Below are 126197 nucleotides of genomic sequence, written 5' to 3' on the forward strand. Positions count from 1 at the left end.
TTTCCGCCGAATGACTGGCCTGGGTGGGCGGCCGGAGGTGGTGCTGGAGGGCAGCTATGATGGGCTCCAGTGGACGGTGAGGGCTCCCTCAGGCCCCTGCCCGGGGTGCCTGGCGACCCCACAGGCCTGGGTGGGGAGAGAAGGGGGAGCCAGCCGTGCTGAAGGGGACTCTGCCCGGCAGGAGATCGAGTTCATGTACAAACCCGGGAACCTGAGCCGGCCTCCCCCGATCGTGGTGCCCCACCAGCCGCGCCTTGACTGGCAGATGTGGTTCGCGGCCCTGGGCCCCCACACGCACAGTCCCTGGTTCAGCAGCCTGGTGCTCCGCCTGCTGCAGGGCAAGGAGCCTGGTGAGCTGGGGGAGGGGCGGGGCCTGTGGGGCGTCTGGGCGACCCTCGGGGGCCTCGGGGCAGGCCGATGCTGAGGTCTGCCCCCTGCGCCCTCAGTGATCCGCCTCATCCAGAACCACACGCCCGGTTACCCCTTCCACAAGCAGCCGCCCACGTATGTGCGGGCCCAGCGCTACAAGTACTGGTTCTCGCATCCTTGGGAGCAAGGGTGAGTCTGGGCACCAGGAGCGGTGCGGGGTCTGCGAGCTGGCCCCACCTGAGCCCCCCATGCTGTTGCAGCCAGTGGTGGCGACGCCAGTGGGTGGAAGAATTCTTCCCATCCGTGTCTCTGGGGGACCCAACGCTGGATATGCTGCTCAGGCAGTTTGGCCTTCAGGTAGGAAGGAGTTAGGCAGGCAGGGGTAGGTGGCAGGGGTGACCCCGGCTCACAGGGACAACCCCCCAGACCCTCCTCCATCCTGTCCCGCAGGACAGAAGCCCGCCCCGGGCCCGCGGCTCCAGCACCACCCTGACCCAGGTCCTCCACTGGGTACGGAAACAGCTGTCTCCCCTGGAGGCCCCCGCCCTGCTCTGGGGGCTCCTCGGGGCCGTGGGGGCCATCAAGGTCATGCAGGCCCTGCTGGGCCCTCAGGCCCTGCCTCGGACCAAGGAGGAGAAGCACAAGCCAGCCCCCCAGGAGGACTCAGTAGCCGCCAGCAAGCAAGCGTCCCCAGCCCCCAACATTAGCAGCAGCTCCCAGACCCCCCGGCGGAAAAAGTAGCCGTGATCTGACAGCCACGTGTCCTGAGAGGGTCAGGGTCGCGCTAGCCTCTGACTCTCTGCCGCAGGACGGCCCAGCCACCGTGCCTTAGCCAGCTGCCATGCAGATGCAGGTCAGGGTGCTGGCCTGTGGGGGGCGCTAGCCCTTCTGCTTCAAGGGCATCCCACCTACCCCCACAACGTCCCGTCCCAGGACACCCTCTGGCCTGCTCCACGGCCCAGGAGGCCCGTCTGTGACCTGGCCCAGGGTTCATCCCCAGACATGGTAATCGGGAGCTGTTGCCCTCTGCCCCCACTGCAGGGGTCCAAGTCTGAGGCTCCGACCCCAGCTCCTGCCCCGGGGTGGGGGTGGGGTGGGGGATGAGGCTGACCTGCTGTGGAGGAGAAAAGACACCGCAAGGTCTGCTCTGCAGCAGCCTGTCTGGGCATCCAGATCTGTGAACCAATAAAGGCAATTGTGTCTGACCACGTTCCTGCCGCTTCCTTCCCACAGGGAAGCCTGAGGGCAGTCAGCCTTCTCTGCCTCTGATGGTGGACACAGCCCACATACAGTCCGGCTGATTGCTGACCAGGCTTCCTAGGTGCCTTCTCGGTCTAGTCCTCAATGTTCCCATCTGTAAAATGGACACAAGGGCCTGGCCTGGCGCTGCCTGAGTCTCAGTCCAGCACGGCCTGGCTGACCTGTTAGCTCCGCGTCAAGGCTATGAGGTCAGTACTGCAATGTGGGGCCTGAGACCATCTGAAGGTCGGAGAGTTGCCCAGAACACTGGCCCTCCCTGCTCTCCTACTCCCACTTCCTTATCTCAGGGGAGAAGTGAAGGGTCTGCACGTTGCATCTTGCTTAGACTGCGATGGAGGAGAGACGGGAGGTGGGCAAGGCCAGTGTGGACGCCCCGTCAGGGAACTTGTCCGGCCTCTGGCTGAGAGAAATGGAGTGTGGGTGGGGAAAGGAAGGGGGAGCAGAGGCCCTGGACCAGGGGCAGGAGAGGAGCACGCCTCTGACCACTTCCAGGAGCAGGCGTTGAGGTACTGCTGCCTGGGTGTCTAGACGCGGCTCATCAGCAGGAGGCCACCGCCTCCCTGCGCGTGGCTCCGTCCTCAGCCTCTGCCCCTCACGCTGTCACCTCCCAGACCTCTAGGCAGCCCCCCAGTGTGCCCAGCCTCTCCCCCCAAGTCCCTGGGTTCCCCTCCCACTGACCCAAGTAGACAGCGCTCCACGCTCAGCCTGTGCCCACAGTCACACGGGCTTAAGGGGTCCTGTAACCTGAGCCTTTGGGTGCTCTCAGACATGACGAATATCTATACGTGATCTATACGTGAGCTTGGCTTCAGAGTGTTCAGCCCTCTATATCAGCTTCCCTGTCTGCGGACTCAACCAACCTTGCTCAGATTGAAAAAAAAAAAAGCATTCCAGAAAGTTCCAAAAGGGAAAGCTTGAATTTGCTGCACAATCGGCAACTGTCTACGTAGCGTCTTCCTGGTACTAAGTATAAGTAATCTAGAGATGAGTTAGAATACACGGGAGGGTGAGTGTAGAGGTGACTTAGAGTACGTGGGGAGTGTGTGTAGGTTATGGAAATCCCTACCATCAGGGAACTTGATGCCTATAGTGGTTCCTGGAAGCAATCCCCCTTGGAGAGAGGGGTGACTGTAATATATTACAACTTAAAGACCTATTGCTTTTCTTAGGCTTTTAAGCTCAGTGTATGAATCTCTTTCGCAGGGGTTTCTTTGTGTTCCGTAACAGCTTTGAGATGCAATTCACATGCCATACGGTTCACCTGCTTAAAGGGCACAGTTCAGTGGCTCTCAGTAGATTGACAGACTTGCGCATGCATCACCATAGTCAGAACTGTTTATCATCTCAAGAAGAAACCCCATTCTGCTAAGATAGCATCTTCCGAACCCCCTTGCCATGACGTAAAACACCACTAATCTACTTTTTGTCTTCATGAGTGAAACTGTTAGTCGCTTAGTTGTGTCTGATTCTTTGAGACTCCATGTACTGTAGCCCACCAGGCTCCTCTGTCCCTGGAATTCTCCAAGCAAGAATACTGGAGTGGGTTGCCATGCCCTTCTCCAGGGGATCTTGCCAACCAAGGGATTGAACTTGGATCTCCTGCATTTCAGCCAGATTCTTTACTGTCTGAGTCACCTGGGAAACCCTCTTTTCTTCATCAGTTCACTTGCTCAGTTGTATCCAACTGGTTGCGACCCCATGGACTGCAGCATGCCAGGCTTCCCTGTCCACCACCAACTCCTGGAACCTGCTCAAACTTGTCCATCAAGTCAGTGATTCCATCCAACCATCTCATCCTCTATCGACCCTTTCTCCTCCTGCCTTCTATCTTTCCCAGCGTCAGGGTCTTTTCTAATGAGTCAGTTCTTCACATCAGGTGGCCAAAGTACTGGAGCTTCAGCTTCAGCATCCATCCTTCCAATGAATATTCAGGACTGATTTCCCTTAGGATTGATTGGTTTGATCTCCTTGCAGACTCCCTTGGACTCTCAAGAGTCTTCTCCAACACCACAGTTTAAAAGCATCAATTCTTTGGTGCTCAGTTGTCTTTATGATCTAACTCTCACGTTCATACACGACCACTGGGAAAATCATGGCTCCCACTATAATGACCTTTGTCGGCAAAGTAACATCTCTGCTTTATAATGCTGTCTAGGTTTATCAGCATTACTTCCAAGGAGCAAGTGTCTTTTATTTTCATGGCTGCAGTCACCATCTGCAGTGATTTCAGAGCCCAAGAAAATAAAGTCTGTCACTGTTTCCATTATTTCCCCATCTATTTGCCATGAAGTGATGGGAACGGATGCCATGATCTTAGTTTTCTGAAAGTTGAGCTTTAAGCCAACTTTTTCACTCTCCTCTTTCCCTTTCATCAAGAGGCTCTTTAGTTCCTCTTTGCTTTCTGCCGTAACAGTGATGTCATCTGCTTATCTGACATTATTGATATTTCTCCTTGCAATCTTGATTCCAACTTGTGGTTCATCCAGCCCAACTTTTCTCATGGTGTACTCTGCATTTGTTAAATAAGCAGGGTGACAATATGCAGCCTTGCTGTACTCCTTTCCCAATTTGGAACCAGTCTGTTGTTTCATGTCCTGTTCTAACTGTTGCTTCTTGATCTGCATATAGATTTATCAGGAGGCAGGTAAGATGGTCTGGTATTCCCATCTCTTCAAGAATTTTCTATAGTTTGTTGTAATCCACAGTCAGAGGTTTTAGCGTAGCCAATAAAGCAGAAGTAGATGTTTTTCTGGAACTCTCTTGCTTTTTCTGTGATCCAACGGATGTTGGTAATTTGATCTCCCTTTTTTAAATCCAGCTTGAACATCTGGAAGATCTTGGTTCATGTACTGTTGAAGCCTAGCTTGGAGAATTTTGAACATTACTTTGCTAACATGTGAAATGAGTGCAACTGGGCAGTAGTTTGAGCATTCTCTGGCATTGCCTTTCTTTGGGATTGAAATGAAAACTGACCTTTTCCAGTCCTGTGACCACTGCTGAGTTTTCCAAATTTGCTGGCCTGTTGAGTGCAGCACTTTCACAGCATCATCTTTCAGGATTTGAAAGAGCTCAACTTGAATTCCATCACCTCCACTAGCTTTGTTCGCAGTGATGCTTCCTAAGGCCCACTTGACTTCTCATTCCAGGATGTCTGGCTCTAGGTGAATGATCACACCACCGTGGTTATCTGGGTCATGATCTTTTTTGTATAGTTTTTCTGTGTGTTCTTGCCACCTCCTCTTAATATTTTCTGCTTCTGTTAGGTACATTACCATTTCTGTCCTTTATTGAGCCCATCTTTGCATGAAATGTTCCCTTGGTATTTCTAATTTTCTTGAAGAGGCCTCTAGTTTTTCCCATTCTGTTGTTTTCCTCTGTTTCTTTGCTTTGATCATTTAGGAAAACTTTCTTATTTCTCCTTGGTACTCTTTGGAACTCTGCATTCAGAATGGTATATCTTTCCTTTTCTCCTTTGCCTTTCACGTCTCTTCTTTTCTCAGCTATCTGTAAGGCCTCCTCAGAGAATCATTTTGCCCTTTTTGCATTTCTTTCTCTTGGGGATGGTTTTGATCACCACCTCCTGTACAATGTCACTAACCCCTGTCCACAGTTCTTCAGGCTCTGTATCAGATCTAATCCCTTGAGCCTATTTGTCACTTCCACTGTATAATTGTAAGGGATTTGATTTAGGTCGTACCTGAATGGCCTAGTGGTTCTCCCTACTTTCTTCAATTTAAGTCTGAATTAATAAGGAGTTCATGATCTGAGCCACAGTCAGCTCCTGGTCTTGTTTTTGCTGACTGTATAGAGCTTCTCCATCTTTGGCTGCAAAGAATATAATCAGTTTGATTTCGGCATTGACCATCTGGTGATGTCCATGTGTAGAGTCTTCTCTTGTGTTTTTGGAAGAGGGTGTTTGCTATGACCAGTGTGTTTTCTTGGCAAAAGAGAACCTTTTGTATCTTTGCCCTGCTTCATTTTGTACTCCAAGGCCAACTTGCCTGTTACTCCAGGTGTCTCTTGACTTCCTACTTTTGCATTCCAGTCCCCTATGATGAAATGGACATCTTTTTTTGATGTTAGTCCTAGAAGGTCTTGTAGGTCTTCATAGAACCATTCAACTTCAGCTTCAGCATTAGTGGTTGGGGCATAGACTTGAATTACTGTGATACTGAATGGTTTGCCTTGGAAACAAACAGATCATTCTGTCGTTTTTGAGATTGCACCCAAGTACTGCATTTTGGACTCTTTTGTTGTTGAGTATGAGGGCTATTCCAATTCTTCTAAGGGATTCTTGCCCACAGTAGTAAATATAATGGTCATCTGAATTAAATTTGCCCGTTCCGGTCCATTTTAGTTCACTGAGTCCTAAAATGTCAGTGTTCACTCTTTACATCTCCTGTTTGACCACTTCTAATTTACCTTGATTTATGGACCTAACATTCCAGGTTCCTATGCAGCATTGTTCTCTACAGCATTGGTCTTCACTTCCATCACCAGTCACACCCACAGCCGGGCATTGTTTTTGCTCTGGCTCAGCCTTTCATTCTTTCTGGAGTTATTTCTCCATTCTTCTCCAGTAGCATATTGGGCACCTACTGACCTGGGGAGTTAATCTTTCAGTGTCATATCTTTTTGCCTTTTCATACTGTTCATTGGGTTCTCAAGGCAAGAATTCTGAAGTGGTTTGCCATTCGCTTCTCCAGTGGACCACGTTTTGTCTTCATGGAGTTATCTATTCTGGAACATCACGTAAATAGAATCATACAGTTTATACCCTTACGTGTCTGGCTTCTTTCACTTAGCATAGTATTTTCAAGACATATCCATATAGTAGCCTGTGGCAGAATGACATTCCTTTTTGTGGCTGAATAATATGCCATTGTGTGTTTATGCCACATTCTGTTTATCCGTTGACCCATCAGTAAACATTTTGTGTTGATCTCACATTTTGGCTGTTGTGAGTAATGTTGCTGTGAGCATGAGTGCACAAACATCTGTGTGAGTCCCTGCTTTCAGTCCTTAGGGTGTATACCTGGAAATGGAGTTGCAGAAACACGTGAGGGTTCACATTTTGAGGAACCACCAGACTTTTATCACAGAAGCTGCACCTTGTAAATTTTACATTTCCTCCAGCAATGTACCAGAGTTCCAGTTCCTTCACATCGTCACTAATGCTTAGTTTTTTTCCCTTCTTTAATAAAAGCCATCCTCGTGGGTAAGAAATGCAAATACTATCTCACTGTGATTTTAATTTGCATAAGAAAAGTGAAGTCACTCAGTCATGTCCAACTCTCTGCGACCCTGTGGACTGTAGCCTGCCAGGCTTCTCCATCCATGGGATTTTCCAGGCAAGAATACTGGAATGGGTTGCCATTTTTTTCCCCAGAGGATCTTTGCTTTTGCCTAATAGGGCTTCCCTATTAGGCTCAGATGGTAAAGAATCTATCTGCAATGCAGAAGACCAGGGTTCAATCCCTTGGTTTGGAAGATCCCTTGGAGAAGGGAATGGCTACCCCCTCCAGTATTCTTTTTTTTTTTTTTAATTAAACTGAAACTACTTTTATTAAATATTTCATATCATATTCCATACAACAAATCAAAGAGCTCATACCAGTATAGGATAGTCTTATGTATAAGTATAGCATTTACTTCTTTTCTTTTTTTTTTTTTTGGTCTACTAAGAGAGTTTTTATTTATTTTTTATATATTTTTTCCATTTATTTTTGTTCGTTGGAGGCTAATTAGTTTACAACATTGTAGTGGTTTTTGCCATACATTGACATGAATCAGCCATGGATTTACATGTGCTCCCCATCCCGATCCCCTCTCCCGCCTCCCTCTCCATCCCATCCCTCTGGGTCTTCCCAGTGCACCAGCCCTGAGCAGCTGTCTCAAGCATCCAACCTGGGCTGGTGGTCTGTTTCACCCTTGATAGTATACTTGTTTCAATGCTGTTCTCTCTGAACATCCCACCCTCGCCTTCTCCCGCAGAGTCCCAAAGTCTGTTGTGTACATCTGTGTCTCTTTTTCTGTTTTGCATATAGGGTTATCGTTACCATCTTTTTAAATTCCATATATATGCGTTAGTATACCGTATTGATCTTTATCTTTCCGGCTTACGTCACTCTGTATAATGGGCTGCTGTTTCATCCATCTCATTAGAACTGATTCAAATGAATTCTTTTTAATGGCTGAGTAATATTCCATAGTGTATATGTACCACAGCTTCCTTATCCATTCATCTGCTGATGGGCATCTAGGTTGCTTCCATAAAAATATGGAACGCTTCACGAATTTGCGTGTCACCCTTGCGCAGGAGCCGTGCTGATCTCTGCATCGTTCCAATTTTAGTATATGTGCTGCCGAAGCGAGCACCTGCTCCAGTATTCCTGCCTAGAGAATCCCATGGACAGAGGAGCCTGGTGGGCTACATCAGACACAACTGAGCAACTGACACTTCTACTACTACTACTGGCTAATGGAAGGGAAAGTGAAGTCACTCAGTCGTGTGTGTGGCTAATGACGTTGCGCATATTTTCATGTGCTTATTGACATTTGTATGTCCTGTTTGCAGAACTGTCTATCCAAGTCCTTTGCCCTTTTTTTTTTTTTTTTTTTTTTTGGTCACAGTGAGTAACCTGCAGGATTTTAGTTCCTCAACCAGGGATTGAACCCATGCCCCTGGCAGTGGAAACAGGGAATCTTAACCATTGGACTGCCAGGGAAGTACTTAACACTGATTGGATTGTTACAGCTTTATAGTGAGTTTTGAAATTGGGAAGGATGAGTCCTTCAGCTTTATTCTTCTTTTTCAAGATTTTTTCGCTATTTGGGATCCCTTGAGATTTTTTTTTTTCCTTGAGATTTTAGAATAGATTTTTTTTTTTTTCTGAAAATGAATGCCATTGGAATTTTCATAAAGATTGCCTGGAATCTGTAGATCAGTTTGGTTGTACAGTTGACCCTTCAGCAATGCCGAGGTTAGAGACATTGATCCTAACCAGTCAAAAATGCAGTCTAGCCTTAGAGTTTGCACTCCATATCTGAGGTTCTGCATCCACAGATTCAACCTATGAAGGGTCGTGTAGTACTGTAATACGTATTTAGTGAACTAAAATCCACATATAAGTGGGCCTGTTCCGATCTAAGCCGTTCGAGGGTAAACTGTGTTTTCTGAGTGACGCTGTCCCAGCCATGTATTTTCATTTTCCCTCTTCTATTTACATCAGCAGGTTTTAGCAGTCATTCTGAAGGTTCCATTTATAAATTTTAAATGCCTAATATACTTAACTGCTTTACAAATTTAATTTGTTCTTTAACTGTTCAGTCATCTGACCTAACACAATCTTCCCAAGATCCAAAAACACTTGTAAGTGACTAAACATACAAGTGCAGTGAGCCAGTCATTCTCTTGAATGCCCCTGTACCAACAGTAAACTTGCTAAGATTGACCAAGGGCAAAACCCCGCCGCAGCCTGGCCTGGTTAGGACGCCCAGTGCCTGGACCCCAGACTGACCTCCAGCTTCAAATGCAGAATCTAGTGTGGCCAAAACGTGGGTCCCAGGGCTGCTGGGCAAGCACCGATTTTTCTCCCCCTCTTGGCTTCCAAAAGGAGAGGTGGGCGGGGAGGAGCTGCCCCAGCCCCACCCAGACTCCTGGAGAGGCAGGCCCTTCTCACAGTGGAGGTGCTCCCACACCGCCTCCTTGGTGCCCGGGCCCCTGATGAATCCATCTGCCTGATTCATGCTGCCTCTGCACCCACACAACATCCCACTGATACGAGGCAGCCATGGTACATCTCACTCGGAACCACTTGCTCACAGCAGGTGGAGGCACCCACAGCTGGTCCTCTCCTGCAGGCGCATCACCTCCAGGCTGCAGCTGGACACCCACCCCTGAGCTCAGCACAGTCCCTGCTCAAAACTCTGCGTCTCACACACTGAACAGTGAATTTAGTGACGCAAAGATGTCTGCAGAACAGCAAGGAAAAGTACAGGTTGTGTTTGTTCCTGCTACAGTCATGAGCGAGGCTGGTAGGGCCTCCCCACGCTCGCCATGGCATGCTCCCCAGGCTCGCCGAGGCCTGTGAGCCCTCGGCCCATCTGCGAGGGCATTGCCATCTTCCACGGAGCCAGCTCCTCTCCAGGCCCTCCTGGCCCCTCAGCCGAGCGCCAGCCACCCCGTCCCTGTGGCACAGCAAGCCTTGCCCGGCTCGGAGGAAGCGTTGCCGTGCCTCTGGGGAGAAGCCCTGCTTCCTCGGCAACCACATCCCCCATCCAAGCCAGCACTGCAGCTGGGTCTCCGACTGGTAGTACTGTCATCCCGTCAGATGATCGATTTGGGGTCGTGGGGGCGTCTGGGGGCCTGCAGGCTCCAGCCTCCTCATTCTGGCCTCGGTTAGAGGCTGTGACAGGCGAGTTAGTGGATGACGGTGCCGGAGGAGGCGCGGGACAGGGTAGCAAGTCCAGGCGCACAAGGGCCTGGTGGTGACAGATGGCTGCTGTCATCACGGGCGGTGCCCATGGGGGCGGCCAACGACTCCTCGGGGAGGGGCACGCCGTGGGCTCTGGGGCAGCCGTACTGACGGCAGGGCCTTCACTTTGTACCTGAGGGAGCCCACAGAGGCAGCTTTGTGGTTTCTGCCAGAGGAAGTCACCAGGTCATCTGGTCTCATGTTCTTAAAAGCTATTGAGAACCCCAAAAAGCTTTTGTTTATGAGTGTTGTATCTGTCAGTATTTACCATTGGAAATTACGAAATTCTTTAAATATTTACTTATTAATATTATTTGAATGGGAGCTTAGAGGTTAAGACTTTGTGCTTCCACTGCAGGGGGTGCAGGTTCGATCCCTGGATGGAGAACTAAGATCCCACAAAACATGCAGCGTGGCAAAAAAAAAAAAAGACCTTCTTGAGTAAAACTGACCTTTTAAGGAAGTGACCTCTCTGGGTGAAAGCAGCAGTAACCTCATGGTCCCCAACAGCCCAGAGTCTCCAGGGCAGCTGGGCAGCTGCCAACCATGCCCTTAGGGCCACGGTCTGGGCAAGTCACAGAGTCTGGGCACGTCGCAGAGTCCAGCAAGTCACGGAATGCTCTCTTCCAGTCCAGGCTCGGTCCTGGGTTTAGGGAGCTGGACTCATCGCTGTCCTGTTTTAGGCCATCAGTGCCTGTAGAGGCAGCGGCCTTCCTCTAGCACCTGCTCACCATCCCCGAGGGCTGGCCAGAGTAACTAAGGCCGTGATTATCTGCCCTGCTCCTGTAGGCCACGAACCACCAGGTTTCCATTACCAGCAGGCGTTCCCAACTTTCAACCCCAAACAGGCCCGATAACAAATTCTAGATTCCTCTAAGACTCTTACTTGCAACCACTCTCTTAGAAGAAACCGGCTCGTTTAAAGAGAAGTTCAATGGCTCAGCAGTAAATAATCTGCCTGCAATGCAGGAGGAGAATGCAGAAGACTTGGGTTCAATCCCTAGGTCGGGAAGATCCCCTGGAGGAGGAAATGGTAGCCCATTCCTGTGTTCTTGCCTGGAGAGGCCCACGGGCAGAGGCGCCTGGCCAGTGCAATCTGGAGGTAGAGCCAAGCCTTGCCTCTGCGGGCTCCTCAGCTGCCCAGTGCCCTGAGGCCCCCAGCAAGACCAGCAATGCCGAGTAGACTGGAACATGAGATCCCTGGCCCTCTTCCCAACCCTGGGGCCTGTTTGGAGATGGCCAGGTTACAGTCTGCAGGGCCACAGAGAGGCGTGGGGACCTGGGGTCAGAGGAGAAGGTGGCCACTCCTGCCGTTCACTGTGGAGGCACCCCTTGGGTGATGACTTTGAGCACAGAGAGACAGTCAGTCTAGCATCCCCCCAACCCCAGGCTCCTTGGAGACCTGCCTCCTCCCCACTCTCAAGAAGGCAGAGAGGCCCCGTCACCCACATGCAGTCCAGGTTCAGAGCCCTTGGCCTGCCCCCTCCAGAGGCCCCTGCACCTCACAAGCCACTGTAGGGAAAGGACCCCCTCGGCGCCCTGCACCTGCCCTGCCTGAGTTCAAAGTCTGGGGGTGGGGGGCGCAGCTGGCAAGGGGGCCTGAGGATGGTGCAAGGGGGCCCAGAGCAAGCAGGAGTGCTCCAGGAGGAGAGGAGGCACCAGAAGAGTGCTCCAGAAGGAGTGAGTGGGGAAGAGCTTGGGCAGAGCCTCTTTTTAAATGTATGTGTAAAATGGGCCAAAGATCTAAACAGACATTTCTCCAAAGAAGACATACAGATGACTAACAAACACATGAAAAGATGCTCAACATCACTCATTATCAGAGAAATGCAAATCAAAACCTCAATGAGGTACCATCTCACGCCAGTCAGAATGGCTGCTATCCAAAAGTCTAGAGATCTAGAGAGTGTGGAGAAAAGGGAACCCTCTTACACTGTTGGTGGGAATGCAAACTAGTACAGCCACTATGGAGAACAGTGTGGAGATTCCTTAAAAAACTGGAACTAGAACTGCCATATGACCCAGCAATCCCACTCCTGGGCATACACACCGAGGAAACCAGATTTGAAAGAGACACGTGTACCCCGATGTTCATCGCAGCACTGTTTATAATAGCCAGGACATGGAAGCAACCTAGATGCCCATCAGCAGACGAATGGATAAGGAAGCTGTGGTACATATACACTATGGAATATTACTCAGCCATTAAAAAGAATTCATTTGAATCAGTTCTAATGAGATGGATGAAACTGCAGCCCATTATACAGAGTGAAGTAAGCCAGAAAGATAAAGACCATTACAGTATACTAACGCATATATATGGAATTTAAAAAGATGGTAACGATAACCCTATATGCAAAACAGAAAAAGAGACACAGATGTACACAACAGACTTTGGGACTCTGCGGGAGAAGGCGAGGGTGGGATGTTCAGAGAGAACAGCATTGAAACAAGTATACTATCAAGGGTGAAACAGATCACCAGCCCAGGTTGGATGCTTGAGACAGCTGCTCAGGGCTGGTGCACTGGGAAGACCCAGAGGGATGGGATGGAGAGGGAGGCGGGAGAGGGGATCGGGATGGGGAGCACATGTAAATCCATGGCTGATTCATGTCAATGTATGGCAAAAACCACTACAATATTGTAATTAGCCTCCAACTAATAAAAATAAATGAAAAAAAAAGTATGTGTATGTACATACATGCATTTTACTATTTATTTGGCTGCACGCAGGATCTCCTTTGAATCATGCCTTGATCTTTAATTAAGGCACATGGACTCTATAGTAGCAGCTCAGCTCACAGGCTCCAGAGTGTACCGGTTTAGTTGCTCTGCGGCATGTGGTCCCCAACCAGGGATCCAAACCCCATCTCCTGCAACCACCGGGCACCCAGGGAAGTCCCAGGCAAAGCCTCTGGTCACACTTGACCCCTCCTGCTGCCAGGGCACCGCAGGGCTGGGTGCGAGCAGGACAAGAGGGTCTCACTGGGCAGAAGGGCAGGGAGGCAGTGGGCAGTGCCACCTCCACGGTCACAACCCGTGGACGTTCAAGAAATGATTGGGTCTTCAGCCCCCAGCACGTGCATTTGAAATACCACTTCCCACTCCCAAAGTTCCTTGGAGAAAGGGCCAGTTCCATATCCACATCAGCCCCTGCGGGGAGCTGGAAATGGCCAGCAAAGTTGTCTACATCCGACCTCTGAAACGTGTGAGCATAGCCTCACTTGGAAAAAGCACCTTGTGGATATAATCACAGACCTTGAGATGAGGAGGTCACCCTGGATCATCTGGGTGGGCACTGAGTGCCGTCACAAGTGCCTTTATAGAGAGGGACGGAGCGGGACACGGAGAGGCAGCAGCGTGAAGGCAAAGCCGGGGGTGCTGGCCGCCACCTGGGAGTGGATGCCCTGGAGGAGGCACGGCTGACACAGTGATCCCAGACTTCTGCCTTCCCCGGCGTGAGAGAATAAGTTTCTGTTGTTTTCAACAAGTCACCAAGTTTATGGTAGCTTGTTACAGCATACACTGGAAATGAACAGAGTCTGGGCATCCTGTTACACCAGATGGCAAGACATCCCATCCCAGAGACCAATTTTGATGGTCCGGAGGACCCAGGAGCCCACCGCAAAGCCCCTCCCCAGCCTTGTCTGAGCACCAGGAAGGATGACAACTCATGGAAGCACAAATCCGCTGAATCTGTGTGTCCTTGATACACAACAGACAACTTGATTGTGTTCGAAGGGTGCTACGGAACCAGCTCTTACAAACTGATTAAACTAAGAGAGCGGTGGGAGCATGTGCCTCCCCTTCCTGCACAGACAGTGACCAAACAGGGTGGCGAGCTGGCTGGTCCCCGGGTAAGTCTCTCTCCCTCCGGTGGAGGGCATTCTCAGACCCGAGACCACCTAGCGGCCAGCGGACCACGCTGAGGACAGCGGTGTTCTCCGAAAGCCCCCACCTCTAGAGCACTCTGGCCCCTAAGTCAAATTTGAATCTGATTCAGCCTCTGCGCTCAGTTATCAGTTAGCAAGAACTACTGAGGAAAACATGAAAAGATCCCAAGAGGGTGTAATCAGCAAAATCCTGACAGGAAGTCCCCAGACAAATGAGCAGCTTTCCGCAGCGCCGCCGTGTGAGGGGGGCACACTTGACCAAGGAGAGGGCTGCATCTGGGGGTGTCCTCATGGGTCGTGTTCGTCACAGTCAGTCTGTGTGTTTACCACGGTGTTTCCTGTCGTGTGTTCCAGCTAGCAGATGTTTTTGTTTGTTTTCTTTAGGGAGACTGACCCAGAGCAGGGGTACCCCACCCCCAGACCGGCACCCCAGTGAGTGCCCCGCCACAAGACGCAGGTCAGAATCACAAGGCGCTTCGGGGTCTTTATTGCCAACCGGCAGGGAGGGCAGGTGGGCCCGTGCGGCCCCCCTGGAAGGGCTGCGCCCCGGGCACCCGGCGGGTGAGGGGGTGGGCCGGCGGTCACCAGCGCAGGACGCCAGGACAGTACTTGTCAACGAGCCCCTGGTAGTAGGGCCGCAGCGCGGCTACGTCTGGCAGGCTGGAGCTCTTGGTGTAGAGGTCGAACTTGCTGCAGCACAGGGACGGTGGCCCGTGAAGCCCCCCGAGTCACCCCACCCCCCAGGCGCGCCCATGACCGTGGCCGTGACCATGCGAGTCACCCCACCCCCCAGGCGTGCCCGTCACCCCACCCCCCAGGCGTGACCGTGCCCGTGGCCGTACTTGAACTCCTGCACCCAGGGCAGCATGGCCAGGTCCTGCTCGTTGCACAGCTGCTGGTAGTCACCGAACTTGTGCCAAGGGTAGAAGGAGTGGAACCGGATGATGTAGAAGGCCTGCAGGTAGCCAGGCCTCAGGCTCCGGGCCGGGGGCGGCGGGCGGGGCGGGTGGAGCAGGGCTTGACCTTGGCTCAGTCCCCACCCCCTCCTACCTCCGGTGGGAGGGCGAATTTGTTGAACTTCATCATCCGGTACATGTACTCTGTGGGAGAGGGCGGGTCACCACCTCTGGGCGGGCATCCAGAGGGGCAGCCCCAGAGTGGTCCCCGCCGTCCCCCCAACCGACCGGCCTCACCATCATGGCCCCAGGACATGAGGACGTTCTCGAGCCCACAGTGAGGCTGGTACATGCCAAGCTCCGTGCTGCAGAGGGGGACGGAAGGTGAGGGGCTCAGGAGCAGGACCCCGGAAGGGGGAGGAGCGGAGAGGACCTCGACGAGGGAGGGCAAGGGAGCCGCACCTGTACAGGGGGTCCTGGAGGTCAGGGTTGTCCTGGAAGGTGCAGTCACGGAAGACCACAGAGGCCTGGGGACGGCAGCCAACTGGGAAGGTGTCTCCTACCACTGCCCACTGGGGACAGACCGACGGGCAGCCGTGGGTGGGCGTGACTGGCCTGCCCCCCAAGTGGGTGTCCAGAGCCTGGAGTGGAGGCTGCCCCGGCCCTGCCCTGCTGACTGCCCTCCACCCCTCTCCTCACCTGGGGCTCCCCTGCCAGAGCCAGGACCTTCCCCAGGTCGTGCAGGAGCCCAACGAGGTGGAACCAGTCTGGAGGAGAGGGAGGGACAGTGCAGGCTAGAAGGGTGCAGGGGCCGGGGCAGAGGCACAGTCCTGGGGCTGTGGGGGGGATGCAGGGCCTACTGGGAGAGGGCCAGACAACCCCCCGCTTCCCCAGCACCCGTCAGAGCAAGTGGGGAGCACACCCTTGTCCGGATGGGCCTTCCGGATGCCCTCGGCTGTCTGGAAGGCATGGAAGGAGTTGGGGAAGTCCACGTCGGGGTCCGACTCGTCCACCAGTCCGTCCAGCATGTCCACAGCCTCCATGACAGTCATCCTCTTATAGGAGAAGCCCCCAAACTGGGCATGCTGGGCCAGAAGGGAAAGGTCAGTGTGGTCCCAGGGCCAGCCCTTGGGAGCTTGGGTTAGGAGTTGGCCACCTACCTTCCTCCTGACGAAGTCCACGGTCTGCCATGTGTGCATAAGCTTGTAGGTGGCAAAGACACGGTCCAGGAGCGGGCCGGACTGCAAGCCGGAGGGTCAGCCAGGCAGCTCGCCACCCCCTGCCCTTCACACCCAGGGGGCCACTGCCTGCCTCTCCCAGGCCCCAAGGTGTGGTCAGGGTGGCCCCAGGGTGGCCCCTGGAGCTGTGCAAGGGGACAGGGCAGGAGAGGCGGGGGCCGATGGGGGAGCAGTCCTCACCGTGTAGTTTCGGAAATTGTCCTTGTCTTTGGCTGCTTCTGGGTCCATATCAGGCTGGGAAACCAGCGAAGGGTCTGGGTCCTGGTAGGGTGGGGGTGGTGGTGAATCCATTTCACCAGGATGCCAGCTCCATGAGGAAGGGAGGACACCCCATGGGGGCCAGGACTGTTGGATGTGGAGCGGCAGAGAGGCAGTGGGCACCCCAGGGCACCGGCGCGTGGCCTCGGTGAGCCCGAGTCAAGACTTCCGGCCCTGAGTCCTTATCTGCTGAGCGGATGCTGGGGATGTCTGCTCCAAGGGTGATGCTTGGCCGCGGCCACACAGCACCCGCACCCGGAGTCTCCTTCTCAGGACGCGGGTCCGCAGGGAGCCCAGCGTTTGGGCCCGTGACCTTTGCCCCAGATAGACCACGGCCGGGAGGGAGCCCTTTGACCCCGAAGAGTGGGCCAGCAGAAACCCTCCGGGCGTGGGCATGGGGCTGCCCCGCTTTCCCTGAGCATGCAGTCTGCGTGGGCCGGGGGTACTCACCGCAGCCACTTTCATCCTGAGAGGGGCAGAGCTCCACGGGCCCACGTGCCCGTATATATGCCCACAGGTTACATAAGTGACCGGACACCACCCAGCCCCTTGGCCTTGGCCCTCGGTAATGAGTGACCATCCACCCTCCTGCTGGCCTCTGAGAGTTAATGTGTCAGCATAGCACTCCCCCCCCCCCACCCCGCCCCCAGCCAACCTCCACGTCCCTGCAGCAACTGACCTGCCCGGAAGGTTGAGGCGGCTGTGTCGCCAGACTCCCACCGCTGCCAGGAGCTTTAAACTCCTCCAGGACGCTGCCCCTCCCAGCTCCCTATCTTCCCCAGGCACCTGGGATTGGGGCAGGGTGGGGCTTATTTCAGAAAAATATTTTGACGTTTTTGACATTTTTTTAAAGAATATCTCTTTATTTGGCCGAGCGGGGTCTCGGCTGCAGGGCTGGGTGCTAGGTGTTAGTTGCTAGGTGCTCGATGGCCATGGGATCTTGGTTCTCCGTCAGGGTCCTTAACCGTGGGAGCTCCAGGGAAGTGCCCTTTGACACTCGTTCAGAAGGGATGGAAGACTTTATTCTTGATTGCGAGATGGGAGAGATGTTCAGATGCTCCGTTGGAACACAGCAAGGTCAGCTGGAGTTTCACAGCCCTGGGGTGGGGGTGGGGGACTGGGCAGGGGCCGAGGGGAAATTCCCAGAGGAGAATCAGGGGTGGGGGTAGCCTTGCTAAACTTGACAGGATTCTGTCCAGGGTGGGATTCTTGCTAATACTGGGCGAGGCTCATGGCTCAGAGAGGCTCAGAGATCTCAGAGGGATCTTCTCAGGCCCTGGGGCTGAGGCTCCATCTCCAGTCAGGGCAGAGATGAACTCACGGCCCGGGTCACGCGAGAGCCAGGCTCGGCGGTGGAGACACAGCAGGACCACACAGCCTGGAGCTGACGATGGTGTCATCGGAAAGAGGCTGAGGTCAGGGTGCAGTCTGGGCCAGGAGAGGGCAGTGGGCCAGGTGTTCTCCACGCGGCTCCTCCTGCCGTCCTGAGAGTCAGCTGGGGGTGCTTGGCCCCCGTTGACAACGGCAGAGTGCTCTCAGCCCCGCAAGCCGCAGCGCCTCCGGCACTCCGCAAGCCGGGCATCGCTCACTCTCTGTGCTCCTGAGGTCGGTTTCCTCCGCTGCCTCCCACGGACGTGTCCGTCTCTGGGTGGGGGGCTGATGTTTCATTCGCTGTTTCTACAAGTGCTCCGCAGATATTTGCTTCAGGGATGGAGAGGGGATGCCAGTGGGGAGGCTGGACCCATCACCCCAAAGCAGGTTGGTGGCCGGAACCGAGGGAAGGAACAAAGTGCCGGCCAGCGGGTCTAGATGAGGGCGGGAGACGGGAGGAGGACCGAGAGGCTCTGGCCAGGAGCAGCGGGAGGGGGGTGGGTGGGGTCCCGGTGGGGTCCCGGCAGGCATCCCCCAGGTCTCCAAGCAGGCTGTCGGACAGGCGGCCGGGACATGGCCTGGAGCTTGGAGGCCATGTGGACACCAGTGTGATGCTGTGACCGTGACAGGTGACCCAAGGAAAACGGCCCAAGGCTCAATGAGCCTGGGGGCCGGAGGGCAGGCAGGGTTGCCTCGTGGAGGCGCTGTGTGAGGCTGTGTTCCTGGAGGCGAACATCCAGCACCGAACCGCGGGGACTTTGCCCCAGGGCCGGGGCCGCAGGAGGTTTTGCCCAGCTGAGCTCCTGACTCCCCAACCCAGCCTTCCTGGGGCCTCCTCTTCTTCATCCCGGAGCCCCTCTAGCCCTCACGGCCTGCCCTCCCCACCCACTCTTCCGACACCCCTCAGTGACCACAGGCCTCTCCAGCCCCGGCAAGCACCTATTCCAGCCTCCGCACGGCATCCAAGCTGCTGCGGCCACCCTCCGTCCATCCCCCTACCGGGCAGGGACCAGCCTGGGCTGACCTCCTGTGGCCCGGTGGAGGCGGGGGAGCCAGGAGCCAGAGGAGTGAGCACGAGGGTGGGAGAGCCCCACCCATGGGGTCCGCAGCTCAGGATCTGTGGGTGGGCACTGTGGTGCCTGCAGGCCCGGCCCTGCTCTCTGGCTGGGAGTTGGGGTAAAGGTGGTGCTCCCCTCATTCGGTGGCCGAAAGGGTGACACAGCAAACGTCAACAAATTAAGTGCTGCACAAAACGTCTGCTGAATAAGGGAAATCGCCCTTCTGAACCCCGTGAGACCTGGGTGCCAGGACAGGAGGCGCTGGCTCCCAGCGTGTAACTCCTCCCCCAGCTGCCACCCCGCCCACTGCAGACTCCACCTCTGGCTGACTTGTCCATTGATAACCAGGCCAGTCTCCTCCCCCAGCCTCCGCTTGTCCCCACACCTGGACCCGCTGGGTCCCCGCGCCGGGCAGGGGAGGCCCAGGGAGCCCCTGCGGAGCCCTGACCCTTGGTCAGCCACCCCTACGCACCTTGAGCTAAGGTTCTGCCTTAACTGCGAGATTTGGGCTGGGAGAAATGCCACCCCCACCCCTCTCCCACCCTGCCCTGGGGGGTGGGAAGGGTGCTCTGCCTAGCTCCAGGACCCCTCCACCCTCTCCGCAGCTGCCCTCAGGGGGTGCAGGCAGAGGTCTCTGTTGCTACCCTGGACCCAACTGGAGCAGCCCAGCCCTAACCCTACTATGTCAGGACTAGTGGCCAACCCAGAATCCCTCTCTCCCACAGCCCAGAGGAGGCCCGGGGTGCTCAGGTCCCTGACGTCTGCCCCACGTCCTTGGGCAGACCCTCTCCTCTGCGCCCCGTTCTGGCATCTAATGTTGCCAACCGCCTCCTCTCAGCCCCGTCCCGCAAGTGTTACCCTCTCTCGGTGCAGAGCCCCTGGGTGATCAGGCTCCGCTGGGCCCCCACGTGGGCCTCTATGTCCACAGCGATTGGAGGCTGGTTGCTGCAGAACATGGCGGGAGAGAGTGGGGCAGGGGTGTTCGCTGGTGCCTGCACTGCCCTTCTAGGGGCTTCTCTCTGCAGGCACTCTGGGCTGGGGGCTCAGCTGCCGCCCTGGGGCTGGGGTGCAGCATCCCAGCTGGGACAGGCCTGCCCCCCGGCTCAGCCGTAGCTGTGGGGACTGCTGGGGTCCACGGGGGCTGAGGCCCGGGGGCCGGCCGAACCGACGAGCTGCCACAGGCGGTGGCTGAGGTTCTGCACCTGGCAGGTACCCAGAGCACAGCCCACACGCAGGAGCTGGGCTCTCGGCCTGCGGGTACCCAAGTGTCGGCGGAGGCCATTGCGGAGAGCCTGACCCCTGGCAGGGACCAGGCTGACACTCTTCTTGGGCTGGAGGGCCTGGTGCAGCTTCCAGACCGCAGGAAGGGCTGCAGGGTGCTGAGGCTGTGAGCCACTGGCAGGCGTCCGGGCTGGGGGCTCCCTGCACAGGGAGATGGAGGAAGTAAACCCAGTGGTCCAGCCTTCCAGGGAAGCCCACAGCTTTCCAACAGCCTGGAGCATGGCCAGGGGAAGCCCACAGCCCCCAAGCCACTGGCCAGCCGGCCAGGGGAAGCCCACCCCACCCCGCAGGCTGGAGCTCGGCCAGGGGAAGCCCACAGACCCCACGCCATGGCCCAGCAGGCCAGGGGAAGCCCACAGACCCCATGCCATGGCCCAGCAGGCCAGGGGAAGCCCACTGAGCTCAGGGCTGGGGTTCTGGCCCTCAGCCATCTCAGTAGCCCATTCAAGGGCCGGGCAAGCAGCTGCCTGACCTCCCTGGGCTACTCCGTTCAGGACTCAGGTTTATGCCCTCTCAGCCCTTCCCTTGGGGTGGAGGAAGGTGGGCAGGTATGGGAATCCCCTTAACCTCCCCTCCCACAGCTGACCTCTCCTTCTGAGGGGTCTGCTCTGCCAGTGGGGTAGTGGGCATGCCTTAGAAGGGCAAGCAAAGAAAAAGGACTCTTCTGCTCTGCGGGGGGTGCCCACGGCCTGGGGCTGGATTTAGCAGGTGAGCCTTAGCAGCAGAAGCGGGTTTCCCCCAATCCGGGGTCCTGGGGCGTCGGCGGGGTGGGGCGGGGTGGGGCCTTCCGGAGCATCTGGTTTCCTGCCCAGGCAGCCAGGGTGGTCTGAGACCTGCTCACCTGGGTCGCGTGGGCGGCCGGCTCCCGGCCAGGCCGAGGAACAGCGCGCCTGGGAGCTGTAGGTAGAGGAGGCTGATGCAACCGAGGGTGACCGCCAGGAGCCCGGCCATGCGGGCGGGGCCGGAGGGGGCGGCGAGCCGGGCAGGTGTTGGGGGCAGCCCCAGGCCCGCAAGGCTTCCGCGGGCGCCTCGGGTTAGTTGGCGAGGGTCTCCGCTAGGCAGCGGCCGGGCGAGTCTCTGGCAGGTGGTGCGGGTGCCTCCTCCGTCACCTTGTGCCCAGAGTCCTGCTGGGGCCGGAGCCCCAGCACCTCCCGGACTAAATAGTCCCCCAGGGAGGCGGAGCCGGGCGCGCCGGCGGGGCGGGGCGGGGCGGGGCCCCAGCCCTCCCCACCCCTGCCCGCCCCTCCCCACCCCTGCCCACCTGGGCCCCCACTAGGGCCGCTTCTGGGGACGGGGCGGCGGGCCGGGGACGCCGGGAGCCAGTCTCGCCTCCACCACTTTCCGGTGGGAGACCCTGTCCCAGGGCCTGCCCAGCTGTCCAGGGTGAAGGAGAGGGTGCCGCGGGGTGTGGTCACGGGGCTTGATCCCGCCCACCGCCCTGGGGCTCGCCCCTAAATTTCTGAGCCAGTGAGAGGTGGAGGCCAGGCCAGAGAAGATTTTTGAGACCCCTCCGCAATAGAGCGCCCAACAACTCTATTCCTGAAAACTCTACCACTTTCCCACTGGGTTTCCCCCGGTGGCTCCGATGGTAAAGAATCCGCCTACAATGTGGGAGACGTGGGAGACTTGGGTTCGATCCCTGGGTTGGGAAGATCCCCTGGAGAAGGGAAAGGCTACCCACTGCAGTATTCTGGCCTGGAGAATTCCGTGGACCATATAGTCCAGGGAGTCGGACACGACTGAGCGACTTTCACACATTTCCTCCCATTACTGAAATATTAAATGGTTTTTGTAAGAAATTTAAATAGGTAAGGACTCTTAATTGCCACCCACTGTGGATTCCTTTCCCAGGCCAGGATGGGTGCTGTTTTTTTACTTTCTTTTATGTGCATTTCTTTTGGGGGGGTGTCCTGTGTGTATGCATTATATATGCACACATATCCATATGCGGGCAAAAACACCTGAAGCTCCAATAGTGTGGCTACCTGATGGGAAGAGGCAACTCGCTGCAAAAGACCCTGATGCTGAGAAAGATTGAAGACAGGAGGAGAAGGGGACAACAGAGGATGAGATGTTTACACAGCACCACAGACTTGATGGACATGAACCTTTACAAACTCCTGGAGATAGTGGGTGACAGAGGAGCCTGGCATGTTACAGTCCATGAGGTCACAAAAAGACACAACTTAGCAACTGAACAATAATGACAACAAACATAGAGACTGCGATTCTTTCTTATGACTGAGCCTACACCAACAAGTAGGTGTTCTGTGACTTCACTGATCTTTTACTGGGGGACAATTAGGTGATTTCCAGGCTTTCCAAGCACAAGTACCCTGCTTCATGAGCTCATGGATGTGTCCCCACAGGATATATTTGCAGGCATGGGAATTCTGGCTAAAGGTGAGCCTGTGTTTGTGTTGATGGGTGGAGCCAAACTGCTCTCCACAAGGCTGATGTACTGTCAGCTGATAATGGACTTGGTGCCAAGGTTCCTCACCCCTTTGTCCATCTGAGAAGCGACAGTTATCCCATCACGCCCACAGACATTTTTGATCGCCTGTGCATCTCTGTGTTAGTGCTTCCTCTTCTGTCTTCCCACCCCAATCTTGCTCACTCTGTGAGGTCATCATAAGTGTCCTGGTCACTCTCCCTGCCTCCTTCTGCACAGCCCATGGGAGCTCAACAAACACTAGCTGGATGAATAAATTAACAAGTGGTGGCCACCTGCCATGTTAAACAGCTTGGTTTATGTCCTGAGGCAGGTAGGGAAGCATCAGCAGGTATTCTCATTTCTATTTATTTTTACAGGAAGGAGGGTGGGTGATGTGATCACATTTATGTTAGAAAAGTGGGATTCAGCAGGGAGGTCGGTCTGGTGCTGGCAGGAAGGATGCGGTGGGTGGGTGGATGGGACAGAGACACAGAGTGGGGGTGGGAGGGCAGACGAGGGGAGAGTGGGGAGGGGTTAGCTACCCTACCTGTGGGCAGGAATGTCTGGCTGGCCTCCAGTGTCCCAGGCCAGGGGCTGAAGAGAAGACAGAACTGGATCACCATCTGGGGAGTTTCAGAGCTGGCATGTCTGTGGGAGGCGGAAGCGTGGTAGGCATCACCCTCAGACAGTGCAGAGAGAGGACAGAACCTGGAGTGGGAGGGGGGCAGGCAGAGGCCCCCTGCCCCCCTCAGTGTGCTGTGTGCAGTGCTGCCAGGATCGTCCTTCCAAAACACAAGTGATCACATCCCTCACCCACCAACAAAGGAAAACTAGCGTGTTTCCTGGTGGGCCAGTGCTTAAGACTCCACGCTTTCAGTGCCAGGTGTGGGTTTGATCCCTGGTTGGGGAACTAGGATCCCACAATCTGTGTGATGTGGCCCAAATTTTTTTCTTAATTTCTTAAATTTACTTTACTTATTTTTTAAAAGCTTCTCTCAATTTACTTATTACTTTCGGTTGCTCCGGGTCTTTGTGGCCGCACACGGGCTTTCTCTGGTAAGACAGCCGAGGCTCCTCTTCCCTGCGGTGCACGGGCTCTTCCTTGCAGTGGTCTCTCTGGCTGCGGAGTGCGGGCTCTTCCTCGCGGTGGTCTCTCTGGTTGCGGAGCATGGGCTCTGGGCTCAGCGGCTTCATCACTGCAGCACTCGGGCTCAGTAGCTGTGGCACATGGGCTTAGTTGCTCCTCTGCATGTGGAATCTTCACAGATCGGGGATCGAACCTCTGTCCCCTGCTGTAGCAGGTGGATTCTTATCTACTGCACCACCACAGAAGTCCAAAATTTTTCTTTTTTTTAAATAAAGGAAAAAGAAATCAAAATTCCCAGTCTCTACGTCAGGTGGAGAAAAGCCTCAGCAGTGTCCGTCTGCATTCTTCCTCTCAGAACACTTGCTGCCACCGAAGGCCTGGGGTACTGTTTCCCCCACAGCCCCCGGGCAGGGTGTTCTCTGGCCTCAGAGCGCATCCTGGGGGCTCATTTCACCCCATGGCTCCGGACTGGGGCAGAGACCCCTGTGATCCTACAGCCCCTGCGTGGCGCAGCTCCTGGCACTTGTGGTCTTTAACTGTCCATGTGCTGCTCCCCCAGGGGAAATCCACAGGCTTCTCCCACTGGTGCTCAGTGCAGGGCCACTTCTGGGGATGACAGGCTGGCCACGTGAGCACTGCTTGGCCATGGAAACAAACAAGAAGCAGACCAGGGAACCGCAGGAGGCGGGAGCGCTGGTGATGGTGGAGGAATGCTTTGGAGAGTTCTGCATGGGGCAGGAAAAGCCAGGGCGGCCTCTGGCTGCGTAGACGCGTCTAGTGAGGTTTTGCTTGAGTGTCTTAAGGTGGGAAAGACTGAGTTTGATCCTGATGGTGAGGATCCTACAGAGGGAAAGATGAGGCTGGGGCACCAAAAGCAAACAGCCCGAGGTGGGAAGAGGGCAGGAGGAGCAGAACTTCTGTGTAACTGTGGCGGGGCGGGGGGAGGCCGGGGAGGGGAGGGCCAGACTTGGGGTGACGCAGGTCTGTTTTCTCTGTGAAGGAGGCCAGCGGGGTCATCTCTGAGACACTGGAGGGGGCACCAGAGGTTTGAGGAAACTGCAGAGCGAAGAGCGCTGGCCAGACATCGGCTGGCTGGGCGGTGGGGAGAGCAGCCACGCACAGCTGGGGCCGCGGCGTCGCTCTGGTGTCACTCCGCACCAGCTGGTGGTACGGGCCTGGAGGAGGCAGGTGGGCAGGACTGTGCATGGCTGGGGTTTGCCAGCTGGGTACAGTGAAAACAGTCGGGGAGGCGGGGGCGACGGTGTCGGCAGGGTGACAGGCATTGGAGCCATGCTAGGTGGGGGTGAAAGGACAGAAAGGGAGCCAAGGGGCCCAAGGACTGGAGGCGAGCCTGCTGCGGGTGGGGAGGTGCAGACCCTCAGGAGGGGAGGAAGAACCCTGAGGGGGACAGGGGCAGGGTGCTAGCAAGAAACCTGAGCAGGGGTATCATGGTCCAGAAGTGACCCTAACCCTACCCTTGACCCTAAAGTGCCTCTGAGAGGGCTCAGGGAGTGAGCTCCTTCCAAACAGGGCATGAGGGTGGGGGAATACGGGGGGCAGGGTCCCCACCATCTCTGCAGGAGAGCCCGTCCTGGGCTCAGGCGCCAGGCCAGAGGGCTTGTCGGGGACACCGCCTGCCCATGCATGAGCTCAGTGGCGTGGCAGTGTGGTGGCCAGGACCTTTTGGGGTAGAAGTGAGAAAAACCAACTCCAGACAGCTGGGGCAGAAAGGAGGGGTCTCATCCCAGTACTCAACAGAAGCAGAAGAGGCTCTGACGGGGCCTGTGCCCGGGGCAGGGGTGGGGGGGCCCGGTGGTCCTCTCCTTCAGCCCTCTCTGGGTTGGGTTCTCGGGGCTCCCGCTTGCGAGCGGGGAGCAGGACCATCAGTAGTCTGCTCCTTCACAGCTTCTCAAAGCGCCACACTCATCCAGAAAAGAGCTCCCCGTCCCAGCGTGTCAGCGGCAGCCCCGAGGCTCCCCGCACCGCGTGTCGCCTCTCCTAGCCCCAGACTCTGAGTCCCTCCTGCCCATCCATGTGCCATGCGGGGCCCGAAGGTGGGCGGCACTGCCGGGACCCTCAGCGGGTCAGCCTGCTCCCTGCTCTTCACGGCAGGGTGTGCGGCGCGCTGTTTTGAAGATACGTATGTTAAGCGTTTCGCCTCACTGAGACCGGGCTCCCGAGTGGGGCCAGAGAGGGCAGGCCTGAGTGGGCCCCCTCCCTTGCCAGGCTGGCGGCCCCCGGGACGTCCCAGGGCGCCTCCCAGTCCCGGAGGCCCGTGCGCAGGGCCGCGCCTTCCAGTCTTCCTCCTTGCTGACAGCGCGGGCGGGGAGACCCTGGGAGCCGCGCGAACCCGAGACTGAGAGCTCCCGGGGCAGGGCCAGAGTCCCCCCGCCCTGCGAGGGCGCCGCGGCCGCGGGGCACGCTCCCACCCCAGCCGCGCCGGCCTGCGACTCGGAGCCGCCGCGGCTGTCACCACCTGGGGGCGGGGAGACGCGTAGCCCCGCCCCTGGAGCGCGGCCCAATGAGGGCACGCCGCTCCGGACCCCGCCCACCGGGGGGGCGGGGCGAGGGCGCGCAGGCGCGCGGCGCGGCCGGGCGGGCCGGCGGGCTGGGAAGATGGCGGCGCGAAACCTGGCGGCCGCCGCGGACCTACCCCGGAGCGTCCGGGGTGCGCGGGTCGGGGCCGGGACCGGGCCATGAGCGCGCCGCCCTCGCGTGCCCGAGCCGCGGAGCCCGCCCGCGCCCCTCGCCATGGCGCGGCTCGCGGACTACTTCGTGCTGGTGGCATTCGGGCCGCACCCGCGCGGTGAGTGCCGGCGCGCGGCCGCGGGCTGAGAGCCGGAGGCCAGGAAGGGGCGGCGGGGCGGCCCCGGGCCCGCCGGGCACTCTCTGCGCCGGGCCCGCCGCCCGGGGTCGGGGGTCACGGGGGCCGGCCTCCCCGACGTGGGCCGCGCGGCGTGACGGGGCGGGCCGAGCTCGCCGGCCGCCGTCAGGGCAGAAGCGGCCCGGCCGCGCCTCGGCGTCGCCGGGAGGCGGGAGGGCCCCGGGCGGCTCGGCCTGCGCCTCCCAGCCGGGTGGGACGGGCTCCCTCCGCGGGGGCCGACCGCCGGGCGGCCCTGCCTCCAGGGACACGGGCCGCCTAGTCAACTGCAAGCCCCTTCTCTGACCCCCGGGGCCTCTGGCCTGGAGCCTGTGGCCCCTGTGGCCCCTGTGCCGCGTCTCAGGCCCGGGAGGCTGGGGGGCGTGCAGACAGGGTTGGGGCTGAGGGGCTGCTTCTTGAAGAGGCGGCGTTTGAGCCTGAATTCGGAGGACTTCGGGAGGAACCGTGGGGAGGACAGAGGAGTGTTCTGGCAGAGGGCCTGCCCACCTCATACCTGCCCGCCAAGCCCCGGGTGGGAGCTCGGCCTGGTGACTGGTGCCCATGGCTGGGGGGGGGGGGTCTGTGTCTGGGGTCACCACCTGTGTCTGAGAGCCCTTCAGTCCAGGGGGTAGGAGAAAGCCTGACGCTGACATCAGCACCGGCCCGTGGAGACGTCGCGTTGGGGAGTGCACTGTGTGCCAGGCCCTGCATTGGCCTTTGTGTGCATGAGCGAGTCTCCTCTTCCCAGCAGCCCACGAGGCTTCCCTGTGGTGGCCCCCATCTGTGCACTGGGGCAGAGAGGTTGAGTGCATGGTCTGAGCCGCTACAGAGGGAGTGGGACTCGCATTCAAGCTAACTCAGAGCCTCACTGTGGGCTCGGGCCCCAACTACAGGAGGGCAGGCATGGCTTTGGGGGTGCTGGGGACGGCTGTGTGGTCAGATTGGGGCTGAGCTTTGAGCCCGAGGGTGGGGTCAGGACCCCCAGTGTGCCCTGCTTATTGACATGCCGGCTGCCGCTGTCACCCTCCCTGCCTTGCGTCTCACCGAGCCTGTGCCTGCTGGGCCCCTCACCCTCCTCGGTGCCCTTTGGCACAGCACTCACTCCTCCACCTGTCCTGTCCGCCGGCACCCTCGGTCCTGAGCACGTCTCTCCCTTCAGGGAGGGCGCTCTTCTGGGCAGGATCAGGTGTCCTCGCCCAGCAGCCTGCACGTGGCAGGCTGTCAGTGTTGTACAGGCCCAGCAGGAGAGCCGTCTTCTTTAGGACACGTTGGGTTGGGGCAGCGAGAAGGCCGTGCGCCTGCAGCACGGGGTGCACAGAGTCTGGGGCGGCCGGGCTGGCTGAGGTGCGGCCGCAGCATGGGGGCCCCAGGACTGCATAAGCAGTGTGGGCTTGGGGGCTGAGGGCGCTGCGGGCCGTGTGGGGAGGTCTGAGGAGGCAGAAGCTGGGGGCGGCGTGCTGATGGTGGCGGCAGCTGGAGTGAACGTCGGGGGGAGGAGAGGCGGCCTCAGTGGGCTCCACGACAACCTGGCTGGAGCCACGCGGGCGGTGGGCACCCGCGGGGTATGTGGCCTCTGAGCACGACAGGGGAGAAGGCTGGTGCCACAGTGCCTGTTACCCTGAATGACAGGAAGGAGTGAGTCTCAGGATGTCCCCTGCAGTAGGGCTGGGGGCCGTGGAAGCCCCTAACCACTATCTTCCGGGATTGGAGCTGGTCAGCTGCTGGCCGGCCACCTCGCCTCAGGGCCTGCTTTGGCAGGACTGGTCCATCCTGTGAGGAACAAGCCCACGGCTGAAGCAGAGGAGCACGGCCTGAGGCTCCTGCCTTGCCTCTTGATGCCTCTGTGACCTCGGGCCAGTCTTTCGGCCTCTGCGCCTCAGTCTCCTCTTCTGGTGACGGGATGAGTCACAGAGGCCTCCCTGCCGGCCGCCGTGAGCACGAGATGGGCATGCACCCGTGACGCGTTCACACAGGAAGCTCCGGGAAGTGACGGGTGTGTTGTTAACGCTGGGCCGCACATGTGTGGACACTCGAGGTGGTGGGCGCCTTTGCTGGAGGTAGAGGACTCCTGCCTGCTGGCAGGCCTCGGACTCGAGGCCAGGGTCCCGGGGCCTTTGGGTTCAGTGGAGAGGGTAGGCGTGGTGGGTGTCTTGTCTCTGGCTGGCATCTGGACATCTTCCTTGCCTGAGGGAGCATCCTGGTTTTGTGGGACTACCTGGCAGAGGGCTGTAGGTAGCAGGGCAGGGAGGGGCTGGGTTGGGACCCTTCCATTCATCTCAGAGGTTGCAGGCTCCTCTGCTGAGTTGGGGGTGCTCCTCACTGAAGCCCTGGGTTTAGCACATTTTACACCCTGGCCCAGCTCTGGGTACGTCATGGCCAGAGAGCGCCCCCCACCCATGCCCATTTCCTGGCCAGGGTGGTCTCATCTGAGGAGAGGGCTCGCCCGCCCTGGCCTCACTCCTGACCGTGCTGAGCCGGTCACCTCTCCCCACCCATGGCCCTGCCCCATTCTGGAGCAGGTCGGAGCTGTTTGGGCTGGCCGGGGCTGGGAGCCCGAAGGGTCCAAGGCCTTGGATCAGAGCCAGGCTTGTCTGATCGGGAGGTTGGAGAGGCTGCAGCCCCTCTGCCTAGTCCTGTGCTCTGGCCTCGGGGGTGGGGGCATGGGGTGGGGGGGCCCTTGTTGAGGTCTGGGGGTGGAGCAGTGGGAGGGTGCTGTCCTTCCGATGGCTGGGCTGGTCTCCGGGCGTGGGTGCTGAGTCGGGGGCCAAGCGGGCTGCCCGCCTCCCGCTGCCTCTGCCCCCAGCACTTGCCGGCCTGGGCTGGCCCGGGCACCGGAGCCTGGCACTGGTGACGGCGTTGCTGGGGATGACAGACGCGCGCTCTGTGCTCCCCCCGCGGGGCTGACTGTGCGGAGAGTGGCTTGCTGCAGGAGGAAGCTGTCGAGCCAACTGCGTCTCAGGGGGCCTCTGCGCCCTTCCTCCAGGCCCCTAGAGGCTGGCCCTGTGACGCCCCGCCGTGCTGGCTGGGTTAGTCCTATCACTGGCAGGGTGGGGGTGGGGTCCTCCCTCCTGTCCACCTGACGTGGGGCAGTTATGATGGGGCAGGGACTCAGCTGCTGGAGGTCCCCTCCATGGCCTCAGGAGCTGGGGTTGGTGGGGGTGCTGGGCGATGTGGCAGACATCCCCCTCCCCCCCCCCCACCCAATGCAGGCCTGCAGCCTTGGTTGCAGCTGGGCCCCTGTTGGTATGCAGAGTGGAGGTGTGGCCTGGGGTCTCGGAGAAGGGGGAGGGAGTCAGGAGAGGTCCACAGTGTGCCCTGGTGTGAGTGGGGCTCTGGAAGCTGCCCGCACGTCCCCCCAGGAGCCTGTGGGGTGGGAGGGGCTGGGCGTGGAGGAGCGGTCGGTCGGTAGGTCGGAGGCTGGTTAGCCCGAGGGCTGCGGGCGCAGGTGCACAGGATGTCGCTTCCTGCTGGGGGAGCGCGTGTCTGGCCGGCAGGTGCCCCAGGGACCCCAGCAGGCGGTGGTGGGGGTGGGAGGTTCCTGGGGTCCCGCTGCAGCCCCCGTGCGTGGGCAGGGTTCGGAGAGCTGGCTTGAAGAGGTGATGCTCTTTGGGCTGAGGCCTGAGGACTGGGTTTGGGGCTGGTGGGGGTCCGCTCACTGCCTCGCCAGCGCCCCAGCCCCTGCTGCCCCTCACCTCTGTCGGTGGAGGGGAGGGCTCCGGGTCCAGGAATCCTGCTCTTTGGAGGCAGCGCCTGCTCTGGGAGTTGACGCTCGGCATGATGGGTGGGCCATGGAGGGGGCGGTGGCCCGTTCCTCTGCCTGCCTCCTGTGGGGAGGCCGTGCGGAGCAGCCCTCTGCAGTCCACCTGCCCCGGCTCTGGGTGGGTGCTGGGGGCAGAGGCTGCCGTCCTCAGCCGCGCACCCCTTCCTCCTCCCTCTGCCTGCTGCCTCGTGGCAAGAACTGGGTAAGCCCTGGGTGCGGTTTGGGGCTGCACGCAAGCTGGCCTGGGGGCGTGGACGGGGAGGAGCTTCGCGCAGGGTGCGCGAGCCTGGGCTTGTTGAGGGCGGCCCTCGGGGGGCCTGCAGGGCCCAGGGTGTGTGGGGGTGGGGGGGTGTGGCAGCAGCAGACACCTGTCCTCCCTACCCTGGCTTGTCTGCCACCTCGTTTGGTGTCAGTGGGGGGAGGGGAGGGCAGCAGGAAGCTGAGGTTTTGAGTCAGAGTCACAGCCCTTCCCCGTCCCCAGCCGGCAGCCGCCTACCTGCTGCTGGCCTTCTTCCTGGAGGGTGGTAGGCTGGAGACTGCAGCCCCGCTCGCCTGCTCGCTGGGGTCTGCCTGCCAGCGTCCTTGGGTCCAGGCTCCAGCTCTGTCTGAGGCTCCTGCGTCCGTTCAGGTTCGGGCCGGCTGGACGTGGGACGCATCTCGCAGGCCGCAGGGGCCCCGCGCTTCGGCTGTCCCGCCCCCCTCTGCCCCTGCTCCTCTGCGGGAGGCTGGTCTGAGCAGAGGGCGGGACCTGCTGGAGTGTGGGATGTGAAGGTGGAGGGGTTTTGTCTTTCCTGCTTGAGCTGCCACCTTGCTGGGTCAGAGACTCCTGTTCATCCTCCTCGAGTTCTGTGAGGGAAGTGGTTCCCCGACTGGGCCCTCATCAGGCCTCCAGATTTGGCTCCGTGGAGGGTGGGCAGGAGGGAGGGGTCTCCAGCTGGCCCTGCCCGTGTGGGCTGGACTGGAAACAGTGACTTGGGCTTGGAGGGGGTCTCTGGGGAACACATGGGAGCGAGGAGGCTGGGAGTGCGGGGACATGCCCTTCCCCTGGTCCACAGGGCCCAGGGCTGCACACAGCCACGTGGTGTGTGCGTGGTGGCCTATGTGGGCAGGGGCAGAGCTGTGCCCAGCAGCTTCAGGGCTCAGGAGAGCCTTCCTGTCCTTCCTGCCAGCCCCACCCCTCTCTGGCCTTTTTCTGGGACCTTTGCTGGTCCTGTCTGCCTCTGAGGCAGCAGGAACACGCAGCAGTCGGGGGCCATAGGCACGGGTGGTCCTTCCCCGGCACCCACACCAGTGTGAGACCTCTGTCGGGCTGGCGGGTGAGGGGAGGCAGGGCCGTGGGAGGCAGGGGCCTGAGTCGGGGGCTGGCCGGGGGGTCGGGAACAGCTCTCCCCTTCTGGAGCTGGCTCTCTGGGGGTGGGGGGCTGGGGGGCTCTGACTGGTGGAGCGGGTGTGGGGGGCGGGACCTGGAGCCAGGGGCTGGGGGGCTCTGACTGGGGGGGCGGGACCTGGGGCTGAGGGGGGCTCTGACTGGTGGAGCGGGTGTGGGGGCGGGACCTGGGGCTGAGGGGGGCTCTGACTGGTGGAGCGGGTGTGGGGGCGGGACCTGGGGCTGAGGGGCGTGTTGAGCTCCCCTCGCTGCTGTCCCTTGGGCCACGGCGCTTGAGCTCTTTTTTTTTTTCTTTTTCTTTTTTTGAGGCTCTCATAGTTTTACTTTTTAAAATTTCCAGGTCATTAAAAATTTTTTATTGGATTATAGTTAGTATATAATGTTGCATTAAGTTTGTGCTGTGGAGGAAAGTGAATTAACTATTCATGTATCCATTGTGACTCAGACGGTAAGGAATCCGCCTGCAGTGCAGGAGACCCCGGTTCAATCCCTGGGTCGGGAAGATCCCCTGGAGAAGGGAAAGGCAGTCACTCCAGTGTTCCTGCCTGGAGAATCCCAGGGACAGAAGAGCCTGACGGGCTACAGTCCATGGGGTCGCAAAGATTGGACAGGACTAAGCGAGTAACACTGGGACAGTTCTACAGGTTCTGTCCCCGGGAAGGTCACTGCAGAGCACCGAGTGGTTCCCTGCAGCAGGTCCCACCAGCTCTCTGTTTCTGCGTAGTGGTGAGAATGTGTCAGTCCCAGGCTCCCAGTGTGTCCATCCGTCCTTCCCCCGGGGGCCATCAGCTTGTTTTCTGCTTTCTGGGCAGGGGACCCACCCCAACCCACAGCCGGGCTCCTCTCCATGCCCCTGGTGGCCCTGGGCTCCAGGGCCCGGCAGTGTCTCCTCATGCGATCGTCTTTAGGGAAACCGTAGGTCTGGGAGCAGGGGCTGGTCTGGTGCTAGGTGAGGGCAGGTGGCTGAGAAGTCTCCGCTTGCACCCTCGAGGCTCCTGTCGCGTGGGGTTGTGGGGCTTGGGCGGTGTCCTGACCCCGACTCCTGTCTTCAGGGAGTGGGGAAGGCCAGGGCCAGATCCTGCAGCGCTTCCCGGAGAAGGACTGGGAGGACAACCCATTCCCCCAGGGCATCGAGCTGGTGAGTGGGGCGCCCCGGGGTCTGGAGCTGAGGGCTGGGGGTGCCAAGGCGGCGGGGCAGACGCGGAGGGCCCCCACAGTGCCCGGCCCTGCTGGGAACAGGGCGATGTCGCTGCCCTGGAGGGCGGGGAGCCCCCATCACGTCCCTCCTTCATGATGGGGGCCTGTCTCACGTCCCAGGGTCCTTGCCCACACGGAGCAGCCGGGGACTCTTCCTTCCTCCTGTGGGCAGGGTGCTGAGCTCCGGGAGGCAAGGCACTCGGGTTGCAGAGCCCGCTGCTCCCTGGTGCTGGGCCTGGCCTGAGGCCCCTCAAGGGCTGGGGGCCCAGGGTGCTGCCCGCTGACCCGCCCTCCCTCCCAGTTCTGCCAGCCCAGTGGGTGGCAGCTGTGTCCTGAGCGGAACCCCCCCACCTTCTTCGTCGCTGTCCTCACTGACATCAACTCCGAGCGGCACTACTGCGCCTGCCTGACCTTCTGGGAGCCTGTGGAGCCCACGCAGGTCAGCCCGCGGGCCAGCCCCTGGCTGCGGACGCCCCCCGCCGCGCGTGTCTCTCCTTGTCTGTGTCTGCTCCTGGTGCCCCCACCCCGCGGAGGCTGTACTTCCCAGCAGGCCAGGCCCATCTGCGTCGCCTGGACCCCTGCCCCCTCCCCACTGGGCCTGGGGACGCGCCTGGACCCCGGCAGACAGCTTCTGTCCGCAGGAAGGGCCGTGTGCCCGGGACGCCGCTGCGCGGGAAGAGGAGGCCGATGAGGGGGGCTCGGGGGCACTGTCGCCCTCCGCACCCGGCCCACCTGACCAGCTGTTTGCTCCAAAGACGCTGGTGTTGGTGTCACGACTGGACCACGTGGAGGTGTTCAGGGTGAGGCGGGCAGCTGGCTCCCCAGGTCGGCCGTGGGGTGCTCTCGCTGGCTGGACCGTCATCCCCAGCCTGTGATCCTTGCAGAACAGCCTTGGCCTCATCTACACCATCCATGTAGAGGGTCTGAACGTGGGCCTGGAGAACGTGGTCGGGAACCTGCTGACGTGCCTCATCCCCCTGGCCGGGGGCTCACAGGTGGGTTGGGGGGCAGGCAGCCTCAGGCCCTCGTCGTGTCCGAGGCCACGGGGTGGGGCCTGAGGCCCTCAGGATCCTGCTTGGTGGAACGCCCCGCCTCGGACGCCCTCTGTCTCAGCGCCCCTGGCAGCCACCACCTCCCGTGGCCCTGCCTGCCTCGTATCCTGGCTCACGCCCAGCTCTCCACCCGCACCTGTGTGTCCTCTGCCTGCACGCTCCTCGGGCCTGCCTGTGTCTGGCTGTCGGCGTCAGCCGGTCTGTGCCCCCAGTCTGTGCCCCCCGCGTGTGGGCGTGTCTAACCGTGTCTCTCTGCCTGTGTCTGGCTGTCGGCGTCGGCCGGTCTGTGCCCCCCGCGTGTGGGCGTGTCTAACCGTGTCTCTCTGCCTGTCCTGTGCAGCTGGACTCTGGTGAGGATGGAGTGGTACGGATTCTTTGTTTCTTCTGCCCACTTAGGCCCCATCCTCACCCCCAGGTCAGAGGCCCAAAGTTTTCTCTGGAGCTCTGCTTGGGCCGGCAGAAGCCGGGCTTGGCCTTTGCCCCCGCCCATCCCTGCTGGTCCCACCTGGGGGTCTGTCTGCCTCCCAGGCCCTCCTGAGGCTATGGAGCCCGGGTCTGACCCAGGTCTGGTTGGAGCAGCTGAGCCCTGGCCCCTCTCTCTGCAGAGAACCATCTCTTTGGGCGCCGGGGACCGGCAGGTCATTCAGACCCCGCTCACCGACTCACTGCCCATCAGCCGCTGCAGCGTGGCCCTGCTGTTCCGCCAGCTGGGTGAGTCTGGCCCCCCGTGAGCCCCCCAACCCCCCCGCAGGGCGCTGCCTCCGCCCGCCTGGCCGGTGCTGAGGCTGCACTGCACGCCAGGCCGCTGAGCCTGTCTCCCCCTCAGGCATCACCAACGTGCTGTCCCTGTTCTGCGCGGCGCTCACCGAGCACAAGGTGCTCTTCCTATCCCGGAGCTACCAGCGCCTCTCCGACGCCTGCCGGGGACTCCTGGCGCTGCTGTTCCCTCTCAGATACAGGTGCCTCCCTTGGCGCTGCCCGCGGCCCTTCTGCCCGCCCGAGCCCTTGCGGGGCGGCCGCACTGAACCCTGGCCTGTTGCAGCTTCACCTACGTGCCCATCCTGCCGGCGCAGCTGCTGGAGGTGCTCAGCACGCCCACGCCCTTCATCATCGGGGTCAACGCCGCCTTCCAGGCAGAGGCCCAGGAGCTGGTGAGGCCTCCTCGGGGACTGCCTTGCTCCGGGCTGGGCCGACCCCGGGCCCTGCCGAGCGGTCCCTGGTCCCTGACCGCTCGCTCCCTTTGCTGCACAGCTGGACGTGATTGTTGCTGATCTGGATGGCGGGACGGTGACTGTCCCCGAGTGTGTGCACATTCCACCCCTGCCTGAGCCACTGCAGAGTCAGACACACAGCATCCTGAGCATGGTGAGACGGGATTGGGGCCGCGTGGTGGGCAGAGGGGCCCGGGGCCTGGGGCTGGTGTGCAGCCGACCCTGGTCCTTGCTGCCTCCACAGGTCCTGGATCCAGAGCTGGAGCTGGCCGATCTTGCCTTCCCTCCACCTACGATGTCCATTTCCTCCCTGAAGATGCAGGTGGGCGTCACTGCAGCTCTGGGGGGCCCCCAGCCACTGAGTCCTGGAGGACGCACGTGGCGTGTGTGTGGGGGTGGTGGGCAGGGTGGCGGGCGGGCACTCACCGCGCGTGTGTCCCAGGACAAGGAGCTGCGTGCCGTCTTCCTGAGGCTCTTCGCTCAACTCCTGCAAGGCTACCGCTGGTGTCTGCACATGGTCCGCATCCACCCGGAGCCCGTCATCCGCTTTCATAAGGTGGGCGCCAGGCGGGGCGCGGGTGGGCAGAGAGGGGTGCCCGAGGGCTGACTTCTTTGTGCACCCCAGGCAGCTTTCCTGGGCCAGCGCGGGCTCGTGGAGGATGATTTCCTGATGAAGGTGCTGGAGGGCATGGCCTTCGCAGGCTTCGTGTCAGAGCGCGGGGTCCCCTACCGCCCTACAGACCTGTTTGATGAGGTGCACCCCCACCCCAGCTGGGAGGAGCGCCCCCCCACCCCTATCCTGCTCCAGCCAGCCCTCCTGACTCTGCCCCGCCCCCAGCTGGTGGCCCATGAAGTCGCTCGGATGCGGGCAGACGAGAACCACCCCCAGCGAGTTCTGCGTCATGTCAAGGAACTGGCCGAGCAGCTCTACAAGAATGTAAGACAGGCGGCGCGAACCGCGGGCTGGTCTGGTGAGGCCATCATGCCGCCCCAGCGGGGCCGCTCACCCAGCCTGCCCGACCCCCCAGGAGAACCCGTACCCTGCTGTGGCTATGCACAAAGTGCAGCGGCCCGGCGAGGCCAGCCACCTGAGGCGGGCACCCCGGCCCTTCCCCCGGCTGGACGAGGGCATGGTGCAGTGGATCGTGGATCAGGCCGCGGCCAAGATGCAGGGCGCGCCCCCCGCTGTGAAGGCCGAGAAGAGGACCACTGTGCCCTCGGGGCCGCCCATGAGTGCGTAGCTGGGGGTGGGGGGCGGGGTATTGTGGCTGAGAGTGGGCGTGAGGTCAGAGGCGAGCGTGTTGTCTGCTCCCCAGCGGCCATTGTGGAGCGGAGTGGCGGGCTGCATGGTAACAGTGCGCGCCGGCTGGAGGTGGTCCGGAACTGCATCTCCTATGTGTTCGAGGGGAAGATGCTGGAGGCCAAGAAGGTGAGGGGGTGCCGGGCGCTCTGTGTGGCTGCTCTGGGCCGGGACAGCGTCTCTCAGAGGGCCTCTGGCAGGAGCCAGGCCCGCGAGAGGGCGGGCGGACGCCAGGCCTGGGTCCCCCTCCCTCCAGCTCAGAGCAGCTGGACGCGGCCTGCAGTAGGATTTCCTCCAGCGTTTAGGTATCAGAACGTCCTGAGGGTTTTAGTGGTTTTTCTTTCTCTCTCACAGAAAATAGTGCAGACCTATACACTTCTGTGTTTTTTGTTTTTTTTTAAAACACTGGGTTCCTGGTCATTTCAAAGAGAATGGCAGTAACAGAAGCCTCAGTGCAGCCCTTCTGAGCCCGCGGTGCTGAGCCGGCTGCTGGCACCTGTGTTCTGGGCGCAGGGCCTGGCCGGCCACGGGGCCGCCTCCCTCCGAGCACCTCGGCACACTGGCCATGTCGTGAGCAGCGTGTGGGCAGGGCTGGCTACACTGGAGTGCCCGTCTCTCTTGGGCAGTGAAGCGCCGTGTCTGGTGCAGACCGGACCTGAGTGGCTTCCAGCCACCTCTGAGCGGAGAGCCCGCGCTCTGGCCCCCACCTCCGGGCCGGGCCTTCCCCGTGCCTCCCTCCAGGCTCTCAGGGTATGGCTGGGGTCTCCACAGGCTGGAGCCCTCATTCCTGTGGTTCTGTCCGCAGCTGCTCCCAGCTGTGCTGAGGGCCCTGAAGGGGCGCGCAGCCCGCCGCTGCCTTGCCCAGGAGCTGCACCTGCATGTGCAGCAGAACCGGGCCGTCCTGGACCACCAGCAGTTCGACTTTGTGGTCCGCATGATGAACTGCTGCCTGCAGGTGAGGCCGGGCCTCACACTGTTGGCGAGAGGATGCCGCAGGGTGGGGGTGGGCAGGGCTTCCCCAGCCAGCCCGTGAGGGTGCCTCTTCTGGCAGTGTGACAACTGGGAGACCCTGGTCTGCTGGTGCGGGTGGCCTAGGAGAGTCCACGCGCAGAGGTCTGCTGCCCTCACCCTCCGAGCAGCCCCGGGAACGGGTGCAGACAGTTCAGGGACTGCGGGAGGTGCCGCTCTTGGCGGCGGTGCCAGTGGGGGCGCGCTGGGCAGGGCTCCGACACCCCGGCCTGCTGCAGGACTGCACCTCCTTGGATGAGCACGGCATCGCGGCTGCCCTGCTGCCCCTGGTCACTGCCTTCTGCCGGGTGAGTGCGGGGGCGGCCAGGGCCTTCCCCCGCCCACTCCGGCTGCCCCGCTGACTCCCACTTGCCTCTGCAGAAGCTGAGTCCAGGGGTGACGCAGTTTGCATACAGCTGCGTGCAGGAGCATGTGGTGTGGAGCACACCGCAGTTCTGGGAGGCCATGTTCTACGGGGACGTGCAAACCCACATCCGGGCCCTCTACCTGGAGCCTGCCGAGGACCAGGACCCCTTCTCGGTGTGTGGGGGCTCCCTGGGCCGGGGGGTGGGCAGGCCTGGCTCTCGCTCACCTGTGCCCCTGCAGCAGGTAGGGGAGGCGCCCCTGCAGGGGGACGAGCGCTCTGCCCTGGACGTGGCCTCTGAGCAGAGGCGACTGTGGCCCACGCTGAGCCGAGAGAAGCAGCAGGAGCTGGTGCAGAAGGAGGAGAGCACCGTCTTCAGCCAGGCCATCCACTACGCCAACCGCATGAGCTACCTGCTCCTGCCCCTGGACAGCAGCAAGAGTCGCCTGCTCCGGGAGCGCGCGGGGCTGGGCGAGCTGGAGAGCGCCAGCAACAGCCTCGTCACCAACAGGTGGGGCGTGGCCCGGGGCGGGGATGGGCGGCGGGGGCCTCAGGCCGGGCCGGCGCCCACTGTGCCCTCCCCGGCCAGCATGGCGGGCAGCGTGGCGGAGAGCTACGACACGGAGAGCGGCTTCGAGGACGCGGAGGCCTGTGACGTGGCCGGGGCCGTGGTCCGCTTCATCAACCGCTTCGTGGACAAGGTCTGCACAGAGAGTGGGGTCACCAGCGACCACCTCAAGGGGCTGCATGTCATGGTGCCAGGTATGGGCTCTGGGCCTGGAGACACTCCCCTTGGGTGGGCGGGTCCAGGCCAGGGCGTGAGAACTGCTCTCCCCCAGACATCGTCCAGATGCACATCGAGACCCTGGAGGCTGTGCACAGAGAGAGCAGGAGGCTGCCCCCCATCCAGAAGGTGAGGGGGCGCCACGGGGGCGGGCCCGGGGCCCAGCCGAGGCCTGAGGCACCGCTCCCCTCCCCAAACAGCCCAAGCTGCTTCGGCCGCGCCTGCTGCCCGGAGAGGAGTGTGTGCTGGACGGCCTTCGCGTCTACCTGCTGCCCGACGGGCGGGAGGAAGGCGCGGGGGGCCCCGGGGGCGGCCCTGCACTGCTGCCAGCCGAGGGCGCGGTCTTCCTCACCACGTACCGGGTCATCTTCACGGGGATGCCCACCGACCCCCTGGGTGAGCCTCGGGGCCTCTGCACCCACCCCAGCCTCAGCCCCCTCTCCTCCCAGGCCCCTGGGTGAGCGGGACTGTGCTCCTCCCTCTCCCGTCTCGGGTGGGGGCGTCTGTGGAGATCGCCCGTTGTCTGCCCCTCCCCGCCTGCCCCGGCTGCCCCACAGCTCGGGTCCCCTGGTCCCTTGAGGCTCAGCGACCCCTCCCCTCCCGTCCCTCTGACTCTGCTCCCGGCCTGTTCCAAGTGGGGGAGCAGGTGGTGGTCCGCTCCTTCCCGGTGGCCGCGCTGACCAAGGAGAAGCGCATCAGCGTCCAGACCCCGGTGGACCAGCTCCTGCAGGACGGGCTGCAGCTGCGCTCCTGCACCTTCCAGGTGGGCGGGGCCTGAGGGCCCCTCGTCCTGTTCCCACAGGCAGGAAGTTAAGCCGGCACGGAGCCCTTTGTGACCCCGACTTTGTGTGGGAGCCGCTGCGCCTTAGCTCAGGGTCCTCTGCCCGTGCCACGTGCTGGTCGTCGGGGCTGTCCGTCTCGTGTGTGAGGCTGGACCCCAGGACCCGTGTCGAGGGTGCTGCGTGGGCATGCCTGACTGAAACCCGCGCCGGGGGGATGCACACCAAGATCGGGTCGTCAGTCTCTAGCTGCGTGCGGTTTGGGGAGCAGACCCTCTGTTAGCCCTGCGCCTTGGGGTGCTCCCTCAGGGGTGTCCGTCTCTGGACGCAGAGGCGAGACTGACCTTCACGGTCCCGTGGCAGACCCAGCTGCCTTCTCCAGGGCCCGTCGGCCATAGGGCTCTCACCCGTCCACCCTGTTAGAAACACTCATCTTCCAGTGATGCAGCGTGGGTGTCCCGGAGGCTTGTCTGCCTTGGTGGCTGGGCTCGGGCCCATCCAGCCTCTGAGGCCCTCCCGTCTGCCACAGCTGCTGAAGATGGCGTTTGACGAGGAGGTGGGGTCTGACAGCGCCGAGCTCTTCCGCAAGCAGCTGCACAAGCTGCGGTACCCACCAGACATCAGAGGCACGTTCGCGCTCACCCTGGGTTCTGCCCACACCCCCGGCCGGCCGCCCCGTGCCACCAAGGACAAGGGGCCTTCGTTCAGGTGGGGAACCGGGCCCAGAAGCCAGGATGCTGTGTGTGTGTCCCCTTGTTCATCTCATCTCTGTGACCGTGCTCTCCCACCTCCCCAGGACCCTGTCTAGGAACTTGGTGAAGAATGCCAAGAAGACTATCGGGCGGCAGTATGTCACTCGGAAGAAGTACAACCCCCCCAGCTGGGAGCATCGGGGCCAGCCGTCCCCCGAGGACCAAGAGGACGAGATCTCTGGTGGGGGTGGGGGAGCCCTGGGTGGTCTGGGTGAAGACATTCCCGTGGAGGATGGGGGACCTGGGCGGTCTGTGTGTGTGACGACCCCCATCTACCTGGTCTGCCCCAGTGTCGGAGGAGCTGGAGCCCAGCACGCTGACCCCATCCTCGGCCCTGAAGCCCTCGGACCGCATGACCATGAGCAGCCTGGTGGAGCGGGCGTGCTGCCGGGACTACCAGCGCCTGGGGCTGGGCACGCTGAGCAGCAGCCTGAGCCGAGCCAAGTCTGAGCCCTTCCGGATCTCCCCGGTGAACCGCATGTACGCCATCTGCCGCAGGTGAGCCCTGGCGCAGCCCCAGGGTGCTGGCTGCAGGTCCACGGCGGCTTTGCTGCTGCCCTCACCCGCCGCTGCTGCCTCCTTGCAGCTACCCGGGGCTGCTGATTGTGCCCCAGAGCATCCAGGACAACGCTCTGCAGCGCGTCTCCCGCTGCTACCGTCAGAACCGCTTCCCGGTGGTCTGCTGGCGCAGCGGGCGCTCCAAGGCCGTGCTGCTGCGCTCTGGAGGCCTGCACGGCAAGGGTGTTGTCGGTCTCTTCAAGGCCCAGAATGCGCCTTCTCCAGGTAGGCGCCCTGCTCCTGCTGTGGCCCTGCCCCAGCGCCTGGCCCCTCCCCATCACCCTTGCCCCGCCCCAGGGCCCTGGGCCCCGCCCCCACCTCTGCCTCCCCCGCCAGGCCAGTCCCAGGCCGACTCCAGCAGCCTGGAACAAGAGAAGTACCTGCAGGCTGTAGTCAGCTCCATGCCGCGTTACGCGGATGCATCCGGTCGCAACACGCTCAGCGGCTTCTCCTCTGCCCACATGGGCAGCCATGGTGAGTGTGCTTGGATGGGAGGACTTGGGGGCAGTGGAGGCATTTATGGAGGGCAGGCCAGTGAGGGGCCGTGTCTGGGCAGTGGGACCAGGTGAGTGTCCTGAGGCCCTGCTCTGACCACTCCTCTGGGGGTTTGCAGAGGAGGCAGCAGGCCCAGGGCATGCACCCAGGGTCCATCCTGGGCCCTGCCCCTCGCCCTCAGGGTACAGGTGCCCAGTGGTGCAGAAGAGCCTGTGATGCTGGGGAGAGGGGATGGTGTGGTGTCCTGGGGTGGGAACGCCGTTGGGGGTGGTGAGCTGCGTGAGTGCCTGGCACTGGGAGAGGATTCTAGACAGACCCCAGGAGGGCCCCAGGGCCTGCAGGCAGGGGAAGGGTGTGTGCCGGCAGGAGCAGCCTCACCCGGGGGCCTTGCTCTGAGGCAGTCACCTCTGTGTCGCGCTTACCCTCCCCCAGCCCCATCCTGCGCCCTGTCCCCCTCATCGGGGCCCTGTGGCGGCCTCCCCTGCCCTGCCCCCGCCTCCCCCCCCAGCTCCCCTCCTGGACCCTTGTGATACTCTGGCCCCTTCTGGTTTGTTCTCTCGGCCCCCTGGGCCTCCTCCAGCTGCCGTGTAACCCCTGTTGCTCCTCTGTGCTTGGGGCTTGGTCATCAGAGGCCTATCAGTCTGTGCTCGGAGGGCTTATCTGCCCTCTGGAGGCACGAGGTCTGGGAAGCTGCCCACCCTGGGCCTGCGTGTGGCCCAGATGCTGGCCTGAGCTGGCCTCTGCCTGTTCCTTAGCAGACGTGGTGACGGTGTCCACCCAGGGCCTGTGCACACCTGGAGCTGTCCTGGCGGTTGTGTGTGCAGTCGGCAGATGTCACTCGGGGGTTGTTTCTCTGTGATACGCCCCCCTTACCCTGGCTGGTGCAGGCATCACACCAGGGGTCACTTGTCACTCAGGCCTTGCTGATTCCCTCCCTCCCTTCAGACTTGTCTGTGTTTTCTTCTGCTGTGTCTCTAGCCACCAGACGCGCTAGGGTCCTCAAGTGGGCTTGGGCTGGTGGCACCACCTGTGGGCCCAGCCTTCCAGAAGCCTGAGCATCTCCCTTGATTCTTCCCGCCGCTCACTGGAGGCTTGTGAGCTCGCCGCCCACGTCTGCAGCCCTCCCTGTGGCACAGGACCTGTGTCGGCTGTGGGAACGGGCGGTCCCACTGTCCTCGTGGTGGCTAGTGGGGATGCCGACCTAGGGAGGACCAGCTTTGGCGTCCACCCTTCTGAAGGGGCACGTACCTTACCCATGTCGTTTCTGTGCTGGGAACGTCGCTTTCTCGTTTTTAGTTTTCCGTCCTTCAGCACGTGTTATGGTTGCGCTGTCTTGCCTTCTGTCTGCTCCAGAGGTTCTGAGCGGCCCCTGCGGGCAGCGAGCACCCTCTCCACGGGACCGCTCGTCTCCTCGTGCCTGTGTTTTCCCTGATGGTGCTTGTGCTGCTGCTTGGTGTCCCCCGAATTCTGGGCATGGGCCACCCCCTCATTGCCTGGGGTGTACAGGGGCTCAGCTTACCTCAGCCATACACGGTTCTGGTTCAGACTCTGTCTTGGAGACACAGTGTCCTTGCTGTGGGTGATGGTGCTTCTACCTGCAGCGTGGTAGGCTGCCTTTATGCTCACCTCCAGTGGCCCGCACCCCACTCAGAGGAGGGGCGGGACTTGGTGCTGGCTTTGGAACCCAGAGACCAGTGCAGAGCCTCATCCTGCCAGCTCCCTACACGTCCAGCCCATGAGCCTCGAGCATGCGTGTGTCCTGGATTGAACCAACCTCAAAGGTTCCAGGCTGGGGCCTCCTCCTCTCTGGGCTGCACTTCGTGGCCACCTTCTGCTGCTCTGTGCCTGGCAGGGCGTGCTGGGTGGCCACGGCCTGAGCAGCCCTGGCAGCGTCCATGGGCTGAGGGTGCAGAGGAGGCCCAGGGTCCTGCTTGTTCCCTCCCCTCTCTACGTACTGTCGGGTCCTCTGTTCCCTGGTTTGCCCTGGGGGCCCAGAGGGCCTTGGTGCTGACCCGCACTGTCTCTGTCTCCCCGGGACCCCTTGGGGGTTTGGGGCAACTCAGCCCTGTACCCAGTCTCCTTGGGCCTTAGTTTCCCCCTTGCTGGGCACACCCCCAGGCCTGGGGCCAGGCCTGAGCTTTCTCTCTGCTGTACCCCCAGTGCCCAGCCCCAGAGCCAGGGTCACCACGCTGTCCAACCCCATGGCGGCCTCGGCCTCCAGACGGACTGCGCCCCGAGGTACCGTACTGGCCACTCAGGCCGGCTCCCCCACACCTGGCCCCGATGGTCCCCATGGGACTGAGTGGTCATGGGCACTAACGTCCCCACATCTGGCACTAACGGCCCCACGTGACAGACTGGTGTAACCCAGCCCTCCCCACAGCCCTGGGCACTAACAGCCTGATGCCCCGAGTCCCGCCCTTGCCCTTCCTGGGAGCTCAGCCCTAGGTAAGTGGTGCCCCGGCCCTAGTCTGGTGCTTACCTGGTTTCTCTGTGCAGGTAAATGGGGCAGCGTCCGGGCCAGCGGGCGCAGCAGTGGGCTCAGCACTGATGTGGGTTCCCGGCTAGCAGGTGTGGGCCCCCCCCAGGCCAACGGGGCCCCTCCTGACCCAGGCTTTCTGCGGCCCCAGCGCGCAGCCCTCTATATCATTGGAGACAAAGCCCAGCTGAAGGTGACTGGGACGGGGTCCCAGGGTCAGGTGGGGTGTGAGGTCTGGGCCCGCCTTACCGTGGTTGGCCTCCTCCAGGGTGTGCGGCCAGACCCCCTGCAGCAGTGGGAGCTGGTGCCCATTGAGGTGTTTGAGGCGCGGCAGGTGAAGGCGAGCTTCAAGAAGCTGCTAAAGGCCTGTGTCCCTGGCTGTCCTGCCACCGAGCCCAGCCCAGCCTCCTTTCTGCGCTCACTGGAAGATTCAGAGTGGCTCATCCAGGTCTTTCCCCTCCCCTGACCCCACTGTGGGGGATGGCACCGGGAGGGGGGTGCAGAAGCCACGGGGAGGGACTGTCCAGTGGCCACCTGGCTGCTTGCGGGGGCCCCCCCCCCCGCCCCCATTACCTAGAGCCACAAGTGGGTGGGGACTGGGCTTGCTCATTGGCTTTGGGAGGAGGTGATGGGTGTTTCCCAGTGGTGGGAGGTGGACAGGGGTGGAGGCCAGGGCCTGGCCATGTGGGCACCCTCTGTTCTGTCCTTGTGGGCCTGGGCGTGTCAGGGAGGGCCACTTCTTCAGGCCCAGAAGGTGCTGACGGGTGGGCGGGACGAGGGACGCACCCCTGCACACTTTGGGCCTGTGGCACAGTCTGTCCCCTGGTGCTGGCCTGCATGACCACCTCTTTTGTGGATGTGTGGGTCCTGGGGCCCTGGGAGGTGCTGAGGGTTGCGGGTCCCTGCAGATCCACAAGCTGCTGCAGGTGTCGGTGCTCGTGGTGGAGCTCCTGGACTCGGGCTCCTCTGTCCTGGTGAGCCTGGAGGACGGCTGGGACATCACCACTCAGGTGTGCGGGGGGGCGGGGACATCCCCACTCAGGTGCGCGGGGGGCAGGGACATCACTCAGGAGCGCCGGGGGGCGGGGTCCCCACACCCTACTGACTCTCCTTGCTGCTTTCAGGTGGTGTCCCTGGTGCAACTGCTCTCAGACCCCTTCTACCGCACCCTGGAGGGCTTCCGCCTGCTGGTGGAGAAGGAGTGGCTGTCTTTCGGCCATCGCTTCAGCCACCGCGGGGCCCACACCCTAGCTGGGCAGAGCAGTGGTTTCACTCCAGTCTTCCTGCAGTTCCTGGACTGTGTACACCAGGTGAGTGGGTGTCAGTGGCTGGGGGCTGTGCGTGCTGACCGCTCTCCGCTGACCCCTGATTGCACACAGATCCACCTGCAGTTCCCCATGGAGTTCGAGTTCAGTCCTTTCTACCTCAAGTTCCTTGGCTACCATCACGTGTCCCGCCGCTTCCGGACCTTCCTGCTGGACTCCGACTATGAACGCATTGAGCTGGGTACAGGGGCAGGGCGGGTGGGTACGGGAGGTGATGGGGGCGGTCCGCTGGTGGGGGGGTGTGGCCTGCAGGAGGGGCGTGGTCAGCAGGCCGGCGCTGTGCCCCCACCCGCCCGCAGGGCTGCTTTACGAGGAGAAGGGGGAGCGCCGGGCCCCGCAGGCCTGCCGCTCGGTGTGGGAGTACGTGGAGCGGCTGAGCAAGCGGACGCCCGTGTTTTACAACTACATGTACGCACCGGAGGACGCGGAGGTGAGCCGGGCCCCGGGCGAGGTGGCCGGGCTCCTCCACGCCCCGTGCTCACGCCAGGCCGTCCCCCAGGTCCTGCGGCCCTATAGCAACGTGTCCAACCTGAAGGTGTGGGACTTCTACACCGAGGAGACGCTGGCCGAGGGCCCCCCCTACGACTGGGAGCTGGCGCAGGGGCCCCCCGAGCCCCCGGAGGAAGAGCGGCCAGATGGGGGTGCCCCCCAGAGCAGGCGCCGGGTGGTGTGGCCCTGCTATGACAGCCGCCCCCGAGCCCAGCCCGATGCCATCTCCCGGCTGCTGGAGGTGCGTGCGGCCCCGGGGACTGGGAGTGGGGGTCCCGCGTGCGTCAGTCTGGTGGCCCCCCACCCCCCACGTTGGTCTGCAGTGCCCGCCCTGACTGCTGTCTGCAGGCAGCGGTGACCGAGGCTGTGGTGAACCCCGCAGTTTCAGGAAGGTTTGGAATCACCCCAGGGGCGAGCGGGGTTTGCAGAGCCTGTCCTTGTCCTCTCTAGACCCCTGCCCTCGCCTTCCTGGGTGTGCACACCCCCGTGTGGACGGTGCCCTGCAGGGTTCCAGCTGCCTGGCGTCCCTTCAGAGAAGCTTGGGTTGGACTCTCAGGCCGCTCTTGTCCTCTGCCTGCCAGACCTGGCGGGTGCGCCCTGGAATAGAGGGGCCTGTGCGGTGGGTGGAGCCTCCCGGCCCGGGCCTTGGCTGGGTGACTTCCGGGATGTCTCAGCGGGCGGCGTCCTGAGCTGCTGCTTCCTGTGGGGAGGGTGGGCAGCGGGGAGGAGCGAGCAGGCTGTAACGTGTGTTAAGAACCAGCACCGCCTGCCATCCAGGGTTTGGGAGAGCCTGGGTCCTGGCTCTGTGGGTGAAGGGGGCCCACAGGCGCAGAGCAGACTGTCCTCTCCCCCGTGCTACTTGCGGTCGTGGCGGTGGCATCCTGGACCAGCGTCTGTGGTGCGTGTACTGTCTGTGGTGGCTTCACTTCTGACTGGTCTGTGTCTTTACAGTTAAGAGGAGCTTCTGGTACTCATGTAGCTAGGTCTTCTTTTTACCCGTTTCTGTTTTTCATTGGACTTTTGGGTCTATTTATACTTGTTTATTTACATCTAAATTTTTCTCAAAAAAAATTTTTTTTATATCTAGTTAGAGGATAATTGCTTTACAGTGCTGTGTTAGCCTCTGCCATACAACAGTGTGAATCCGGCATAAGCATTTACACTTAGTCATTGATGTGATGGGTTTTTCTGGTGGCTCAGAGGGTAAAGAATCTGCCTGCAGTGCAGGAGACCCAGGTTTGATCCCTGAGTCAGGAAGATCCCTTGGGGAAGGAGACGGCTATCCACTCCAGTGTTCTTGTCTGCAGAATCCCATGGACAGAGAACCGCCAAGAGTGGACACAGCTGGGCAACTGACACTTTCACACTGGTGTGAAGTCTGACTTCCTGCTTGCTGTCCTTTTTTTGCTTTTTTCTTGCTTTTGTTATTTTTCCTGATAGTTGAGCATTGTTACTCCACGTTATCAGCATTATCTGGCTTTTGAGCTGTATCTTTGCGTTACTTGTAGTGGTCGTCAGTGACTGCAGTCACAGATCTTCGGGATTGAGTTGTACCCATGCCCCTGACCCCCCCACGGAACTGCCGACTATCATTTTGCTGTCGTTGCCCATGTTACTTTCACCTGTGATGTCAGCGCTCAGCGTGGATTATGTTAATTTTAAGTGGCCAACTTTGTTTTGAAAAAATTAGATAAGGGAACAGCCTGTTTGCCATGCCCGGTATTTTTCATTCTTTCCCTGTAGGTCTGCCGTTGTGTCACTTCTCTCCAGCCTGAGCTTTTCTCCACTCAGTACTTACGCACTTGATCTATTCGGCTGTGTGGGCTTAGCTGCCCTGTGGCACGTAGTTCCCCGAGCAGCTACGTCCCCTGTGTCCCCTGCACTGCAAGGCAGCTTCTTAACCACTGGACCACCAGGGAAGACCCTGAAGGACCGTTAATGTTTTCTTGTAAATCAAATCTGCTAGTGATAAATTCCCCAAGCTTTTTTTTTTTCACCTGAAAATCTCTTTATTGTGCCTTTTTAGTTTTTTTATTGTCACTATTTCTTTTTTTTGAAGTACAATTAATTTACAGTGTTGTTTTGGGTGTATAGTAAAGTGATTTTGATGCATGTGAAGAAAGCTGAGTGCTGAAAAATTGATGCTTTTGAACTGTGGTGTTGGAAAAGACTCTTGAGAGTCCCTTGGACTGCAAGGAGATCCAGCCAGTTCATCCTAAAGGAGATCAGTCCTGGGTGTTCATTGGAAGGACTGATGCTGAAGCTGAAACTCCAGTACTTTGGCTACCTCATGGGAAGAGTTGACTCACTGGAAAAGACCCTGAGCTGGGAGGGATTGGGGGCAGGAGGAGAAGGGGACGACAGAGGATGAGATGGCTGGATGGCATCACCGACTCGATAGACATGAGTTTGAGGAAACTGCGGGAGTTGGTGATGGACAGGGAGGCCTGGCGTGCTGCAATTCATGGGGTCGCAAAGAGTCGGACACGACTGAGCGACTGAACTGAACTGATACGTGAAAGTGTCATTCTCTCAGTCGTGTCTGACTCTGTGCAACCCCATGGACTGTAGCCCGTCATGCTCTTCTGTCTGTGGGATTCTCCAGGCAAGAATCCTGCAGTGGGTTGTCATTCCCTTCTCCAGGGGATTTCCCCGACCCAGGGATTGAACCTGGGTCTCCTGCACTACAGACAGATTCTTGACTGTCTGAGCCACCAGGGAAGCATATATATATGTGTGTGTGTGTGCATATATTGTGGAGTCTTTTCCATTATAGGTTTTCACAAGATACTGAATATGGTTCCCTGTGCTGGGCAGGTCCTTAATTATCTACTTTATACACATAGAGTGTGTATGTTAATCCCAGAGTCCTAATTTGTCCCTTCCCCTCATCCCCTTTGGTAACCATGTTTGTTTTCTATGTCTGTGAGTCTGTTTCTGTTCTGTAAATAAGTTCACTTATTTAATTTTTTAGGTTCCACATTTAAGTGATATCAAACGGTATTTTTCCTTCTCTGACTTAACTTCACTGACTGTGGTGATCTCTAGGCCCATCCATGTTGCTGCAGGTGACATCACTTCATGCTTTTTATGGCTGAAGAATATTCCACTGTGTATATGTACCATACCTTTATCCGTTCATCTGTTGATTGATATATACGTGGTTTCCATGTCTTGGCTATTGCAAACAGTACTGAAGTGAATATTGGGGTGCATGTATCTTTTCGAATTAGAGGTTTTGTCTTTTCTGGATGTGTGCCTGGGGGTGGGATTTCAGGGTCACATGGCAGCTCTGTTTGCAGTTTTTTAAGGACCCTCCATACTGTTCTCCAAAGTGGCTGCACCAGTTTTCATTCCCGCCAGCAGTGGAGCCAGGCTCCCTTTTCCCCACACCCTCGCCAGCATTTATTAGTTGTAGACATTTTCACTGATGGCCTTTCTGACTGGTGTGAGGTGGTACCTTACTATAGTTTTGATTTGCATTTTTCTAATAATTGGTAATAGTGATATTGAGCATCTTTTCATGAGCCTATTGGTCATACATGTGTCTTTGGAGAAATATCTATTTAGGTCCTCTGTTCATTTTTTAAGTTTCGCTTTATTTTCTGGCTGCGCCGCTCGCTTGCAGCGAGTAGGGGCCACTCTTCCTTGCAGTGAGCAGGCTTCCCATTGTGGTGGCTTCTGTATGGAGCGGGGGCTCCAGGCACACGGGCTTCAGCAGTTGCAGCTTGGGGCTCAGTGGTTGTGGCTCTGAGGTTGTGGCAAGTGGGATCTTCCCAGACTAGGGACCGAACCCATGTCCTGTGCGTTGGCAGGTGAGTTCTCAGCCACTGGACGCCAGGGAAGTTCTGCCATTCACGTTTTGCTCTGTTAGGCTTTTGTCCCAACCTTGTGTATATTATAAATGTGACATTTTCAAAACTGATGCTTTGTGAAATTTTGAGTGAAGAATTTTTCAGTGAATTTTACGCAGATACTGTCTTTGATCGTCCAAGTGGTATATGTACTTATGTCTCAGAAGAGGATAGTTCTTCAGAATATAGTTCTGTTCAGATGATGTGAATATTAGATAATGAAAGCCAAAAAAAAACTTTCGAAAAAACCTTAGTGATTGATTCTGAAATGGGAAGTGAAAATGAAACTCACGGTACTGGAGAATGCGCCTTTGCTTCTACAGAAGAGTGAATTGAAAACATTTCACGAAAATTAGAAGACTTTACTGGTGTGTCATGTGTAACTACTGAATGTAATAACCTGCAAAATGTGAATAACCAGATTGGTTTTTGGCCACAACATAAAAATCACTGGCCACAGGCATTAGTTTCTGCAACCCCCGCCCCCTCCCCCCTTCCCCGGTCAGTAATGAGTTAACAGGATTGATTCTTCAGTCCAAGAACATGGTACATCTTTCCTCGTGTCATCTTCAGTTTCTTTCATCACTGTCATAGTTTATTGCGTACAGGTCTTTTGCCTCCTCAGGCAGGTTTATTCCAAGGTGTTTTACTCTTTCTGATGCAGTGGTAAATGGTATTGTTTCCTTAATTGCTCTTTCTGTGCCTTTCTTCTTTTTGTGTGTGTAATAAAGTTTTATTGAAGTATAAAGGAGATAGAGAAAACTTCTGACATAGGCATCAGAAGGGGGCAAAAGAGTACCCCTCTTTTTTTAAAGGGTGTTTTCTTTGGATGCAGAATTCTAGGTTCAGAACTTTGAGCCCTGGCAATTAAAGGCGCTGTTCCAGTGTCTTCTGCTGGCGATGTTTCTGAGTGGTGACGCTCCTTCTTACCGTTGTAAATTGTGTGTGACGTCGCCCTCTTTCCCCGACTACCTTAAGGTTTTCTCTTCATTTTGTGTATTTTCTGTGGCCGTCCTGGGTCTTTGCTGCTGCACGTGCTTTCCTCCAGTACTGGTGTGCAGGCGTCTCGCTGCAGCGGCCCCCCTCGCTGCAGACCACGGCTCTGGAGCACAGACAGGCTCTGCAGTTGCGGCGCCCGGCCTTAGTTGCTCTGGGGTGTGTGGGGCCTTCCCGGACCAGGGGATCAGGCCTGTGTCTGCCGTGTCGGCGGTCGGATTTTTCAGCACTGGGCCACCAGGGAGCCCCTTCTCTCCATCTCCAGTATCCGCAGCTTGGCCATCACGTTGGCTTTTGTGTGTGTGTATGTGTTCTGCTTAGAGCTCTTTAAGCGCCTTAGACGTTGTGTGATGATGGTTTTAGATTTTAGACCGTTATTTCTTTAAAAAGTTTTTCCCGTATAATTATTCCCTCATTTCTTCTGGGACTTTCTTGCCCCGTAGGTCATTCAGGCTCTGTGGGTTTTTCCTCTGCAGATCATGTTGTACGATTTTTATTACCCTGCTTTCAAGTCCACTGCTCTTTTCCTTATGTTTAAAATGCTCTGAAGCTTATTTAATGAATTTTCTATTTTAGATACTAGAGTTTTCAGCTCTAGAGTTTCCATTTTCTTTATGGTTTTTTTCTCTCTAGAGATTCCCCATCTTCTCAACCATTATGTTCATCTTGAAATCTTAAATGTACTTATAACTGTTTTGAACCTCTTACATGCTACTGGAGTATCTCGTTCATTTCTGGGTCTGTTTCACTTTCCTCTGAAGATGCTTCTCCTCTCCCTGCCTTCTTGCTTGTCTAAGAATTGTTGTGAGCTGGACGCTGTTGAGGATCCAGATCTGTTTTCCTCCACGGTCATGGGTTTTCTTCCCGCTGGCAGTTAGTGACCTTGTGGGTCAGCTTGGTCTTTTCAGGGGTTGCTCTTAGGCTTTGTTAGGCAGCTGTAGAAAAGCCTTTCCTCCAGGCTCCACGGACATGATCTCTCCAGGTTTCAGCGGAACGTCTGTGTCATCAGCAGGGTGTCCCCATGATTCTGTGTCTCCCTGAGCTGTGTGACCTCCAGCGTCCGGATGCAGCTCACAGCTTTGAGTGGCTGCCCTGCCAGGCCTCGTGGGGTCTTGCCGCACACGTGGTGGTTGCTCTTGGCCAGAGATGCGGTTGGCGGGGGGAGACTATAGGGGGAGGGTCGAGCTCCTGCTCACTCTCCCCGCCCCCCACAGACCTGGGTGGCCTACACCCCACCCCCTGCCTCTGCCCCGCCCCCTCGCCCCTCTCGGGCCTCAGGCCGCGGGCGGCTCCTGCACTGTCCAGCCCAGTAGCCACTGGTGGCGGCGGCTGGAGGGCGGCTCCACGTCTGTGCGCCAGTCAGCGCCTTGTTGCTCTTTTGAAGATAGTGTGTCTTTTTTTTCTGGCTGGTTTTGGAATTCTTCTCTCTCATGTTTTTCTGATAATACCCTGAAAATGTCAATTTTCTTAATATCCTGGGGTGTGTATGCTCAGCTTATCCTGTTTGGGGTTTGTAGTGTTTTGATTACATTTTTGATGTCTTTTTTTAGCCGTTTTCTCCAAATACTGATACTGTCCAGTCCCTCACCCTTGCATATTTTCCTCGTGGATGACAGTTACACACTTGTTGCATCTTTTCACTGTCTCCTTTCTATGGTTTCTATGCTTTTGTCTTTACGAGTTCCAGTCTGGGTATTTCCTTCTGCAGAATCTTTTAGTTCACTGGTTCCCCCCGGCAGGAGATGCAGCGTTTGGAGACCGAGCTGGGCCGACCCCCCGAGCGCTGGAAGGACGCCTGGGATCGGGTGAAGGCAGCGCAGCGCCTCGAGGGCCGGCCAGACGGACGTGTGAGCGGGGCGGGGGTGGGGGGCGGGCAGGCCTGCGGCCTGAAGGTGGGGAAGCCCCCCTGACACGGGCCCCTCCTGCCCGCAGGGCACCCCCAGCTCCCTGCTGGTGTCCAGCGTGCCCCACCACCGCCGCTCGCTGGGTGTGTACCTGCAGGAGGGCCCCGTGGGCTCCACGCTGAGCCTCAGCCTGGACAGCGACCAGAGCAGTGGGTCCACAGCGTCCAGCTCGCGGCAGGCAGCCCGCCGCAGCACCAGCACCCTCTACAGCCAGTTCCAGACGGCAGAGAGTGAGAACAGGTCTGCGGCAGCTCCCAGATGGGCGCGGCGGGTGCCTTTGGGGGGCTTCCTGGGATTTTTCAGGCAGAGGGATTGGTGGGTGAGGCCCTGCCGGTGGCCTCAGCGTGAGCTGACCAGTGCGGGGAAGAAGCAAGTGGGCTTAGCCTTCGGGATGTGGAGCTGGTGACCTCGGCCAGAGAGGGAAGGGACTGCGGGGTTTGACGCGGGCTCTCGGGGGCGGGGGCCCCGCAGGCTGCACCCCACTTCTGGGCCCAAGGGCCGCTTGGCCACAGTCGTCTTGAGACTTGCCGGCTCGTCAGGCCCTGCCCTGAGGGGGCCCCTACGTTGTTGCCGAGGCCCTGGTGGGGGTCATCACAAATGTCTGTCTTGGGGACCCAGGGCTCTGGGCTCGGGTTGGCTTGGGGCGGACTCCTGGGTCTTGCTGCCGGGCCTGGCGGGGGTGGAGAGCAGGCATCGGTGCCGGGCCCTGAGGTGGTCTGGCCGGTCCTGCTGCAAACACAGGTCCTATGAGGGCACCCTGTACAAGAAGGGCGCCTTCATGAAGCCCTGGAAGGCCCGCTGGTTTGTGCTGGACAAGACGAAGCACCAGGTGAGTGTTAGGTGCCCTGGCGGGGCGGGGAGTTGAGGGCGCCCTGCCCTGACTCCTGCCCCCCTCAGCTGCGCTACTATGACCACCGCGTGGACACGGAGTGCAAGGGCGTCATCGACCTGGCCGAGGTGGAGGCTGTGGCACCCGGCGCGCCCACCATGGGTGCCCCCAAGACTGTGGATGAGAAAGCTTTTTTTGACGTGAGCTGCGGTGGGGGCGGGAGGGGCGGCGTGGCTGTCCCTGGGGGAGCCGTGGAGTCAGCGTCCTGTGTCCCCAGGTGAAGACGACGCGTCGTGTTTACAACTTCTGTGCCCAGGACGTGCCGTCGGCCCAGCAGTGGGTGGACCAGATCCAGAGCTGCCTGTCGGACGCCTGAGTGCGGCCCTGCCCCGCAGCCCTGTGTCGTTACCGACCACTAGGGGTGGGCAGGGCCCCCCGGCCATGTTTACAGCCCCCGCCCTCGACAGTATTGAGGCCCCTCCCACCCCCCCGCGTGTACAGCCCCCCGCCCCGCCCCGCCCCGCCAGCTCCTGCTCACTGGAGGCCTGGCTGAGTGCCCGCCGGGAGCAGCACGGTACAGCCCTCGCGGTGGGCCTGTAAATAGTTCCCCCGCCCGTCTGTGCGCTGGCCCCGGCCGGCCGGCCCCAGGCGCCCTCTTCCTAGAATGAGAGTCTATAAAGAGCTAACGACACCGAGTGCCTGCGTCTGCTCCGCCCGCCCGCTCCCCCGGTACCCCGGCCACTGCGTGGGGGGCGGGGGTGGGGTGGCATCGTCAGGGCCTTGTTTGGGGCCTGCTCCCCCGGGCCTCAGGCAACCCTGGGGCTGGTAGAGAGGGTGGGCGCCACCTGGGGTGTGTTGTGGAGGGGTACAGAGGGGGACCCCACCCCCCGAAGCCGTCCTGCATCCAGAGGGGTGGGGCTGGCTAGGACAGGGTGCAGACTCACTGGCCCCTGGTCAGGTGAGAGTCCACGGGCCTGGGGGCGATGCCAGGAGGGTGGGCTCTCTGGGGCTCGGCGGGGAACGTGGGGTGGCAGGGCATGGCACCCTGACTGCATCTGCACTGGGAGCTCTGCTCCAAATGCCCGTCTGTCTCTTCCTCTCCGAGTCCTGCCCTTTGCCCTGACCGTCCCCACTGCCCTATTCTTGGGTGTAATGGGGGTCACTTGGACTGGGCCTCACTCGCAGTGGGTGCCAACCAGGTGTGGGGCGGCAGCAGGTCGGAGGTGGGGTGTGGCACTGCGGAGGCCAGAGGTCCGGGGTGGACACCAGAGCACGGGATCGGCAGGGCCGCTGGCAGCACCCACTGTGGGAGGGCTGCTCCCAGCCCGGGGACCGCCGCTGGGCTGAGGTCCTTGCCCCGTGCTCAACTCCAGGCAGAGCTGCTCTCAGCCGACTCAGGCGGGCCCCTGCCTGCAGCTCCAGGGCCTGCAGCTGAACAACAAACGAGACACACTGGTCTGTAGGTGAGAATAACCACCTTTATTGGAGTCGAGGGTCTGAGTGCCATCAGAACATCACGTGAGCTGACCCCGCAGGCCCCCCGGACAGCTCGGCGCCCCCAGCACTGCTGGGCCCTCTGCACCCCGCCCACGGCCAGCGCCTGCCTGGCACCCCTGGTGCACTGTGGGAGGCCCAGGACACCCTGCCAGGCCGCAGGGGGCTTGTTTTTTAAGGCAGTCGTTTGCAGCCTGGCACGGCCCGCTCCCAGGAGCTCTGGGCAGCTAGGACCCCATCTGGTCAGCCCCACTCCAGACCCACATCTGACCCCAGAGCCTCGGAAACCCTCTCCTGCGCCAGATAAAAAGTGCAAACACATGGCTCTTCCTGCATCTGTTAAAAAAAAAAAACTGGTAAAAAACAGGCAAGGAGTCCGGCCCGGCCCTCAGGCCTCTGGGGCTGTGGCCCTGGGCTCCTCACAGGCAGAGCCACGGCTGAGGCCTTATTGCTGTGTGCGGGGCTGGACCCCTGTGGCCCGCTCGGTCGGGGTCAGGCAGGAGAAATGCAGGCGGGGCTGTCCGGCTGGTTCCAACTGCCAGCTTTACCAATGCAGCATTTATTTTAAAATTAAATTAAATTAAATTAAAAAAGACAAACTGTGTCACCAGGTAGTTTTCTGGGTTGGGCGCCAAGACTGCGCAGCAGCAGCGTCACATGGGGCCATTGAGGGTGGCTCCTGAGGGCGACGGCCTGTCAGCCTGTCTGCAGGAAGGGGGGGGGTTCACTCAGGGCTGGGGTCCCCCCTATTCTGGTTCCCCCAGCCCTCCCCTGGCCTGACTGGCTCACCTGTGTCTCGTCACTGTCCCCAGGGCAGCCGCCATGGAAACGGCTGGGCTGGCAGGGGCTGCGGTGGTGACGGCCACCATGGGCCCTGGGGGGGCGGCCACGGCCAGCACGGGGGAGACGGCCCAGGGTTCGGGGCCCATGACGCCCAGTGCTACGGGGGCCGTCACAGTGGCCTCGGGTAGGGTAGCCACGGCGGAGGCAGCGGGCGCCTCGGCAGGGTCTAGGGGCACGAGGCCTGGCGGTGAGCTGGGGGCACAGTCAGTCCTGCGCGGCAGATGGGCTCTGGTTACCCGGGCCCCCGCTCTGCCGCCCCAAGTTCCAAACACTCCAGAGACACCCCCCTCCATCCCGTGCGGCCCTCCAGGCGGCCGCCTCCTGCCGGGAGCGCTCACTGGGGGCTGCCCATCCCACTGTGCTCACCACGGGCCCCATCTGCTCCTGGATGCCCCTCAGGGGCCCCCAGCAGCCCACACTCCTCCGTGGACCACGTGACCTAGGGCCATTTCCTGGACAGCTGCAGGCCACGTCTGCCCAGAAGGCACCCACCCACCCCTGGGGAGAGCGAGCGCAGGAGGGCAGCCTGGGTCCCAGGAGCGCCCACAGCATCCACTGGCTGCACCCGCTTCCACTACGCCGCATCACCTGCTGCCTCACGAGGACTCCAGGGAGGCAGTGAGGGGTGGGGGGAGCCTGCAGACAAGCCTGGCTCGTTACCCACAACGGCCCAAAGTGCACCCCCCAAACCAAAGGACGTGCTTTCAGAACATCGCCGAGCAGGTTTTGGGGGAGACGGGGGTCAGGAAGGGAAGAAGCTGAGCCGCGGGTCTCCCCAGGTGGCTCGGCGAGAACCAGCCCCTCCTGACAGGGGCGACTGCTCCCTCCCGGCTGTGCCCGTGACCACGGGCCCAACACCACGCCGGCCGGGATCTGCGTGCCCTGGGTCCCAGGAGCCAGTGTGTGCTGAGCCAGAGCTGGGCCCCCATGGACAGGCTGAGCCCCAGAAGCAAGAGAGAGGCTCCAAGGTGGCTGGGGGGAGCCGGGAGCAGCCCTGTCCTCCCTGCCCACCTGGCACCCCTCACACCGACTCAGCTCCGCCGCTCCCCCAGCCCAGAGCCCTGCCGCCCACGTCCCGTCTCTCATGCCGTGCCCAGCCCGGAGCCTCTGTCCACAGTGGGTCCCACAGGCCGTGGGCCCGCCCTGCACATGGAGTGGGTGCAGGGCTGAGCTTGAGGGGGGAACGCCCCAGTCAGGGCCTGGGCCTAAGCAGAGCCCCAAACACCCTCGTCCTACCGGTCCAGCGAGACAGACGTGTGTGTGTGTGTGTGTGTGTGTGTGAGAGAGGCACCTGGCAATGGGTGTGACTCTGGACTGGGCACCCACCCCAGGACGGCAGCAGCTCCAGAGCCACACACCCCCCGCCCCGGGACCCCCAAAGCCTGGCCATCCCCTCCAGAGAGGCCCGGGGTGGGCTGGCCTCTTGCTACCTCAGTGACCACCTGTGGCTTCCCCTTGGAGGAAGGGGCATCCCCCCTGTCCAGAGTTGGCCTCCGAGGAGTCACAGGGCCGCCAGGACGAGAGGGAGCCCCCTGCTGCCCACCCTCCGTGCTCACCTGGGGCCCGACACCGACAGCGGGGAGGCCTGGCTGGGACCCACACCAACAGCCCCCGAGGCAGCAGCTGCCTCCTGCTCATCCTCACGGCTGCTGGCGGCCACCAGGGGCGCCTTGCTGGGGACACACGCGCTCCAGGCACCAACTGCAAGATGGGGCCAGCGATGCCAGGTGAGGACAGAGGGCCGGTGTGGAGTGTGCGGGAACTTTGGCCCACACCCCGGGGACACACCTGTCCCCCACATCCAGTACTGTGTCTGTAAATTCACAGGAACTGCAGAGAACTGTCCTCCCCACAGGCAGGGCCACCACTCAGCCTGGTGGCTTCCAAGTCTGTCTGAGGGGGCTCAGGGCCAGACTCCCCAGGACGAGCACAGGGCGGCATGGTGCCCACGCCATCCGCTCCGGGAGGCGGCGGGCCAGCCCAGGGGCCTCGCCTGGAAGTGGGCCCTCCCCCGGCGACAGGCCCGCTCCAGGCCCCACCATCACCCTGGGGATGCGGCCGCCCCGCCTTCTCCTCTGCCCGAGGCGGCCCCCACTCACGGGCTCTCTCTGGGCCCTGGTTCAGGCCAGCCTGGGAGTCGCCATGACCAGTGTCCACTGGGGAGCTGCACCTTGGCCCCGCCTCAGAGCTGTGGACAAAGCCGACGCTGAGCCCAAGCCAGGAGGCCTGGCCTCAGGCAGCTGGGCCCGCCCCACTCCCCCCAGCGCCCACCTCACCAACAGAAAGGCTGGAAGTCGGTGAACTTGGCCCAGCCCTTCTCCTCTGGAGCAGAAGTGCTGGGGGAGCCGGCTGCCCACACACTGGAACCCACGTCCAGCGCCACTGCTGGGGCCGGGCCTGTGGCCATGGGAGTCGCTGGCCCATCAAACACGACCCACGGGGAACCTGCTAGGGGAGACAGGATGTCCATGTCCCTCGTCCAGCAGGCAGACCGGCCCTGCCCTGGGGTCCAGGCGTGACTGACAGAGGCAGCCCTGTCTGTAAGCAGGGGAGTCAGCGTGCCTCCCCCATTGAGTCCTGGGAACACCCACCCCAGCCAGGAAGGCGTGGCCGGAGGATGGCTCCGGGCTCCACCCAGAGACTGTCAGGGGCTGAAGGCGTCTGCTGCAGGGGTGGGGGCACCAGACCCTCTGTCTCTGGGTCTCCACCAAACCCCCTGCTGCCCTATCACCTACCTTCTGAGCCGCCCTCGACGCGGGTGCCTTCTTGCCGGCCGGCAGCTTGCGGGGAGCCTGCCGGAGCTGCGTCCGCACCCTCGCCCGCACCCTGGCCTCGGCGCTCCGGGCCATCCTTCCGGCAGCGCTCTGAGGCGTGGGGGCCCCCGAACCTGGAGGGAGAGGAGTCAGCAGCCCTCCCCGTGCACTGGGGCGGGGCGGGGCCGGCGCGTCCGGGGTCCCACCTGGCCCTGGTCACGCGGGCCGCACGGTGTGTCTCCTCGTCCTCCCAGAGGTCGTCGTCCTCGTCGAAGGGCTGGATGTGGTCGCTGCAGCAGGCCTCAAACAGCGCGGCGCCAGGCTACGGGAGAGTGCACGTGGGCCCCATGGCCTCGCGCCCGCAAAGCGTGGCCGCCCCCGAGAGCCCCCGCGGACTCACGCTGTCATCATCGGCGTCGACGCTGAAGCTGATCTCTGCGATCCTGTCAAACGGGGCGCTGCGGGGACAGCAGGGACACCGTCACCTCCACCAGGAGGAGCGGGAGGCGGCCCCGTCCGGACCGGAGGGACGGGGGCAGGGGCGCCACACTGTAGGCTCACAGCCGGGGCGACCTGCCCAGCTGCCCTCCCCTGAGGGCACCTCCAGACCCTGGGGTCACCCGTGGCATCCAGCTGAGGAGGTGGTGTGACAGCCTGAACAGGGTGGACCGCAGGCTGGGGACCTGGTCGGGCCAAGCGGCACCTGGCCCACAGGCATGAGGGAGGCGGGCACAGGCCACTGGCTCACTTGACACTGTCATCCTGCTCAGCAAACTCCTCGTCACTGAAGCCAAACTGGTCCACGAAGGTGGCCGTCATCTGCTGGACCTGGTACTCAGAGAACGCCTGGACGACAGGGCCGGCTGCTCTCAGGAGACGCCCTCAGCGGCCTCTCCCAGCTCCTGCCCCCTCGGGTGGGCGCCCAAGGCGGCCACATCCACACAGCCAACCATGTCCCCAAGGGTCTCATGGAGGCAGAGTGCCCGGGGCCCCTGCGAGAGGTGGTGAGGCTGCAGAGCCTTCGGGTGGTGGGGGGACCTCCCCTGGCCCCACCCGCGGCTCTGGTGACACTCAGGGCGCGGCGCCGTGGAGACAAGGAGGCCTGGTCACACATACCTGCTGCAGAGACAGCTCGTTGGGGAAAACGCCCTCCATGTCTTCGTCCTCACTCGAGGGGTGAAGGTGGTGTGTGCTCACCTGCAACGGCCAGGACGGGCAGGCGTAAGCAGGTGCCTCGCCGCCCCCAGCCCTCTGCACAGGCAGCCCCGTGAGCCCAGGCCAGGCGGGACCACGGGGCCCGCAGCGCTCTGCCCGGAGGCCAGGCCTGCTCACCAGGTCCACCGCGTTCCTGCGGTTGGCCTCCGACAGCGTCTCCTCCACGAAGCTCTCCCAGCGCCCACGGCAGTCCCCCGGGAGCCCTGCAGAGAAGGCCGCACACTGAGCCCCTAGGCCTCTAGAACCCTACGGCAGCACACGCCCCTCCTGGCCTCACAGGCCCGAGCCCGTGGGCATGTATTCCCCGGGAGCACGGGGCCCTGACGCCTGCCCCCCACATAGGGCCATTGCGGGCGTGCACCTCCGTCAGAGGCGCTGACCCAGCCCACCAGGGACTGAGCGCCTCGCTTGTATCGGTGGGCCCCCCCAGCTGCTTAGCTCACAGCTGTCCCTGGGCTGTGGGGGCCACGGCGGAGACCACTGAGGAGGCGACCTGGCGAGGGCATGGTAGGGGGCACGCCAAGGCCATACTCACGTGCCCGGCCAACTGGACGTCAGCAAGGCAGCTTCCCACGCCCCGGCGGGCTCAGGGCCCCCAGGTGGCACGCGGACCACCCCACCCAACAGCACGCACACCCAGCCAGGCTCCCAGACGGTGCGCACTCCTGTTCAGCATTCACCAGCGCCCCCCTCACCCCAGGCCAGCCCTGTCCTCAGCCTCCACGCCACAGCCCCTCAGCGCCCTGCCCTCTGGGCTGTCCCTCTCCCGCCCTCGGGCCTCGAGCCTGGCTCGTGTGCACTTGCCCCCAGTCCCCGAGTGCATGCCCCCGCTGGCACCCACTGCTCAGGAGGTGCTGTCCTCCTCCCCAAGAGGCCAAGCTGCCGGCCTTCTCCCATCTGAACCCCCTCAGGCCCTCCCAGCTCAGCCCAGGACGTGTGGTGCTGGGAGGGGCAGAGCAGCGTCTGGGACACGCAAGGGGCACGCGGCAGCCCCAGGTGGAGAGGCCATAGACCGCGATGAAGGGGGGCCCCACAGGGCTCCAGGCTGCTCTTAGGAACAGCACAAGCCGGGGTGCAGGGCTCGGCAGGGAACTGACTCAGGCCCAGGCCACTGGGCAGGTCAGCCCGTAGGAGGCAAGCTGACCGTCCAGCAGCAGGGCCAGTCCCACCCGCTGAAGGCCACACTGCAGGGGGCACCGTGGGCAGCGACACCCGGGCCTGGAGGCGCTCACCTCGGAAGATCTCGCTGACCTGGCTCTGCAGGGGGCCCCCCTCCAGGTTCTGCACCACTGCGTTGGCGATCCGGGTGAGGTGGCCCATGTTCCCGCGCCTCATGCCACCTGCTGCCCTAGGAGAGGGAGCATCAGGTCAGCGGGGTCCACCCGGCTCAGCCTTGCCCCGCCCCCTCCCACAGGCCGCCTCCCCGTGGAGCTCGTTGAGCAGCACAGGCTCGGCACCGGCGCCCCTCCACTCTCAACTCTGAGAGGCACGCGCTGTTCCCCGCACAGGTGGAGGCCCTGCAGACCAGCGTCGGGTCGGTGCTACGAGAGCCGCCCGAGGGCGTCCCGGGACCTGGGGGAACCGAGGACCATCCAGGGACCCAGCGGTGGGCAGCAGCAGGGGTGGCTGTCCCCGCCAGCACGTCTACACAGCCCCGAACACACGGCTCTTCTCAACCTCTTACCCACCCCTAGGCGGCCCACAGTAGAGGACGGGAAGACGCAGGCTTTCCGCGTTCAGAAACGCAGCCTTCACGTCCCAGGGGCACGGCTCCTCTTTCCACCGTGCTCTCTCTGCTCAGTTCGGTGACAGCCAGAGAGGACACCAAGGGTCCCGATTCGGTGGGCCCCCCCCGGCAGGCACAGGGGGCCAGGAGACTGGGAGGAACTGGCCCAGAGGTGGAGCCGGACAAAGGTGGAGGCCTGTGAGCAAGCTGCTCAGGACGCGGGAGAGCTGGGTTGAGGCGTCACACACCTGTCCACTGCTTCCTGGGGCTCAGAGGCCCCTCGGCTAACAGCACTGAGCCATTTCTCGACACAGGTACACACCTGTGCAGCGACATGCAAAACCCAGGAGGAGAGCCAGCAAGGCCTCCTGAGCTACCACACCCGGGCCCAGCAAAGGCGGGGCGGCCCCACCGTGCCTGGGGCTCCATGAGGATGGACTCAGGTCGGTGGGTCCAGCACAGCAGGACAGGAAGGATGAACCAGGTGAGGTCACAGAGACCCCCACCCAGAGCAGCCCCTAGGAGGGCAGAGTGGGAGCAGAGGGGGACTGGGGCGGCTCACTGGACCCTGCAGCCACACCAGGTACCCTGGCAGTCAAGACCTTCAAGCGGTGGGTGACACCACCTGCTAGTTTCAGAAAGGCCCCAGCCGATCAAAGGGACCAGAGGCCAGGAGGGGCAGGAAGGAGGCAGGAAGTGGCCTGGACGCGCTGTCAAGGGTTTGAGGCTTCCGTGAGCGCCATGGCTAGAGGCCAGGATGGGGAGGGTGTGGGACACAGGACTGGAGTCTCTGCTGCTGAGCAGGCGAGGGAAGCAGCGGGTGAAGGGCCCTGAAGCTGGGCGAGCAGGCCTCAAGGAGCAGGACCCCGAGCGCGGCCCAGCTGTGCCACCACCAGCCCGGCGCCTCAGCCCCGCCAGCACAACAGCTGCTCCCACGGTAGGGGGACCTGTCCTGGGAAACAAACCCTCCGCGGGAGCCTGAGCCCCACACGGGCCCCAGGTTCTTACTGAGTGTGGTCGTTGGCTTCCCAGGCCTCCAGGATCCTCTGGACCAGGCAACACTTCTGGAACAACTGGGGACAGGTGGCAGCAGTCAGGTCAGCGGGCGGCACGCCCCATCCGCCCACCCCCGGGCTGAGTGGGCTCAGCAGGCAGCACGCGGACATGTCAGCCCCGAGCTCCCTGTGGGCACACCCAGCATCAGAGCCCAGCCCTGTGGTCCCCACCACGGCCCCAGGCAGGTGCCGCCCAGCGCCATCCACGAGGGCACACACGTTCTGCCCAGCCCCCCTCCTCCCCGCTGCCTCCCGCTGGCCACCCCCTGCTTTCCCTGTTCAGGACGGAGGCCGCTGGCCCGGGGCTGCCCTGCCGCCAGCACTTCACAGCTTCCCCCGCCTGGAGAGTCTGTGCTGGGTCTCAGTCGCACCCATACCCACATGCAGCCTCACCATCTGGAAGGGCCCGAGCATCCACCCCGCCCCGTGACGCTCTCCCCACTGAAGCTGTCTTTCCTGTCGTCCAGGTCAGGCCTGCAGACGTGGCCCCTCAGGACTCTCTCCCAGGCCTCTGACCACAGACCCAGGGGCCCCTTGCCCAGCCCCTCCTGTCCTAGCCTTGCATCACCCCGGGGAGGGGCGGCTCGGCAGACTCCCAGGGCCCAGCCCAGCGTGCTCCGCTGGGCTCCTTGGCTTGGGGACCACGTGTGCCACGTTCTGCTTTTCCCTCCCTTCCTTAGTGAGCAACAAGGAGTGCTTAGACCAACTCCCTGCAGGCCTGGCACTGGCCACGCAGGGCTTGCAGCCCCCAGAAGGCCGGCTGGGCTATTGGGAAAGACGGGAGAGCTGTGCAGAGCAGCCACTCTTTCCAGAGGCTCTAGTCCCAGGAAGTCTTCTCATGACAATCGAGACACGTTTGCTCTCCCCGGACACTCCTGCCATGGCAGACATACCATCTGGGGGCCGCTCGTCCCCCACAGCCTGGATGAGCCAGCTCAGGCAGCATCAGGGCTCCTCGACGCCCCTCCCAGACCCTCCACCCACGAGCTCTGGGGTCTGGCAAGTGTGGATGCTCTCTTTGTGGCCTCCCGTCTCGTGGTTTAAAAGCAGAGCAGCCCACCCATGTCACGTGAGCTTAAGCAGAGAACGCAAGGCGCACAGCACGGCGTGTGCACACGGCCTGGCTGAACCTCAGGGCACACAGGACGCGTGGAGACCGGCGGGACACGGCAACTCGCGTGACCCTGCTGGACTTACGTGGGCCACCATGGTGCTCTCGGGGCGGCTGCTGGCAGGCTGGGGGGTTGCTGGGTCCCCGCTGGAGGGTGGAGGCTCCAGCCCACCCTCAGGTCCACTGGCTGCGGCCCTGTCCTCCCGGGCAGTGTGGGACAGGATGGCGGCTATGCAGAGCTCCACTTGGAGGTGCAGGAAGTTATTCCAGGTGTACTTAAAAAACAGGTCCTGCAGAGACAGGAGACGAGGGATGCACCCAATCTGTCTCCTGCGGGCGGAACCTGAGGGGACCCTGCTGTCCAGCCGCCTCTCACAGTTCCCCTCCCACTCCGCCCTGACATCTGGATGCAGGGCTTCTAGCAACTTCTGCGAAGAAGCACCTGCATCCCTCCCCATCCAGCCCAAGGCTGTGCTTCTGTCCCTAACCTCTGCTCCTGTCTGACTGCTTCCTGTGGGTTTGTTTCCGCCTGCCCCCCACCCCCGCCCTAAGTCAGAGGCATGGCCCACGGCCCACGGCGGCTCAGCCTTGCTCCCTCTCGGGTGCGTCTCCATGAGGCTGCGAGTTTCCTGTAAAATCACCTTTGCTACATGATACACGCTTTGCTATGTCATATTTTTATCATCCTTCTTTTATAACTTTATCTTTGACCCACAAATCACTGGGAGTGTGAGCAACTCTCCACTCCCTGGGGGCCATGAATAGGCGCACGTGTGGACATTCCCCAAGGGGCCTGGGTTGCAGCCCCAAGGGGCTGAATGGGCAGCAGCTTCCCTCGAGGGGCCTCCTCCAGACCTGCCTGAGGTCAGCAGGCTGCACCCTTACCCACGCCCCATGCCACCTCACATCCAGCAGGACCTATAGCAGCCCGCACCCAGACCCCCTGCTGCCCCCAAGAAAGGAAGCCAGGTGCGCAGGGTGGGGAGAAGGGGGGGGGGACGGGGTGCACACCACCCCAGGGTGTGGGTTTGGGGCCTCCTTCCAGGCTGGGGGGTGGGGGGGAGCTGGATAAAAGGAGGCGGCCTGTGGGCCTGCACGCGCTGCCCCAGAGATGCAGTCTCCAGGCTTCATGTCCTCTGCCTGTGCGACCTTGGGTGACAGGGAGGTTGCTTCATCTTCAACAGAGTCAGAACCACCTCCCCACACAGACCACACGACTTCACTGGTGAGTTCCACCAAACATTTAAAGAGGAAAGAACACCACCAATCTGCTTAAAGCTTCCCAAAGAACTGAAGAGGAGGGGGCACATCCTACCTGTTCCATCCTGAGGCCAGCATGCCTACACCAGCCACCACAGGCAAGAAGACTACAGCCCACATCCCTGATGAGCACCGAGGCGGAAACCTCCATGGGATAAGCAACACAGCGGCAGAACAAAGGCAGGCCGTGACCGGGGCAGGTAAATCCCCCAATCCCCCAACAACGGGTGCAGCGACATATGAAAGGCAGTGTGACATGCCACAGGAAAAGAACAAAGGGACTAAACCTACACAACCAGCTCAACTGACACTGAAGAAGCATCTGACAAAATTCAACGCATTTTCTTGGGAAAAATACTTAATAAGCTGCACGGTGACAGACAAAAACAGTCTCTGGTGGTGGAGGTGCACAGGAGCACAGAATTAAAAGCACACACACGACGCTGACACTGAAGGGCGAGACGGTCGCTGCTGGGACGGCCACGCGTAGGAGAGGGAAGCTGGACTCCTACCTCACACTGCACACACAGACAAACTCAAAATGGATCAAAGACCCACAAAAACTTAAATTTTAAAGCTCTTAGAAGAAAACATAGGGGGAAAGATGCAGAACAGTGGATTTGGCCAGGCTTTCTTAGGTACAGGTGTGACACCAAATGCTCAAGCAACAAAAGAAAAAAAAGATAAACCAAACTTCATCAAAATGAAAAACTTATGTGTGTCAAAGAACACTATCAAGAGACTAAAAAGACAACTCACATGATAGGAGAAAATAACTGCAACTGATACATCTAAGAGATTAGTATCAGAAAACATAAAGAACTTCAATTCAACAACAATAAAAAAATAAACATCTCAATTCAAAATGGGCAGAGGACTTGAACAGACATTTCTCCAAAGAAGATACTCAAATGGCCAGCAAAAGCACATGAAAAGATGCTCAACATCACCAACTACTGTGTGTGAGTGCATGCTTAGTTGCTCAGTTATGACCAACTCTTTGTGACCCCATGGACTGTATAGTCCACTAGGCTCCTCTGTCCATGGGATTTTCCAGGTAAGAATACTGGAGTAGGTTGCCATTTCCTACTCCAGGGATCTTCCCAATCAGGGATTGAACTTGTGTCTCTGGCGTCTCCTGGACTGGCAGGTGGATTCTTTACCACTGCATCACCGAGAAACACAAACCAAAACACAGTGAAGACTTCCCTGGTGGCGCAGTGGTTAGGAACCTGTCTTCCAATGTAGGAGCCATGGGTTCGATCCCTGCTCGGGGAACTAGGAATGACGTCCCATATGCCCCTGGGCAGCTGAGTCCGCCCCGCAACTGCTGAGCCCTCGCACCACAGTGGGCGTCTCTGCCTTCTGTAACTGAGACCTGACGTAACCAAACAAACAGGAAGGAAAGGGGAGGCGGGGCTTCCCTGGGGACAGTGGTAAAGAGTCCACCTGCCAACGCACAAGACGCAAGTTCAGCCCCCGATCCAGGAACATCCCACATGCTGCGGGGCAAGTCAGCCTGAGCTCTGCAACGAGACGACACCGCGATGAAAAGCCCATGCGCCACAACTAGAGGGCAGCCCTCCACGGCAATGAAGACCCAGTGTAGCCAAAAATAGAAATAAGCTTACTAAAAAAAAAACAAAATAGTGAGATACCACCTGAAACCCATCAGGATGGCTATTATCAAAAAAACAGAAAGCACGTGTAAGTGAGGCTGCGAAGAAATTGCCGATGCGAATGTAAAACAGTGTCCCACTGTCTCCAACAGCTGAATACAGAATGACTACATGCTCCATCAACTCCACCTCTGGGGATGCAGTGAGAACAAGCGACAGCAGGGACTGAGCTTTCTTACATACCCACGTTCACGGGAGCGTTTCCATGGGTTCTCAAGGCAAGGATGCTGAAGTGGTTTGCCATTCCCTTCTCTAGTGAACCACATCTTGTCAGACCTCTCCACCATGACCCGTCCATCTTGGGTGGCCCTACATGGCATGTCTCATAGTTTCATTGACTTAGACAAGGCTGTGGTCCATGTGATCAGACTGGTTAGTTTTCTGCGACTGTGGTTTTCAGTCTCTCTGCCCTCTGATGGAGAAGGGTAAGAGGCTTATGGAAGCTTCCTGATGGGAGAGACTGACTGAGGGGGAAACTGGGTCTTGTTCTGATGGGCAGGGCCATGCTCACTAAAACTTTAACCCAATTTTCTGTTGATGGGCAGGGCTGTGTTCCTTCCCTGGTATTTGACCTGGGGCCAAACTATGGTGGAGGTGATGAAGATCATGACAACTTCCTTCAAAAGGTCCCAGGCACACACTGCTGCACTCAGTGCCCCCACCCCTGCAGCAGGCCAGCGTCGACCCACACCTCCACCGGAGACGCCTGGACATTCACAGGCTAATCCGGGTCAGTCTCTTGTGGGGTCACTGCTCCCTTCTCCTGGGTCCTGATGTGCACCTCGTTCTATTTGTGCCTCCCAGAGCTGTTTCCCCAGTTCTGTGTAACTTCTGGAGGCTCTATGGTGGGGTTAAGGGCAACCTCTTCTAAGAGAGCTTATGCCATACCCAGGTCTGCTGCACCCAGAGACCCTGTCCCTGCAGCAGTCCACTGCTGACCGTACCTTGTTGTGGATCACAACAAACTGTGGAAAATTCTTAAAGAGATGAAAATACCAGACCACCTGACTTGCCTCTTGAGAAACCTGTATGCAGGTCAGGAAACAACAGTTAGAACTGGACATGGAACAACAGACTGGTTCCAAATCAAGAAAAGAGTACAATATACAAAAGGCTGTAAATTGTCACCCTGCTTGTTTAACTTATATGCAGAGTACATCATGAGAAACACTGGGCTGGATAAAGCACAAGCTGTAATCAAGATTGCCGGGAGAAATGTAAACAACCTCAGATATGCAGATGACACCACCTTATGGGAGAAAGTGAAGAGGAACTGAAGAGCCTCCTGATGAAAGTGAAAGAGGAGAGTAAAGAAGGTGGCTTAAAACTCAACATTTAGAAAACTAAGATCATGGCATCTGGTCCCATCACTTCATAGCAAATAGATGGGGAAACAGTGGAAACAGTGACTGACTTTATTTTTTGGGGGCTCCAAAATCACTGCAGATGGTGGACTGCAGCCATGAAATTAAAAGACACTTGCTCCTTGGAAGCAACGTTAGGAACAACCTAGACAGCACATTAAAAAGCAAAGACATTACTTTACCAACAAAGGTCCGTCTAGTCAAAGCTAAGGTTTTTCCAGTGGTCATGTATGGATGTGAGAGTTGGACCATAAAGAAAGCTGAGGGCTGAAGAATCGATGCTTTTGAACTGTGGTGTTGGAGAAGACTCTTGAGAGTCCCTTGGACTGCAAGGAGATCCAACCAGTCTATCCTAAAGGAGATCAGTCCTGAATATTCATTGGAAGGACTGATGCTGAAGCTGCAACTCCAATACTTTGGCCACCTGATGTGAAGAACTGACTCGCTGGAAAAGACCCTGATGCTGGGAAAGATTGAAGGTGGGAGGAGAAGGGGATGACAGAGGATGAGATGGTTGGATGGCATCACTGATTCAATGGACATGAGTTTGAGTAAACTCTGGGAGTTGCTGATGGACAGGGAGGCCTGGTAAGCTGCAGTCCATGCAGTCGCAAAGAGTCGGACACGACTGAGCGACTGAACTGAACTGAATGGCAGCATTATTAAAAATGGTCATAACGAGGACTTCTGCGGCAGTCTGGGTGTTAGGGCTCTGCACTTGCAGGGGGCACAGGTTTGATCCCTGGTCAGGGAACTAAGGCCCTACATGCCATGCCTCATGGCCAAATGAAAAGTAAGTATACAAATTTTTTTTTTTTAAATGGCCAAAATGTGGAAGCAACCCCACTGTCCATCAATGTATGAACGGATAAACAAAACGCAGTATATCCACACAATGAAATATCTATCATTCAGTCTTAAAAAGGAAAGAAACTGTGACACATGCTACAGCACGGGTGAGCATCATTCTAAGTGAAACAAGCCAAACGCAAAAGGAGCACAAAGGCCACAGACCCCACTTACGCAGGCCAGTGGGCTAGTCAGACCCTCAGACAGGAAGCACAAGGGCGGGGCCAGGGAGTGTGGGAAGATGAGGACTGAGTAAGAGTCAGTCTGAGAAGACGAGAAAGGCCTGGAAATGGTGGTGATGGCTGTAGAACAATGTGAACAATGAACCACATGAGTGACAATTATTACAATGGTGTAGCTCACGTTATATATGTATGTTTTGCCAGAATCAAAGAAAAGTGAAAAGTGGGAGTGGGAGAGAGAATCTGCTTTGGAGGAGGGGAGCAGAAATGAGGCCTTTCCCTGCTGCCCTCTGACCCACATCTGGGCTCCACTGTCACAGCAAAGCCCAGGAATTTCCCCTAGGGCAGGCGGTCCTTGAGGCCCAGTTCCAAGGCGGTCCTTGTGGGAGGACGAGGAGTGGCTCTTCAGGCTGTTTTAGGCTGAAGAGCTATAACATTCTGAGGCAGAAACGAGAAAGGGGAGGCCCGTTTCCCCAACGCCTCTGCTTTCAGGGCCGCCCTGTGTGAGCCGACACTGAGGCGGGCCTGGCCTGGGGCTGCGGGCCGGCCCCGTTCCTGACCGACGCCCGCAGGCCCACTCACCAGCAGCAGCCCCATCGTGTTGAGCCGGCAGAGCTCCTGGTTGACGCTGGGAGTGCCCGTGTGCAGCAGGGCGGCCACGAGGCGGGCGCTGTGCAGGCGTGCGTTGCCCAGGGGCTCCTCCAGCACGCCGACGGTGGTCAGGATGGCTGCTTTCTGCAAACACAGAAGCACCGCCAGTTAAAGCCTGTGCCCACCTGTCTCAGGAGCCAACTGTCAAAGGGCCAGGGCCACAGCTATATGACATGGCCTAGTCGGGGAGGAGCCCTCAAGGTGGTCTGTAGGAGGAGACCGGGAGTCAGTCAGGTGAAGGGCCTCAGCGCTTCCCTCAGGGCTCAGAGCGTAAGCCCTGGCGGGCTGCTGCTGCTCGGAGCCTGGAGCACCCTGGTCTCAGCCAGCCAGCCACATGGGTGTGACCTGAGCGCGTAAGACAGAGGAGACTGATGACGAAGCTGGCCTCGTGACAGGGGCATCCTGCATGCAGTCCACCTTTTCATTAGTAGAATGTTCCAGAATCCCTGCCTGCACAGGCCCCCCTTTCCAGTGGGAAGCAGCCCACAAGTGGCTGGTAAACAATGAGCAGCACAGGAGAGCACAGACGGTGCGGAGGAGGAGGCCTACGAGAGGCTGGGCGGGCGGGCCGCCCTGGCTACGCTGCAGGACCGAGGGGGTGAGGAAGTGGGCCTTCCTCAGTGTGACCAACTCTGCCCAGAACTGCTCAGCAGAGCTAAGGGTCTCCCTTGGGACCCCCTGACCCTTGGCTGGGTATCCCCAACACAGAGGCTGGGCCTACAGTGCACCTGGGCCTTGGGCAACCCCTTATCAGAAGACAGGAGTCATCTGGGGGACAGTGAACCGCTCTACTCTCAGGCCTCCCGTAAGGGAAGACGGACACTCAGCAGATGGGGCTTGAGTGTGCCCGCCATTGCGGGCAACGCATGAAGTCCTCGCCTCACCAGCAACCCCACCCACAAGGTCACCTCTGCTCAGGACGCCTACCTTGGGCGGGCTGAGCAGAAGCTGGTGGAAGTCCTTCAGTCGTGGCTCAACGCCGCGCAGGACGCCGGGGCTGACGGTGCACGACCTGTCCAGTCCCTGACAGCAGGAGTCCAGCAAGCCCTCTGACCTGTGGACCAGAAGTGGCTGGACACAGGGATGCCCCACCACCCCCTCCCCGCCCCGCCGTCATCCTGCAGCCCTCCAGGCCGTGTCCGCTTGTCTCCGGGGGCGCTGCTGACTGTCCGGGAGGCAGGCCGGGCAGGCCGCGGGCGTCACAGCCCGGATGAGCTTGGTTCCCTCCCGCCACCTTGAAAACCTTCCTGCTGACCCCTCCTCGCCTGAGACACAGACAGGACTGGCCACACCACCCCTTTGGCTTTTTCATATAAACTGTTTCCAGTTATAAAAGTAATACACCGTCATTATAGAACACAATGTTTAAATACATGAAAGGATAAAAATACCAAAGAAAGCTAGCTGCCTGTCTCTTCCCAATGGTCCTGCTGTCCCTGCTCTGCAGGCGACCAGAGGCCCCACTTCCTGCGCGAAGGGCCCAGCCTCCCTGGGCTCATGCAGATACAACGTGAATATTCTGGTTGCTGAACCAGATAAAACGATGATAACATCATAATTCTAGTTTTAGGTAATAAGTATGTACTGGGTACCAGAGTGACAAAGAGAAACTGCTAACAATCTCACCACTGAAATTAAGTCAATTTCTTGTCATTTTCTGGTTTTCTCTTTCTTCAAAAAAAAAAAAAAAAACGAAAGAAAACGAGCACAGGCTGCAGTGAAGCCCCTCCAGAACAGGGACACGAGACGACTGCAGTCTCCTTGGGGGTCAGACCACCAGCAGCGCATGTGACAGGACAGCAGAGAAGCGCGCCCACGCCACACGCACACCCGCACACGCTGCAGGGATGCATCCGGACGGGCCCTGGGGAAGCCCACAGCCACGCCCATTCCACGCACATGCGCACAAACACTCTGCAGACTAGAGACAGGGTTCCTTCGGGCTGAGGCGGGAATGAGACTGATGGCGAAAGGTGAAAGGAGGCTTGGCCACTGCCATAAGGTTATCTTTCAACAAGGAAGTATCCCCAGAATTACTTTCATAACTAAAAATGTTAAAAACGCAGACAGCACACCCCAGCCGCTGCCCTGGGCATCAGGCCACTGAAGGGGCAGCTCTTCCCTCTTGGGGGACACTCACCCTGCCCGCCTGGGTTCCAGCAAGGTAAGTAACACCTGTGTCCCGCTGACGAGGCAGAGTTCGGTCTGCACTCCATCAAACATGTTCCTCAGCAGCTGCTCCACGCACTCCTGCCTGTAGGACATGCACGAGGTCATGGCCTGGCAGGCAGACACACAGACCCCACCCCCATCAAAGGAGCAGCACCCCGAACCCCAGAGGGGCCCTACTTGGGGCTCAGGCTGGGCACCCAGGGTCCTCAGGACACAGCTGCCCCAGGGCCCGTATTCTCTGGACCTACCAGGAGACCCCCAGAGACCCCTCCCCTGAGGAAGAGGTCCATCGAGGTAACCCTGGGTCAGGGCGAGCTCCTGACAAGTGATCAGAAGTGGCGGCGTCCCCGGACCCCCGCCCCCAGGCCCACAGCGCCACGGCCCACACTCACGACTCCAGCACCGTGAGGAGGGGGTCTGGCTGCGGAGCCTCCAGCAGCTGGCCGCCCTGCTCCCTGCCCAGCCGGATGATGTCACAGAGCGTCTGCGAAGCATTGGATTGCCTCTGCAAGATGGGCACAAAGAGCCCGCCCTCAGGGCCAGCCTCTGCCCACAGGGTGCAGACCTGGCCGCCCCCCAAGAGCACCCACTGGGCCTTGGTAGGCAAGTGCGCCCCGCAGATCCTGCTCCAGGTCTCTGCTTTAGATCAGTAAGTAGCTATTAACACATAGGGTGAGTCCTGTGAGCTAATGAAAACAGGCAAGTTGCTACAGGGAACACAAAGGACTCAGCTTTTCTATGGAAACGTGAAGCCCCTGAAAATGCAGATTCTCTGACTCGGGGCACTTGACAACTGCGTGGGATTAGGCTACGGAGCAGGTGAATAGGATCAGAGGAAGACTCAACTGCCGGCTCCGAGCAGGCAGCATCACATGCCCAGCCCTGACGTGCGTGGCACAGGGGATGGGGCTGGAGGAAGTGTTCTACGGCTCTTTCAGGGCAAATGAGAGCAGCCGGGTGCCCCCAGGCCTGGGGAGTGGCCAGTCAGCACCCAGCACTCACCCCAATCTGGAGCCCAGCAACCCTTGCCCGCTGCCTGGTCACCCCCTGGGCAACACAGCCCCACACAGCACAGCCAGGCAGCAGCCAAAGGCAAGACACAAGTCAGCATCGCGTTCCCGAAGCCCCGAGAATTGGGCGCAGCTGTCCCGAGTGGAAGATGCCTCTCGGGCCACACCTGATGCCCACAGTGACGCCCCAGGAGAGGGGGCCGCCCCACAGGCTTCCTCCAGGGCTCACGCCCTGGGACTCCCTCCTTGGGAGCAAGGCGTGGCCAGTGAGGACCGTCCCCGAGAGGGGTGCCTGGGCCAGAGGAGCAGCAGCAGCTCTGAGCTGCCTGCAGAGCGGGGGTGGGGGGGGTGGGGGTGGGGAGGCGGGGCGCAGAGCTGAGGGCAGCCTCGGCCAGCAGCCCTCAAGAAACTGAGTCTTGCCAAGCCCCCAGGGGTGGATCCTGAGATGATCACAGTCTTGTGACAGACCCTGGGCAGATGACCTGTGACCCTGGCCCATAAAAACTGAGATAAAAAAGACTGTTACAAACAACTAACGTTTGGGGTAATCTGTTACTCAGCCACAGATAACTAATACATTTCTATTCAAATTGATTTTTTATAATATGTATGTTTTATGTTTTAGAAAAAAACTGTCCAGAAGTCAGTGCCTGATTAGAGGAAGAGGAAAACTCGTCAGTCCACGTCTGAGGAGGAGTGGCCTGCCCTCAGACAGCGCCCACGGCCGCCCTGAGCTGGATTCCTGCCCCAAGGTGGCTCCGTGAGTCCCTACTCACGTCTTCATCCTGACTTGGATGGATCAGCTCCACGAGTCTCTGGATGGTCTTCTCTTCATTAAGCCACTGAAAAGGAAATGGAGGCCTGTCAGTGACCACTCACATCTGACTGAATGGAAGGGAAGTCCTTCAGGGCAGCAGAAATCTACAGCCAAGCTCTAGCAGAGACACCTCACCGCACCAGCGTGCACCCAGGCCCAGCAAGCACAGGCAGTGGCCGAATTCTGGAATGACCTGAAGACACCAAGAGGAAGGAGGCCCCGTCCACATGAGCCCATGGTTCACTTGAGCACACGCGACTCTGCTCACAGGACACCCCCGCGGCAGAGCCAGGAGCACCCCTGCCGGGGCCTGGGGGTGCACTCCCGCACACAGCCCAGCTGCTCCTGGCCGCACTCGGGCCTTCCTGGCCCTTCCACATACTTCCTTATCCAAAACAGGCTCAGCGTGTCCAGAGCAGGGTTCCCACCAGCTTCTAACAACGCTGATGTTCACGCTGTGCTAACCAAGCCACAACAGCTACTACAGTTCATTCTTGGTGGGCGGCTCCTCCGTAATGAAATGAGGTTACGAACCTAAGAGTGACAACTGTCAATGCCAGGAGCTGGAAACTGGTCACAAGGACCAATCTTCTCACTCATCTTACTTTAAATTACAAACAAAACCTGCCAATCAACAGCTGACAGTGACCCAGCAGAGATCTCCCGGGCTCCCTAGCTGAGCACCGTCTCTTTTCTGGGAAGCCCGGGGAGCTGTGGGGGGCACCTCGCTGCGAGAGTGTCAGGACCGACAGCAGGCCAACTCCAGGGTGCGAAACCGCTCTCCGTGGGGCCCTGAAGGCAAGTGCTTCCTCGCAGGCAGGCGCCCGGGGGCACAGGACGAGTGCCCCACAGAGCCCCGGCAGCCCCCCGGGGGAAGGCGCAAGCAAAGCGTCCCCTTCTCTCTGCTCGGGAACGGACCGCGGCAAGACAAGGGAAAAGGTGCAGAGGACAGATCCCACCTCAAACACAAGCCGCCATGAGAACCCCTGAGGGCCCAGCCAGGAGGGAAGATCCTGCTGGGTGGAAAGCCGGGTGCTGGGCACCCCAGCGCTGCTCTGCCAGCTCCCGCCTCCCTACGCCAGGCGCTTAGTCCACACTCAGAGAAGCTGCAGAGCCGTGCAGACAGGGAGGAGGGGCCCACACACTCACGTGCAGGACTTCCTCCCGGAGTCCAGCAGGTTCCACGCAGCTGACCAGGCGCAGCAGCAGGTCCATGAGGGCTGACGTTCCAATGTGCTTCAACACCAGGCTGATGAACTTGTCCTTCTTCCTCAGGAACGCAATCACCTGCAACCAGATGGGGTCTGAGAGGCGAGTAGGGCTAGGAAACACTGTCTTCCCCCGAGAACTGCCATAGAAAGATTCATTTTCAGCAACACTGAGCAGAAATAATGGAAAGACATGGAAAGAGTTGTAAGAAAGACGCCCTCAGTGACAGGCAGAGACCTGAACACAGACAAGTCCAGGAGGCAGTGGGGAGCCTGAGAGGGCCCTGGGCTGGCAGAATTTCCCCCACACTGAGCCTGGGCACCGATGGGGCCCAGAAACCTGAGTGAGACGGCGCAGTGACCACTCCATACGCACTGCCTCAAGTCTTCCCAGCAAGAATGACCAGTGCAGACAAGAGCTGACAGTCCCTGGACACGAGTCACAAATCTGGAAAGCTGACAGGCCCTGTAGATGGCGGAAGGGACAGGACTGAGGTTTTGGAAAAGGAGGGTGGAGAGGCGGCTGAGCATGAGTCATGGGCGCAGTGGCTGAGCACAGATGGCTGGGAGAGGCCCACGCAGAGGCATCCTTGGCCACCGGAAGAAGGGGCCTGCGAGTTCAGGCCACTGCACTGAGGCAGACCCAGGGCTCTACCGGGGCCATGGGACACGCAGGAGGCAGGGGGTCCCAACTGTCCTCATTCTGGAAGTGAAGCGGGGAGGAGAGGCAGGAGGAGGAGGAGAGGGAAGAGAGGCAATGGGGAGCAGGGGGACTGGTATTTGAACAGAGCGGTTAAACTCGTAGAGAGAAACGGGAGACAGCAGAGAAGGCTCCGGGAACATCCCCCATACACCCAACAGATACAGACCCTGTTACAAGAGCGCATCAGGAACAAGTTATGCCAAATTCTGTATGTCTGAAAAATTAAGTTTCTTTGAGAAACATACTTATGTAAACTGAGAAAAAGGAAAAAAAAATGGAGTTTGAGCGTCAAAAGAAATAAAATCTATAATTAAAAGCCTCCCCATACAGAAAACTCCAGCCTGCAATAGCTTTACTAGAGAATTCTGTCAAACATTTGAAGAAAAATATCCCAATCTTATGCAGGACTCCCCTGGGAAACATAAAATGAAAGCATATGCCCCATATCATTGTATGAGGACATAAAATCTTGATTCCAAAACTTCCTGTGGGCACTTTAAGAAAAGGCAACGATGGAAGGACCTGCTGCAGGGCGCAGAGAACTCCGCTCAGCAAGCTGTCAGGCCTGTGAGGCCAGAGTCTGCGAGCGGGCACACGCAAACGCAAACTGCCGCGCTGTGCGCCTAGAACCAATGCAACACGACACCCAACAGAGGGAAGAGAGGCAATGGGGAGCAGTGGGACTGGTATTTGAACAGAGCGGTTCAAATACCAGAGCTGGTACACCAGCTACACCCAAAAGAAGTCCTTTTTAAAGGAAACCATAAGCCAATCTCACTGATGACAACAGACAAAAAAGTAGAAAAAAAAAAGCAATATGAAAAAAAGCATAATGTATCACCATGAAGTTGAAAGTATTCCAGGAAATCGACAATTATCTCAGTAAAGTTTCTCAATAAAAAAGATACTGTTTGGAACAACATGAAAATATAAAGCACCTAAGAATAAACATAACGAAAAATATGTAAGACTGCTACCCTGAGAACAAGGTTACTGAGAGAAATTAAAGAAGCCCCAACTTCTCAGCTTTTCACTAGAGTACAAAAAGCAGCCAAATGGGGGCAGCTGTGCTTCAGAAAATTGGTTTTTTTTTACAAAAACAGTTGGCAGGTTGGTTTTGGCCTATGGGCTGTAATTAGCCAACCCCAATCTACAGGTAGTGCAAGCCTAATCAAAATTTCAGGAGGTTTCTCTGGGGAACAGGGTAGAATGTGTAAAGTGACAAACTCATTCTAAAAATCTGCTCATCCTAAAATAATGCAAAGGCAAAGAATCGTAAAAACAACCTTGAAGAAAACAAAGTGAGAAGACTGATTCTATAAAATATCAAAACTTATACAGTAATTAAGATAGTGTTGGGCTCATAATTACAAACAGGACTGACCGCAGAACAGAAACAGACATACCGTGTGACTGCAAGAGGAACGTATAGTGCTGAGCCCACTGGATGCCACAGTAAAAAGCACCTCAACCTTACACCATTTATAAGAATCAATTTCAGGTGGACTGTAGGTAGAAATATCAAAAGTAAAACAATAAAAATAAATTAATTTTCTGGGCTCCAAAATCACTGCAGATGGTGACGGTAGCCATGAAATTAAAAGACGCTTACTCCTTGGAAGGAAAGCTATGACCAACCTAGACAGCATATTAAAAAACAGAGACATTACTCTGTCAACAAAAGTCCATCTAGTCAAGGCTACGGTTTTTCCACTAGTCATGTATGGATGTGAGAGCTGGACTATAAAGAAAGCTGAGCACTGAAGAATTGATGCTTTTGAACTTTGGTGTTAGAGAAGACTTTTGAGAGTCCCTTGGACTGCAAGGAGATCCAACCAGTCCATCCTAAAGCAGATCAGTCCTGGCTGTTCATTGGAAGGACTGATGCTGAAGCTGAAACTCCAATACTTTGGCCACCTGATGTGAAGAGCTGACTCGTTGGAAAAGACCCTGACGCTGGGAAAGATTGAAGGCAGGAGGAGAAGGGGACGGCAGAGGATGAGATGGTTGGATGGCAGCACTGACTCAAAGGACATGGGTTTGGGTGGACTCCCAGGAGTTGGTGATGGACAGGGAGGCCTGGCGTGCTGTGGTTCATGGGGTCGCAAAGAGTCGGACACCACTGAGCGACTGAACTGAAAACAATAAAGCTTCTAAAAAATAATACAGAGTATCTCTATGATTTTGAAGTAGATAAAAGTTTAACGGACAAAACAAACAAAAAAATAAATAAAGACTTATGACTTGCACTACATGAAAATCAGAACCTCTGTTCATTAAAAAAATACAATTAGGAGAGTAAAAACCAAAAAAAACAAACAAAACCAAAAAAACCAGCAGACAGAGTAGGAAAAGATGTTTGTAACACAAAACCAACAAAGGGAGAATTCCCTAGCAGTGCAGTGATTTGAACTTGAGCTCCCACTGCCGAGGGCATAGGTTCAATCTCTGGTAGGGGAATAAAGATCTGGTAAGCTGTGTGGCACAACCAAAAAAAATCAGGGGACTTGTATCCACAAAATAGACAATTCTACAAAAGAAAACAAAACAGAGAGGCTGAAAGAAAATGGGCAAGAGACTTCACACAAAAAATATCCAAATGGCCGATTAATATACAAAAAGATGCTCATCCTCACTAGTTACTAAAGTGATGCAAAGTAAAACCACAATGCTGTTATCTACATCTATCAGAAAAGCGGAAGTAAACCGAGGGATCGCATTAAAGGCTGGAGAGGAAGCACAGCAGCAGGGACTGTCCTCTCCCGCCGGGACTGCAAGCAGCCTCAAGCACCTTCACTTCAGCCACTCACGTTGCCCACAGGACCTACCAACAGGAGAAAGGAAGTCCTCAAGCGTCAGAGACTCACACCGCACTGCTTACAAAACCGACACGCTGTCTGGGGTTCGTTCTGAAACTGCGCACTGGGGACGGTGAGCAGGGGCAGGAGTCCTGAGGTGGGCGCCGGGCACAGGTGCCAGCACACCGCACGGCCGCCCCGGGACGTGTGCGGCAGGCGCACGCGTTGTCCCCAGAAGAGCCGTGCCCCAGCTGCATGAGGCGAGTTCGCCCGTGCTTCACAGAAACCTGTGAACACTGGGCGTGCCTTTTGTTCTTTGGCTGCACCATGTGGCTTGCAGGATCTTAGCTCACCGACCATGCCACCTACAGTGGACATGCAGAGTCCTATCCACTGGACAGAGGAGAGCTTCTGTTTATTTGCTTTGAAATAGTAAGTGCCCTAGACTCAAAGGAGTCTTTCCCAGGTGGCGCCAGTGGTAAAAAGTCCGCCTGTCAATGCAGGAGACACAGATTCCATCCTGAAGTCAGAAGATTCCCCAGAGAAGGAGATGGCTACCACTCCAGTATTCTCGCCTGGAAAATCCCATGAACAGAGGAAGCTTGCTATAGTCCATGGGGTTGCAAAGAGCTGGGCACGACTGAGCACACAGGCATGGTATAAACACAGACACCGGCCACCCACCGAGATGCAACAGAAGGAGCCCTACGGCCCTAGCATCACGCAGGCACACCCGAGACCTCACGCCGGGACCGGTGAGGGAGAGGACAAGCCGGCCGAGCCTGGGGCCCAGTGCACTCCCGAACAGGGCACGTGCTGCTCGTGCAGAGCGGGCCAGTGGCCCTCTCTCTTGGGAAGACCGCTTCTTCATCCGTCCCAGCTCCCACGGCAGCAGCCATGCGGCTCCAGGCGTGTCCCTCAGAGCAGTCAGAACCCGCCCCCCACAGCGACGGCTGACCGCATGATCGGCATCAGCCAAGACTCCCTCCCAAATCATGCGGGCTGGGTGGATGATTACCTGTTCAGTTTTTCTTGCGATGAGATTGCCAATGGTCTTGCTGAAGAAACTGGCGAGCAGAGGATTGAGGGGCGGCTCACGGTCCAGGAAGTTGTAAAGAACGTTCAGCAAAGTCTCATCCCCTCCCAGCCTGTCGTTGATTTGTGGCACGTCGCACGTAAGTAGCTCGCAGGCTGTGTTCGGGTATCTGCAGGGGCACAGAGCAACGGCTGGGTGTGAACTGGACTTCTCCACTGCTCAGGAAGCCGCTCAACAGTCTTCTCTTCGGAAGCAGCTCCACAGGCAAAAACCAAAATGACTACACCTCTCAATAGAATAAAAACGTGATTATTCTGTGACCAACCGGCATTTTTTACTAGAAGCTCAGCGTTGAGTCATCCTCTCTGCTGGCTCCTTATACCCTAGACCTGACGCCCTACACTCTCGGACTCCGTTCCTGTTTTCTGTGGACCCTCTTCTAATCTTCCGGCCTCTCCTCCGCCCTCCACTCTCTTGCCAGGCCTGCCACGTGCGTCAGGTCGTCCTTCCCGCTCCACACCCTGCTCACCCCCACACCCCAACAAGCACAGACCTGGCCGTTCCCAGACTGAAGCAACCCTGCGTCACAGCTGATGACGAAGCACCAAGCCACGTGTTATGCGAATTATTATTAAGAAATGCTGTCTTGGGAATTCCCTTGTGGTCCAGTGGCTAAGACTCTGTGCTCCTGATACAGGGGGGCTGGGTTCGATCCCTGGTTAGGGAACTAGATCCCACATGCCACAACTAAGACTCTATGCAGCCAAATAAATAAAAATAAATGTTTAAAAAAGAAATGCTGTCTCGCTATCCATACTGTTTGCTGAACCCAGGGTAGGCAAGGCACAAGTGGGAAAGCTGGAAGAAAGCTCGAGGAGCCGTAGGAAAGGCAGACGTGTTTTATTCCTTCCTGACTGGCACAGCCGCCACGGCAGCAGACACACGGCGGTCTCTCCTCTTGCTGCTGACCCAGTGGGCAGTCCTAACGCAGCCGTGAGGTAGCCATAACCCGGAGGCCAGGGCTTTTCAGGTGGAGCTTACATGTTGCAGGGAGCCGGCCTGAATGTACAGGCCCCTTACGGCTCTAAGAGAGATCAAAAGGTCTCTCTTTGTCCTGCCACCCCTTCTTGTTAAAGTATAGACTGGCATTTGTCTCCTTCAGGGAAAAAACACACCGGTGACCTTTTTGCCTGTTTTTCTGGTGCTGATAAGCTCATCATGCCTGAAACCTGTTTTCCATCTAATGTTCTATTGATGAAGCCTGTTTTCTATCTAATGTTCTAATGATCTTAATCATGTTGGGCGCTAGGGTAATTAACACTTTGCTGATCTTGAGTGTGGGAATTTAAAACATCTGTAGCTCTGCACGTATGCAAACCCTCGATCTATTCTTAGTAACTCCTGTTAGCGTATATATAGGCATGGTATTCTTCAATAAAGTTGGCGGAGTCAGACGCAAGCGGACTCCGTCCCTCTCAACTCCATCTTTCTCTTTCTGAGTCTTCTTTTTCCTAGGTACTCTGGTGATTGCGTTCTTGACCAGTTCGTTTGCCGGCAGGCTCCGGCACATATGTTTACAGAATAAAAGTGGCCCGTGGCCGAGTGGGCACACTGTGTGCAGTAAGTGACCTCAGCTGCTATATAACCATGCATTTACAAAACGTGGGGGACAGGGCTGCGGTCAGAGAGCCTGACCACCGCCATTTTGGCTAATGGGCTATTTCCCTACAAATATCAATATATGTAAAAATGTATTATTCCTTTGATAAAAATGATCAGACACAACACAGTCCTGATCCCAGCATGTATAACCTCATACCACTGTGCTCCCTGCCTGACCCTCTCACAGACATGGGCCACAGACATGGGTCTCATGGGTCACGAGACACCACATGGGTCTCACAGACATGTGGCGCCAGACAGGCCTGCGGCACCCAGAGCCCACCACAGCAGTGCAGAGACAGGCCTGGGGCCACACACGACACGCCGGGGAACATCGGTGAGGGTGCCCAGGGCCAGGACAGCTGGAGCCTGCCAGAAGCCCTGAGGGCTGCCTGCCCTGTGGCACAAGGGGCACATGCCACACGGGGCCTGCTGTGTAGCCTCAGGCACACGAGTGAGCCTCTCTGAGTCTGAGCCGCAGCATCCAAACATGGGGGGCTGAGCATCCCCCCCAGGCTGTGCACAGGGCGGAGCGGACCCTGGCACATGGCCAGCCCCGGGTCAAGGTCGGCCGCAGCGACCCTCCAGCTCTGGGAAGCCACCCAGAGGGCCCCAAACTAAGGCGCTCACTGTGGGTCAGCTAGAGGGGCCTAGGGTTCAGAGGCTCCAGAGGAAACAGCTGACGGCGCACATGGCCCACCAGGCGCAGCAGGGGTGGGAGCAGGGCCGTCAGTGTGGCTGTGGGGTGTGGGGCGAGCCCAGGGAGCAGAGGCCCCACGGGGGCCCCAGAGGACGCTTTCCAAGTGCGGTGCTGGAGAAGACTCTAGAGAGTCCCTTGGAGAGCAAGGAGATCAAACCAGTGAATCCTAAAGGATATCAATCCTGAATATTCATTGGAAGGACTGATGATGGAAAAGTCCCTGATGCTGGGAAAGACTGAAGCAGCAGGAGAAGGGGATGATAAGAGGATGAGATGGTTGGATGGCATCACTGACTTGACATGAGTTTGAGCAAACTCCTGGAGATAGTGAAGGACAAGGAAGCCTAGCGTGCTGCTGTCCATGGGGTCGCAAAGAGTCGGACACCACTGAGGGAGTGAATAAACAAACACACACCTCCCCCAAGTTACAAAGGGCAGTGTCAAACAAGTAGCTGATCAGAGAAGGGAGAGGCTGAAGAAACAAGGGAGGGGCAGTCAAGAAACAATCGTACAGCTCTGGGGCAGGGTCCTTGCTGTAGCTCAGTCGTGTCTGACTCTTTGCGACCCCAAGGACTGCAGCACGCCATGCTTCCCTGTCCTTCGTCAACTCCTGGAGTTAGCTCAAATTCATGTCCACTGAGTTGGTGATGCCATTGAACCATCTCGTCCTCTGTCATCCCCGTCTCCTCCCACCTTCAATCTTTTCCGGCATCAGGGACTTTTCCAGTTGGTTGGCTCTTCCCATCAGGTGGCCAAAGTATTGAAGCTTCGGCTTCAGTGTCAGTCCTTCCAATGAATATTCAGGGTTCATTTCCTCTAAGATTGACTGGTTGGCTCTCCTTGAAGTCCAAGGGACACTCAAGAGTCTTCTCCAGCACCACAGTTCAAAGACATCAATTGTGCAGCACTCAGCCTTTTTTATTGTCCAGCTCACACAACTATACATGACTACTGGGGAAAACCATAGCTTTGACTAGATGGACCTTTGCAGGCAAAGTAATGTCTCTGCTTTCTAATATGCTGTCTAGGGTGGTCACTGCTTCTCTTCCAAGGAGCATGCATCTCCTGCTAAAGGGATACACACAACAATACCTTTGAGCTCTTCAGTAGAACTAACCCCCCCCCACCGCCCCCACGGATGACAGTAACTTCAGGCTGAGCCCAAGATTCCTGGAGCTCTGCCCTGTTACCTCACCACCAACCAAAGAGAAGAAAGCACCACATCGCGCAGCCCTCACCTCAAATTTGCCTCTAAGCTTCTCCCCTAAAACTACTGAGGAGTTCAGGCTTTTGGGCACTGATGCCAAGCAAGGCCCTCTAGGTCTCCCAGGCAAGGAGGCCTTTTTGTCCCCCATTTCCTTTAGACAAAGCATCAATTCTTGGCTCAGTGGTAAAGAATTTGCCTGCTAACACAAAAGACACAGGTTCAATTCCTGGGTTGGAATGATCCCCTGGAGAAGGAAATGGCAACCCACTCCAGTATTCTTGCCTGGAAACTTCCATGGACAGAGGAACCTGGTGGGTTCTAGTCCATGGGGTCACGAGTCTGACATGACTGAGGGCGCGCACACAGCCTTCTTTTTTTTTTCACAGCCTTATTCTTATAGACAAGACTGCAGCTTCCATGCCCTTCTTTTGAGTTCCAAAAGGCAGAACAGTCACTAATCAAAGGAGGAGCAGCCAGGAAACTACGTGAAGCAAGATTAAAGGGCCCAGAGAGGCCCATAAAAGATTAGGAGACGACCACCAGAGACCCTGCACACAAGACCCTCATTTTGTCAGCAACCCCACTCCTAAGAAAGTGTGCAGAAGAAAGAATGCAAGAGTTACTGCTTTGGTCCTTATCACACACCCCTGCCTAATTTTATAATCTCTCCCGACTCACCAGGAAGCGGGGGCACAGTCCTTGAGGCATTGGCCTATTTAGTGTTCCCCTTTTGCCTGGCAAAGTAATAAAGCCATTTCCCTGGTGGCTTAGATGGTAAAGAATCTGCCTGTAATGCAGGAGACTGGGTTTGATCCCTGGGTTGGGCAGATCCCCTGGAGAAGGGAATGGCAGCCCACTCAAGTAGAATCCCACGGACAGAGAAGCCTGGTGGGCTACAGTCCATGCGGTCGCAAAGAGTCAGACAACTGAACAAGTAACACTTTCACTTTCTTTTCCTTCTCCTCCACAACTCTATCCTCATGTTTCTGTTTGGCAATGGTGCACAGAGAGCCAACATTTGGCAACAGCACAAGCCACCTCTTCTTGCTCAGCCCCACAGTGAACAGCATTGCTCTGCTCCCACCTCGGACGTTCCCGTTTGGCCTCGCAGCGCTCCGCGCACAGGAGCCTGTGCCCCGTGGCTCAGCGAGGCCTGCAGGCACACAGTGGCCCCCAGGCGGGGGCGGGGGGGGGGGGGCTCGCTGCAATGAGCCTCCCTGGTTTTGTTCGCTTTGTTTTGTACTTTTTTATTACTAATTTCTCCCAAACTCTCTGACTATAAAGTGCCACTTCTGAGATCCCCCTGTCCTGACCCAGAGGATAAAGTCCTGGGAAACTGCAGAGCACCAGAGTTAAAGGCTCTGGGATGCCCCTGAGGAAAACTGGGGGCTTGTGGCATCAGACCTGTCAGCAGCAGGGCCAGAGTCAGCAAGAGAAGGTGTGAACGAGCCGCGTGGACGTGTCAGTGAACACAGGCTGCCCCCAGCCCTGGGAGCCCCGCGGGGACCCTCCGTAGAGCCGCCACCCTCAACGGCGTGCCGTGAGGGGACTCAGGACGGGAGTGCACAGGATGCGGCCAAGACAGCTGCAGGGCAGGCCAGAGGAGTGGTGCCCTGAGCCCAGACCCCACACCTTCCCAGGCCCAGAAAGGCGCTCAATCCGGAACGTGAGTCGTCTGGTCTTCTTTAATGAACAGTAATCTTCTGAAGTTCTGACTACCTGGTCTTTGTTGCAAAACCTCCTACACATTTTGGCTCCTCACTAGCCTCTTCAGAGGCGTCCCTGAGTGATCTGGGAGTCCTGTCCCCAGGGTTTAAAGTCTTCAGAGAGTCCGCCAAGTAAAACGTAATTCTCAGCTTTTAAGTTGTGCTTTTTTTTTTCCAGTTGACAAAGACAACCCTGGAGTCTTCACAACTACAGGAGAACCATGTTCAGTCTGGTCGTGACCCATCAAGGCCAGCCAGAGGGAAAAGGATGCACTCAGACTGCGCCCCAGCGGTGCCAGCCACGCAGCCCTTCTCAGGAGGCTGTCAGAGAACAGAATTCGCCAGGGGCAGCAGGCAAAAAGAGAGAAGGACAAAACCCGGGAACACAGGAGGTGGCTGCAGGATTACCGGGTGAGGAAGGGGAGTCCAGGGCCGTCAGGGCGGAGGCTCCCAGGGCCTCCGCACACCTCTCTGTGGCCTGCCCAGCTGCTCCCCAGGCGCTCAGCGTCCCCCTCTGCTCTGCCCCACAGGATGGGGTGGGGGTGCGGGAAGCCCTCCCTGGGCTGCCAGACCCAGCCCTGCTCCCCACAGGCACGCAGGTCTCACTGACTCTGGAAGAGGAAGCCCTCCTCCACCCACTGCCACACCACCGCATCAGAAACAACAGTGGGAGCTTGGCATCCACCTGCGGACTCTTGTCTCATTTCTCAAATGGTCAAAGCTCAGCAGACAAACTGCATGGGAACCTTAAGAAAGAGCCAGAAGCATCCTCAGGAATCTTGGGCCAGCTCCCGGCCCCAGGCTGCTGCAAAGGGCCTCACCTGCACGGAGCTCCTCTGGCATTAGCAGAGCAGCCAACCACTTAGGGTGGCCCCCAGGCCCCGCTCTCAGGGGCACCCCTACTTCCCGGACAGGTCTCTGCATAATCCAGCCTGCAGCCAACGGGCTGACGCGGCCGTCAGGGCGGCCACGGGGGCAGCCGTCTGGAGGCTCAGACGAGCGGGCTCCTGCCCGCCACGCTCGCGCCCAGCACCCCGAGGGCCACGGGGAGTGGCTCAACAGAGGCCGCGGCTCAGAGCCCGAGACAGTCCAGCCTGTGCCCTCGGCACCTGAAGAATAACCCTGACCCACGCCCTCCTCCAGCTACTGCTCATCCATCCACCCAGCCTATTTCTCTCTTCAAAAAGGACGTTTAATTTTAACTAAAAGCAAACTAATCTTTAATAAGCAAGTTAATTTTAAAATTAACTTTTAAATTAAAAAGGTTCTACTTTTTTTAACAGGCGACACGTACACATGTTTTAACAACTCAGTATGACCAGGCTCGTGAGGAAGAGCCCCCATCCCCAACTGCAGGCCATACTGCTGAGACAGTCACCACAGCCTCTTGGCACCTTCTCTATTATTCACCTCCATGTTTCCAAATAAAACACAAACAAACATCTTCAGCAATTGCAGACACTACAAACCGACCTCCTGTGTGACGCTGGAGCTCTCACATCATCCGGCCCGTCCGCCCCATTGCCCTCTCCCCACCTCCATAAAATTATACCACAATTCTTAATTAAATCCCTATCTGGGGCTACCCTTTTTGTATAAACAGGCAAACACTGTTCCATCTGCTTACTTTTATGTGTCCCTGCCCAGAGAAGCAGGTTTCCTTGTTCCCTTGTTTGCGCTCGCTGACTGCCGATCTCCCCAGACTCTGACTGTAAAGCTCTCCCGATCTCTACTGCCGCACTGGGACCCTCTGCCCAGAAGCACAACCAGCCCCCCAGCCCTCCTCCCCATCCCACTGCTGCCAGTACCTCAGACAGGAGACCCTCACTCGGGCAGCAACAGGACCCCTTTGGGAACAAAAGAATTAAAGGAATGGGGTCAGTAATGGTGATGCGGAGGTAAGACCAGGCACATCTCAAGAGATGGTCTGACAGCCTCTGGCCCCCCACAGGTGGCGGCCCCGAGCCCCGGCTCCTCCACAAGCAAGTCCCTGCCTCTCTCTGGAGCACTCCAGTCAGATGGGTGTGCAGACCACAGCCTTGACCCCCACCCCCTGCCCCTGTCAGCTCATCTTGCTTTATTTGTCTCCTGAGTCACCAAAGACATTCTATAGATGGTCAGAGAGTAACTATTTTAGAAGGTCTATGTTGTCACGGCCAACAGGTCATGGGTATATCCAACAAGGCTTTACTGATGGACAATGAAATGTGAATTTTGCCATTTTCAGGCAAATAAACACTATTTTTTCATTTTTTTCCCAACCATTTTAAAATGTAAAACCATTTTCAGTTGGCAGATCCTCCAAAAAGAAAAAATCTGACCACAGGCTGAACCTCCCTAGCCTGTTCTAAGACGTGACCACACACGCCGACCCCAGTGGGACACATGAGGAGCTGAGGGCACCCTGTCTGCCCTGACTCCCTGTGCCACCAAGCCCTGCTCCTGCACGTCCCAGGGTCTGAGTGCGACCCGGGCGGCACCCTCAGAGTCAGAGGCCAGTGCTGGGTCCCCCCCACCACCTGAGGCCCTGCCGTTCACACTCCTCTGTCCGCACCCAGCCCTGGCCCCTTCTGTCATCCCCTAACGTCACAGCTCTGAGGCCAGTTGGGACAACTAAGGACACAGCACATTTCCTTCAGGCAGAAGACCCCATGGTCAAGCGGTCACATGCGCCTGTCGCCGGGGACTGGCCGTTTCACCAGGCTAAGTGCATGTATCGGCCTCTGTCAGGGCTCAGCCTTTTTCCAGTACACATTCACCCAGAACGCTTCAAAGCACGAAATTGCTGCTCACTGCAACCTAGGGTGAGGAATCACACACGGGGATCCCCAGACCTTAAACATCACAGCAGCAAAGCCCACTGGGCCCTTCTCACACGTCAGGTGGGGTCAATGTCCAGGGTCAGTCGCTCCCTTCGAAAGCTCGGCCCCAGCCGTCCTCAAGCCCTGCCCACTGCCCCCGGAGTGCAGTCCGGCCCGGTACCCACTTGAAGCGGGCCCTCTCCTCCAGGTCCAGGGCCGGGTCCTGGGTCACAAGGCCCACCAGCTCCTCCATGCTCTGCCGCCGGCACAGGAAGTCCAGCAGCTTCCGGTTCTGGGCCTTGCACTCCTGCAGGATGTCTTCCCCATCCATCAGCTCCCGCAGCGTCACGCCCTCCTTATCCAGCAGCTTGTCAACGTGCGACGTGGTGCTCAAGTCAAACTTCCAGAACATGGTGCCGGCCACAGAGCTGCAAGCAGACAAGAGGGTCACTTCCCCCAGCCTGCGCATGCCAGCCTCAGCCACCCTGCACCCAAGTCCCAAGTCCACGCTGGCCGGCCCGGGCTGCAGGGGGTGGCCCCGTGGGCCGCCCCCGCCTCCTCCCCTCTCACCGGAGCTCCTGCTCACGGCCCCGGGCCCCAGGCCACACATGCCTGTCTCCCCGTGTCAGACAGCAAATACCCCTCCACCCAGAGAGTTCACGACTCACAAACCTCCTCCCAGTGTCCACCTCCCTCTTCAATCAACACTGCCCACCTCTTCCCAGATGTCTCCAAATCATGTACATTTTTAACTTTCTGTACATTATCTTTGAAAAAACTTTCTGATTGAGGAGAGACGGCCCCTCCTGTGCAGCCAACTCTGAGAGCAGCAAAGCATTTCCGTGAGCGCATTTCCAGCCTGCAGGCTGAACCCTCACCCCACCCCACCCCCGCGGGCCCACACGCCAGGAGACCCGTTCCTCTGCTTTCATCATCCCAGCACCAGGGACCCGGGGCCAGGCAACCAGAAGCCACCCACATAGCTTAAAGCCTGCCAAAATTATCCAAGCAAGCCGACCCTAAGCAACTCCCCTGCCCGGCCTCGCCTTTCATGTGGAAACCCCACAGAGGCCACAGCCTCAGCTACCCACCCTCCCCCGCTCCTGCCTCCTGAGCCCCCCGCTTCCCTACTCGGCCCCGCTGAGGTCGGGGCTGCCCGTCTCCAGGACCCAGGAGGGCAACAAGCTTTGCTCTCCTGTCTCTCCTCTGCCTCCTCCCGAAGCCACACCTGCCCGGCCATCTCATAGGAAGCACAGAACAGTTCACAGAACAAACCCAGCAGGCCAAACTCACGACAGCTCCTTCCGCTCCATCTGTGCTCCTCTGCCACCCCCACCTCCCTGCCCCCATTCCCCGTGACCTTGCTGGGTGAGCAGGGCTGCCCCTGAAGCCACCACTCCTCCGCCGGCACACTGAGGCACTAGACTCCCCACCGAGGGCCCCTCACCCAGCAGCCCTTGGGCCGCAGCCCCAGCCCGTCCCAGCCCCGGCTCTCTGGGTCCGGACTACACAGGGTCTGACCATTCAGCCAGTCCCCATGGCAGTCTGTGAGCCTAGGGTGGTCTGCAACAAAGTTTTCAGTGTTGGATACAAAATGAAAAACATAAGCCTGTATTTTTTTTAAAATTAATCAATTATTTATTTCTGCATTGTTGCACTGGGTCTGTGTTGCCTTTCTCTAGTTGCAGGGAGCAGGCACTATGCTTCCTTCCAACCTCATGCCTCTTCGATCTGCGGTGGCTTCTCTTGCTGCGGAGCATGGGCTCTGGATACTCGGGCATTAGCAGCCGCCGCGCGCAGGGTCCAGAGTGTGGGCTCAGCAGTTGTGTTAGGTTCAGCTGCTCCGCCACATGTGGGATATTCCTGGACCAGGGATCAAACCTGTGTCCTCTGCATTGGCAGGCGGATACTTAGCCACTGTACCACTAGGGAAGTCCTCAAAGTCTGTATCTTTAACAAAGTCAAACCTGTATTTTGAGATTATGAATCTTTTCAGTGTTAAATCACTACTTACAAAATCACGATGATAACAGACGGGGGATTTATCTGATCTAATATTTTTTATTGAGAGGAGTAAAGGACTCCCCACACGACAGGAAGCCCTAGTTTGTCTGTGTGAAGCCCACCTCTCAGGAGCCCATGGCACAGGCCCCCCAGCTGTCCAGCCATGCCCTCCACAGCCTCTTGTCTTTGCTGCATTGAACTCCCTTTTCCAAAACACAGTCTTCATGTTCCTCTCACATTGGCGTTAAAGCCTATCTGGCCACAAATGCCCACGACTCACGAGGGTTCTTTTCCCAATGTGCCTCCAGGTCCTCTGGGGACTTCTTGCTGCCTCCCCAACTCCACCCTTGCCACGAGTATGTTATCTCTCTCCCAACACAAACCGCACTCTGCCTTTACCCTTCTGCACATGCTCCTGTGTTCGGGCCCTTCACTGACAAAAATCCCACTTGCCAGCAAGACTCAGATGTAAGGCCACTTGAACATTCAGTGCAGGGACTCCACAAGTCAACCTGCACTCAATGTCCATCTAGGCCCTAACATCTTCCTTATTTCTCTTGTAAGGAGTGCAGATGGGTATTTGTGTTGCTAGTCACAGACACTAGGGGACCAGAAAAAAAGATTACTAGACAGACCTTCAGGAAAAGATGGCTGTCCCCACACACATCAGGTGACCTCTCTCCTAAAGCCCTACAGAATGACTTGTGCACTTGGATAACATACAATCCAGGGAGGGAGACCCCCACCTAACCAGGGCTGTTTTTCCAAACAAGAACTTGCCAGACAGGGAAGCTAGAGGTGGTCTCTTTGTGTCCTGTTTTCAGCCAGAGTGGGCAAGTGTCCTGAAGTCAGCTTGTCCCACACTAACACAGTATACCATTCTTCTAGTTCATATTTGCTACACCCTGCAACATCCTTTTACTGTCAACATATCTGTATCTTCATATTTAAAGTGTTTCTTTTCTAAACAGCACACAATTGATATGGTCTTGCTTTGTTATTCTGTTATTCTTTGCCTTTTAATTAAAGTACTTAGATTATTTAATGTAACATGGTTGAGTTTAAGTAATTTGAAAAAAAGTAACACATTTATGACAAAAAAAAAAAAAGACTCAATAAATTAGGAAGAAGGGAACTTCCTGAACCTGATAAAGAGCATCTGCTAAAAACCCACAGCTACCAGCACACTTAACATGCTGGAAAGACTGAACGCTTTTCTCCCAAGATTGGAATAAGAAACTAAGCACGTCTATTCAAGATTCTATTCAAGATCTACTTCTATCCAAGGTAGTACAATAAGACAAGAAAAAAAAAACACATACAGATTTTAAAAGGATGAGTAAAACTGTCCTTACTCACAGATGACATGACTGTGTAAGCAGAAATGCCTAAGAAATCTTTATGGAAAAGAGCTACTAGAATTAATGAGAGTGAACCTAGCTAGCTTACCAGTTACAAGGTCAATATCCAAAAAGGAACTGTATCTCAATATATTAGCAATAAAAAATTTTAACTTCTGCTGTGCTGTGCTTAGTCGCTCAGTCGTATCCGACTCTTTGCAACCCCGCGGACTACACCCTGCCAGGCTCCTCCGTCCATGGGATTCTCCAGGCAAGAATACTGGAGTGGGTTGCCGCACCCTCCTCCAGGGGATCTTCCCAGCCCAGGGATGGAGCCCAAGTCTCCTGCACTGCTGACAGATTCTTCACCAGCTGAGCCACCAGGGAAGACCATGTTAAGACTAGGTTTTTTTTAACTGGTTTACTGACTCAATGCAAACCCAAGTAAATTCTAGCAGATTTTTAAAAATAGAAATTGACAAATTGATACTAAAATGTATATGGGAAAAAACCCAGGAGAACCAAAGCAATTCTGAAAAGAAAGAACAAAGTTGGAGTGTTACCACGACCTGATTTTAAAACTTCCTATAAAGGGAGATTACTCAAGAGAGTGTGGTTCCAGTGGTTCAGCAGAACAAAACAAAAAGACCAGATGCAGACCAACGCACACGGTCAACTGACTTTCACTAAGTGTACCACAGCAATTTAATGGGGGAAGTATAATCCTTTTTAACAAATAGCTCTGGAAAGTTGAGTATCTATATATAAATCAGACCTCAACTCTTACCTCACATCATACACGGATCACAGACTTAACCATAAACACTAACACTAAAATCTTTAGAAGAAAACGTAAGAAAAAAATATTTGCAAACTTGCGATAGATAAGACACAAGGAAAAACAAACTATTATTATTATTGGCTCAAAAAGCAGGAGAAGACACGCTTATAGAAGGAAACGAAATGGCTGGCTACAATTGCCCTGGCATCTTCAGACAGACCTTTAGGAAAAGATGGCTGTCCCCATACACGCTACTCCAGAGCAGCGTGAGCAGACAAGTGAAAGACCCGAAAAGAAGCAAAAGCCCCAGGAAGCTCCTCAGGAGAATGGAATGGAAGACCCATAAGTCTCCTCTCCAAACCCAAGAAAAAGAAATCTTTTTCCAAGAAGGAGCTGGTTAGTAGTGATCTTGAAGAGACAGCTAGCACTGTAAGTCTTCCCAAAAGGAAGAACTCTTTCCCCAAAGGGGAACCAGACAGTGACCCTGAAGAGTCAGGAAACAAGAGTGATCCCAAGAAAACGAGGAAGTTCTCTTCCAAGGAGAAGCCTCAGCAGTGGACCTGAAGAGGCTGTTACAGCAAGAGCTGTGGCTGTAAGAAAAAGAAAAAGCTCTGAAAGCCATCCCCGGAAAATCAGAGCAGACATTTCTCTAGTGGGCCATAACTTGCAGAGACAGTTTCCAACCCACCCCCTACAGCCCAATTAAAAAAAAAAAAAAAAAAAAAACACCTGATAAACAGGACTTTTATCAAAATTGAAAACTTCTGCTCTTTAAATGATATCATTAAGAAAATACACAGATAAATGACAGAAAGGAAGAAAATATTTGCTCTCTATATGTGATAAAGCATTCTTTTTTAAAAAGATGATTTTGTTTATTTTATTTTTGGCTGTGCTGGGTCTTCATTGCTATGCAGCTTTTCTCTACTTGTGGAGAGCAAGGGGTGTGCAGGCTTCTCCCCAGGGGGGCCCCTCTTGTTGCGGAGCAGCACTGCGGCTCCAGGGCTCTGGAGTCTGGCGCAACAGTTGTGGTGCACTGGCTGAGTTACCCCACAGCAGTGGCCTCTTCCCGGACCAGGGATCGAACCCATGTCTCCTGCAGTGGCAAGCAAATTCTCTATCACCGAGCCACAAGTCTCTGACAAAGCATTTTTACTGAGATAACACAAAGAACTTTTATAAAGCAATAATATGAAAAAATACTCAACTAAAAAAATGGACAGGGACTTCCCTGGTGGTCCAGTGGTTAAGACTCTGTGCTCACAACGCAGGGGGCCTGGATTTGATCCCTGAACAGGGAGCTAGATCCCACATACTGCAACTAAGGGTTCATATGCTACAACTAAGACTAATAAAAATATATATTTTTTAAATGGACAGAAGCTCTAGACACTGCAAAAGAAGATACAAAAATAGCCAATAAGCACACGGAAAACGATCACCATTGTTATCAGGAAACGCACGCTAAAGGGCACCACTGGAACAGCTGAGATTAAAACGCTGTCAACACCGTGTGTCCATGAGGATGCAGGGCAGGAACGCCCACACATGGGGAGCGGGACTAACACGGCATGGCCGCGCGGGAGAACTCTTTGCCAGTTTCTTATAAAGTTGAGCATATACTTACCATGTGACCCAGGAATTCCAATCCCAGGTATTACTTTAAAGAAATGCAGTCATAAATCCAAACAAAGACTCCTTGTAAATGAAGGTTCACAAATGCCTTATTCATAATAGCCAAACACCAGAAGCAGCCCAAATATCCGCCAACAGGTGAGAGATAAATGACGCCATTCCTACAAGGGAAGACCACTCAGCAGAGAGGAGCAAGCACCTCTATAAGGACAGACGAAGCTAAAAACCCTGGTGAGTAAAGAAGCTAGGCACAAAAAAGTAAAGCTAAATGATTCCATTTATATGTAACTTTAAACAAAGCAAACTGAACCCATGACAACAAGAAGACAAGTGGCTGCTTAGGGTCAAGGGCTACAGGAGAGAGTGACAAGACAGAGCTCTGGGGGTGATGTAAAAATACTCTGTATCTTGATCGTGGTGGTATATTTATTAAAATTCACAGAATTACAAACATAAAATGGGCCCATTTACTGTATGCAAATTATACCTCATATAATATTATTATCATTCTTTTTTTTTTTTTTTTTAGCTGCACAGCACGGCACGCAGAATCTTAGTTTCTTGACCAAGGATCGAACCAGCGTCCCCTACAGTAGAAGTATGGAGTCCTAACCAATGGAGCACCAAGGAAGTCCCTCAATATTATGTTTTTGTAATATTATTACAAAATATTTTTTAATTTTATTATGTAATGTTTTTGTAATATTCTTTTTTTGGCAGTATTCTTAACAGTGGTTAAGAACCTGCCTGACAATGCAGAAAATATAGGTTCAATCCCTGACCCAGGAAGATCCCACATGTTGCGGGGCAACTCAGCCGGTGCACCAACGACCAAGCCCACGTGCTGCCGTGACTGAAGCCCCCGCGCCTAGAGCCCACATCACACGGCAGGAGCAGCCCCCGCTCGCACTGACGAGAAAAAGGCCAGGCACAGCCACAAACAGACAAAACACCGTACACAACAGTCAAAGAGAGGTCAAGAAATAGTTAAAACAAAGACTTAAGGCTAAATAGTTACTGACAAAACAGTTATAAAGCTAAGTGCAAGATTTAGAAAGGATTCATAAATTGGAGAGGCTTACTATAAAATAACCTGCAATTTACAAAGACATCTACAGGATTTCAGTAACAACAACAAAACAGAAGACAGTCTCACCCAGGGCCCCTTCCCCTCTCTGTCAGCAGCCTGACCTCAGTCTTCACACATATCCCACCAGTCTTCTTCATGGAGGCAGCAAACCACCACCTACCACTCCCACCTAGAATCGCTACAAAACTGCTACTAAAACAAGCTTTGCATTATCCAGTAACAGGATAAGGAATCATAACATATCCTTTTTCAAAAAAATTGTGTATTCACTTTGGGCTGTGCTGGGTCTTGCTTGCTGCATGGGTTCTTCTCCACTTGCAGCGAGCAGGGGCTGCTCCTCAGCATATGTGCAGGCCCCTCACTGTGGTGGCTTCTCTGGCTGCAGCGAGCAGGGGCTACCAGGCACGAGGGCTTCAGCAGGTGCAGCTCTCAGGCTTTAGAGCAGAGGCCTAGGAGGGCAGTGCACGATCTTAGCTGTTCCAAGGCACATGGGATCTTCCCAGATCAGGGATCGAAACTGTGTCTCCTGCATTGGCAGGCAGATTCTTTACCACTGAGCCACCAGGGAAGCCCAAGAATCCTAATATATCCTTCAATCACTGCTCACATTTTTAAATAAAATAGAGCAGAGGTCAGAATTTGGGGCCATGTCAATCAGGAGAGGAGCATGTTAACACAGTTGTCTTACTTAAGGAAAGCAAAGATCCTATGAAGCTCGAAAAGTCAAACACCCATAACAAAAGGTCTTAAGTTCAAGGTCACACACACACACACACACACACACACACACACAAAATAGAATGTGCAATTTAATCAGGAGTAAAACAATCTATCCAACAGAAAATAGAAAAGGAGATATAAAAAAGGGAAGTACTAATAAAGGAAAACGTGAAACAAAATGGTAGAAATTAACACTAACATACAGCACTGTAAATCAACTATACTTCAATAAAAATGAATTTTAAAAAATAAATTAGTACTACTAGTAATTTTAATAGTTGTATAATATATGGAATAAACTAATCAATGCAAAAGAGTTTTCTCAGATTTAATTTTTAAAAAACAATCTCCAACAAAAGACACACTTTAGGGGGACTTCCCTGGTGGTCCAGTGGTTAAAAGATCTGCCTGCAAATTCCGGAGACACAGGTTCGATCCCTGGTCCAAGATCCCACATGCCACAAGGCAACTAAGCCCATGCACCACAATTTCTGAGCCTGTGCTCACAATAAGGAGAGCACTGCAACGAGAAGACGGCCCACCCCAACCAGAGAGGAGTCCCTCCTCGTCACAAATAGAGGAAGCCCATGAGCAGCAACGAAGACCCAATGCAGCCAAAAATAAATAAATTTAAAAAACAATTTTTTTAAAGAAAAGCTCACACACAAAAAAAATAAAGAAAAGCTCACCTTTGCTCAACTCACCTATTACACATAAACCAGCACTGTGACTAGAAATAAAACTAAGGTACTCTCACAGTCATTCACTTAGACTGACTATTACCTCACTGGCCCACATCAGTACAGTTCTGGGTCTTTCAACCAAAAATCTCTGTGTAATAACATTCCTGAGCTTTGGTGGCCAGCCATGCACCTTAAGAAACAGGTATTCTCATCAGCTGCATCCCTGAAGAGTTCACAGTGACAGCACCGGTTTAGGTGACCTCATCTCACCACCCAAGGAAGTGGTATAAACTGGTTCTGGAACTATCATTCACGTAACAGCTGCATACTGCTTTTCCAAATGCTTCTTGTATCCCAACAACTCTGTGCTACCCTCCAAAGAGATGCCAGCATCCTCTTACTGGGCCCTCGTCTACCAGAAGGCTAACTTTCCTTCCCAAAATGACCCACCACTGACAGTTCATCTTTACAGTGGAAGTGACAGATGGATTCAAGGGATAAGATCTCATTGACAGAGTGCCTGAAGAACCACGTACGGAAGTTCGTAACATGGTACAGGAGGCAGTGACCAAAACCATCCGCAAGAAAAAGAAATGCAACAAGGCAAGATGGAGGCCTTACAAACAGCTGAGGAAAGAAGAGAAGTGAAAGGCAAGGGAGAAAAACAAAGATATGCCCATCTGAACACAGAATTCCAATAACAGAGAGAGAAGAAAGCCTTCTCTTCCCTGATGGCTCAAACAGTAAAGTATCTGCCTGAGATGCGGGAGACCTGGGTTTGATCCCTGGGTCAGGAAGATCCCCTGGAGAAGGTGGCTACCCACTCCAGGGGAGAATTCCATGGACAGAGGAACCTAGTGGGCTACAGTTCATGAGGTCGCAAAGAGTCGGACACAACTGAGAGACCAGACTAACACTTTCACTTTTACTTTCAGTGAACAGTGCAAAAAAACAGAGAAAAATAACAGAATGCGAAAGACTAGAGAGCTTTTCAAGGGAATTAGAGATACCAAGGGAACATTTCAGCAAAAATGGGCACAATAAAGGACAGAAACGATACAGACCTAACAGAAGCAGAAGATATTAAGCAGAGGTGAAGAAAACACACAGAAGAACTCTACAAAAAAGATTTTAATGACCTGGATAACCAGGATGGTGTGATCACTCACCTAGAGCCAGACATTCTGGAGTGTAAAGTCAAGTAGGCCTTAGGAAGCATTACTACCAACAAAACTAGCAGAGGTGACAAAATTCCAGCTGAGTTATTTCAAATCCTAAAAGATGATGCTATTAAAGTGCTGCACTCAATATGCCAGCAAATTCAGAAAAGTCAGCAGGGGCCACAAGGCTAGAAAAGGTCAGCTTTCATTCCAATCCCAAAGAAGGGCAATGCCAAAGAATGCTCAAACTACTGCACAACTACACTCATTTCACATGCTAGCAAAGTAATGCCCAATATCCTTCAAGAGAGGCTTCAACAGTACATGAACTGAGAACTTTCAGAAGTACAAGCTGAATTTAAAAAAGGCAGAGGAACCAGAGATGAAATTGCCAACATCTGCTGGATCACAGAAAAAGCAAAAGAATTCCAGAAAAACATCTACTTCTGATTCATTGACTATACTAAAGCCTTTGACTGTGTTGATCACCACCAACTATGGAAAATTCTTAAAAAGATGGGAATACCAGACCACCTTACCTGCCTTCTGAGAAACCCATAGAAGCAAAGAAACCAAGAAGCAAAACTTAGAACCAGACATGGAACATTGGACTGGTTCAAAATTTGAAAGGAGTACATCAAGACTGTATACTGTCACCCTGCTTATTTAATTTATATGCAGAGTACACCATGCAAAATGCCTGGCTGGCTGAAGCACAAGCTGGAATCAACATTGCCGGGAGAAATATCAATAACCTCAGATACGCAGATGACAACACCCTTATGGCAGAAAGTGAAGAGGAACTGAAGAGCCTCTTGATGAAAATGAAAGAGGAGAGTGAAAAAGCTGGCTTAAAACTCAACATTCAAAAAACTAAGATCATGACATCCGGTCCCATCACTTCATGGCAAATAGATGGGGAAAAAAATGCAAACAGTGACAGACTTTATTTTCTTGAGCTCCAAAATCACTGCAGATGGTGACTGCAGCCATGAAATTAAAAGTTATGCTTGCACCCTGGAAGAAAAGCTGTGACAAACCTAGACAGCGTATTAAAAAGCAGAAACATTACTTTGCCAACAAAGGTCTGTAAAGTCAAAGCTATGGTTTTTCCAGTAGTCACGTATGGATGTGAAAGCTGGACTATAAAGAAGGTGGGGCACCAGAGAATTGATGCTTTTGAACTGCTGCTGGAGAAGATTCCAGAGAGTCCCTTGGACAGCAAGATCAAACCAGTCAATCCTAAAGGAAATCAACCCTGAATATTAATTGGAAGGACTGATGCTGAAGCTCCAATACTTTGGCCACCTGATGGGAAGAGCTGACTCACTAGGAAAAACTCTGATGCTGGGAAAGATTGAGGACAGGAGAATAAAGGGGTGAAAGAGGATGAGATGGTTGGATGGCATCACCAACTCGATGGACATGAGTTTGAGCAAACTGGGAGATAGTAAAGGGCAAGGAAGCCTGGCGTGTTGCCATTCATGGAGTCGCAAGGAGTAGGACATGACTGAGCAACCGAACAACAACTGGCTCGTAAACTGGCGTGGTGAACCGAGATATCTCTGGTTATACCTGAGCTCCAATACACTATAAGCGTTCCTGTCATATCCTGACAACGCCCTCCAGTCTCCCTGGAATGCCAAGCAAAGTATTACCATTATCTTCCAGACTTTTATCCAATAGCCAAATAAAGAAACTTCAAGTGCTGCTGCTTCTTTGACTTTTTCTGGTTAGTACAACCATCAGAGAGAAGGCAGCTTCCAAAGAGAAACGCTGCCCATACGACCACGCAGTTCCATGAACAGAGCCCTTCAGAAACAGACATTCTGTGGTAGAGACTGTTGCTAAGAGAAAAGGAGAATCTGACCACAGGTCCGTTTCAAGTGCTGGCTCTGCTGGGTGACCTGACCTCCGGTGCCTTTTGTGTCCTCGCCTGAAAACTGGGACAAAGAGCACCTCCCAGGAGAGCTGCTGTGAGGATGATTCGAGCTGCCCTGTGTGTGAGGAGCCCGGAACAGGACTGGCACAACCTCTCCTCAGAGGTACCGATGGCAGAGAGGAGGAAACAGAGACAGGGCCAGCGTGCCGCCGAGGGGCTCAGCAGGGGCCGGGGGCAGGCACAGCTTGCTCAGGGAGCGGACCAGAGGCTCTCCAGAGCCAGCTTCAGTGGCGTCACACTGGCAGCTAAAGCTGGACACGAGGGGAGTTCTCACTGCAGAATCAACAGACGCTGTAAGCAAGGAGGATTCTGACTCTCCCAGAGAGTCAGTAGTTAAACACTTATCAACACACCACTGAAACCTCACTGGTCTGGGGAAAAAATGACAACGCGAGTCCATGGAGAGCAGTGGATACCTGGACAATCAATCAATCCACAAACAAGATCATGTCTATACTGGTCACAGTCCACCGGGGGCGGCAGAAGGGAGACCCAGAGAAAGGGGGTGGCTGGCAGGAACAGATGAATAAAAATCTAAAATCAGAAGTGAAAAGAAGAAATTACCACAAACATAAAGGTAAGTTTAAATGATTACCAAAAAATAGTTTACCTAAGACTACGCTGAACCATCTGGACTCTGGAAACCCACAGTCAAAGCCCTGTCAGATGCAGAACTGGCCAGAACCGGCCTCCAGAAGAGGGTGGACATGAGTCTGAGCAAACTCCAGGAGATAGTGAAGGACAGGGAAGCCCCGTGTGCTGCAGTCCATGGCGTCGAAGTCAGACATGACTTAGAGACTGAAGAACAAGTGTCTTTCGACTTTTGAAGAGATGGCTTCTTTTTTTTTTTTTTTTTAAGTTTTACTTATTTACTTAGCTGGTTGCAATGGCTCGCTCTTGCGGCACTCAGGATCTTCGCTGCACCATGAGGGATCTTTCATCACAATGCTCGGATTCCAATGTAGCGCGCGGATTCTCAGTGCAATAAGCAGACTCTCAATGCAGTGCATGGATTCTCAACGCAGTGCACGGATTCTCAACACAGTGCATGGATTCTCAATGCAGTGCACGGGCTTAGTTGCTCCACAGCATGTGGAATCTTAGTTCCCAGACCAAGGATTCTTGCCCACTGGACAAGCAGGGAAGTCCTCTTAGCTTAATTTTTAAAGCACTGAAGCACTCACAATAAGTTATAACTATCGTAATTTATCCAGCATCTAATTGGATTGCAATGGGAGAGCCTCTCAGGAGCTTCTACTACTGCTGGAGGCACAAGTCCTTCCCTCCCTGCCCACCGCCTGTACAGACTATGCTCTGACGGTGTCCATGCTCACATCTAAGCCTGTGCCACCCGCTCCACACAAGTCACACAGAGCACTTACCGCACAACACACACACGACCGTCTCTGCTTTATCTGGATTATACTTTGGCTTAGAGAGACCAAGTCATCTTTCCACAACACAGCACCTCAAAACCAGACACACAAGGGCCAAAGAAAACCCAAAAGTCAGGAGACCATATACACATCTTTCAAAACTAAAATTTTTGTTGTCATTCATCCTTGAATGTTTCCTCATACCGTGTATTTGTATATACCACACAATTAACAAGAATCAAAAACAATTCTTACCTGCTGTGCAAACTCCTTGTTTAAATTTTATATTTAGGCAAAATATAAAAACATTTGGGATTTTTTCTTGGAGTATATGCAACTTTAAGAAAAAATTTTTCATTCAGTAGATGTATAATCTCTTCACCTGAAAAATAAGAGAGGAAAAAAAACTTAAGTTCTATGTCTTTAAAGTCAACTCACCAAAATGATACAGAAAACCAAAGTTATTACCTTTACTAAGAATTCAGATTATCAGAACAATTTGTGACCAAGGATCTAAAAACTCCCTTGTCCTTGCTTGTTTTACAGGGACTGGTACCAGTGATACACACCCATCCTCTGGCTGGTTAACCAGCTCAATAGCTGGAATTCAAGGACATGAGAAGGATCTCTGTGAAGCTGTCCAGTTTCACGCCTACACACTATCAACATCAACAAACACCCATCCTGATCACAAGATGACAGGACAACTTCCCCCACGGCTTTCAGAAAAAAAGTACTCCAAAGTGCTCCAGGTGGGATTGCTAAACATCATTTCCAAACAACATGACTAGCACTCGGTGAAAATCCTGACTTCAAGGCATGCAGCAAAAACGTGGACCAAGAAAGCCCCCAGCTGTTCACTCTTTATTTGTATAAAAGTCATGATTTTACCATTTGAAAGTCATACTTCAGCAATAAGGAGGGATGACGGTTCTAGAATATAAGAGCCTTAAGAGACTGAATCATCAAATACAGTATTTAAATCTTGTTTGGGTCCAATTAAAATGAATCAACTTGAAGAGTGTATTTTTGATACTATTGGGGAAATCTAAATACAGACTGGTATTAGTACTAAGGAATTAATGTAAATCTCTTAGTTGTAAAAATAACATGGTCACTATGTTTTTAAAAACAAAAACCTCCCTTATCTGGCAGAAAAAATGAAGTATTCATGAGTGAAATGATATTATTTTTTGGATTTACTTTTAAAACACTTTACCAAAACACAAGAGCCAAACAAATTTTAAAGGTGTGAGAGACCACCACCACCAACAAAAAAAAAAACTGGCCAAGTGCTGATCACTGATAAAGCTGGGAAATGAGCACAAGGGTATTCAGTGTTTTCTGGTGTATTTTTAAATTTCATATAAAAAAAAAGCACTTGGAACTGTGCTAGTAAGCCAGCAGTAAGTCCATGTCACACCCTCAGACAGGGAAACAGCTTTTAAAACCGAAACAGAACAAAGGACCCTTCCTTTAACAGAGTCAGGAGGTCCAAGGGGGGCCTCAGCCGGCATTACTGGGTGAGTCATAGACCCCCGTGGAGGAAGGCTTCCCATTTGCCCAGCAAATCAGTCAGTAACAAACCGTCAGCACCCTGAACTCTCATTTCCTCCAAGGGACTTTTGTTCAAGAGTCCCTCCCAACCTTCTCCTTTTTCTCTGCATAGTAACCTTCGTCTTCTTTGTCTGGGAGACTTGCCTATGGCTTTTGCTATTGCTTGGTTGTCCCGAAGTGCTATTCTCAAGCTCCCACCCAATTCAAAATTGGCTTTTCAGCACTTTATACAGTTTCAAAATAAAGAAGTATCTCTATAAGGGCTCTTAGACCTGTTTATTCTGACTCTGAACAGGGTACTTTTATAACTTTGCATCTTCTTGACACATTCTCCTCAGTGTGAGCTGGAGGAAGCCCAACAGCCGGGACATGGTGGGGTGCGGCCAGGGGACGGGGGTGGGGGGTGGGGGGTGTAGAGCCAGGGAACTGGGGAACTGAGGGGAGTGCAGTCAGAGAATGGTGGGGGGGGTGTGCAGGATATGGGGTGTGCAGCCAGGACATGGGGGGTGCAGCCGGGGAATGGGGTGTGCAGCCAGGGAATGGGGTTGCAGCCGGGGAATGGGGGGGTGCAGCCGGGGAATGGGGGGTGCAGTCGGGGAATGGTGGGGGGGTGTGTAGCCAGGACAAGGGGGATGTGGCCAGGACACGGGGGGGCGGGGTGCAGCCAGGGAACAGGGGGAGGGGGTGGGGGGGTGGGTATAGCAGGGACATGGCGAGTGCGGCCGGGGAATCGGGGGGGGGGGTGCAGCTGGGACATGGGAGTGCAGTTGGGGAATGGTAGGGGGTGTGCAGCCAGGACATGGCGGGGTGCAGCCAGGGAACAGGGGGTGCAGCCGGGGAACGGGGCAGGGGGGAGGGTGTGCAGCCGGGGAACAGGAGATGAGGTTCCTCAGCAGGCAGGGACCCTGAGCACGCACCCCATGCTCGCACTGCCTGGCAGCGCCACCCTCTCCCGCGCCCTCCCTCCGAAGGCAAGCACCCTGTCCTCCTGCCCAGACCGCAGCAGGCTCTCGGATCTGGTCAGCAGCCTGCTTTTCCTGTGACCCCTTTCTCCCAAGCTCTACCCCACCTCCTTCCCTAAACACACACATTCCCTGAGGTCCACACAGGCACCCCGAACTGGACAAGGGGCAGGCAGCACTCTCACAGGCCCAGCACCCGCTTCTGTGCCTCCTAATGCCTTCATTCAAGGATCTGTTTTTTGATACTTTTGCTTCTAGCTGAGATGAAATAACAGGGACCAGATTTACAAATGAAATGGTTCTCAGGACACTGGCTACCTGGCAGTGGAAACAGTGATCTCTCAAGGAGGGAACAAGAGGAGCCCATCAACTGCCCAGCCTCCTGCCTGACAAGAGTTCTGGGTCACAGCAGAGGAACCAGGTGGGTCCAGCAGTCCCCGAGGGGAAGAAAGAGAGCAGGAGTCCGGGGGCAAGGCGCGAGCGTCCCCAAGCAGAGCACAGGGTGACGGAGGCGCAGACTGCGCCGAGGGTGCACCTGCTCCGGCCAGGCACTGCTCAGCCCAAGTGTGTGAGAGCAGCAGCCAAGCCCAGGATTAGTGGGAACGATCCTCCAAGTTCACATGGGGTCAAGGAGAGTTACTCCTCCTCCCAGTCACAGTGGTTATTTTCCTAACTTCAGGGCACTGCACAAAGTATTCAGAAGCCTCAGTGATGGGGCAAGATGAGACCTGGACCCCACCTGACAAAGCCTAAAAGCCAGACCCACAGAATCTAGCTCAGTTGGTAAAGAATCCCCCTGCAATGTAGGAGACCCTGGTTCGATTCCTGGGTTGGGAAGATCCGCTGGAGAAGGGAACAGCTACCCACTCCAGTATTCTGGCCTGGAGAATTCCATGGACAGAGGAGCCTGGCAGGTTACCTACCATCCATGGGGTCACAAAGAGTCGGACACAACTGAGTGACTTTCAGTTCACTTCATTTCACAGAATTAAACTCCTTCCAAGTAATTTAACAACATTCCAGAACAAAGGTCAAGAAAACAAATGTATAGAAAACAAAAATACCCAGCATCCAACAAGATAAAAGTCACACTATCTTGGCATCCAATCAAAAATGACCAGATATGCAAGGAAGCAGGAAAACACAAACCATAATCCACCCAGAAATGACACAGACAGTAAAATTAATAGGCAAGCACATTAAGCAGTTGTTGTAACTGTATTCCATATGTTCAAAAACATAGAGGGAAGATGAGACATGTTAGAGACACGAAAGACACACAAAGACCCAAAGAGAATCACAAACATGCTCTCAATCCAACAAAAGCCAGAAAGAGAGGACAAGGGCCCCGAGAGCACACGGTGAGCCCCGACTCCAGGACGCCGGGGCGCCAGGCACCGCCTCACTTTCAGCACACCCCTACTCCCCCTACCTGCCCCGCACCCCTACTTCCTGACTCACTGCCAGCCTCTGCAGCGGACACCTCGGCACATGAGCCTCTGCCTGAAACACCCTTCCTCCACCTTCCTTACCTGGCAAATTCCTATCTGCCCCTCAAGCCCAAAATTCAAAGACAACCACTTTTATCAGGCTTTCTTGAATCCTTCCTCAGCCCTATTACATGAGAATCAACACACCATAATCTAGTTTTAAGTATTTTTTATTTATCTTCAATCATGAAAAAAATATTTAAAACATTAAAAAGTCCAGAGAAAAATATTACAATATTCATGTATTGAGATCTAATAAATGTTAACTATTTGCTTACATATGGAGATGGTATTAGTCGCTCACTCATGCCTGACCCTGTGCGACTCCATGGACTGTAGCCCGCCAGGCTCCTCTGTCCATGGGATTCTCCAGGCAAGAACACTGGAGTGGGCTGCCATTCCCTTCTCCAGGGGATCGTCCCAACCCAGGGATCAAACCTGGGTCTCCCGCATTGTGGGTAGATCCTTTACTGCCTAAGACACCACAGAAGACCACTGACATATGCCACCCACTTAAAAAAAATGTTTCTAGGAGTTCCCTGGTGGCATGGTGGGTAAGAATCTGCACCACAGAGACCCACCACAGCAAGGCCCTGGGGGGCACCCACCCCAGCACACAGATAAGACCAGCAGGCAGTGCCTGCCTGGACCTGTTCTCAGCACCACACTCCTGGGAGAACCAAAACCAAAGGCGGCAGGGCAGGGCATGCTCTAGGTGGAGACTGTTCACTCTGGCTACACTGGGTCCTCGTTGCTGTGAATGGGCCCTGTCAAGCAGGGGTGAGTGGGCGCTGCCCTCCAAGTGCGGTGTGCAGGCTTTTCGGTGCGGTGGGGTTGCTCATCAAGGAGTGCAGGCTCTAGGGTGCAGGAGCGTCAGGAGTTGTGGCACACGGGCTTAGTTGCCCCAAGGCATGTGGGATCTTAGTTCCCGGACCAGGAATTGAACCCGTGTCCTCTGCATAGGCAGGTGGATTCTTAACCACTGGACCACCAGGAAAGCCTCTAGGCTGAGACTCTGGAAGGAAAAGTAATGTTAAACAGGCAGCTAAAAAGCAGTGCCAAATAGGCAGAAAAACTCAACAGCACGAGGGTGGAAACCAGGGCAATGAACAGAGCTGAGTCCAAACAAGAACACAAAAGGACTAATTTAAGGAACACTGATGCAGGGTGACGCCTATCCTAAGAAAAGCAGCAACAGGAGCCACTCTCACGGGGACCTTATTAAAGGGCCGGTACCCGTGAGCCAAGTACAGCTCAGTGCAGGAGGCAACCTGCCACCAACTGCAGGTCACAAGTGAACCTGCAGAGGCCGCGATCATGACAGGACCAGCCCCAGGCCCCGAGGTTACTGTCACCTTTATAACTGGAACCCAGGCTGTCTGACAGCAAAGTCCATGTTCTCAATCTCTACACGATACCAGATTCTGGCCCAGATTCTAGTCGATACAGGGAGAAAGGAAGGCATCAAAGAAGATGCAGTAGGGCTGACTGAGACAGACGGAATGGAAGCAAAGGCACAACCCAGGGCTGGATGGTCCAGGGTGTCACCCAGCGAGCCCTCCAAGTAGAGTGCCCAGGGGCTCCACTGTGACGAGCTGGGGTCAGGCAGTGGCCACGGAGCACGACTTTCTGAGTGTGCTCAACGCCAATGAACCACATCCTTTAAAAGAGTGGGTCTCGGATTCCTTATAGACCGGAAGCCGGGACCTTAGTTCTCTTTCCCATCTTGCAAGATGGCGGGTGAAAAGGCTGAGAAGCCAGATACTAAGGAGAAAAAACCTGAAGCCAAGAAGGCTGATGCTGTCAACAAGGCTAAAAAGGTGAAAGTGGTGAAGAAAGTTAAGAAGGGGAAGCCCCACTGCAGCCGAAACCCTGTCCTGGTCAGAGGAATTGGCAGATATTCCCGATCAGCCATGTACTCCAGAAAGGCCCTGTACAAGAGAAAGTATTCAGCAGCTAAATCCAAGGTCGAAAAGAAAAAGAAGGTTCGGGTTCTTGCTAATGTCACAAAACCAGTTGGTGGCGACAAGAATGGTGGTACCCGGGTGGTCAAACTCCGCAAAATGCCTAGGTATTACCCTACTGAAGATGTGCCTCGGAAACTGTTGAGTCACGGCAAGAAACCGTTCAGTAAGCATGTGAGGAAGCTGCGCGCCAGCATCACTCCTGGGACCGTTCTCATCATCCTCACAGGGCGCCACAGAGGCAAGAGGGTCATTTTCCTGAAGCAGCTGGGCAGTGGCTTGCTACTTGTGACTGGGCCTCTATCCCTCAATCGAGTTCCTCTGCGTAGAACACACCAGAAATTTGTCATTGCCACCTCCACCAAAATCGATATCAGTGGTGTGAAAATCCCAGAACATCTCACTGACACTTACTTCAAGAAGAAGCAGCTGCGTAAGCCGAGACACCAAGAGGGTGAGATCTTCGACACAGAGAGAGAGAAATACGTGATCACAGAGCAGCGCAAGGTTGATCAGAAAGCTGTGGACTCACAAATTCTGCGAAGAATCAAAGCTGTCCCTCAGCTCCAGGGCTACCTCCGCTCTGTGTTTGCTCTCACAAATGGAATTTACCCTCACAAAGTAGTATTCTGAACTTCTTGCAAAGAACCTAATTAAATAACTTGTCCATTTAAAAAAAAAAAAAAAAAAAGAGTGGGTCTCACAGGACAGGAAGTACATCTTAATGAAGAAACAGGCGCGCTCAGTGGGCTGACAGGTAGGAGTCAAGTTCCCAGAGGAGAGGAGACCAGAGGCGCTAAGGCCCCAGGAGCCACAGCTCGCCCCACACAGAGAAGGCAGCTCTGCGGTACCCGCCGAGGAGAGGCTGGGGGAGCTGGGAGAGACCCCACAGGACTGTCCTCAGGACTCAGGACAGGGCTGTGCCCAGCGACAGCTTCCATGGGGAAACCTGTTGGAGCTTTACTCCTCACGTGAACGCAGAACACAGCCCGGCGAGCCGGCTTCCTCTTGGAAGCGAGCTTGCCTCTTCTGAGATGACCAGGACAGATGTTGGACAGACATGAACTCTTCACAACTCCTCGCATCAAAAAGCAAGTGTCCCTGCCCAGGACCCACAGTCACCACAGGTGGGGAGGGATGCAGCGGCTCCAAGTGTCAGCTCTGAAAGGCCCCCCGGCCTCTGCTCTCGCCCCCGAGGAGCCCTGTGGCCAGTGCAAAGAAGCCCTTCCAGCCTCCCTAAGGATGACTGAACCCTGGAGAGCGTCGTCTAGCGAGGAGGCCCAGCTCCACACACACAGCAGACAGGAGCCAGCGCCACCCAAACTGGGCTCAACCCACCAACTCAGGAAAAACAGTCATTTGGTTCCTTCTGTTCCCTCCCAACCCTTCAATATCCTTATCCCCTAATACACAGAAAAAGCACACGGTCTCAAGTGGGAACCCTCTAGTCTTCAGCTCACCAAATCTGCAACCCAAATCACAGTCCCTGCCTCCCGTCATTACAGCACAGAAAAGGCCTTGCTCCCGCCAAGACAAACCACTGCACCCACGTACTCAACCCTGCCCTTCACACCTTCTGGTCTGCCAGTCTCTCCTCCCTCACTGTGTACACACACAGGCGTGCACACTCCCGCCCCATAGACGGTTCTCCGATCCTGCTCACAGGAATGCTTCCCCAAGGGATGCCGGCTTGCGCCATCCCCTCCCATCCAGCTCCTGCACCCACCATGCCACCAGACTGTTTCTATTAAGGAAGTCAGTGCCCACCCAGGACCACCCCCCTCAGCATCTCCCAGCCTGACACGGTGGAAGTAACAGCATGTCTTAGCTTCCTTGACACCACACCCTCCAGAGTCCTGCGGCCCCCAGAGCTACTCTCTGTCAGCTTCCACTTCCTCTGCTCAGTCCATCAGTGGCACCTCCCAGCGTCAGTCCTGTGTCCCTCCTTGCCCTCTGCTGCACAGGTATTAACGCAGGGTTTAGAAGTGCAGCTCTCGGTTCTGGTTCTAGAAAAACTGGAGCAGCTATATCACACTAATCTCCCTGCTGATAATAAGTACAAACTCTAAACAAAACATAAAAGCAGCTATTTGAAGATACCAGACACCCCTCAAAAACATGCATTAAGTGGAGGGAACACAGTCACTGAAAGAAGAACAAACCCCACAAGCTCTGCACTGAAGAGCTCCTGACGTAGTGTCGACCACAGGAGGAGAGAGTTCTGACCAATTTCAGGGCTACCAGGAGAGCTGAAACTGAATGGGAAAATCAAAAAGAGAAGTGCATGTGTGTGCTCAGGCATGTCCAACTCTATGAGAGTGAAAGTGAAAGTCAGTCGTGTCCGACTCTGTGTGACCCCATGGACTATACGGTCCATGGAATTCTCCAAGCCAGAATACTAGAGTGGATAGCCTATCCCTCCTCCAGGCGATCTTTCCAACCCAGGAACTGAGCCCAGATCTTCCACATTTGCAAGCGGATTCCTTACCAGTTGAGCCACCAGGGAAGCCCAAGAATACTGGAGTGGGTAGCCTATCCCTTCTCCAGGGGATCTTCCCAACCCAGGCATCAAACCCAGGTCTCCCGCATTGAAGGTGGATTCTTTTAACAGCTAAGTCCAGCTCTATGCGACCCCACAGACCTCAGCCCACTAGGTTTCTCTGTCTGTGGGATTTCCCAGGCAAGAATACTAGAGTGGGTTGCCACTCTCTTCCCCAGGGATCTTCCCAACCCAGGGATCAAACCCACATGTCCTGCACTTGCAGGCCAATTCTTTACCACTGAGCCACCAGGGAAGCCCAAGACGAATAAGGTCTGAGAACTAGATCTAAGACATGGTGATTACAGTTAATAACAAGGCACTGAAATCTGCTAAAACAAAACTTAAATGTTCTTACCATATACATGTATATGTGTGTATATATTAAGACAGTGATAGCTGTGATTAACTAGATAGGAAGAATTCCTTCACAATGTACACATTTATCAAATCATCACAATGTACTTTTAATATATTAAATTTTTATTTGTCAATTACACCTTGATAAAGCTTAGGGGGAAAAAAAACTGAGCAGAAAACAGCTGTTGTGAGATGAAAGAGCTAAGCCAAGATTTGGCAGCTGTCCAGCACTGTGGAGACAGAATTCAGAGGTTAAATTTTGCTAAACTAGATGGGTTTTCTATTAAAACCTCAGAAGGGCCATGCCTTAGGAGCTAAAGGCTATGCCCTAAAACTTAAAACCAAAACAGATCTACTCTAGAAAAGCTTTGACAGGATTAAGATCATCTTCCAGTCATTTAACAGCCTGCCCTAACAAAACTCAACACTCTTTAAGGAAAGATAACCTAAAACAGAGTTTCTAGCATACACTACCCACAATGTCCATTTTGCAATTAAAAAAAAAATTATTACACATGCTGAAAAGAAAAATATTACCCATGATCAAGAGAAAAAACAATCTACGGGAAGCAAAAATGACCATATATTGAAACTGGCAGATGAAAACTTCACAACAGTCATTATTAATATGTTAAAGGACTTTAGGAAAAGGGAACAGAAGAAATGACAGGTGGAGAATATTAGCAGAGAAATGCAAACTTTTTTTTTTTTTGGTCCCCCGCCCCCGCTCAAGCTGGATTAACTCCAGAGAAATGCAAACTTGAAAGGAGAACCAAAAGGAAATTCTGGAACTGAAAAACTCAGTGAAAGTCGCTCAGTCATGTCCGATTCTTTGCAACCCCACAGACTGTAGCCTCCCAGGGTCCTCTGTCCACGGGATTCACCAGATCAGAATACTGGAGTGGGTAGCCATTCCCTTCTCCACAGGATCTTCCCAACCCAGGGATCAAACCCTGGGTTTGATCTTCCACACTGCAGGCAGATTCTTTACTGTCTGAGCCACTAAGGAAATCTGAAAAACAGCAACTGAAATTAAAATGTCACTGGATAGAATTAACAACAGAATGGGCACAAAGAAGAAAAGCTGTGAACTTGATGACAGATGAAAAGAAAATATACAAATGTAAACAAAGAGAGAAAAACGAATTTGAAAATACCAACACATTCAAAACCTGTGGGACAATATCAGACAGTCCAAAATAGATACCACCAGAGTTCCAAGAGAAGAAAGATTAGGAGGTAAAAGAAATATTTAAGAGGCAGTGGCCAAAAAGTTTCCAAAGGTGATTAAATACATCAACCCACAGATCCAAGAAGGATAAATACAGAAACACCACACCTAGAAAATTATACCCAAATGGAAAAAGTTTTTAAGAATTTATTTAATAAAAATAAATACGTATCTTAAACACAGAAGGAAAAAGGATATCGGGTAAACAAAAGTAAGAATGACAGCTGACTCCTCATCAGAAACAACAGAGGCTAGAAGACAATGAAGTGAGGACTTCCCTGGCGGTCCAGTGGTTAAAGCTTCACATTCCAACGCCAGGGTCAGGTTTGATCCCTGGTCAGGGGTGCTAAGATCCCACATGCTTTGTGGATAAAAAACAAAACAAAAACCCATAAAACAGAAACAATATTGTAACAAATTCAATAAAGACTTTAAAAATGGTCCACATTAAAAAAAGTATCTTAGAAAAAAACCACAATGCAATAATTTTTTCAAAGCACTTAAAGAAGAAAGCTATCAACCTGGAATTCTATATTCAGGAAAAATACCTTTCAAAACTGAAGGGTAAGTAAACACTTCTTCAGACCAACAAAAATGGAGTGATTCTGTCCCCAGCATACCCACAACATAAGAAATACTAAAAAAAGTACTTTAAGCCAAAGGAAAATGATGCCTTATAGAAATTCAATCCACAAAAAGCAATGAAAAACTTCCCAACTCATTCTTTTTTTTTTTTTTTAAACATTTATTTTTATTTATTTGGCTGCATAGAGTCTTAGTTGTGGCATGTGGGATCTAGTTCCCTAACCAGGGATCAAACCCAGCCCCCCTGTATAAGGAGCACAGAGTCTTAGCCACTGGACCACCAGGGAATTCCCCCAACTCATTCTTTGGGACCAGTATTACATAGATACCAAAGCAAAAAATATCATATGGGGAAAAAAAATCATACACAAATATCTCTTATGAACATATATATGATCTATGCAAAAAAATCCTTAACACAACACTAGCAAACAAAAATCCAGCCACCGTTTTTGGGTGGTTTTTTTTTGGCCAGCAGAGGCGGGTGGGCCGGGGGGGGGGGGGGGCATGCCTGGAGGCGTGCAGGATCTTAGTTTCTTAGTTCCTCAACCAGGGAATTCCCCCCATACCCCCACACTAAGGGCATTTATCCAAAAATGCAAAGTTACTTTAACATCTGAAAATTAATTAATATAACACACTACACTGATGGGGCTTCCCTGGGGGCTCAGATGGTAAAAGAATCTGCCTGCAATGTGGGAAACCCAGGTTTGATCCCTGCGTTGGAAAGATTCCCTGGAAAAGGGAATGGTGACCCGATCCAGTATTCTTGCCTAGAGATTCCATGGATAGAGGAGCCTGGCAGGGTATGGTCCATAGGATCGCAAAGAGTGGGACTTGACTGAGCAACTAACACTAACACTTTCACTTTCACTACACTGATAAAGGACAGACACCAAATAATCATCCCAACAAATGGAGAAAAGGCATTGGACAAAATCCAACACCCTTTCATGGTAAAAACATCCCCTGAAACAAACTAGAGGGCAACCTCCTCAACCACTGAAGACCCACTATCACCACTTCTATTCCACATTATATTAGAGGTCCTAGATGGTACTACAAAGAAAAACAAACAAAAGGCATAACAATTGGAAAGGAAAAGTAAAACTGTCTTTATTCACAGATGATATGATTATGCAGATAGAATACAAACCTACCATGAGAATTGATAAGTAAACTGAGCAAAGTTGCAGGATACATGATTAGTATACATAAACCAATGGTGGTTTTGCACGTGAACAAGTAACTGAAAAAATAATATAAAAACACTTTAAATAACATCAAAACTATCAAATACTTACAAACATACTGAATGAAAAAAGTGATCTTTCACACCAAAAAATTACAAAATGTTGCTGAGAAAAATTAAGGAAAACTTAAAATAAATGGAGAGATGTACCATTTGCACAGAAGACTCAGTTAATAACTCAATTCTAAAATTGATGTGGACTTCCCCAGTGGCTCAGTGGTGAAGAATTCTCCTGAAATGCAGACTTGGGTTTGATTCCTCGGTTGGGAAGATCCCCTGGAGAAGCAAATGGCATCCCACTCCAGTATTCTTGCCTGGAGAAGCCCATGGACAGAGAAGCCTGGCAGGCTATAGTCCATGGGGTTGCAAAAGAGCTGGACAAGCCTTAGACTAAACACCACCACCACCGATCTAGAGATTCCATGTGATCCCAACCAAACTCCCAGCAAAAATTCATGTCCAAATTGAAGCGCTTATTCTAAAACTGGCAGGACAATTTTGTAGAGGAATAAAAGTGAAAGTCTTATACTACCTGAGTTCCAAACTGATGGTAAAATCACAGCCATTAAGACAGCATGGTGTTGGCATAGGATAAAAAAATAGACCAATGGAACATAATAGAAAGCCCAGAAATAAACCTGCATACACATGTTCAATTAATTCACAACAAAGGTTCCAATGCAATTTAACGAAGACAGTTTTTTCAACAAAGGATGCTAGAATGATTATATAATTCATATGGGGGGAAAAAATGTACCCTTTTCCACTTCACACAAAAAAGACCCAAGATGGATGGATCATTCATAAAGGAGATCAGTATTTGCCTGGAGGTGGAGGGGCAAAAAAGGGTTGGCAGGAGGGATTCCAAAGGGACGTGAGGAAATTTGGGAAATGATGGATACATTCACTATCTTGACTGTGGTGATGATTTCACAGGTACGTGCATATGTCAGAAGTTATCAAATTTTACACTTTAAACATGTGCAGTTTAGGGACTTCCCTGGTGGTCCAGGGGCTAAGACTCAGTGCTCCCAATGCAGGGGGGCTGGGTTCAATCCCTGGTCAGGGAACTAGATCCCACATGCCACAACTAAAAATTTTGCATGCCACAAGATCCCATTTGCTGCAACTAAGACCTGGCACAAAAAAAAAAAAAAAAAAAAAAAGACCTGGCACAGCTAAATAAATAAAATGAACATTTTTTAAAATGTGTAGTTTATTGTATGTCATTTGTATCTCAAGATAACTGTTTAAAAGAAAAAGAGTACTCATAAATACAAAATACAAAAAACTAAAATACAAAAGCTACCACTATAAAGCTTCTATGAAAACAAAAAAGTGGACAGTGTCTTCACAATTCTCATGCAGGCACAAGTTTCTTACAACATATGATAAACATAAAAAGAAAATACTGACAAATTTACTTCACCCAAATTAAAATTCTCTCCTCATAAAAAGATACCATTAAGAAATAAATAGGCTGAGACTTCCCCGGTGGTTGAGAATCTGCCTGGCAATGCAGGGGACACGGGCTCCATCCCTGTGGAGGAACTAGGATCCCACGTACCACAGGGTAAGTAGGCCCACTCACAGCACAACCACTGAGCCCGCACACGCTGGGACCCACGGGGCGACCACCAGAGAGCCCAGGTGCCACACTGAGTCCTGTCGCAGCCAAATAAACAATTGTTTTCAGAAAAAAAAGAATCAGGCAAACTACAAAATAGGAAAAAACGTTAAGCCCTCACTTCCTGTCCTCCTCCCACTCCTTCACTGTATATGTATCCACATCATAAAAGACTCATAACCAGAATTTTTTTTTTCAATTGCTAAAACTGAATAATAAAGACAATCCAACAAAAAGCGGACATAAGACTGGACACTTCACAAGAGATACACAAATGGTTGAAAAGCACATGAAGAGTCACTCACCATTGTTTTATTTTATTTATTTATTTATGGCACTCACCATTGTTTTATTTTATTTATTTATTTATTTATGGCTGTGCTGGGTCTTCCTTGCTATGTGGGCTTTTCTCTAGTTGCAGTAAGCAGGGAATACCCTAGCGTCTCACTGCAGTGGCTGATCCTGTTGCAGAGCACAGGCTCTATAGAGCACGTGGGCTCAGAAGTTGTAGCTCCCGGGCTCCAGAGCACAGGCTCAACAGTTGTAGTGCACAGGTTTAGTTTGCTCCACAGCATGTGGGATCTTCCCTGATCAGGGATCGAACCTGTGTCTCCTGCATTGGCAGGGAGATTCTTTATCACTGACCCACCAGGGAAGCCCCACCGTTGTTATTAAAACCATAATGAAACACCACTACCACCAGAATTAAAATTAAAGACTGATAATATCAACTGTTGGTATGGATGTGGAGAAACTAGAACTCTCATACATTACTGACGGGAGTATAAGGTGATACCAGTTTGGAAAACTCACAGTTTCTAAAAAGATTAAACATAAATCTATTCTATGATCTAGCAATTCCCTTCCCACACATTTACCCCAAAGAAATAACACATATCCACAAAAGAATGTACAATAAACTTAGTGACTAGTTACAACAGCCAAAAGGTGAAAGCAACCCAAATATCAGTAAGAAAAACATTTTCACACAAAGGAATATTATTCAAATGAAAAGCACAACTATAGATACAGGAATCAAAATCATTATATTTCAAAAATATACTGAGCAAAAGAAGACAGACACAGAAATTTCCCTGGTGGTCCAACGGCTAAGACTCCACGCTCCCAATGCGGGTAGCCTGGGTTCCATCCCTGGTCAGGGAACTGGAGCACATGTGCCACAGCTGAGAGTCTGCATGCTGCAACTAAAGATCTTGCATACCTCAACTAAGACCCAGCACAGCCAAATAAATAAATAGAGATGTAAAAGACCATATATTGTACTTTCTGGCTCCATTTATATGATGCTGAAGGACCTGCAAAATTAGTCTAAAAAATAGAGATCAGAATCAGAAACTGTTACCTTTCAATTTTGAAGAATGGCTTTAACAACTAAAAAGGGACACAAAGAAACTGCACTCAAAAAATAGAAAAAAAAAAAAAGGAAACAAAAAAAAAAAGAAAGAAAGAAAGAAACTGCACTCACTCCCAACATCCTGTCTCTCCCTCTGTTATTCATATGTTGATGGCACTCCCCAACTCAATCTTCAAGCCTGGGTCCCCTCACAATCCAGAGTCAACAGCCTACAAGGAATAGACGACTGGAAGGCCAATGTTTTAACCAAGGCTCTGAGTGTCTCCGAGTGTCTCCCCTTTACCCTGGCCACCTATCGGTCTTATCCAGGTTCCTGGAGGAGGTCCAGCATCTTTTCATCTGCTGCCGCCTTACCCCAGAAGGCTCTTCTTGCCTTCCAGGGTTTAGCTGACATTAGAGAAGCCAAAAGGGAAGGCAAGCCAAAAAGGAAGGGACATGAAGAAGAGGGGAACAGCTGAGAGTACCGGTGAGGACTCAGGCCCTGAGACGCCAAGGGCAAGGCAGGAAGAGGCCACGAGGGGAGGGGAGTGAGTGAGTGAAAGTCGCTCAGTGGTGTCCGACTCTTTGCGACCCCATGGACTGTACAGTCCACGGAATTCTCCAGGCCAGAATATTGGAAGGGGTAGCCTTCCCCTTCTCCAGGGGATCTTCCCAACCCAGGGATCGAACCCAGGTGTCCCACATTGCAGGCAGATTCTCTACCAGCTAAGCCACAAGGGCAGCGGGGAGGTGACAGGTGGATAAGAGTAGCAGGCTGGAGAAGGCCCTACGGACAAGGCAGGTGGCTACAGGGACAGAACAGCGCGGGGCAAAGTGAAATGCAGGAACTAAGTGTAAGTGACAGACTGGACGAGCTGGTGGCGACAGACCAGGGGGTCAGCATCGAAGTGGGAGCAGTCAGTAACAAGTCTGTGGACACTCCAGGGAGTTAGGCTGTGAAGACACAAAGTGGAAGGGGGGTTGTGTGGAGGACCTCCCAGTGATGGTGCGAGGACATTCACGAGGCCTGTACAGTGCATAAGGGAAAGCGACACGTGTGACGGAGAGGTGATGGAGGAGGAAACGGGGCAGTGAATGGGCACTAGGAGAGGTCGCTGCGTCGCGTCCCACACTGCGACCCGTAGACTGTAGCCTACCAGGCTCCTCCGTCCATAGCATTTTCCAGGCAAGAGTGCCGGAGTGGGCTGCCATGGAAGAAGTAAGGAGATGACAGATGGAGATAGGTGACCAGAGACACAGGAGCCCTAACAGTGACGGAAAGGGGACAGTGAGGGGAGAGGAGGCAGTGAGTGGTGAAGGGGAGGAGATGACAGAGAGCTTAGGCGAGCAGAGCGCCACACGGCCAGGCAGGAGACGCGGTGGCGGGCACTGAGGCGGTGGCACTGAGGGGGAAATCTCACCAGCAAGTGGGATACTGACTGTGGGGGCCCTGGCAGCACAGGGGAAGGAAGGACAGAAATGCGAAACTTACAGGGAGGAGAGTCTTTCGGGGGTCACTGACGGTGGGGACTCCGACTGGGAGGGCACCACAGGTGGGGGGTGGCCGCTGCTTTGGGGGACGCTGCTTTGGGGTCAAGGCGGGAGGGCACTGACGTGGGGGTCACTGGTGGGAAGGACATTAGGGAGCGAAGACTACTGCCCTGGGGGCGCTAAGAAAGTGGAGGGGTGGACACCGGCGGGAGGTCACCGGTGGGCGGACGTTGACAAAATGTCAGTCAGCGGTGGACACGTGTAGAGGACATGGACGGGGCGGGCGCTAAAGGGGGAGGGCTGACCTGGTGGGCACTGAGCTGGGGGACGCTGACAAGGGTGGGCACTGACACGGTGAGCTTCACGGCGGCAGCGACGAGCGAGGGGCGGACGCTGACATGGGGACCCTGAGGCGCGGGCCCCGCCGGCTCCCGCAGGCCAGCACCGCCGGCTCTGAGCCGCGGCCGCACTCACCTGCCCCGCGGGCCGGGCGTCGCGGCGGCTCCTCGGAGGCCCGAGTGGAGGCCAGGGACCGGGCGGAGGCGAAGCCCGGGCGGCCTGAGATAGGCCGCGCGCACATGGGCCCGGCCGGGCTAGGCGCCCACAGACACTGCGCCCACAGATCCGGCGCGGCCTGCCGGCTCCTGAGGACCGGCTCGGGCCGCGGGCCGCGCTCTGGTGGCTCCAAAATGGCGGTGGCGGCGGCCGTCCGCGCGCACGCCGGGGGCGGGGCCTCGGGTCGGGATGGGGCGGGGCCTCTGTGTGGGTGGAGCGCGTGTGGGCGGGGCCGCGCCGGGGGCGGGACCGCATTTGGTGGGCGTGACCGCGGGGGTCGTAAGGGCCTCGAGAGGTAGGGGCGGGCGTGTCTTCCTCCTCCTTTGGTCTCTCTACGTAAACATCTTCTCCTCTGTCGTCCCCTTTCTCCTCCTGCCTTCAATCTTTCCCAGCATCAGGGTCTTTTCAAAAGAGTCAGTTCTTCGCATCAGGTGGCCAGAGTATTGGAGTTTCAGCTTCAGCATCAGTCCTTCCAATGAACATTCCAATGAACATCCAATGAACATCCTTTAGGATGGACTGGTTGGATCTCCTTGCAGTCCAAGGGACTCTCAAGAGTCTTCTCCAACACCACAGTTCAAAAGGTTCAAAAGCATCAATTCTTTGGCCCTCAGCCTTTTTTATAGTCCAACTCTCACACCCATACATGACTACTGGAAAAACCATAGCTTTGACTAGACAGACCTTTGTCAGTAAAGTGATTTCTCTGTTTTTTAATATGTTGTCTAAGTTTGTCATAGCTTTCTTTCGAAGGAGCAAGTTTCTTTTAACTTCAAAATGGATCTGATCCCTGGCTTTGCCGAGCCTTGTCAGCAGAGGGTGCTGCAGAGGTTGCCAGAGAAGGTTTGCTACAGGGCCGCTCCGCTGGCCTCAGGCGCCTCTTCCCCATGGTCCCACATTTGCCTAGACAGCTCCCCCCAGACATCTTTCCCAGGAAGACCGCAGGGTGGATTTCTGGCAAGTTCTGTAGGGTGATCGTTCAGGAAATGGGGGTTAAAAGCGTCCATCTTACGGCCGAGAATAGAGCACAAGCCTGCCAGCAAGGACCTGCCCCCCGGCTCCGAGGCTGGAGGCGCAGGAGGCGGGGCTTCAGAACGGGGGCCGGAGCTTGCGGCGCTCAGGCTGGCGGTCCTGCTGCGAGAGCCGGCAACCCTCAGCCTGATCATGACGCTCTTCTGGGGTCAGCTAGGGCCCCTCTCCTCTCCCACCCACCCTGAGTTCCAGTCCCTCCACTTCTAACTGGAGCCCCTCTCCCCGCAGCCCTAGTCTTAGAACAGTCTCTCCCACCAAACTCAGCAGCAGCCTCCGGGCGGGCTCCCTGCTGCTACCCTGCCGTACTTGTTGGAGGCCAGCTTGTCGTAGTCAGCACAGCACCCAGCGGAAACAAGTCCAACCGCACCCCTCCCCCGGGGGCTCCCGTCTCACACAGCGTGAAAGCCGGTCGTCCTGCCACCCACAGCTCCTACGCAGTCGGGTCTCATTTGTGTTCTGCCCGTGTTCATTTAGCTCCAAGTCATGGCACCCTCCTGCCACAGGTCATTGTCTGTGCAACACGTCACACCCTCCAACTGTCCCCGTGCTAGCTGACCTCCTACATCTTACTCCATCATCCCCTTCTCCCTGAGGACTTCCCTGGCCTCCCTACTTAAGATCTCAAGCCTCCGTACACACACGCACATGTACACACGTGCACATGTACAGACGTGCATGCACACGGGCACACTCACAGCCCCTTTGCCTGCTTGGTTTTTCCTCCTTGTATCAGAAGTCGGGGTTCAATAGGGAGACAGAGGCCACACAGTGACGTCAGGGAAAGTTTGACATAAAAACTCCTGACAGTGAGATTAATTATAAAGAATGCTATACTCAAGAAAGGACAGAACACTCCCTGCTCAGTGCTCCCAGGACCCAGCTCCATTACTGCAGAGCAACAGGGAAAACTGGATCTGGATCTGAGGCAGTAAGTGGAAAGTGGACAAGTCTGACCTTCTGGAAAGTCAGCTTCTGTTTGCAGCCTTTGAAACATACCTGAACTTCCTATCAACAAAAACAATGCTATATTTTCACCTAACAAGGTACATCTATTCTTACTGTAAGTGAAGAAGTCTCACTTTCCCCCGAGGGAGAGCATCTGTGCAGTCCCAGCAGCCACTGCATCACCACTGACTCCATTTGTCACTCCTCAGGTTGTCACTCCCCCACTGAGTATTCTCTTATGCTCTCAAAACTAAATAGTAAAGTTAACTTTTGACAACTTGTGTATTTTTTAACTAAATTTATTATTCAGTTCAGTTCAGTCTCTCAGCCGTGTCCGACTCTTTGTGACCCATGGGCCGCAGCTGCCAGGCCTCCCGGTCCACCACCAACTCCCTGAGCTTGCTCAGACTCATGTCCATGGAGTCAGTGATGGCATCTCGTCCTCTCTCGTCCCCTTCTCCTCCTGCCTTCAATCTTTCCCACCATCAGGGTCTTTTCTAATGAGTCAGTTCTTCACATCAGGTGGCCAAGTATTGGAGCTTCACCTTCAGCATCAGTCCTTCCAATGAATATTCAGGACTGACTTCCTTTAGAATTGACTGGTCCCTTGCAATGCAAGGGACTCTCAAGAGTCTTCTCCAACACCACAATTCAAAACCATCAATTCTTCAGCACTCAGCTTTCTTTATGATCCAACTCTCACATCTGTACATAACTACTGGAAAAACCATAGCTTTGACTAGATGGACCTTTGTTGGCAAAGTAATGTCTCTGCTTTTTAATATGCTGTCTAGGTTTGTCACAGCTTTCCTTCCAAGGAGATTTTTTTAATTTCATGGCTGCAGTCACCATCTGCAGTGATTTTGGAGCCCCCAAAAATAAAATCTCTCACTGTTTAAGTTGTTTCCCGATCTACTTGCCATGAAGTGATAGGAACGGATGCCATGATCTTAGTTTTCTGAATGTTGAGCTTTAAGCCAAATTTTTCACCCTCCTCTTTCACTTTCATCAAGAGGCTCTTTAGTTCTTCACTTTCTGCCATAAGGGTGGTGTCATCTGCATATCTGAGGTTACTGATATTTCTCCCAGCAATCTTCATTCCAGTTTGTGGTTCATCCAGCCCAGCATTTCACATGATGTACTCTGCATAGAAGTTAAATAAGCAGGGTGACAACATATAGCCTTGATGTACTCCTTTCCTAATTTGGAACCAGTCTGTTGTTCCATGTCTGGTTCTAACTGTTGCTTCTTGACCTGAATACAGATTTCTCAGGAGGCAGGTAAGGTGGTCTGGTATTCCCATCTCTTGAAGAATTTTCCAGATTGTTGTGATCCACACAGTAAAGGCTTTAGCATAGTCAATGAAGCAGATGTTTTTCTGGAATTCTCTTGCTTTTTCTACGATCAAACGGATGTTGGCAATTTGATCTCTGGTTCCTCTGCCTTTTCTAAATCCAGCTTGAACATCTGGAAGATATCAGTGTGAGGCGAGCAGAAGTAACGCAGTTTAGATTAGGAGTAGGCCTTCCTACTTGGTAAGATTATCAGGCCACCTGGATACAACCAATTAGCCAATTAGGACCAATTAGCTTTCACTTAATACTGACCGCTGTTTGCCAATTAGGAAGTTAGGAACGGGTTGGAAACCCCCAGGAAAGTCCCGCGCGCGAAAGTATTGACCAATGAAATTGCTTTGCAAACGTGTAACCAATCCGCTTCTCACCCTATAAATTTGTGTAACAGCTTGGGCTCAGGGCTCTCTGACCCGCACCACTGGCTTGGTTGCCGGCGGAGAGTCCTGGCTCGAGTCAGTAATAAACTTCCCTTCCTGCAAGTTGCATTGTCTTGGAGGCCTTCTCTCTTCCCGCTCGGGGATTCGGACATCGGGCATAACAATCAGTTCACATACTGTTGAAGCCTAACTTGAAGAATTTTGAGTATTACTTTGCTAGTGTGTGAAATGAGTGCAATTGTACCGTAGTTTGAACATTCTTTGGCATTGCCTTTCTTTGGGATTGGAATGAAAACTGACCTTCTCCAGTCCTGCAGCCACTGCTGAGTTTTCCAAATCTGCTGGCATACTGAGTGAAGCACTTTAACAGCATCATCTTTCAGGATTTGAAATAGCTCAGCTGGAATTCCATCACCTCCACTAGCTTTGTTCACAGTGATGCTTCCTAAGGCCCACTTGACTTTGCACTCCAGGATGTCTGGCTCTAGGTGAGTGATCACACCATCATGGTTATCTGGGTCATTAAGGTTTTTTTGTGTAGTTCTTCTGTGTATTTTTGCCACCCCTTCTTAATAACTTCTGCTTTTGTTAGGTTCATATCGTTTCTGTTCTTTATTGTGCCCATCTTTGCATGAAATGTTCCCTTGGTATTTCTAATTTTCTTGAAGAGATCTATAGTCTTTTCCATTCTACTGTTTTCCTTATTTCTTTGCATCGATCACCTAGGAAGGCTTTCTTATCTCTCCTTGCTGTTCTTTGGAAGTCTGCATTCAGACGGGTATATCTTTCCTTTTCTCCTTTGCCTTTCGCTTCTCTTCTTTTCTCAGCTATTTGTAAGGCCTCCTCAGACAACCATTTTGCCTTTTTGCAAAATGTGTATGTATTATTCCAACTCATTTAACATTTCTAATTGAAGTATAGTTGATTTACAATATTGTGTTAATTTTCTGCTGTATAGCAAAGTAAATCAGTTACACGTACACATTCACCCACTCTTTTTTAGATTTCCTTCCCATTTAGGTCACCGCAAAGCACTGAGTAAAGTTCCTTGTGCTATACAGTAGGCTCTCGTTAGTTATCTATTTTATATATGGTATCAATACTGTGTATATGTCAATTCCAACATTGTGTATTTCTTAAAAATGGAAAATGGAGAAAAGACAACAGTTAGTTTATATATATTATACATGCAAAAAGAAAACATGCTAAGCTACTACAATTCTGGTTTCTGAAATTGGTCACAAGATGTAGTTGATAGTTATAGCTTTTCCATAGAATTCTCTTCCCATAGTGTACACAGAACAGTTAGTACAAAGCCAGGCTGAACCCACAATTTCTGGACAGAAGGACCAAATAAAATAAACTCTATCACTATAAATACCAAAAGCAAAATTATTCACCAATCAGTTAGAAAAAGTAAAACTGTGATATAAAATAAATGTGCCTCTGGAGCACGGTCAGAACAGGAAGAACCATGGCCTGTCCCTTTCTTCTCTCCAAGAGCTCAGCGGTGCAGCAGTTCACAGATTGGGGTAACAGAAAACTGCACACACGCATACTCAGTCGCTCAGTCGTGTCTGACTCTCTGCAAGCCCATGTACTGCAGCCTGCCAGGCTCCTTTGTCCATGGGATTATCCCAGCAAGAGTACTGGAGTGGGTTGCCATTTCCTCCTCCAGGGGGATCCTCCGGACCCAGGGATCCAACCTGAGTCTCCTGCATTGCAGACAGATCCTTTACCACCGAGACACCTGGGACTCCCCAGATCGAAGACTACGCCTCCATAAACCAAGCAGGATCAACACAGAGAAACCCACACCTGTATACGCCGTAACCAAATGTCCGGATGTCAAAGACAAAGAAATCCATGAAAACCACAAGAGGAAAATGACCCCCATCACACCCACGGGAAGGATGACGCAGTTAAATAGCTGAGTTCTCACAAGAAATGACGGAGGCCACAGGCAGTGAAATGACGTGCTCAGAGTGCCGAAAGAAAAACGAAACAAAAAAGAAAAAGCGTCAAAGGAAAGACAAACCTGCCAATGAATAAATTTTATGCTCAGCAATACTATCCTTCAAAAATGAAAGTTGGAGAAAAAAATGAAAATGAGATAAAGATATTCCCAGCAAACAAAACAGAAAATTTATTGGGAAGAGATTTGCCTTATCAGAAACACTAAAGAAAGTTCATCAAACTGAAAGAAAATGAAAAGAAAAAGAAAGTTCTTCAAACTGTTCTCTCAAATCAATAGGAGTGAAGAAAAAAAATTTAAGACAGAAAAAAAAAACCAGGAGTGAAGAACCAAATTCAACGACTTATAAAAAGACTTATCTACCAAGATCACTGGGATTTATTGCAAGAATGCAAAGTTGGTTTAGCATCCAAAATTCAATTAATGTAAAACACTATATTAATAGAAAAGAGGATAAAACTCACAAGATTGTCACAATAGCTGCAGGGAAAGGCATTTTACTAAATTTAACACATATTCATGATAAATATTCTCAACAAACTAGGACCAGATGGGAAATTCATCAACTTCATTAAAGGAAAAATCTATAGCTAACATCAAACTTAATGGTGAAAGATGTTATGCTTTTTAAGGACTGGAAACGAGCCAAGGATGTCTGCACTCACCACCTCAGTTCTACACTGTAGGATTCTGCAAGCAGCTTGGTAGTCGCCAATCTATGCTGACAAGCAAAGGGCTAAACAGACTGAAAAATTAGCAGCTCTTCTTGGATCTGGAAGAGAAGGCAGGACACAGCAAACCACTCTTCCCAAGATAGGAGAGACAGGCGGCAGGTAATACAGGTCGTCACAGTCAGCAAACATGCATGAGAGAAACTGACTTGAGACTCTGTGTGGGGAGGTGGGACTGAACTGTAATTAATGAATTTCTGGAGGCTCACCACAGGCCAGTCTGAGAGTTAAAAACACCATGGGGAAAAAAAAACAAAACACCATGGGGACTTAGTCCTAAGGGAGTCCATACAACACTGTGAGATTTACCCCTGGAGCATGACCAGGTTCCCAAGTAAATATCGCAGCAAAGTCCCCTCAAGCTTTCGCCGGGGGAGGGAAGGAACCATTCCCAACATCCAGAACACTCTGATTTTCCTAACAAGGCTGCCTTCAAGGAAATCTCATTAGCCAGAGCCTGACCTGCTGGGGCATTATCAGAGCCTAACTGACCTGGGAGAGGGAAATGATCAGCTCCAGCTTCCCCTGGACATCCTGCCCCAACCAAGGGGAGATAAAAAATGGAGAAACCCTTGTGAAGTTCCCATCCAGAGGCACAGACTCAGTAAGAGACTGGGGCCTCATCCCAAGATGGATCCAGGCCTGGGCTCTAGTCCCAGGGAAGAAGGCTTCCCCTCCCCCTACCCGTCCCCACCCCCTCACCTGACATTACTAAGGCTTGCTTTTAGCAGGTCCTTTCACCCAGTAAATCATATCCAGCTGTCACGAAATAATTACAAGGCAAATCACACAATTAAATGGCAAAAGACACAATCGGAAGGGACAAAGCACAGTTCAGAGCCAGACATGGCAGAGAGATTGGGATTATCAGACCTGCCATGATTTTTCACAGGAAAAGGATACAAGGTAAAATCAACAAAGGGAAAAGGCTCATGGGGCCAAGCTTGGGGAAGACCATGTGCCAGCTTCCAGGGTCCTCCTGGAGTTACAGTGGAGAAGCTTAATTGTCCCAGGGAGTCATGACAGAGGGTGTGAAATGTTGCCAAACAGGGAAGCTCATTAGAAACTCATGGTTTTAGCAGGAGCTTATATTTGTTTGCTAAGGCTGCTGTAACAGATACAAACCTGGAGATCTGAACAACAGAAATCTGTTCTCTCACCGTGTAGGAGGCCAGGAGTCTGAAATCAAGGTGTCAGCAGGCTTGGTTCCTTCCAGAGGTTCTGAGGGACAAACCATTTCACACCTCTGCTAACTTCTGGTTGCTGCCAGCAATCCATGCAGGTGTATCACTCCAGTCCCCATCTCTGTCTACGTTTATTTATGACGCCCTGGGTCTTCACTGCTGCATGTGGGCTTTCTCCACTTGCGGGGAGCAGGGGCTACTCTTCCTGGTGGTCCAGGGGTTAAGAATCCTACTGCGCTCCACAACAACGGAGCTGCTCCTACTCGCCGCAACTCGAGAGATGGCCTAGACAGCAACAAAGACCGAGGGCAGCCAAAAAACAACGGAAAAGAATTTAAATAAAAAAAATAATGAAAAGGCTGACAACATCAAATGCTGGTAAGGATGTGGAAAAACTGGAACCTGCATACATTGCTAGTGGTAACATCAAATGGTAAAGCCTCTTTGGAAAATAGTTTGACAGTTTCTTATATACTGAACATACAGCCCAGAAAAGGGGGAGAAGGAGGAGCTGTGATAATGTGATAATTGGAGCCCACTGGAGGAGTTTGGAGGCTTCTCAAAGGTTGGGCTGTGACAGTCTTTGATTGGCTTGGATGTCCTTGGTGGAGGGAAGTTTTCTGCTTCCTGTTAGAGAAAAAGTAGAGACACCTGTCTTCCTGTTTCTGATAACTGACGATGAACGGTGAGCATGGGAATGCTCCCTACCAGAGTGTTCTGGCTATCCTGGCTCCAACTTCCACTGAAATTTCTTTAAATAACTCCACTGAGAGTGGATTATGAAAATGTCATGTATCCAGACAATGAACTACTAGTCATATAAGGGAACAAATTACTGATATTCATAAGAACATGAATGTACTTCAAAAATACTATGCTAAGTTATGACCAACCTAATCAGCATATTAAAAAGCAGAGACATTACTTTACCAACAAAGGTCCATCTACTCAAGGCTATGGTTTTTCCAGTAGTCATGTATGGGTGTGAGAGTTGGACTATAAAGAAAGCTGAGCACAGAAGAATTGATGCTTTTTAACTGTGGTGTTGGAGAAGATTCTTGAGAGTCCCTTGGACTGCAAGGTGATCCAACCAGTCCATCCTGAAGGAGATCAGTCCTGGCTGTTCATTGGAAGGGCTGATGCTGAAGCTGCAACTCCAATACTTTGGCCACCTGATGTGAAGAGCTGACTCATTTGAAAAGACCCTGATGCTGGGAAAGATTGAAGGCAGGAGGAGAAGGGGACAACAGAAGATGAGATGGTTGGATGGCATCACTGACTCAATGGACATGAATATGGGTAAACTCCGGGAGTTGGTGATGGACAGGGAGGCCTGGCGTGCTGTGGTCCATAGGGTTGCAAAGAGTCGGACACGACTGAGCGACTGAACTGAACTGAACTGAAGTGCAGAAACCAAACAGAAAGGCTGCATATTGTATGTAGTTGTTTCCTGCATGCCTAAGTCGCTTCAGTCTTGTCTGATTCTTTGCGACCCTATGGACTGTAGCCCACCAGGTTCCTCTGTCCATGGGATTCTTCAGGCAAAAATACAGGGGTGGGTTGCCATGCCCTTCTCCTGGGGATCTTCCCAATCCAGGGATCAAACCCAAGTCTCTTATGTCTCCTGCACTGGCAATTGGGTTTTTTTTGTTTGTTTTACCACTAGCACCAGCTGGAAAGCTATAGGGCTGCTGTAACAAATTACGACAAATTTAGTGGCTTAAAACAATGCACACTTACAGTTCTGGAAGTCAGAAACCTGAATTGCGTCTTATGGGGCTTAAATCAAGGTGTCGCGCAGAACTGCATTCCTTCTGGAGGCTCGAGGAGAGAATCATTCCCTTGCCTGTTCTAGTGTCTGGAGGCTGCCTGCATTCCTTGGTTCATGATCCC

General features: G+C 55.1%; 6 protein-coding genes and 1 non-coding gene across 20 annotated transcripts in view; 3 read left to right on the forward strand and 4 right to left on the reverse strand.

Annotated features, from left to right (window-relative positions):
- The window catches only part of LMF2 (lipase maturation factor 2), a 4551-nt gene extending 2974 nt beyond the window's left edge, over positions 1–1577 (forward strand). The window contains exons 10-14 of the mRNA XM_043440304.1: positions 1–76; positions 182–350; positions 447–558; positions 630–726; positions 820–1577. The exon at positions 1–76 is cut by the window's left edge and continues 107 nt beyond it. Of these exons, the coding sequence (XP_043296239.1) occupies positions 1–76; positions 182–350; positions 447–558; positions 630–726; positions 820–1110 (745 nt within the window). The 3' untranslated portion in view covers positions 1111–1577. The remainder of the gene's footprint in view (positions 77–181; positions 351–446; positions 559–629; positions 727–819) is intronic.
- Positions 1578–7903: 6326 nt separating this feature from the next.
- LOC122424098 lies at positions 7904–8007 on the reverse strand. Its single transcript, XR_006264298.1, has one exon. It is a non-coding gene; the product is annotated as a U6 spliceosomal RNA (small nuclear RNA).
- A 6463-nt stretch (positions 8008–14470) lies between these two features.
- MIOX (myo-inositol oxygenase) lies at positions 14471–16903 on the reverse strand. Its single transcript, XM_043441434.1, has 10 exons — positions 16842–16903; positions 16314–16394; positions 16056–16136; positions 15818–15980; positions 15595–15662; positions 15358–15467; positions 15193–15260; positions 15050–15099; positions 14842–14954; positions 14471–14689 (listed from the first exon to the last, which is right to left on the reverse strand). Exons 1-10 carry the CDS (start codon positions 16854–16856, stop codon positions 14581–14583), a joined length of 858 nt encoding a protein of 285 aa, XP_043297369.1. The 5' UTR covers positions 16857–16903; the 3' UTR covers positions 14471–14580.
- A 187-nt stretch (positions 16904–17090) lies between these two features.
- On the reverse strand, positions 17091–21896 carry ADM2 (adrenomedullin 2). Its single transcript, XM_043441435.1, has 2 exons — positions 20943–21896; positions 17091–20242 (listed from the first exon to the last, which is right to left on the reverse strand). Exons 1-2 carry the CDS (start codon positions 21050–21052, stop codon positions 19924–19926), a joined length of 429 nt encoding a protein of 142 aa, XP_043297370.1. The 5' UTR covers positions 21053–21896; the 3' UTR covers positions 17091–19923.
- A 4302-nt stretch (positions 21897–26198) lies between these two features.
- Positions 26199–53700, forward strand: SBF1 (SET binding factor 1). 6 transcript variants are annotated; one of them, XM_043441266.1, is made up of 42 exons: positions 26199–26428; positions 32682–32767; positions 33128–33265; positions 33468–33626; positions 33711–33821; positions 34219–34242; positions 34484–34589; positions 34705–34837; positions 34921–35029; positions 35130–35243; positions 35334–35411; positions 35532–35645; positions 35715–35843; positions 35928–36026; positions 36118–36322; positions 36406–36518; positions 37195–37344; positions 37637–37705; positions 37779–37937; positions 38007–38272; positions 38351–38523; positions 38601–38674; positions 38746–38941; positions 39181–39308; positions 39854–40032; positions 40121–40257; positions 40367–40574; positions 40663–40859; positions 40971–41108; positions 43290–43367; positions 43629–43801; positions 43877–44056; positions 44517–44618; positions 44733–44918; positions 44988–45114; positions 45233–45363; positions 45433–45663; positions 52012–52119; positions 52205–52416; positions 52918–53005; positions 53074–53205; positions 53283–53700. In XM_043441266.1, exons 1-42 carry the CDS (start codon positions 26374–26376, stop codon positions 53379–53381), a joined length of 5694 nt encoding a protein of 1897 aa, XP_043297201.1. In that variant the 5' UTR covers positions 26199–26373; the 3' UTR covers positions 53382–53700. The 6 variants fall into 6 exon arrangements, with proteins under 6 accessions (XP_043297201.1, XP_043297203.1, XP_043297202.1 ...); XM_043441268.1 differs by lacking the exon at positions 43290–43367; XM_043441267.1 differs by lacking the exon at positions 34219–34242.
- A 763-nt stretch (positions 53701–54463) lies between these two features.
- On the reverse strand, positions 54464–116867 carry PPP6R2 (protein phosphatase 6 regulatory subunit 2). Of its 9 annotated transcripts, XM_043441276.1 has the most exons (24): positions 116625–116867; positions 99994–100120; positions 98779–98896; positions 87193–87435; positions 78914–79100; positions 74336–74473; positions 73146–73211; positions 71752–71864; positions 71328–71441; positions 70115–70241; positions 69119–69271; positions 63289–63492; positions 62045–62109; positions 60543–60658; positions 59428–59513; positions 59212–59292; positions 58844–58941; positions 58496–58553; positions 58078–58417; positions 57619–57790; positions 57442–57530; positions 56899–57043; positions 55289–55552; positions 54464–55200 (listed from the first exon to the last, which is right to left on the reverse strand). In XM_043441276.1, exons 4-24 carry the CDS (start codon positions 87417–87419, stop codon positions 55104–55106), a joined length of 2940 nt encoding a protein of 979 aa, XP_043297211.1. In that variant the 5' UTR covers positions 87420–87435; positions 98779–98896; positions 99994–100120; positions 116625–116867; the 3' UTR covers positions 54464–55103. The 9 variants fall into 9 exon arrangements, with proteins under 9 accessions (XP_043297211.1, XP_043297210.1, XP_043297213.1 ...); XM_043441275.1 differs by lacking the exon at positions 98779–98896; XM_043441278.1 differs by lacking the exons at positions 98779–98896; positions 99994–100120; positions 116625–116867 and adding an exon at positions 98973–99179 and having other exon boundaries at positions 58078–58229; positions 58302–58417.
- On the forward strand, positions 105434–106402 carry LOC122423850 (60S ribosomal protein L6-like). The gene has a single exon (XM_043441282.1). The coding sequence runs from the start codon at positions 105481–105483 to the stop codon at positions 106342–106344; it is 864 nt and encodes a 287-aa protein (XP_043297217.1). The 5' UTR covers positions 105434–105480; the 3' UTR covers positions 106345–106402.
- Positions 116868–126197: the final 9330 nt, after the last annotated feature.

Source organism: Cervus canadensis, chromosome 21 (genome assembly GCF_019320065.1).
Source record: "Cervus canadensis isolate Bull #8, Minnesota chromosome 21, ASM1932006v1, whole genome shotgun sequence".
Lineage (NCBI taxonomy): Eukaryota > Metazoa > Chordata > Mammalia > Artiodactyla > Cervidae > Cervus > Cervus canadensis.

Coding starts and splice junctions, on each gene's coding strand:
- MIOX (XM_043441434.1), bottom strand. Junction 15,468..15,594: donor CTCTGGCAGGGGAGCCCCAG/GTGAGGAGAGGG, acceptor GTCTGTCCCCAG/TGGGCAGTGGTAGGAGACAC. Junction 14,690..14,841: donor CCCTGGGTGCAGGAGTTCAA/GTACGGCCACGG, acceptor CCTGTGCTGCAG/CAAGTTCGACCTCTACACCA.
- ADM2 (XM_043441435.1), bottom strand. CDS start 21,052: ATGGCCGGGCTCCTGGCGGTCACCCTCGGTTGCATCAGCCTCCTCTAC. Junction 20,243..20,942: donor CGGCCGCCCACGCGACCCAG/GTGAGCAGGTCT, acceptor CTCCCTGTGCAG/GGAGCCCCCAGCCCGGACGC.
- SBF1 (XM_043441266.1), top strand. CDS start 26,374: ATGGCGCGGCTCGCGGACTACTTCGTGCTGGTGGCATTCGGGCCGCAC. Junction 32,768..33,127: donor TCCCCCAGGGCATCGAGCTG/GTGAGTGGGGCG, acceptor CCTCCCTCCCAG/TTCTGCCAGCCCAGTGGGTG. Junction 34,243..34,483: donor ACTCTGGTGAGGATGGAGTG/GTACGGATTCTT, acceptor CTCTCTCTGCAG/AGAACCATCTCTTTGGGCGC.
- PPP6R2 (XM_043441273.1), bottom strand. CDS start 98,992: ATGGTTCAGCGTAGTCTTAG. Junction 69,272..70,114: donor TTCTGCTCAGCCCGCCCAAG/GTAGGCGTCCTG, acceptor CTGTGTTTGCAG/AAAGCAGCCATCCTGACCAC. Junction 59,514..60,542: donor GGTCAGCGAGATCTTCCGAG/GTGAGCGCCTCC, acceptor CCTTCTCTGCAG/GGCTCCCGGGGGACTGCCGT.
- LOC122423850 (XM_043441282.1), top strand. CDS start 105,481: ATGGCGGGTGAAAAGGCTGAGAAGCCAGATACTAAGGAGAAAAAACCT.